The sequence below is a fragment of the Pleurodeles waltl genome, chromosome 6, assembly GCF_031143425.1.
Source record: "Pleurodeles waltl isolate 20211129_DDA chromosome 6, aPleWal1.hap1.20221129, whole genome shotgun sequence".
NCBI classification, from domain to species: domain Eukaryota; kingdom Metazoa; phylum Chordata; class Amphibia; order Caudata; family Salamandridae; genus Pleurodeles; species Pleurodeles waltl.
In genome coordinates this window covers 893832444-893976622 of record NC_090445.1, presented here as the reverse complement: position 1 = coordinate 893976622, position 144179 = coordinate 893832444, and the positions used below count along the sequence as shown (strand labels likewise).

At 43.3% G+C, this 144179-nt stretch overlaps 1 long non-coding RNA gene across 1 annotated transcript; it reads right to left on the bottom strand.

The window, feature by feature from the left end:
- Positions 1–34032: 34032 nt before the first annotated feature.
- On the bottom strand, positions 34033–129527 carry LOC138300393 (uncharacterized). The gene is made up of 3 exons (XR_011204922.1): positions 129255–129527; positions 80649–80789; positions 34033–35088 (listed from the first exon to the last, which is right to left on the bottom strand). It is a non-coding gene; the product is annotated as an uncharacterized lncRNA (long non-coding RNA).
- Positions 129528–144179: the final 14652 nt, after the last annotated feature.

Here is a 144179-nt window from a genome sequence, read left to right as displayed (position 1 = left end):
GTGCAGTGGAGAGCTGCAGAGTAGAGTAGAGTTGGGTAACGTGAACTATGCATGGTATGGTAGCATACTTCCATTACTGACAATACATCTTCAGTTGAAATGACCATTACATTTGCACTCACATACAGTTTTACTGGTTAAAGCATACAGTGCACAATCAATGATATGTGGAAATGTCATCACCCACGGAATACATCACAAAATGTGCCACATTACACCCCATAATTTGCCTTTTCTTGAAGCAAAATGTTCTCAACCTTGCTGCACAATTTGTCCCTCCCTACGGCATAATTCTAGTAGCACGAGAACATCAATAATACCTAATACAGCAAACAACCGAATGGTGACCAGTTTACCTCTATGATGTGCCTGACGTGGTGCTGTACCGCTGGTAGCACATCTTTTCATTAACTTTCTATTCATTTGATTTAGAAAATATTTTTTCTGTAAATTATACAGCAGAGGGTATAAAACAGAACCATCCCATTTCCAGGGATCTCAGTAATTGCAAGTTTAATGCCATAGTTTCATCATTGTGGCATTTTTTAAGGATTTCATGGTTCTGTCAACCTACTGTAAAATGAAAAATAAGTAATCCTGAATTGTTCCTTTTATATTTCTCATTGTCGTCTTTCTTCATTACAGCACTCTTAATTATTCGTATTATTAAATTCTCACTAGTCGAGGCATCATTGGTGAATGACAGCACTGCAAGACCCTACTACTGGCATACTGTGCACTATAAAAATGTCTACAAAATATACATATAGAATGTTTTCATCGGAGGCGGTGCTTTAAATTAGTAGAATCTGAGTGCCTACATTTCTTCACACTTGTGGGAGGCACATCACCAGAAATGGTACCGATTCTGGGAAGTGTGCCATTGAAATAGAAGATGGCCATGAGAGCCAGGGCACAGGACAGTATCGCCTACCTTTAAAATACGTCTGGCGATATTTTAGATGTGTTAAACGCTACACAGGGTTATTTTGTTTGGGTAGTGTGCCATTGAAATAGAAGATGGCCATGAGAGCCAGGGCACAGGACAGTATCGCCTACCTTTAAAATACGTCTGGCGATATTTTAGATGTGTTAAACGCTACACAGGGTTATTTTGTTTTCACAACACGTTTTTACTCAGTTATCTGAGAGTCTTGTCACTACTTCACAGAAAAAGGTATGTATGACTTATTCTCTGGGTTCAGCAGCCCGATCGCACAGTATGATCTTAGGCATGCCTATAGGGTAGGCTTCTCTGCTGACCCCTGTAGCCTCCCTCACAGTGTAGGACTGTCCTAGTCCCCCAGAGAGAACAAATTTGGCTTCTAACTCTCACTGGCACTTGAACCTGTTAACCTCCTAATTGCACAAATGTCACAAACTAGGGGCATTGAAGACATTAGTGAAACTCGGCTTTTGAAAAGCAGCGGGTGATTGGCAGTGCACACAACACCCATGCAAGCAAAACAAACTACCAAAATAGATTCCATGTGATAGGGACCGAACAGGCTGCAGCAGCAGCCTCCCTCACACCCTATAACTGAGAGCAAACGCTGCTTTACCCAGAATCTTGTGACTGAATATAGCGCCTGAATGGTGAACTGTTTGGAAAGTGGATGGCTGTGCTTTCAGTCCCAGCTCACCAACTGAACTAAATGATGTGACCTTGGGCAAATCACTCTGTGCGTTTCAGTTCAGGCAAGAAAAATATGCGGGAGGCGGGGGCTGAGTGGACCTGAACATAGTTGTACATCCAATGATGAGAAAGAAACACTGAAAATTGCCAAAATTGAGTGATAAATTGTGCAAGTCTCAATGCTCTCAGTTTGGAGAACAAGCAAGGTTGTGTGGGATGAGGACGAGAAAGGTCTGCCATGGGGGATGAGGAGAAGCAGTGCTACAGAAAAAAAGTAAAAAACAAAAAACATTGGCGAAGACATCTGGATCCACGCTCATATTTAGGGAAGTGGAGAAGTTTCATAAGAACTTGAGACAATCAAAACAGCTTGGAGAGGGCACTGTAATGCAATGCTACCGACAAAAAAAAAATAGTACCTGAATCGCTTATGGAGCAGTGGACGGTTACTGATGAAAATGAATTAATCTATGCTTGGTACCTGCTCTACAGCAAGCGGCGGAAGTGTTGTTTTGGCTGCACTGCAAAATTAAAATGGCTGCAGAGAAGAGTGACCCAAAGGGAGACAAATGTTAAGCATGGGTGACCTCCAAGCCCTTTTCTATATACGAGACACATGCTCTAGCGCAAACACTTGCAGGCTTGACCCTGAAAAAAACCTAATGATGCAGCCAGCGCTGGTCCCATTATATCGCTTTTTTTTTTTTTTTTTTTACTTTCAGGTAACTTTGACAATGTCAATAGCTCTCTCTCATAGGTGAGATCTATTGGCTTTGCCTATGCTTTTTGTGACTACGAATTTTACTACAGAAATCCAGTGGCGGCTGGCAGCTTTAGGAGGGAGGGGGCAGCGGGAAGCACACACACACACACACACACACAATCATTCTTTCACATACAGACACGCACTCACATCCATTAACAACACTCATACCATTCAAACATGCAGGCACGCACCAAACATTCATTTTAAAACATCACACACACTCATTCTTTCACACACGCACGCACGCACGCACATCCATTAACACTCATAACATTCAAACATGCATGCATGCACCAAACATTCATTTTAAAAGATCACACACACTCATTCTTTCACACACACATGCACGCATGCACATCCATTAACAACACTCATAACACTCAAACATGCACGCGCGCACCAAACTCAATTTAAAACATCACACACATACACACACACACTTACCTTCAGCCTCCAGGTCCTAGGAGGGTTGGGACTGCTGCCTTCCCTCATTGGCTGACCTTAGGTCAGCCAATGAGGGAAGGCAGCAGTCCCAGCCTCGTCACAGAGTGGAATGGGGTCAGTGAGACTGCTGATCACACCCCACTCTGTGACGAAGTGTCACATGACCCTCAGGGCTCAGACCTGAAGCGCCCAGGGCGAGTGTCAGTGGGTGATGCTTTCCTTGTCACCCAGGGGAGGGCCTCGAGGCACCTTTGCTGAGCCGAGGAGGTCACGCCCATAGGAGCTGTGACCTTCTCAGCCCAGCAAAGTCCAGCTCAGGCAGCCAGGAGTCTGCGCAAATCGCGCATGGCTCACTCCTGGCTGTCTGAGCTGAAAATGAAAAGTGTCTGTCAGGCTGGCCTTTGTTCAGCCTGACAGACACTCTTCATGATGGGCAAAAGGTGGGGGGGGGGCGTGGCCCCTCCCCCCTAAAGGACGGGCCGCCACTGCAGAAATCAGAATCATAAAATAATCTAAATACATGATCCGTTTGTAGATTGTAGCTAGAAGATACGCACACGCTGAAAAAACACTGTACAGGGCGGACAGCAGTGGTTTTCGAGACGTGTCTTGAAGGTGGTTTCTTGAAATCATTTCACCTTTGGATGTACATCAGGAGTTATTTGGAGGAGCTGGCCTTTGACCAGACTATGTCCCTGACCTCCCAGGTGCCAAAATATGATGCACATGGCCAAAGGCAGAAAGCTAGGCATTACGCCCAATAGTTGCACAACTCCACCTCCCCTGTGAACAACCCACATTAAGCATGGCCTAAGCATATGGACGTGGGACCTGGCCATCAACCTGAGCTTTCAGTTAGGTCCTGCTCTGAACCTTGTGTCTGTCAAACCTCTACAGCAGATGTGCTTTGAGCTTTAGCCGTGCACACTAGTGGTTCGGTATAGACCCTGGAGGGCCCGATCTGGTATGAGCTGAATCTATAGCTCTGCAAACACTGTTGTTCTGCAGTTAGTGAAGTCATGGCCATATTGTCTCTAGGCTAATCTTAAACGTTAGGCAAAAGTCAGCGACCATAGTCTTTGCCTGACTGCGAGTAGCAACTACCTGAAAAGTGTAATTTTCGCTATCTGATGGGAAGGACATGTAATGGATCGAAAGGGGCATTACCTTGCCTAGCCCTAGGGGTGAGAACAATGCCTGTGACATGGTGAGTGAATTCCAATGGATGTTTTACCTCTGAAGTCTAAATTCTGTTGCTCTCCCTAACCCACTCATCTTCGATCCATTTCGCTCCACTATAGTTTTATTGAACTCAGATTCATTCCTTTACATACATAGTTAGTAAAAAAAATTTTTTTAGTTGTATATGAATGCCTGGGGATTAGGTGACAATCTCGAACAGATACATGTTTAACTATGTGGATACGTGTTTAACTATGTGCTCCTTCACCTCAATGGAATAAAACGGATTTGCAGAAAACAGGTGAAAACGAATCACTTGTGATCATCTACAGTGGGACTTCACACTACCTCACAACTGTTAAGTGTGACACACTTTCAATGAACAGTGCCAAAAAGCCTTCTCAAAGAACACATGCCATGCTGACACTTGGCATGCTTGGGACAGTCAAAGATCAGAGTACACAGATAGCTTATGTAGTGGTAATGTGTGATGCACTGTATTACACTGCACAGTAACATTTATAGACTGCTTCATAGCCCATTGTGGACCACATTCTCATACAGGTAGCACCCTGCAGGGAGTACATGGTTGAAAGAATCTTTTACTTGTCGTGAGTCTATGCGTTTCGGTGTCATAGATGAGTGACCAGAGAGGTGTTTCTGTCTTGTCCTGGGAAGCAGCACTCAGCGGTGTGACTGGACAAAATATGTAGACAGACAGTCTGTTCATGGTTCTGATTAACTGGCAGTTTGGTTTGCATGGCCGCAGAATAATTATAGTTTTCTTTATGTTTTCCATCCACCACCTACTCTTTATTAAGGGGGGACGAGGAAGGAGGCGTGGCTGCAGCTAAATGGACTGTATTATTGTCGGCCTCTGTCAGATTGGGATCTAGTACTGGACAGATTTAGCACACATTAGGCTGTTTTGTCACACCAAACGGAGAAGGGGAAATCTGCGAACTAGTGTGAGAAATGTCAGTATGAACTTCCAAGATATCAAGGTTAGAACACCGATCACGTCAATTAATGAATACTGAGTTTGAAAAAGGACTGATTGGTGGGCACGACTATCCTCCGGTTACTACTAATTTAACTGACATACAAGTGTTACACCACAGCTCCTCAAGCATCATGGGAAGATACCTTGTATGACCAAAGTAAGAGAACACTGGCCCTGGTCCCATCGATGGGTATTCTACATCCTGCCAAGTGTGTTAAACTGACTCTGGTGAGAAACTTCACTCCTAAAAATTAAATAAAAGCTATAAATGACAAAGCTGTAATGTTTGCCGTGTCTTATACTGACATGTATGTGTTAGCTTGAAGTGATAGATTGGCAGAACATGCCTCCTGACCTCACGACTTACATGTGATTTATGAGGAAGTATTTATGTTATGAAAAAAACCACCAACTTTACCCCAAATCGCTTTTTGAACAGACAACTTTATAGATATACATTGCGTTTGCAGGGCATAGAAGAGAACCATCCATGAAATCACCTCGCTGCCTACTTTCAACAAGTAAAGCGTCACATAATCGGGCTGAGTTTGCGCTACTTAAAAATACAGAACAAAAAGAACTAGTACAACAATGACAGCAGAAAGGTGGAGGGAGACTAATTAAAATATATTATTCTGTACTGGGGCCACGCTCCACACAGCAACAAGGAAGTGACAGCACCCCACAGGCTGCTAAATTAGAAGGCAAAAAACAAGAGTGATAATGGTGCAAGCAAATGGTAAATGATGGGCGGGCTAAAAGCCCCTTTTGTAGAGTTTTTTTTCCCAGATACAATGGATTGTCGCCATAGCGACAACGCATTCAAGCTGTCTGCAGGCTCGACCTAAAAATCCACATGTAGTTTTAGTACTTTGTAAATAAACCACTTAAAGTGTCCTAACTATTATTTACAAAATGTCACCTCACTGCAGTTAATAATAGAAAATATGCACCCAATGAAGCAATATTTTTCTACTAGATATTTACAACCATTCAGGTCCAAAAATTGCAAAGTACAGTGCAAAAAAGCAGAGAAATATAGTGTAACAGCACAAGTTATTAAAGAAGTTTGTTAATGCTTCAGATAATGAGAAAAGATGCCCAAAAGGGCGATGAGTGAAGTGTAAAAAGTCTATCCTTTGCCTGGCACCTTGAGTCATATTCACGGATCAGCCATTTAGAAAAGGTCAAAAGTCGAAGTGTATGAAAGAAAGTAGCAATCCATAATCTGAGGACAACTCATCATTCAATTGCTTCCTCCACCCCTCACACCTGAAAATCCATAAATCAACCCCTGGGTTCCCCATCAGCTCAACTAACATGTGCAGGAGCTATACATCTGCAATACATTGCGAAATTGAGATACCAAGGCCTACCCACAGCACTCAAAATCAATCCCAAGTGAATATTGTTTGTATGCGTTTGAAGTCACAAAGATACCAGTCTTTCTTGAAAAGCAAATTCTTCTGTATTGCCAGATTGCAGTGCCAGCAATTCAATTAATGTAGAATCAGTCCTTCGTTATTGTTAGACCTGACAGTCTTAGGGTGGTCACCCCTAACATTTGTCTACCTCCCTCCACTTTTTGGACACTGTTTTTGCTGGTTTTAGGACTCTGCACACTTTACCACTGCTGACCAGTGCTAAAGTGCATATGCTCTCTCCCGTAAAACATGGTGATAGTGGTTCATACCCAAATGGCTTATTTAATCTACTTGTAAGTCCCCAGTAAAGTGCACTACATGTGCCCAGGGCCTGTAGATTAAATGCGACTAGTTGCAGCACTGATTGTGCCACCCACATGAGTAACCTCTTAACCATGCCTCAGGCCTGCCATTGCAAGGCCTGTGTGTGCAGTTTCACTGCCACTTTGACTTGGCATTTAAAAGTACTTGCCAAGCCTTAAACTCCCCTTTTTCCTGCATTTAAGACACCCCTGAGGTAAGTAACCCATAGGGCAGGGTGCTACGTAAGTAAAAAGCAGGACATATACCTGTGTAGTTTATAGGTCCTGGTAGTGTAGAACTCCTAAATTCGTTTTACACTGCTGTGAGGCCTGCTCCTTTCATAAGCTAACATTAGGGCTACCCTCATATACTGTTTGAGTGGTAGATTCTGATCTGAAAGGAGTAACAAGGTCATATGTAGTATGGCCAGAATGGTAAGACAAAATCCTACTGACTGGTGAAGTAGGATTTAATATTACTATTTTAGAAATGCCACTTTTAGAAAGTGAGCATTTTTCTGCACTTAAATCCTTCTGTGCCTTACAATCCACATCTGGCTAGGTTAGTTGACAGCTCCCTTGTGCATTCCACTCAGACAACCCCAAACACAAGATGATCAATCACACCTGCACACATCTGCATACTGAATGGGTCTTCATGGGCTGGGAGGGTAGAGGGCCTGACACTTACATTTGAAAGGACAGTGGCCTGACCTCGCACAATGGACTGCCAAACCCCCTACTGGGACCCTGGCAGACAGGATGGAACTGAAAGGGGACCTGGTGCATTGCTAAGCCACGCTTTGAAGTCTCCCCCCACTTCAGAGGCACATTTGGGTATTTAAACAGGGCCTCTGATCCTACCACCACAGACACTTCTGGACAAGATACCACTGGTGAAGAAACTCTGAACCAGAACCTGCAACCTGCCAAGAGGAACTGCCTGGCTGCCCAAAGGACTCAACTGACTGCTTTTCTGCAAAGAACTGCTGCCCTGCTGCCTTGCAGCCCTCTGGCTCTGCTGAGAAGCGCTCTCCAAGGGCTTGGATAGAGCTTGCCTCCTGTTCCTTGAAGTCTCAGGGCCAAAAAGACTTCCTCCTGCAAAGAACTCCTTTTGCGGCGAAAATTTGACGCACATCCACCATCGCGGTGAGAAAATCACTGCACGCCGAAGAGGAATAACGCAGCCTGGCTCCCCGAGAGGAGCTCAATGGAGCGCCACCGTTGCAACCGGAACTTTGACGCATGGCCCACTGGATCGACGCATAGCTGAGCCTGAACGACGCAGTCCGACTTCCTGCGAGAAAAATCGACACAGCGCCTGCCGTGCGACAGAAATTTCCCCGCATCGGCCACCGGTTCGACGAAGCTCCTGTGACTTCGTCCTGCACGCCCAGGATTTCTCTGCATCATCCCTGGGGCATCTGAATACCCCGCAACCCAAAGAGGATCCAAGTTGGTGCGCTGGAAATCAACGCAAAGCCTTCCCTGCGTGGAAAATTATTGATGCATTGTCTTTGTGCGCAAAAAGAAAAAGACGCACACCTCCCCGTTTTCACGCATCTCCTCCTCTGCGGTCCCTTGCGGAGAATTTGAACGCAAACCAGGTTCTTTGTGCTTGCAAGAGGCACTTGTTGACTCTTTTTTATCATTCTTTAAAGTAATATTTCAATGTGTACTTATCAAATCTTGATTGTTTTTACCTGCGTTTAATCAGATAAATATTATATATTTTTCTAAACACTGTGTGGTGTATTTTCGTGGTGCTATACTGTGTTATTGCATGATTTATTGCACTCATACTTTACACATTGCCTTCTAAGTTAAGCCTGGCTACTCAGTGCCAAGCTACCACAGGGTGGGCACAGGATCATTTGGATTGTATGTGACTTACCCTGACTAGAGTGAGGGTCCTTGCTTGGACAGGGGGTAACCTGACTGCCAAGCAAAGACCCAATTTTTAACAATTAACAATTTGGTCATTCACAGCCAACACCTGTTTCATCACTAATGTGACTTTTTCAGAGCTGTAAAGTACAGAAACAAACATATAATACAGTTCAAGATGTATTACTTTATTGAGGACATGGCATTCAACCATAAACATAGCCATGTGAGAAGAATAAAAACCATTTTCACAACCACATCAAAAAAGTAAGCACCCAAATATGGTGAAGAAATACCATGGAATGGAGTGTAGAGAAAAGTATAAACTTGTGATGGAAAAGAAGGTGGATCCTAGAATGTGCTATAAAATATGCAGTAAATTACTGCCAATAAATTAAATAGAGTCACTGTCCAACGAAGTCGAACCTACCATAAATTAATATCATAAGATGCTACCCATCTGTGATAAATCATCAATACATAGGCAAACTGTAATACAATATAATGACCATTAGCCATTTGTCAGACTCAAAAATCTAACTCACAACTTCTCTGAAAAAAGGACCAAAAGAACATTATAAAAACAAATGGAGAATGGAAAACAAAGGCTGAGGAATACCATTGAAAACATTTATGTAAATACTTGTGCATAACACTCAATGTCAAGAAGAATATATCTGAGGGTAACCTTATATATAAGCTTCACTCCTTGTATGTCAAGGAGGCGAATGAGTTCAAAAGTCCATAGCCAGATTGTAAGATAAATAGTAGGGTCTTATGGGACCATGATACGTCCTAATCCTGTCAATAAAAAACATTAATTACTACACATTCTCTGGTGTAAGATATACAAAATGCAGTCACTAAATATCAAAACAAGAATAAACAAGCCACATGTTAACATGTTGCAAAAACATCACTTTATATCTGCCATAAATTACTACACATTCTCTGATAAGAGTTATACAACGTGTAGTCACTGTATATAGAAAACAAGAGCAAGCAAGCCACATGTTGACATGTGTAAAAAATATCAGCTGAATGTCCACGCACACACAGCACTATACAATAAAGCAGGAAATATCATACTGACAAAGCAGAAGTGTGCATATATATACGATATCACAAATACATGTGTCCATATTATCAGATGCCAGTGCAGCACCTACCATCAGTAATACTACCTCATATTGGACGCAACAGTACACAAACCTTAATGTAAGGTATGCAATGTGTGTTCACTAAACATAAAACAGGAGTAACCAAGCCACATATTAGCATGTTGCATAAACTTTGACGGAATTACCGCACACACCTACCACTAAGCAGTAAAACGAGAAGCAACATGCCCCCCAGACAAGCGTGGACATACATATATAGTCTTTCCAGGACATAAGTCCAAGTAAGGAACCAATACACCGCCTCGTATCTGTAATGCTAACTTGTATAAGGTGCAACATTGCACTATCCTATCTTACAGAGGTGGTCATAAAATATGTACATTTCCCATATGAAAAATCGCAAATCAAAGTGGCCGCGTTGTCAGGGTCTGCACTGCTCCATGTGTCCATAGAGTGTACATAAATCCGCGCGTCTCAATGACATCACAAAAGGGCTACATCAAGTAGAGCCACGATTCGGGTCAGAAGAAATGGCGGCCATATTGGAAAGTCCAAATCGTCATAAACACACACAATTAGACTTGCTATTCATATTTTGTTGATCAATGGCTCCAACTAACTATGAGGCAATATTAAGTAAACTTACGACATGTAATATTTACTACATCATGGTGCTACACAAAGCTATGCAGGGAACAGGACCGCTTTTTATCAGAAACAAAATAACCAAATATATTTAACAAAGAAACATCCGCTCAAGAGCGGCACTCCGCCTTAGAACACCACCATACAAGAAAAACTATAAATGGTACATCCTTCTCCGTTCAAGCAGCCAAACTATGGAATTCATTACCCCCAAATATAAGATCCACGGATAACTATCTTGTCTTCAGAAGACTACTCAAGTGTTGGCTCTTTCCTTCATAACCACCATATTCAAATAGCAATGAACCGCATATGCCTGTGTTGATAAATATTTTGAATCTGATTATGTGTATAATCTAGTTCTAGATATGTATAGTTCTTTAGGAAATATGTATTGCTGCTATGTCATAACAATAAATTACACACATACTCTTTAAACCTGTTTAACAGATGTATATTTACTCATGGTTGGGTAAGTGTGTACATATATATATGTGTATATTTGTGTGTATATGCATGTGTATATGTATGTATCTCTGTGTATATATATATAAATGTGTATGTTATTCTATGCTTAACATGTTTATAAGTCATTGCATAGCTCCTAGATAAGTTGTTATATTACATACTTATGAATCCCTGCTCTCATTTTTATATCACACTGATCAACTGTTTTATTATCATGAGCATTTCACTATTCTAAAATTGAGAAAAGATAAATAAATGTTTGAAAAGTACACGTATTAATTAACTTCAAATATTATGAATCTTGAAAGTATGTGTTTATACAATACTACTTTTCGTCTCATATTATTATACCCATTATTATATTCCTTGAACATATATTCCCTTACTATATATTTACATATCTTTTTATTTATTACTCTAGTTCTACTGTACTAGAGAAAAATGTAACAAAAATAAAACAAAATTATAAATAAAATTCAAATTATAAATAAGTAAATTAAAGTAAAAAAAAAATAATTTTGAATAAATAAATTAAAGAAAAAGAGGATGAATGATTAAAAAATGTATATATATATATATATATATATATACATATATATATATGAAATTATAAATAAATAAAAATAATATAAATTTACTCTCTTGTAAGCTTTACTTTGTCTACCCATAACCATATGTCATGTCTCTATCAATCTATCCTCCATCCCCACTCTGTCTCAACCCAAACCCATTCTACTACTCCAAAATAACCCTCCCTCCTCTTCCACATCTAGCTCAATCAAACCTCAGCTTACTACCTTGATTTTTCAAACATCCCTACTAAATTCTCCCTCATTTATCTCACCTTTGACTCATCCAAAACCCCTCCTGCTACTATGATCCCCCTAACCCTTTCCACAGACTCTTCCCTCCAGCTCTCCTTTACTCATCCCAAACCTCATCCTATTACTATAAACTCCCAATTAACACTTCTGGATTCTTCCCTCCTCTATCCCTTCATTACTCTAGTCAATCCAACTAACAAACTCACATATCTTCCACTCAAATTAACTTATAATAATACTAAAACTGTACTTATATTTCCCTATACTAATCCACCACTAATTCCTCTTGGGTTCCGGAGGAGCATGCCACTCACCGAAAAGCCTCGTCAGGGGTAGTAAGCGCTATATAAATACTATTACAATTACAATTACACAATCAAATGCCAACAATATGGAAATCAAATGGGAGAAAATACGCATGTTACAAATAGAACCAAAGAAAGGGCGTACTACAATACCGGATGCCATAATATTCATCAAACAAAAAAAATGAAAATAATATATGACAGCCATGTTAGAAAGACCAAATAGTTGGAAAACCTGTAAACCTGCTATTCATATTGACAATACCTGGCTCAAAGGAACTATGAAATAATGACAAATAAGCTTTAGACCCGAAGTAACCATTCTATCCCGGACCTCCACAGGCCAGTTCCACAAACAAGGAGCAGAAACCATGTAAGGTGGCCATATTGAAAATCCAAATAGGTAAGGTCCAGCAAACCACCAGAGATGTGGACATCTCCTATGTGTCAGAAAATAGATACTTAGAGTGAACATATGAGTGAAATTGAGTGTTGGGGAGAAGCTCAGGGAGTCTCAGTGTCAACTAGTTTGTCTGGCAACTAAGTATGTCTACCTATTCAGACCATATCACCCACTTCTACACATCTCACACCATTGCACCTCAGCCACTGTTTTCAATGTGCTTACCTGTGTACAGCTGTTGGCAGCCTTTCACAGCTTCAATGCAGCCCTGGATCCTAGACAAATGGTTCCCAATAGTAGAATATTCGAAGAAGCTGAAGAAAAACATACATCATACCATCATAGACAAGTCTGGCAGCATCAACAACAACAGTAGCAAGGCCATATAGAAACAATGTCCGAGTGGTAGCCCAGCGTGGTAAGCAAAACCACAAATTAAATCCATTCGGTCCACTTACATTGTGTGCTAGGCAAGAGTCTGCTGCTCGACTGAGGGAACAATGAACTGTTCTTTTCTGAAACTCAAATGGGCCAAGTTGCAAAATGTGTTCATAAAATGTAATGTGAGCAATGAAGCAGTTTAAATTGATGGCAGGTGTAGCCCATTCAACAACCCCAGTTAGGTATTGTGGTGTGGAGCTCATTCTGGAACAATGTTACCAACAGTGATTCGAATCTGAAAATGAAGAAGGTGCATGGATGTTTAGGGGTACATACTTGGGCTGCTGGACATGCAGGCTATGGAAGTCTTAGTTGAAGGTAAAGAAGATGAAGATTTATGTGTTATGAGCAGAGGGGGTAGTGTAGAACTTAAGAATCAGTGCATCATTTTACAGAGGTAGGAGAGAGGTAGGCAGAGAAGGAGGTAAGGACTGAAGTTGGGAAGAGATCGGTTCAAGCAGACGAAGTTTCATGTGGGAATGATAATAATTCTTCTCAATAATCACCAGGAACTTTAGCTCCCAAGGAAGTTTCAAGATTTCATGTTGTCTGGGAAAAGGCCAGTATAATGGTTAAATTTAGGTATTCACGATTGTGTTTAGCGTTGATCTACAAATATATGAAATCTTGTTTAATTGTTGCTTTACATGCATGTATTTTTCTCTTCTTCTTTTTGTTTTGTCTTGATTTTAGGGGATTATCCTTACAATTTTACTTCATTTATCGTTATTTGATTTTTTTTATTGTAAAGATTATGAGGTTCATTATGACTTTTGCGGGCGCCACCTGCCAAAGTCCTGCATCGGAATGACCACCTATGCGGCTGCCCCTCCGCAGGCTCTATTACCAGTTTCCCACTGGTCCAGTTGGCGGAAACAGCATTTCCGCCCGCTGGCCCGGTGAGAAACTCACCACAAGAGTCAAAAGCGCAACAGGGCTGTCCATGGGGGCACCTGCACTGCCCATGCCGAGTGCATGGGCAGTGCAGGGGCTGCCATGGGGCCCCTGACACCCACTTTCCGCCAGCCTTTGTATGGCGGTCGGACCGCCATGCAAAAGTTGGCGGAAAGGGGACTCATAATCCAGAGGGCAGTGCTGCCCTGGTGGATTACGGGTGCCGAGACTGTCAGGCTGCTGACTGGTGGCAACCCGGAGGTGCCAGTGGTTGGACCATGGCGTCTCCGCCGCGGTCATAATGTGGTGGTTGGATGGCCACTATGGCAGTAGTTCGACCGCCACTGCGGGTGTGCCGGTCTTAAGACGGCCACACTCGTAATCAGGGCCTCTATTTTGTGTTTTGAGGGGGAAGAAGTGTTGCATCCAGAGTCATTTGAGTTGTTAGGAGGGAGCGTTCCGACCTGGAATCTGTGAGCCTCAGTTGCAGGAAGGCTGTCTCTTGGTCTGGACGTACCTCAATAAAGGGCTGAACATGGCTTTTCGCAATAATTGCCCAAGGATTTTATCACGTATTCCATATACACCACTAATATATCTGTAAAAGTTGGTAAGTGAATTATACTTCTTCACATGGTCAAATCTTACAGAGTAAAAGTTTGGGAAAATTGAATTGCGAGCAGATTGTGACCTAATGTTTGGGGTCATACCTGCAATAGAGTGCAATTATGTGTTATCAGTTATGCTTTGTTTCTGAATACACAATACCACAAATAAATGTGGTATGATTACATCTCCACCAGCTTGCTGATTGGTTCTATTGTTTGACTAAATGTCTTTTGAAATTTTGCACGGAAAATGTTAAAGGTCTTGGAATATTTCTGTATGCACTCCAAGTGATTTTTGCTGGTCAGTTTCAAAATGCAAGTGTGGACTCTAAGATACTCCAGGACATCCATGAAATAAGCAAATGTGCAACTGAATGAATGAATTGTTGCTATTATGTTAAGGAAACAACCAGATATTATCAATTTCCGAATGCACTGTTAATTGTTGCAGTCAGCAGAACGAGAACACAATATGCAAAATACAGCAATGCAGATATTTTATGCTGGTTTGCTCCTGTTGTAGAATCCAGCTGAACACAGAGGAACATGTAATTAAAGATCAAAGATGGTGAATATCAAAATTCCAGTTTTGGGCCTAGTTTTTAACAAGAAGACTTTGTTTTATAGACATACAATTTTTATATTCAAAACCGCCTACCACCGCGGCCACGGCCGCCAAAAGACCTTCGCAGCAGCTACCAGCCGTCTGCTATTTCATGACCACAGCCGGGTTTCTGCCAGAAGAAGGGTGGAAATCCAGCTGTGGCCATGCCGGCAGATGGCTGTAAGGCAGCGCCACACCAGTAGACCGCCGCCAGCCGTATTATGAGAAATAATATGGCCTGGCGGTGTTCTGCCGGCGGACTCTGCTGCTGGCAGCAGCGACCCGTCCCGTCTCCTGCCGGAGGACCCCCTAAACACAGGTAAGTGGGTGCTCTGACAGGGGAGGGGGGGTGGGTGTTGTGTGTGTGTGTGGGGGTGTGTGTGAATGTTTGTGCGTGCGTGTATGCGGGTGTGTGTTTCGTGTCTTATGTGTTTGCATGTATGGATGTGTGAGTGCGTGTATGTTGTGCTCTGTGAATGCATGGCAGCATGTATGTATGAAGGTGTGTGCAGATGTGTGTGTGAATGGATGTATGCATGCGTGGATGAATGTGTGTGTGTATGCGTATGTGCGTGTGTGAAGGGGGCGTGAATGAAGGGGGGTTTGGAGAGGAAAGGGGGTTGGGGTAAACCTGGGTAGGGGGCGGGGAAGATATCAGTGACAGGGAAGGGATTCCCTGTCACTGATAGTGCCTACCGCCATGGTTTTTGTGGCGGTGAGTAAGCCACAAAAATTATGGCGGTAGGCGGGGTCATTATCCCGCAGGCGGTACAGTGACGGCCGACGGGCTGGAGATTGATATCTCCAGCCCAGCGGCCGTTACCGCTGCGGCGGTCGGTGTGGTACATTGGTGGTTTGGCTTCAGCCAAACTGCCAATGTCATAATATGGTAGAAAGTACCTGTTGGCAGTACTTTCCACCATATTTCCACCAACCACAAGGATCATAATGAGGGCCTTAGTGTTTTGAGTGGATTCGGAGCACGGATTACTGGAATATGCAGATAACTCCACAGTTGTATTTGTTTTTGTTTAAAGGTGGGTATTGTTCACTTTCTTAACAGTTTCAGTTTTCAAATACGAATTGTTGGGGGAGCCAGATCAGGAAAATTCACATTCATCACCCTGTCTATAAACATCTAAGAATGGATTGCGAGCAGGTTATGACCAAATGTTTGGGGTCGTACCTGCAATAGAGTGCAATTATTTGTTATGTTATCAGTTATGGTTTATTTCTTGTTGTGGAAAAATTAGTTTCTGAAGACAGCCACAGTCAGTGTTTATTCACGATAATACTGCTAATTTGCTCTCCTTCCTTTAGATGGATGAGGAGGATGCAGGAGCCATCACAACAAACATTATTGTAGACTGAAATAGTGTCAGTTATCTGAAAAGAAAAATATTGTTAAAGATTCTTCACAAAAAAAGGGCTTGAGAGACAGAAAATTATCATATTATTTAAATATTCCTTAAATAACTGTAATAAAACATTGTCTTCAAACACAACATTTCTGTCTTACTCAACTTTTTTTTTCACCAATATACTGGGCAAGGTAAGGGAGGGATGCTAGCCTCCAAATCTTTAATGCAATTCAGATTCTCTTAGCATAGAATTTTGAGAATCTCAATTTTATTACAAGACCAGAGGCTACCATTATGCATGTTGGTAGCCCTCTAACACTACATCAGACATGAGTTCAATAGATTTACAGTAATGTTTAGCAAATGTGGAAGCATCAGCTGCTTTCATAATATCTTCTAGTCTACCTCCTTTCCAGAGAGCTTGACTAGCCATTGCATCTCTCAAGGAATGGGTCCCAAACTTATTTAGATCAACACCTGCTTTGTGCATAATACATCTCACCCACCAGGCAATCATAGCCATTGTTACTACTTGAAAAGGTTTAACAAAAGAAATCAATAACTGATTAACACCACCAGGGCAACATTTGTTCATACAGGAATAGTATTTTCTCAAGCAATTCACTACACATAATTTCCTGCATGAATTATGCCTAGAATAAAATATGGTATTAAACACAGTTTTAGTTCTCTTAGTAACTTCAAAGGCCTTAAGATCAGATACTCTATGACAAGAGATCAGAAAAAGGAGTGAGGCGAGCTTCATAGTACATTTTTTAGTTTCCAAGTACCTGTTACCCGGCCAAGCGGAGAACAAATTAAGAATCAAATTAACGTCCCATACAGTCTGATATTGAGTTCTGGGGATCTTCTCAAGCTAATGCTATTAAGTGCTCTACATACTAACACATTTTTACCTACACCTCTTCCATTAACCAAAGCATGGCCCACATATAATGCAGGTCTGTAGCAGTTAATAGAGTTAATAGTCCAAAAACTTAAACCTTGACGAACTAGGAAATTAACAATCTCAACTGCAGAGGCCAACACGGGATCTAAATTCCTTTCCATGTACCAACATATCCAGGATCTCCAAATTCCTCTATACATGTACCGGGTACCCAGGGCCCAGGATTCCTCAAGGAGTTCCTGAGCTCTTCCCAAAAGGCCTGACATCTCTGAAGATCGCGTGGCACTTTCCAAGTAGGAAGGCTCTAAGTCCGTGTCTGGACCAGAGAATGTTTCTCTCCATTTACGTCCTTACGAAGCAGAAAGAAAAATCTGGAGTTCGAGTCCGCAGAAACATATGCCTTCCCATGCAGATACTCTGCCCTCAAGCTGATTTTGTGCTCTAAACAATAAAGCCAAAGCTTCTAGGCTAAGGTGTCCAGATCTTGTACCTCCCAAATGATTGATATATGCTACTGAAGAAACATTGTCCATTTTCAAAAGAACAGCTCTGCCTTGCAAGTAGTGCCTGAAACTCATGAGGGTATAGAGACCCGCTGTCAATTCTAGGAAGTTTATATATTGCGACCTCTCTGTGTTTGACCACAATCTACCAGTTTAATTACACCCAAGCGTGCACCCCAACCGGTTAGACTCACATCTGACTCCAGAATGAAGTCAGTTCTATCCTCGCTTCATCATCTAAAGATATGCTGTCTCCATACCATACACCTCCTTGAAAAGCCTTTTCTTTTATCCTCTGCTGGGCCCAATATTGTAAAGGAACTGTTAGCTCGTAGATCCCTAATAAGTAAACTTACAAGGGGACGCATATAGGTCGATGAACCCTTTTGACTTGTTTAAGGTGTTCTTACCATAGCTCCAGTATAAAAGAATAATCAATACACAATAGTCAAAAATCATTAGTCAATAATCAAGAATCAAGAATCAATGGAGTCAGTAATTGTCATGCACCATGACTTTTCAGCCATGAATAACCACACCTTTAATAAAAGTTTAGTAATTTTATGTTCCTTATAATAACAATACTAAAGTCATGTATATTATCTCAAAGTCAAATCAAAATGCATGTAAGAAAAAGATCTATTAACCAAATAGACAGGTGTAGCACAACCTAATCAAAGCTTGAATCACAATACATTCCAAAGCGTCAGTGAAAATCATTAGCAAGGTTAACATTAATAAAGCTGTGTAGTCCATAAGATTCAACAAAGTAATCTGTTAATCCTTTGTCTCTGTAATTTGTCAGTTGTCATGTAGATAACCCTTAACTAGTCCAGATTAGCATCAGCATGTGGGGCTTCATGAAAAACAAATTTAGAGCACAAATTTAGAAAACATCTACCTAAGGAAAACTAATAAGACAGCGCAGTTGGTACCTAGAAAGGAAAGGCACAAAAATACAATTCAGTCATATTGTCATATCTACCTATCCACGGTATGGGTCAGCAAACAGAATCAGTCTTCGTCCTTATGTCATCAATCGATCAGCAACATATCAGGCTCTCAGTCAGAGAGTATGAGCCCAATTGACAGAATCTTGAATCTTCTATGTCTCTTCTTCTCAATATTGCAGTAAATCTGAACAAGGTCTGAAGTCTCTTCCCTCTGTCACGTTGTTATATCAAAGTCACCCAAACTATCCCCTAATTCCCAATTGGTCAATTAATCGCACGTTATTACTATGTCCAGTAATTTTCTTATACCAAATCTATGAATTCTAATATTTCGCACTTCACACGTTGTTGATTGGTCTGCTTTACGATGTTCTCATCATCCGACTCGTCAGGTATCAAATTTGTTGCATCTACTTCTTCAGTCAGTGTCTTCATTGTTCGCGTCCTAGGAAAGAACCTCTTCCACATATTACAAACGTTTTGTTACATTTCTAGAGACATCATCTCCTGTCTGTCGGTTCCCATAGAAAGATTCTGCTAAGCATTTTATTGAAACAATGAGCATTTCACAGGTAGTTCACTCTATCAGCATTTGTCATTAAACACTAAGAAATACAGCTTCTGCGTGAGGCCTGGCAAACTAGGCCAATACACTAGCTAAGTTAAGGCCTACAATTAATAAGCTGAAGCATTATTCATAACCCTTAATATGACATATTGCTACATCATTCTAATACATATTCAGTATTTCATACATATTAATCATCAGTTAGTACATTTCATGAACACTGGTGGCCATTCTCCGAGGTCACTTTTCAAACGTGCATATTATTTTCTCTACGTTATTCATTTTCTACAGAATTCATTATTCAAAATACATAAATATTAATTAATAATTTCTAATTAAGATATCTGCTTCAGCAGAACTATAGAGGATTGGTTAGTGTAAAGATCTCGAAATGTTGCCTGAATAGAGGAAGACAATACACCTAAATGTCTCACTAGTTCCCTCAGAGTAAAAGAGTCTAGTTTGAAGACATGCCTTATTTCCCTCTGAATCTTGGTTATCTTCTTCCGAGGAAGGAGATGAACCATATTTGTCATATCTATTGTGAAACCCAAGAATTCCAGTGAGCGAGAGGGGCAAAGGATTGACTTCTCCTTGTTTATTATAAACCCAAATCTTTCCAGAAGGGACATGACCATGTTCAAGTCTTTCATAATTTGTGATTGGCACTGAGACATGATTAGATAAACAATCATTCAGAGACTCTCTCTGAGGTATGAATCCACCACTCTCCTTATCTTGGTGAAACAACAAGGTGCTGAGAAAAGGCTGAAGGGGAAATGACGGAATTGGTAAATACAACCCCTCCAAAAACATTGAAGGTAAGGTTGATGCTTCTTGGCTATGGAAATAGTGAAGTAGGCATCTTTGAGATCCAGTTTCACCAACCAATTGCCCTTCAACAGCAAGTCCCTTAGCATATGGAACCCTTCCATCTTGAAGTGCTTGTACACCAATAACCGGTTCAAGTTTCTTAGGTGTGTTACCAGCCTCCAGCCTTTGTCTTTTTTCTCCACGAGGACGAGAGTACTTACGAAGACTCTGTTTTCTTTCTCTACTTCTATGATTGCCCCTATGCTAACATAAATTTCACTTCTTTCTCTACAATTTCTTGTTGATTTATTCCCAGGGTTAATTCTCTTGGAACAACAGACTGTAAGGGTAGTTCTAAGAAATCCATTCTGAAGCCTTGATCCATTTGCAGGACCCAAGGATCTTGAGTGTTAGACCACCAAACATTGTAAAAATGTTTGAGTCGGCCCTCTACTCTTCCCTGGAAAGAATAAGAGGGGGACATTATTATACTCACCAGAGAAACCTTGACCACAAGTTCTGCCTCCGGTAGTCTGTTGCAGTTGCCCTCTCTGGGGATCGAAATTGGGAGCCGCTCCACCTTGGTAGCCTGTACCATAGCCTCCTCTTTGTCACATGTTACAATATAGGGACCTTTGGAAACACCAGACAATAGTGAGTCCCCTGCTACCAGCCCGTCCAAAAACACCTGGGCTGAAAAATACGCGTATTGGTTTGGGCCTTATCGAGAGCAGTGAAGGTAGCAACATATTTGCTTATGGTCTTTATCATATTCTCTCAAAAGAGAAGCCCCTTAGGGTTCTCCAAAGGCTCTTTCTCAGCTACATCTCCCAGTATGGGACTCATTTTCAACAGAACTGCTTTGCGCATCTCTGCATTCAAGCTGGCAATGGTATTCCCTAGGAGAACCATTGCACGCTGGCTCCAGCCCCGAAGGAGGTCTAAATCTACAGGAAGTCCTTTAACATATGCTTCTTCAGACATGTCTATTATCCTAGCAAGGGGTCCAACATCATCTAATAAGCAATCCTGACAATGTTTAGTGTCTCTCTAGTCCCTTTCTGGGATCTCTGCCCATCTTGAAAAGGAAGGTGATGAGTTCAGAATCAAGGTTCGGTGTAAGACAGACTTTATCATGGATGACCGGTCTTGAGCATTTTGCTTTGAGTGCGTTGCATACTTCTTTTTCCAAGGGATTCCTGATCCATCTCTTAATAAAGTAACCTACATGCTCAAGAGGCCACCATTCAGCAATCCTCGGGTATTAATGTTATGGGGAGAGAACATCTCTTCTCCCAGGGGTTTTAAATAACGTCTTTAGAACAGGAGGGGGTTGAATCATCAATGAGGAGTTCACCCCCATTGATCTCCCCCTGGTCAAGATTTAACATGCACTCATCATAAATACCACCCTCATCAACTTGGTCAATAAGCTCAACATCTTGTGTCTCTAATAGGTGTGTGCCACTAGAGTCACCAAAATTACTTGTGCTGCTTTAGAAACCTCTGTTATTCATGTCGCATAGGGCCACCAATCTTTTTTGAGGTGCTTAGACCTTCCATATTTCTTGAGGTGCTTGGACCTCCCAAGGATGTAATTGATAAAGACCCTACTTCAAGGTGCTTTATTTTGCCCTCTTTTTAGCCTTCTTGTTCGTTGTATCAGGCTCCGTCTCAGACATGGAACCATTGTCATTCTCTGATTCAAAATTAGATCTCTTCCTACTCAGCATCTGGTTAATTGATTCATGTACACAAGTACGCATTTCATGTTGTATCAATTTTTTGATAATGTCCTTGATGACGCGTCCTTCTATGTTAATTTATACACATTAGGACTCGTTTTAGGCCGATGAATCTTTGGACCCAGTGGTGAGACACCGTAAGACGAGGTAACTGATCAATATATCAAGCAATATATCAATAATATTGTCAACATATATCACCACAATGTATTTCACTTTAGACATTAGTTAAACCTTCGGCGCAACCATGACCTTTCAGTCATGAATAACCACACCGTATTAAGTTTTGTGAATTTTATTCCCTATTAATTACAATCTAATAGCAGATGTATTAATCTCAAACCAAGAAGCAAAGAGCATAGTCACAATGTGGCAACAATGCAAAGATCACAAACATAAGATATTAATATGAAGGTAAACAAATCAAAATGCATAGAACCTCATATATGTCTTAGTTCAGCATAGCACCACGTCAGTCACGTCAGTTACGTCAATCAAGGTGAATGCCTCATCTAGCCACTAATTAGCATCAGCATGTTGGACTTCATGCAAAACAATTTAGAACATCAATTTGGAAAAAACATCTAACTAAGGTCTCTAATCAAAAATACACAGCAGTTGGTACCTAGAAAGGAAAGGCAAATAAATGAATTTCAATAGCAGTAGCATAATTACCCTCCTCGGAATAGGTCAGCATACAGGATCAGTCTTCATCTTCAGGACATCAGTTAGATCGCCGTCAGTCTATCTAGTCTAAGGGCAGGGGACACTTCCCTCATGAGGAAGAAAGTGCAATGGGGCGACTAAGGGTGAGGATGTCACCAAACAAAGTGACAGAGTTTCTGGATGCAATCAATTTCATTCCCTACCTAATGCTCTCGAGTCTCCTGTGTCATGGGTTTTTATCCCTTTTTCATAATACATTCCCCCAAAATTCTATTGGATAGTCAGTACACCCCACTATCTGTAACCTATCAAATTATACATTAAGTAATGCACTTGTCATTTTGAGATAGTTTATAACATTTTGATTGGTCTTCATAATTGACGTTTTTCGTAGGTGGCACATCCGGGGTTACTTCATTCTCTGGCACGTTCTTCGGGTCAAGAGTTCTCTTTTCCGTGGATCAATGTCCTTGAAAGTGTCCATATTTTGTTGCAAAGTGTATAATTTTATACTAAAGCAGCTAGCATGCGGATGGGAATATAACTGTCAATGATACAATAAGCGGAGAAAAGAACAAATGCTGGGTCATGGCCTTTTGCAAGTCAGCACACTGAAGAAACAGAAAAATATGTTTTAATATGAGAGTTACACAGCTAGTTCTCGACTCACGCTAACTTAAGGCTTATGGATTCTAATAAATGCAATCTTCGTATGTGCTAACATATTCAATTAACCAAAATACAAATAATAATTTCTTCTTATTAATATTAGTATATGCGTACACTAAGTCTCCACGTTTAAAATACGTTTCAATGAAAAATATTATCAATGCAGCATTGTTAAATATAAGCTTTTCACATCTAAAATAGGTAATGTTTAAACTATGCTCTCTCATCCTCATTGAGCCTACCTTCAGGAACATCAGGACAATCCATACCCTGTTGATACAAGGTGCGCAAAATATACATGCATGGGCCAAAAATCTATCCCCAGCACCAAAAGGAGAATAGATAACTAAAATTTAACAATATTATTCTGAATTTTAAGCAAACTGTCTCTAGAATGCAGTAAATACGCTCGTCATCACACAATTTTCTTCGATCTAATTTTTCACCTTGCGCATAATACGCATTTCAACATCTTGCCCTTTATGTGAGCTTTCCCATATTTCATTGAACATTTTCTCTCTTTCACTTTCTTCATTTCATCGGGCTCTTTTAGTCCAATTTCTTTTTACTTTGTCATTGATTTTACATGCCCCCCATAATCCTAATAGACAAATCAAAACAATTAATAGACCCATCATAATTTTTGCAAGTACCCCATTCCAAATGTTGGTAAACCAGCTTCCCACTCGGGTAATTCCTTTCCCAAATTTCTCCCAAACACCAGGTTCTTTCAGATCCTTCAAGTCTGTACTATCTCTAGTAAGGTTAGTAAGCATGCTTCTAATTTTCTTACTGTTATCTGGTATGAATGAGCAACAATGACGCTCATTAAGCATTTTGCAGACACCTCCACTCTTTGCTAAAAGAATGTCTAAAGCAAGCCGATTTTGAAGAGTCATAGCTCTTTCCGCAGCAAGTTCAGTGCCATCAGGAGTATGGCTCCTGTAAAATTTGTCAACATGTTATCCACTATAGTAGACAACTTTTTAATTTTCATAGAATTCAGGATAACCCCTACTGATGGGATTATAGCTCCAAATATATCACCAATGACAGCCGCCACTGAGTCTCGTTTTTGTCTAGAATGTTGTAATTCAGATGTTTTAGGTATCTGTTTTAAGTCATCAATCTGGTATATCTTTGGGAATACTATTCCCAAGTAACATGTCCCATACCATCCCATAGGGAGACGGTAATATGCATTTAGTCCACAGATATAATAGATTCCAGGGATCGCTGGATCTTGTCCATTTAACATAAAGGTCCATTTACTCTGAAACAAAAACACATGCCTACATTCACTCGTACCCACAAACAAATTGTCTTGATCAGATTTTGGCCTATATATACAGAGCCTTCCTACGTGTAACGCGTCTATAGCTAATTTGCCTTGCATTTTGATTGCAGTGTAAGCATAATCATTTGCATAAGTACGTTTTTCTAGTCCTTTTTCTAATCTTTTTTTCAGTGCTTTGCGTCTATCATCTGTGTGATCTAAAAAGCTTTTCTCTACAGGAGACAATAAGCAAGTCAAATTGTTGCCATGTGCATAAGCAGTGCCAAATGTAAGTGTTGGCTCAAAGAATCCTCTAACTATTTTTATATCATGCTCTTTTGCTAATCTATTTAAGAATTCAATCACAGGCACAAAAGAAAACACAACATCCAAGTTTGAATAAAAGTATTGCACATGCTCTTGATTATAGAATCTTGTTAATAGCAAGCTGCAACTAATTCCATAAGTAAGAGGGAGGCTATGATAAGTAACTCCCTCCTGCACAGATGAAGGAATTTTAGTACATACATAACAATCTTTCGCATCCATAGTTTCCACATACTCATTTAATAATCGATAGAAGACATTAGTAGAAAGTTCCCCTTTTGCATTAGTTCCCTCATGCATATGTCTTGCATCTTGCTCAAATCTCTCCCACGGTGATAGTTTAGTGGTAGTCTCAGGTTTTGAAGTTGCATTAATAGTTTCTTTCTCTCTCCATGGCATTCCCACAATCACTCCCACAATCATTACTGCACATACAACACCTATTATAAGACCTAACCAACCACACACCTTACTTCCCTTGCTACTATTTCTATTGTAAGCCATGTTTGTATAGAATCAGAATAGCAGATCAACAATCAACCTGATGATAAACTCTTTGCGTATATTACAGCGTCTTCACTCACTCCAGGACCCCTTTTTGTCGATTCCGGTTAGCAGCTTGTCGTAATCATTTTTTTTTTTTTTTTTTAAAGTCAAGTTTGGTTTTAGTGTCACTTCCAGTAGTTTCTAAAGTCTCTTTTTCTTTTTAGCTTTCACAAATTCAATTTTAGCCGAGTTTCCCTTTGAATATCTTCAGGTACCGTAGTATTGGCCTGGTACTTCTCGATCAAAACAAAATGCTAAGAATTCTTGTTGCCATTCAGATGTTGTAGCATATGCCCATTCAGGACCTGCATATCTTCTGTTCGCTATTCTTTTTCTTTTTAACCTTCGTTCACCTTGTTGTTCTCCTTCACTCAGATCATCTGCTTGTGAAGTATCACTTTCTTCTATTATTGTGTCATTCGATACCTCTCTTATTTTAGGATGTGACTTGTCTGGCCAATTATCGCCTCTATGTGTCTTGGTTCGATGTTTTCCTTCAGGACGTTGGACAGCACCCTCCTCTTGTGATATGGTGTTTCCTCTTGACGGACCTGCAACTGGTTCGGGAGACTCTGACGCGTTTTGATTTGTATCTACAGTTTCTCCTTCTCTTTCGTCTTCTGGTTCTATGTTGGGTTCGGACTCTAACCCGTACTCGTCTACTTCTGGGAGAACTTCTCCTTGGCTTAGTTCTCCTGCTGCCTCGACTGAGATAGGCACTCTGCCACCTCTCTCGAACTCATTGACAGTTTGAGGGACAAGCCTGTTCTCCGTGGGCTCCTCAGTAGTCTCAGTTCCTTCTTGACTGATCTCTGACTCTGAGACTTCTCTCCCTGGGGTTGCTGTACTGGAAACTTCAAGTTCCTCTTCAACAGGACACGTTACCTTTTTCGTGTGACTGGCATGTATCCAGTTGGGAACCCCGGCACACTTTACAACAGTGGTAGTCGTCAATATTACTTGATACGGCCCCTTCCAACGCGGCTCAAGACACGATTTCCTCACGTGTTTCTTGACAACCACCCAATCTCCAGCTTGCAGAGCGTGATCTGTATCGCCAATCGGTGGCAACGTGTTAGCTTCCATCTGGTGAGAAAAAGAGCGAATTACGTCAGCCAAACCTTTGCAGTAATCCAACACCATATCATCTGTAATATTCACTAGTGCATTTGTAGGTACTGCTGGTAATCTCATAGCTCTGCCCATGAGAATTTCGTGGGGAGATAATCCCGTCTTCTTGTCTGGGGTATTTCTCATAGTCATCAGCACTAGAGGTAAGGCGTCTGGCCACTTCATGTTTGTAGCTGCACACATTTTTGCCATTCTTGATTTTAAAGTACCATTCATCTGTTCAACTAGTCCTGATGCTTCAGGGCGATAGCTACAATGCAGCTTTTGTTCAATGTTGAGTGCGGCACTCAGAAGTTTAATCACCTCATTGTCGAAGTGTCTCCCCCTATCTGATTCTATAGAAACCGGAAACCCGAATCTTGGTATCAGCTCCCTGAGTAGTAGTTTTGCAACTGTAAGACTGTCATTCCTACGTGTGGGATATGCCTCAATCCAATGACTGAAAACACACACAATCACCAACACGTACTTCAATCGTCCACAAACAGGCATTTCGATAAAATCCATTTGCATTTTGTTGAATGGACCTCCAGCTCTCCCAATGTGGCTCAAAGTTACCACAGTTCCTTTTCCAGCATTCATCTGTTGACAGATGACGCACCTGTGGCAAGTGATTTCTGCGGCATGTCTGAATTTTGGATTGAACCAATCAATCTTAAAGGACCTGATCATGGCATCTCTTCCCAGATGTGCCTGGCCATGATAGAGCCGGGCAAACTGTGACAAAAGACTATTTGGCAGAACCAATTTTCCCTCTTCTGAAACCCATAGGTCATCTGCTCTTTGTACACATTGCATTCTCTGCCAGGAACGTTTCTCTTCTTTGCTAGCACGACTTTGTAATGTTTTCAGTTAGTCTTAGGTATCAACCACTCGTAATGTTAGGCTTAAACTTGTGTCTTTTTCAGTTTGTGGTAACAATTCCCACTGCTCTTTAAACAATATACAGTTCAATGCACAAAATCTTGCAACTTGATCTGCATAGCTGTTTCCCATAGACACAAAATCTTGTGATCTGATGTGAGCACTGCACTTCACCACGGCAACTTCGAGAGGTAACTGAATCGCATGTAACAAATCTCTTATTTGTTCACCGTTTTTCACAGGAGAACCAGAGGAGGTTATGAAACCCCTCTGTGACCAGAGTTGGCCAAAATCATGCACAATTCCAAATCCATATCTGCTGTCAGTATAGATAGTGACTTTCAAATTTACAGCTGCGTGGCAGGCTTTAGTAAGAGCTATTAATTCTGCCACTTGTGCCACTTGTGCAGCCAGGAGGCTTCGACAATGCCAGTTATGGTACATACTGCGTAACCGGCTCTCAATGTTCCTTCTGAATCTCTTAGACAGGACCCATCAACAAACATAATGCAATAGTTTTCTTTTAACTGGGTATCCTGTATGTCTGGACGAGGTTTGGTACAGAGTTCAGTCACCTCAAGACAATCATGTTCAAATTCTTCCCCATCTTTGATTTCAGTATTTTCATTAGGGAGTAAAGTTTCCGGGTTCAGCACAGTGCATCTCTTTAGTGTGACATTTGGTGACCCCAGTATAATCGTCTCATATCTAGTGAGACGTGCATTTGTCATGTGTTGTATCTTAGTTCGTGTCAACAGAATTTCAACTGAATGTGGAACCATTACTGTCAGAGGGTATCCCATGACTATGCCTTCACATTGTGAAAGGCTTTGACCAACTGCTGCAACTGCCCGCAAACAACCCGGTAAGGCTGCTGCAACAGGGTCCAAGGTAGCTGAAAAATATGCTACAGGGCGATTTGCATCTCCATGGACCGGTGTTAAAACAGACAAAGAACAAGCATCACGTTCATGACAAAACAACAGAAAAGGTTTCTCATAGTCAGGCATTCCCAATGCTGGTGCCCTGCACATGCATTCTTTTAATACTACAAATGATTCAAGCTCTTCTTTTGTCAAAGTTATTGTGTATGGCTCATCCTTGACTTCTTTTCCTGTCAATTTTATTAAAGGCTTTGAGATGATTGAGAAGTTGGGTATCCACTGACGACAGTAGTCCACCATTCCCAAAAACATCCTGACATCTCTTTTCTTGGGGGATTCATTTGCAAAACAGCTGTTATTCTTTCCTTTCATATTCCTCGAGACCCTTTCTCAATCAAATGTCCCAAGTATTTCACTTCTTTTTGACAGTATTGTAACTTTCTGGGCGACACCTTGTGTCCATTCTTTTCCAGATGATTCAATAATGCAATGGTATCATATTTACAACTGTCTCTGGTTTTGGATGCAATTAGAAAATCATCAATGTACTGCACAAGAGTTGAATTAAAAGGCAGCACAAGAGGTTCCAAGTCCTTCTTCAATATTTGATTGAAGATGGATGGTGACTCTGAGAACCCTTGAGGAATTCTGCACCAACTGTACACCTTGTCCAAAAATTTGAAACTGAACAAAAATTGGCTGTCCTCATGAAGGGGTATCGAAAAGAATGCTTGTGATAGGTCTACCACAGTAAACCATTCAGCATCACAAGGAACCTGGAACATTATTACCGCTGGGTTAGGTACCACAGGGCAGCATTTTATCACAATTTCATTTATTTTCCTCAAATCCTGCACAATTCGAACTTTTCCATAGGGCTTCTTTAAACCCATTATGGGTGAGTTACACGGACTGCTCAAGACTTCTTTCAGGACTCCCTGTCTGAGAAAATCTGCAATTATTTGTGACACCTCAATGAGGACATCTTGGGTCATGTGGTATTGTGACACTTGTGGGAACACTGCATTCGGCTTTATTTGAACCTTGACTGGTTCTACTCCTTTTATCAATCCTACTTCTTTCCCAGTCAAATCCCACACTTTCTCTGTCACGGTCCCTTGTAGTTCAACAGGTAGGTCGATCAAAGTATGCATTGGGAATAAAGTAATCAAAGGGTAGTCTTCATTTGTCTCTCCTCCTTCCTCTATGAATTGACTCTCATCTCCCTCATCGTCACTATTTGTCTGTACTTCTATTCCATCATTGGAACAGGTAATATAACATTTTGTCTTACACAGTAAGTCCCTTCCTAGTAAGGATACTGGACTTGAATTGCATACAATAAATCTATGCAGCCCTTGAAAGTTGTCAATTTCAACCTGCACCGGATCAGTAATCGGATTAGTCAGGTACTGATTTGCCACACCAACCACTCGTATAGTACGCCCTGAGAGAGGTAATCTCGGGACTTCTGCACTTCGAACTGTAGAGCGTGTAGCTCCTGTGTCGACCAAAAATGAAACCTTATAGCCCATTACTTTTCCCTCTATGTATGGGCCTCTCTGATCCACCTCTAGAGATGCTGCAAGCCTGCACTCTTCACTGTCTGAGCTGTCATTTGACCATTCCTCATTCATGCAATTTTCACCTCGTAATGGGAATTGGTGCACAGTGTTATTTTGATTGGTTACCTGGCCTGTGACCTGCTGAGGAAGCATCACCTGTTGCTGTCCCATCGGAGCCATTGGTAAATGCATTTGCTGTCTAGGCACCATAGGAATCTGCTGCTGTACTGGTTGCATTTGTACTGACTGAAAACGCGGCATTTGCATCTGCTGCCTGGGCTGTACCCCTTGCATTTGTACCAAATTATTCTGAAAATTCGGGTTTTGATGTCTCACTTTTGGACCTCGTGAATTTTGTAATGTACCAACATTAATGCTCTGCTGAACTGCACCATCCTGTACCATATTCGGACACTCCCGTTTCCAATGCTCCACGCCCCCGCACGCGTGACATGGTGACATCTTTTTCACTCCTTGACCGTCATTTTTAATAACAACACTATTCATGTCCGAACCACGGTTCACAAACCCTCGACCTCTGCCTCTCAGCTGTGCCTGAAACACACCATTCATTTGCGGTTGTTGCTGTATCATTTGCTGAACTCCATTTCCCTGTATTCCAGCTTGTGCAGCCCTTATCTGCATCACCATCACTTTTTCCTTCAACTTTTTCTGCGTCAACTCAATCTCATCACTACAGTATTTTGCATACTGCAACACCTCATCAATCGGTTTAGCTTGCCAACAAATCAGATGATTCTTAATCATTTGGCTAACCTCTGGTCTCAACCCTTCAACGAATCTAAACACAAGGTGATTTATGTCCTTTGGTTCGATAGTCTCAGTACCACTGTAATGTTTGAACGCTTTCAATAATCTCTCATAATAAGCATGTATTGACTCCTTAACCTCTTGAGAGGTCCGGTCGATTTTCTGCCAATCGGTCACCTTCGGCGACACCTTTTGTTTCAAGAACTCAATTACTTTATGATAATATTTCATCACCTCTTCTGAAGGTGCTCCAGTCACCTTATCTCTTGCCGGCTCCTTCGTCGGCCAATCTACCCCTCTCTTGCACTCGAGCCACAAATCCGGCGGAACAATGATCTCAAACAAAGTATTCAGATCTTCCCAGAGACACTTTGCAAGCTTCACAAACCTATCCGTTTGTTGATACCACTCGATCGGCTTCTCTCTTAGCCTAGGATAATCATTCGTAAAGGATAAAATGTCTCCTCTAGTCCATGGCACATGCACTAAAACACCGCCAGCTGTCTCTCTCATAGGCAGTATTTTTACTGAATCCAGATTAGGTGATGTCCTAGCTTGATTAGACCCTGGACTGTCATTCTTTCCCTTATCTCTTTTCTTTGCCCATCTGCCTTCCCATTTTTCCAATGCACCCCAAATTTGTGCACTCTGCAACAATTCTCTTAAATGTGCTTTCATTCCTGCAGATCTCATATGTTCAAAATCTTTTGAATCGAAATCCAATCTGTAACTCCTTTTCAAATGCTTAGTGTTTCCGATATTGATATTGTATTTGTCTGCTAGGTTTGCCAATCTCTGATGTACTTTGCCTACCTCCTTAGTAATTTTGGGACACAGGTATCTTAATTCTGCTTCTGTGTATGACTCCAATCTATTTACTCCCATTGTCCCTTCTACTAACTCAGCAGCTTCTGCTCCTAATCGTACAAGGTTCAGGTATTCGTATTGTTTCTCTTTCTCAGGTTCAACTGTGGTCACTGTAGTCTTTTGTGAGGTACAAGTTTTCTCTAACCACTCATTTAACTGTTGTACTGTAAAACCCTGCAGTGAAATGTTCCCTGCATGTATCATTGGAGAGTGTGAGGTATTTGTACTCATGGTTTGGGGAGTTAAAACTCCCAACCCTGCTTGACGCATCGCTTCGAGAGGTGCCCCTACTGGACTAAGGTCCATTAAGGGTCTCAGTGGCTCATTTACTTGTTCTCCAGGGGCCATTATCTGGGATGTTCTCATAGGCCCTCCTCTTATCGCTTCCTGAGTCATCACTCCCTGATCACACATCCCTGTTTTACCTTGTGCATACAATGGCACTGGTGGACCAACAGTAATAGGTAATGATATAGCGGCAGGTGCCTGACCTGGACCCAGACTTCATGGGGCCTCAACACCATAGGTCTGCTCTAGTGTACCCGGTACAGGTACTAACGGTGGTCCCGCTACAGGGTTATACCCTGGTATCAACTGTGGTGGTTGAGACATTAGCTTCGGAGTCGATTCAATCTGTATTAACTTTGGCTTTGTGTATATCGGGTCTGGCGGCACTATCAAGTTTGTAGTAGTCTCAAGCACTGGAACATCAGGGTAGATTCTCTTTATCTGCGGTGGAGGCTGCAACTGTATCGGCAAGTCTGGTGCAGTGGGTACACTGACACCATTCTGTATCAAAGCTGTATCGCTAGTCTGTACTGTATCAGTAACTCCCTTTTCCTGCGTCTGGTTCCCAGGATCCAAGCTAGTACTTGGAGTATTGTCACTCACCGCAAATGGTGGCGGACAATCATGTAACAATCTATTCATAAATTCCTCATCATCTGAATCATCTTCCTCTTCCCAGGACCTTTTATTTTCTTTAGTTTTGCCTGAATCTTTGTCGGTTTTACAGGAGGCTTTCTTTCCCTGTGTCTCTTCTCCCTGGGTTATTGCTGGGAATAACTTCAACCCATCTACGATTCCCCTTCTCCACATTTTGCTCTCGTTGTCCCACCTAGCCTCTGCAGATGATTTTTCTGCCCTTCTCAGCCTTCTCTGAAACCTTTCTTGTCTATGTTTAATGGCCATCAAGTCCCAAATCGCCAAAGCCTCGTATTGTGCCGGTCTCGGAGGTGGCTTCTGTGTACTTAACATCCACCTCAGATTTTCTAGTACCTTTGGATTAAACGTCCCATGCTCTGGAAATGCTAAACACCCTTCTTTTTCTGTTAATTTGCACCAGTGTTTCATCCATAAACAAGGTGCGACACCTTTCTCTTCCATAACCATGTAAGCCGGAGTACCCTCAGGTGGTGTGGGTTCTCCATCGGTTGCAACAATATACACATCTCCCTTTAGAGCGCTTTTGAATGCTTTGACAAAATTCATTTTTACGATTCTCTTATTTTATATTTGATCAGAAATGGCTTAGTTCCCAGGACACTCTTCACCTGCCCTTTCTCAACCTATTGCCTCTCACGGACGGCAGCAAATTCGTGCGCGACCCCTCTCGACAACTGACCTATCTCAGCGCGGCACCACTGACGTCACACTCACACACACAGCAGCTGACAAAGTCTTGCAGCTTGTCCGCTCCTCACTGACCCCTACAACTCACACAAACTAATGCAAATTATTGCGAGCACCTTAAAATGACAACACAAATCTGCCGGTTTACTACAGGAAGGGTAACACATTCGCTTCAGAACTTTACAGAGATTTCACTTGAAGCCTCGGCTGCTACTCTGTCCTTCTCAGTTCCCACATACGCAAGCAGAATTCGACCCGCAAATTCTACTCTCGACTTGTCAATGACTCCTTCTAGTGCACTTTAGAATTTGTCAAATCTCCATCTAAGGTTTCATTCATCCGTTATGACTCAAACTCGACTTGTCAACCACGCCCGATTGACCTATTAAACCGTAAAAGATTACAACATAAACCACATTTATCATCATACTCCGGAGTCTTAGACCTCGACAGGTCCGTACACAACAACCAACCACGTGGATAATTTTGAGCAACAAGCGCTACATTCACATGAAGTACGCCGACTTCCCTACTCTCATACTGTGGAGTACGCCTACTCCTGCTAAACAACACTTAATTTGGCCTAAATACACACAAATTTTCACAACCACCTGCAAGATACATAAGCTTAGGCAAGCGCAAAGACCCTAACCATGCACACTATGGCGCCGAGAACGTTCCCAACTCATTTAGGCAGGCTCCGAGATCCCGGGAAAGCCATGGCGAGCTTAGCAACCCATCATATCTCCAAATTGCATTATCACAGAAAAACTAATTAAACAATGAAACTCAGTCCTAGGGCCCCCAAGGGCCAAACCGTCGCTCTGCTACCAGAACTGATAACGCGTCCTTCTATGTTCATTTATACACATTAGGACTCGTTTTAGGCTGATGAATCTTTGGACCCAGTGGTGAGACACCGTAAGACGAGGTAACTGATCAATATATCAAGCAATATACCAATGATATTGTCAACATATGTCACCACAATGTATTTCACTTTAGACTTTAGTTAAACCTTCGGCACAACCATGACCTTTCAGTCATGAATAACCACACCTTATTAAGTTTTGTGAATTTTATTCCCTATTGATTACAATCTAATAGCAGATGTATTAATCTCAAACCAAGAAGCAAAGAGCATAGTCACAATGTTGCAACAATGCAAAGATCACAAACATAAGATATTAAGATGAAGGTAAACAAATCAAAATGCATAGAACCTCATATATGTCTTAGTTCAGCATAGCACCACGTCAGTCACGTCAGTTACGTCAGTCAAGGTGAATGCCTCATCTAGCCACTAATTAGCATCAGCATGTTGGACTTCATGCAAAACAATTTAGAACATCAATTTGGAAAAAAACATCTGACTAAGCTCTCTAATCATAAATACACAGCAGTTGGTACCTAGAAAGGAAAGGCAAATAAATGAATTTCAATAGCAGTAGCATAATTACCCTCCTCGGAATAGGTCAGCATACAGGATCAGTCTTCATCTTCAGGACATCAGTTAGATCGCCGTCAGTCTATCTAGTCTAAGGGCAGGGGACACTTCCCTCATAAGGAAGAAAGTGCAATGGGGCGACTAAGGGTGAGGATGGTTTTATTAAGTCTCAAGTCACCAAACAAAGTGACAGAGTTTCTGGATGCAATCAATATCATTCCCTACCTAATGCTCTCGAGTCTCTTGTGTCATGGGTTTTTATCCCTTTTTCATAATACATTCCCCCAAAATTCTATTGGATAGTCAGAACACCCCACTATCTGTAACCTATCAAATTATACATTAAGTAATGCACTTGTCATTTCGAGATAGTTTATAACGTTTTGATTGGTCTTCATAATTGACGTTTTTCGTAGGTGGCACATCTGGGGTTACTTCATTCTCTGGCACGTTCTTCAGGTCAAGAGTTCTCTTTTCCGTGGATCAATGTCCTTGAAAGTGTCCATATTTTGTTGCAAAGCGTATAATTTTATACTAAAGCAGCTAGCATGCGGATGGGAATATAACTGTCAATGATACAATAAGCGGAGAAAAGAACAAATGCTGGGTCATGGCCTTTTGCAAGTCAGCACACTGAAGAAACAGAAAAATATGTTTTAATATGAGAGTTACACAGCTAGTTCTCGACTCACGCTAACTTAAGGCTTATGGATTCTAATAAATGCAATCTTCGTACGTGCCAACATATTCAATTAACCAAAATACAAATAATCATTTCTTCTTATTAATATTAGTATATGCGTACACTAAGTCTCCACGTTTAAAATACGTTTCAATGAAAAATATTATTAATGCAGCATTGTTAAATATAAGCATTTCACATCTAAAATAGGTAATGTTTAAACTACGCTCTCTCATCCTCATTGAGCCTACCTTCAGGAACATCAGGACAATCCATACCCTGTTGATACATGGTGCGCAAAATATACATGCATGGGCCAAAAATATATCCCCAGCACCAAAAGGAGAATAGATAACTAAAATTTAACAATATTATTCTGAATTTTAAGCAAACTGTCTCTAGAATGCAGTAAATATAGTATAATATAAAGTAGCCAGCTTACATCAGGGCAAATGAGGCTAAGATGTGCCGGTGAGCTGCTGAGATAGTGTAACTGTCAAAATGCCTATGACACCTCACTGTGTCTCAGCGGCAAAGTAGGGGTAATTATAGCCAAAGTCGTGCAAACCGAACTAACATGGCAGCAGTCTCTCGTTGAGACACCGCAGACGAGCGTTTCCTCAAAGGAAGAAACGCTCTGGAGTGTGGACCCGCAGTGAGTCTAGCCGAACGGGGGTCTCGTTCCTAGGCCTGGCGACAGCAGCGCAAGAAGACAGCGCCCAATCAAGGAAGCAGCATTAAGCGCGTGCTGGGAAAATAAAATAAAACACCGGTACTGTGTTTGGAGCCATCGTGGTGGTGAAGCCAAAACGGGTAAATAAATACGACAGCAAAAGGCCGGAGTGTTTACATAAATCGGAAACTGAAACTGAAAACAGGGTATCACAAACAGTGTTCCGAACTGGGCTCAATTCAGTACCAACAAAGTATTCATTAAAACATCATGTAGCAACAAACCAACCCATAATTACAACACTAAATAATATGATAAGGAGGCCATAAAATAGAGCTATATTATTTAACAAGGATAGTAAAGTGCTACTTATTTTATTAGGAGCAGCATTTAAAAGAGGAAGATTGTTCCAAACATGGACTGGTTATGCGTTGCCAGTATTCTGTTCTTATTTGTTTGTTTATGATGTAACATACTTCCAAGTTCTGTGGATGAAGTAGCATTAAAGGGTTTAATGCATGATGTTAGCCTCCAGTCTTGTAATTTAACATTTGTTAATTGGGTTAAAATTGCTGTAAACAAAAAGTTTAACAGCGGTAGAACATGTATTTTATCATTGTTACTTTGCCTGTAATTGAGGTTGAGAGCTTAGCCCACCTATCTAACATGGACTTGATCTTAATTTAATTCCCAAATACCTTATTGGATTCTTTTGGTAATTGTCTGCAGAAATTGTGGTGATAATTTAGAATTTGTATTTAAAAGTAAAATTCCCATTTTGGAGATGTTTAGCCTGTACCCGACAAGTGCTGAACTAAATGTTAGCATATTGAATAGTTTACTGATCGCATTAGAGTCACATTGAAGATGTAATACAAAAACAGCAATGTAAAGGTTGAGTCTGTGAGACCCTAGAGACCCAAGAATCACTGCGTTAACTGCCTCAGCTCTCCTCAGGATCCAAGGCAAGGATTCAAAACAGACTGAAAATAGCTAAGGTGAAAGAGGGCAACCTTGCCTAGTTCCTCTCAAACAATTAATAGGAGCTGAGATTTTCCCATTCATATCAAGCATCATCATATGTCCCTCATATATACGAGTAATTGATGTGATGACCTGGTTTGGAATTTCATAATTTCCCCAAATTTGGAGATAAATTTCTAGCTTACCAAGTGAAATGCCTTTTTTGGCATTTATTAATAGTACTATTGCAGGTACTTTGGTTTCTGGAAAGTAATTCATTACTTTCATCAGAAAATGCATGTTGGGATATAGTTGGCAAGATCGGATAAACCTGTTCTGATCTTTATCAGTTTGCGGATTACTTGTGATATTCTTAGTGTTAATATTTTCATGAAAATGTTATAATCTGTATTCAACAGAGTTATAGGATAAAATTAGGTTTCATCATCTAAGTTTTATTTTTCTAGGGAAATGTAGAAAATTGAGTTAATAGTTGTTTAGACTACACACGTAATAGATCTATGATTCTTGTTACTGAGAACCAAGCACCCCATTGTAGCACTTGACTCTCTCAAGGTAGCATGGTGGAGCCGTCGAAAGACTACTCAGGAGAGATGGTGTGGGCTAGTTATCACTGTTTTTTCCCATTCAATAATAACATTCAGTAAACGATTGTATAGTCAGTGCTCTTAATTTATCAAAAGTAAAAGTACATGTATTACACACACTACTAAATACTATGCAGTAATTTACAAATATGTACATTGGTAGATGGAAAATACCATCAATGGCATTTCATAATCACCTTTTACCCCTAAAGGGGGTCACAAAAACATATCAAGTAAGGCCATTGGCTTGGTGAAGGTTCAAGATCAACAAACCACATATTAAACACATCATTTTGTATGACTATATAAAACATATGCACTGACAGCAATAATCATTGTCAACATCAGTCTCTCAATAAAGCATTTAAAATTACCAAAACATGTATTGATATGCGTTTTGTAGAGCTTTAAACCATGAAAATGCAATCATAAAAACAGCCCCTAGAGGACACCAACTTTTGAATACATTAGCATGCAACCATAGCCTAGACCCTAGAAGGCATTTCAGTACACGTATCTCATTTACAGACTTTCAGGCCACAGCAAATGTAATCATAAAATAACCCCCTACAGGATGCAGTACTCCAAGCAGTAAAACCAAAGCTCCTGCCTGGAGAAGGCTTTGAAACATTAAGAAAATACCAGAGGGGTCCTAGTTTCAAGGACCCTGCAAACATAAGAAGAGTAGCTTAAAAACAAAACTATTTTGGGGGAGGTGATGCACTCCTGCAGCCTCCCCCAATGCTCCTATGGTGTAATTTATGGCAACCCTGTCATCCATGAGTAAAGCATATGAGGTTTACACAGGTCATTATGGGGCACTCCTCCAGAAGCAGTGAATATTTTAGTAGTGGTTCTCCTGCTGTGCCGGGAGAGCCGAAAGTTTTCTTTGTCTGGTGCAGAGCCTTGCATACCATCCCTTTTTTTCTTTTTATTCTGGAGGTGCCCAGTCCCACCTGGGCACCCCAAAAGCTCTCACCCTTAGAGGCAGCCCACAGAGCAGATGTCTGGTTGCCCCACCGGCTCCTGCATGGCAGCCTCTATATTCTGCTGCCACAGGAGTAGGCAGATCTGTTCTCCCGTGCCCACTCTGTGTGGGAAGGGAATGCGGTGGTGACCCTTCTCCCCCTAGACATGGGCACAAGAAGCAGGGGCAGTGCCCCCACATTGGGATGGGTGATAGCACTCCTCCAGTACTGATATGCCGGCCATGGAGAGATGGCGTCCCTCTGGCCAAAAGTGAGGACGGGGAGAATGCTCCATGTATGAGAAATTGAATAAGTAAATCCTGTGCTGACCTCAGGGGTACAGTAAAAACGGTGGCTAAGCCCCTCACGCTTTGGCATCTAAAAGGTCAAAGGCCACAAAACTTTAAAATGCCATAACTCATGCCCTGTTGGGCTGATTTTGAAAGTTTTTAGCTCATTTTTCTCCTGGATGCAGGGGCACCTGCAACCAATTTCCTTCCTGATCTCTGTCTCTGGGCGCAGAAGTCCAGGGCTTCCCCTAACTGGTTCTCAGGGCCTCCAAGTGGGCCAGCCTCACTGGCCCCTGGGGAGAGCCACTGGTCCTGAGGTCAACTGGAGCAGAGTTCTTCCTTCCAGTTGTCCAAGGCACCCCAGGGTCTAGCGGTGAAGTGCTGAAAAACAGTGAGCAAAAGAGAGTCTCCCCCTTGTGTAAGACATTTTAAAGGGGAGAGGAAAGTTCCAGAAGTCAGACACCCCTGGACAATCCTAGGGTGCCATGTCACCTCTCCACTCCTGCCCCAAACCTCTTGCACAGCATGCTGGGACAGTTCAAAATGGCATCACCCAGGAGACACATCTCCTCCGGGGGCCCTCAGTTCTGCCCCTCACTAGATTTTCAAAGGAGAGCCCCCTCTTGTGTTGGCACCAGAGGTTTGGGCTCCCTCCTTTGTTCAGTGGGCTTTGGTAGGCCCATCCCTGGTACAGTGTGACAGCTAACTGATTGATGCAGATCATACTACCCTATTTCTTTCCTCTTCAGGAGCTGAGTAAAGAACTGTTAGTTGATCGCTTTGTGTGGAGAGGCCTTTGTTCCAGCTGCTGGAAAGAAATGTAATTAACTGTGGACAGTAGGGTGACAAAAGACATGGGGTCCGATCCTGAGCTGAGCCAGAGAAATAGGACAATCCTGTATGACCCATAATTTGTACAGATATCTTTGTAGAACTTGCAGACTTGGTTTTCCTGCACAGATTACACCCCAATTTGATATGTCACTGGTCTCTGTAGGCCAAAGAGACACAAAGCTGCACTCTAAGGCAGCTTCCCCCTTACGTGTACAAAAAAGTGCCACTACAGATAAATCAGTACATTACACTGACTTTCCCTATTAGTGTACACTAACATTATAAGGCCAACCCCGGGTCAAAATCTAATCTTGCAGAGTCCTCTCTGCTTGAGTTACTGGACTGCGCACAACAGTAGTCTCCCATGTGTAGCCTGAATACACCTGCACATGTGTGTGATCACATGTAACCAACCAAGTGCCCCTTACCCTTGCTGCATTACAGCAGCCATATCTTTGAAGGCAGACAATGGCGGTAAACATGCAGGGTCCATTATCCATGTGATTACTGTGGGTGAGTAACATATAGTGAGACTCACCCATAGTAAAATGTCCAAAATCAGGTAATCCAAAAAGCAAAAACAAATCTAGGTGTACTGAATAGGTGGAACCCAATTGCAACACACATCACTGTGAGTTGAAAGTAAGAAGAGGATAGCCATTACACATGGGTACTCTTACATACTCAGCAGTAACAAGTTGCAAAGGGTTCTGATGATGCACACCATTAGCCAGTTGTCCGCTACCACTGAGAACTTCCACTGGTCTTCCTATGCTAAGACAACCCACCCAATTCAACCATGTGGTCACCTATCCCTACAGGAAACCCAGGCTGCACAAAGGATCCTTCTGCTTCCTGATCGGATGCATACAGGACATCAACCGCCTACATGGACTGAGCAGATCTAGGCCCACCCTTGCCCCAAGGTCACGCAACGCTGTTTCCTCCATCATTTCTGGCAAGTGTTCACTCTCTCAGCACTGACACAAGCACAATAAACAGGTCTAAAACCTGTCCCGTGAGTCACTGGCTGTTCCACTTCCTAGAGACTACACAACCCAGTACCCTCATGCAACCAAGTTGTGACACAAGCCCCTTTACCGGGCCCGTGACCCTCAACCACAGCAGTTACTCTGAGGTCTGCTCTGCCACTCTATCCTCTCAGGATGTGTGTCCCCTTAGGGGACCCCAGCTAAATCACAGAGTGCTACCAGATCAGAGTCACCCCCAGGCAGTAACCACCACAGGAACCCTTCATTGGTGGACTCCCTCCAGCCCTACCCAGTCAACAGAAGCACTGCAGGGCAATGAGTGGGACATGCCTGACTCAGATCCCACTTAAGAGCCACTTTCCAGCCTCCATGTCACAACCATGAAGACTATTGGGGGATCATTAAGGTCCCGCAGTGAAAGGTTCAGCAGGTCAGCTTGAGGCCCACACTGCTTCCTTTCACTATACTCAGCAGAGGGATGCCACAACCTGCTGAGTTGCTGTCTGGCAAGCCAGGACTTTGAAGAGGTCTAAGGCCACACCCTAGAGTGGTACACCTGAAGTGCACTACGCTGGAGTCTGCCGGATTCAGTCCTGAACAGCTATCCATCTAACAGCACAAAGCAAACCTCTTAGACAGAGGTGACTAGCATTATCCCAGACTCTCGCACAGGGCCCCCTCCCTTTAGATAGGGCCACCTAGTACCATCACTGCAGGTGCACACGCCTTCTGCACACCCTTGCCATGGGCATCCACCCCACTGATACACCTAAAAAGTGCACCCACTAGAAGTCTGTCAGGTACAGTCCTCATCAACTGCTCATAGGAAAGTTCAGAGAAACCCTCAGACAGAAGTGCCACCACGATAACAGACTGACACACAGGGTCCCTCCTCCTACAATATAGGCCTGGGCTGAACTCACAAGTTACAAAAAAAGTCTGCGGGATTCTGTGAAAAGTTGAAAATAGGCATATTATGCTGCTTGCACTGTGATTTATTACTGGGAGCTTGTTCTGCACTGATCACCACCACATGGCATTCCAGAGGGCACAGCTTCTCGAGCTGATTTTGCTGTCACTCAAGCAGATTTTCTACCCAAGCTGCAGCTTTCTGACCACTAACGGTTGTGACTTCTTATGACCCGCCCGCGTTGGTGAAATCTTGCATGGTGCCCTTCTTATGACTGAAAATTGTGCTAAGGGACACCAGGTCTCGCTTTCATGAACTTACCGTTGATGGGCCATGCATGAGAACAACTCTACCACACGGGGGTTAGTGGATTTTGTCCAAAACTCCACATTACAAGCATAGCACGGAGTGGCCAAAACTCTACCAACTCTGCTGGCAGAGCAGAATATATTGCCCATCCCCACTACGATAGAGCTCACTTGGCCAGCTGTTATTACCCGCTGTGCATGCACCAGCCTTCAACTCCACTAAACCATGCTGGGGCTGTACCCACCAGCCAAACCACTGCCTGGGAAGCAAGGGATTAAGGGGCCTCACGACGTTCACGTCAAGGCTGGCACACCAGCAATGCACCAGCTAGGGGCCTGCTTAGGGCACATCCTCCTGCACATCCTCAACATGCTGGGGGCTACGCTTTCACTCTCAATCCTGGGATCTGACCCTGCAGAACCTCCCTGACTGGACATCCAACTGGGCATCGCTCCACCTGCTACCTCAGGTACAGGTAAAAACAGTCCTACGATGACATCCTACATTGTACTTGAGCAGTTGCCTACCCTGCCGTGACATCTGTGGATCCACCGCTAACCCATACTGGGAATCTAGGGATTCCTACCCCCTTTATGGTATCATCAGGGACAGCAACTACTCCTTCAATCTCGGGAACCATCTGTCCACAGGGCACCCACCACTATGGGCCAACCTTTGCTTAGCTCACATTCCTCACCATAAAACATAATGGCAACCATGGGAACCACCAATTTCTTGCATCCACAACACATTAACATTTCTCAGGGACCTGCCACCATCCTGATAGGAACCCCATAGGGGACGGTCAATTACTTCTGGGTACCATACCTCCCCACACAACCAGTAGTTTCTGACATGTGTCATTGGCAAAATAAACTGTAAAAAGAATGGCTCATGATGGGCTCTCTCACTGGAAATCTGCACTGCCCATGGCAAGTGCAAGACTTTCTGGAGCTCCCAATCACTTCCTAAAGCTCCATGTGCTCACAGGTAACCAGCCAAGTGCCGTTTATGCTGGCTGCATTGCAGTGGCTTATCTTAAAAGGCAGGCACTGACGGTAAACATGCACAGTCTGTTTGCCATGTGATTATCCTCAGTGAGAAACATGTAGTGAGACACACCCAAAGTAAAATGTCTAAAAAGCAAAAGATGCAATTGCAGAATATTTATTTTAAAGACAATATTCTAGGCTTTATGAACTCTAGTCTACCAGGCCAGAATGTTCCCACGAAATTGCATCAAATGTTGTTTGTACACTAACCATTTTTTTTTTCAAGAAGAAAGCTTTGAAGTTCTTTCTTTGGCTAGTTCTCTTTGTAAATAATTTTGTCTGCAATTTAATTGGTGTAATTTAGCCTGTGCAATGTGGAAAGCCTTTGTAAGTTCTTTATATTTGCTTTTCTGAATCTTTCTAAGATTATTCTTGAGGACAATTACCTCACCCCTTATTTGTACTTTGTTGGCTTACCAACTGTTTTCAATTGAAACGGAACCCCTCTATTCTTTAAAGAAATAGCTAGGTTCTATTTCATATTTCTTTCAGAAACTACCAATTACAAAATAAAACTTTATTTTGCGTCCCTCTGTATGAAAGGCCAGTCACTGACTGAAAGGGTATTTTTAGTAAAATTACTATATGAACAGCTTGGGGCATGCACAATTGCAGCATTCTGTGTAGTGCCAGATATAAAAAACACAATCAGGTATCATGCTGCTTCCTTTTCCTCAAACTTTCAGAGGTATTTCTGTGCAACCTCTGTCTCATGGAATACTTTGAAAGCCTCGTTTACTAGTACTTTAAGTCTGGCCAGCTACAATAAAATGAATTGGAGCCTTCCAGCCCTTAAGGAGGGCATGAGAAGCTGAAACTTTCTCCAATGCTTTGATGGCTTTTTTCCCTCCATTGACTGGGGAGAACACTGGTAGGATTGTTTGTGACCGTTTTGACTAACTGTGTTACAGAATTTTCAAGACTTTCTTATCCCATATATTGGGATTATGTCTTTTTGTTGGCTGTCACTTTAAGTTCATCAGGATTCTGACCTTTTTCACAGACTGATAAGCAATCTCGGACTGAAACATTGACAATGCATCTATACTAACTCTCAAGTTGCGACTTCGATCATTTACAAACATGCTTTCAACAGTTAATGTATTTTGATCAGAAAGTCTGAGTTATGTTAGGTGGATATACTGCTCTCCATGGATCATGATAACATATTTGATAGTCTGATTTCTATGGTTAATGTAGCTTAGCTTTGTCTTTTACATTGTTTCATCAAGGACCATGGTTGAACACTTTTGGAATTGATTATGTGTAATGCATTGATATCTGTAGTCAAATTTATAGAACACATATGTAATTAATGATTATTGGTATTATTTGTTGTTTGACTCATAAATACAAAATAAGAAAAGATTCTTCAGAATCTATTTGGTTTGCCTTACAATTAATATTTGATGTGTAATTCCATAGACGTTTAATTTCTTTACCAACTCAATTTTGAATGTGTGTAAGTAACTCTTTCAGAAGGCCTTTGCATTATGAGTTAGTTTATACCGAGCCTCCTGGTGAAATATTGGGTAGCACTATAGTGTGTGCATTGATGTCTCATATGTCCTATTTGGAAAGATTTGAAAATTGAGCTCCTCTTAGGGTTTGATTTTGTTTGTTTTCTCTTCTGAAATCTCGAAATTTCACTAACATTGTACATGGGTGAGCACCATTAGGGATTTCTGTGAAAGACAAACAATGTGCTCTCTTTATTGTCTAGTCCTCTATACTGTTTAGTAAAATTTGGTTTCCATTAATTCCTCTCTAACCTCTATTGAGGAGGATGATGATTACTTTCTATTTTGGGTATTCTGACAAACCTTAAGTTTGACCTCTTCAAATGGTTCTCGTGATCCTCGAGTTGCATTTTAATACTACTTCGTTCTTCTATATGCGAAGTGCTCACTTTAGATAAAAACCTCGTTGGGTATCATCTAAAGAGAAATTTTGACTTTGACTTCTTCAAACTTATCTGAGTAAGAGTCAGTCTCCCATTCTATTGCCAGCATTTTACTGGTTTAATGAGAGATGAAGAAGCTCTGAGTGGATTTCATTTCTTGTATCGCCCCAAGGATGGTAGTGAGCAATATCTGCGCTTATTGGTTGGGGTCTTGACCTTCAGTGTGAAGATATAACTGGGTTATAGTTTTTGTTTGCTCATTAGGCAAAGATTTGATATATTTTTGTGTGGGGGGGATAATTTCTGTCTGTTCAGGGAGCCTAAGTTCTGCTTATGGGAATCGCCTTTCTGTTTCTGGTCATTTTGTTGTAAGCTTAAGAGATGTTCCCTCTCTCCTTTGGCCTGGATCTGACTCTCAGCTTTCTTGCTTGTTGATGTTTTGCTTACTTTTTTCCCCTCTTGCCTGCAGGCACATCTCAGCATCTTTGCTGGGAGAAGCCAATGTTTTATTCCCCCTGCCAGAGAAGATAGATGTTGTGCACCGTTCACCTATAGAGTTAAGTCTGTACTTCTGTAGATACAGTTTTAGGTGCTATTGAGGGAGAACCACTGAGATTTATTTACCATATCTCTTATAATGGCAGGGGGGACACCTTTACTGCCTGCTTCTTTGTGCCCCTCCATACCCCTATCTGATACTAACTTGCCAGTTATAGATCTTGCAGAGTCACAGCATTATGACACCCCTCTCGTATTGATAAATCGGCTGCCGCATTAAAGAGGAAAGGAGTGGGGAGGTGTGGTTTTTACTTTCTGATGAGGAGATATTTAAAAAACTTTTGAGAGTTTCCATCTCAAATCCCTCAGTAAGAAGCACTTTCATTTTTTGTTTTTATATATTAGAAGAGGCTTCCACAGTGCAGAGCAATTTTAAAACTTTACTCATCTGAATGTAAACAGGACCTTTTCTTAGTAGCAGCGGGCTTTGTTTAACCTTCCACATTTGTAATTTTGATTATAGTAGGTGTTGAAAACAAATTATGTAATAGCTGTAGGTGTATCCATTTAGTCTCTGTCTTATGCTATGTCACAGTCTTACTAAAATCCAAAGTGTCAACACCCTCCTTCACCATACTGATAGCAGTTACCTAGAACTTAGCTCAACCAGCACTTTTCTTCCCCCTTGGCTTACCTGGAGTACCACCTAGTCCATCTCCCAGCCCCCTGGACAGTTTGAGATTAATTATCCAAAGTACTCTGGGGGGTAAGAGCTCAAAACAAGGTGGATGGAAGATAACTGCTCAGCAACTGCTTGACCATTCTTCTTTCAAGCCCTCATTCCTCCCTCATGCTCTTTCAGGGATTTCTGCTTTGTTGCGGGCACAGGCTAAGGAAATGGCTTTCACAGGATCCCACAAGACTAAGGAATTTCACCAAAGTGCAACAGTTTTGGGGTGGGTTTACATTGGGTTTTTACCCAAAGCCACTAGTTGGCTCATGTGTCTCCCTAACAGAGGAAGCAATGGAGCTTTATCATCTGATTGCGTCCTGAAACACAGAGGCCATATTGCTTTTAGGGAGTGACCTAGCCTGTGGTGCACGGGCCTTAACCTTTCATTTTTCTCATAGAACTGGATGCTTCTCTTCAGTTAAGAAAATAGTTTGGGGTTTGAAAGTGGCAGGGCGGCTGACTTGTACACCTACCTACTTGTCATTGGTGGTCTCTTTCCATTGTAAACTTGAACGAGCTTTGGCAAAGCCAATAGGTTTTGCCTATGCAAAATATATTAGCTCTGTCAATTTTTTTAAGATATGTTGCACAGTATGGAGAGGGCAGGTGGTCGGGAAAAACAGTAGAAATCAGGAGGAGGATGGAGTGGTAATGAAACAATGGAAGGAGGGATGAGAAAGAAACAAAGAAACAGTGGACAGCAGGAAGGCGCCGAGGGAAAGCAACATGAGGACGGAAGCAGCAACAGTGGAGGAGAGTTGGGGTGAGGGAGAGGGACTGTAGACACATGTACTCTCTAAGAGAGCATGTAATAAAGTAATAATAAAAAAAGTACCTGTAAAAGCCTGGAGCTAGTGAAAGTCACTGGCCGCAGACATGAAGCTGTACTTAGTCCTAGGGACGGAGGGAGTTTAGGGGGAAGGTGTGATCAATTCACACACAATTGAAAAAGGTTTTCCCACTCTGGCTCTACAACTACTAAGTCCCCTTGATGCCTTAAACCTGAAAATCTTTGTTACCATGAAAATCCAATGTTTTTGTGAACACTAAAACTTGTAATACTTCTAGTAACAGTATATTAATTTAATTAAAAAATAAAAAGAAGAAAAATCATTGAACCTACTTGAAAAGATGCCTCCTTTCAAGGTTTTCTTTAACGCTGCAATTTGAATGGCACAAGCACAACACAATGATACATCAGTTCAAAGTATAAATTTCTATAGATGCAACCTATATGCGGAGCTGAAATTCACTCCCACTTTTAAGCAAGTAAGCATAGCAACAAATGTAGAAATTAGCTGCTTTTTTCAAGGTTCCAGCCAAGATCCTGTAGTCCTATTTGGGAGGTGCTGGAGCACCCCTCGAATCCCTGCTTCCAGCTCCTATGAATTTTAGGCATGATGAACACATACATGAGAATAATGGGCTCTGTAGGGCGATCATCTGCCCAACAGCAGACCATGATCCGTTACCCTTGGGCATAATTTGCCTACCACGACAAACCAACAAACAAGAAATCCATCACGCACCTGGAACCCCACCCCAGGCATCAGGGAAAAAGCAGGCCCAGCAACCATGTTGAGACAGACGCACATATACTAATGCAGCTGAGCTACAATCAAACCTCAGAAGCAAACAGATGCACAAGTTCCCCAAATCCACTTCTTGGCTGCCACTCATCAGGATGGGAAGTCGGCAGCAGGCATGAAAACGTGGGCTAAGTGCTGCTGCTGCCCACCCTCCATGACAAAAGGGGTTTAAAAGTCACTTATCCCGAGAAGAAGCAAGCACATATGGAGCTTGCCTGTGGCCTCGTGATGATGTATGTTGGCGCAGGGAAGACTGGCCACCAACCTGCCCCTAGGCAAAGGGGTAGAACCACCACATCAGGGTAGCCACGGTAAACAAAACCTGCTCAAAACTGGATGCCATGCAGCAAGGTACCTGGCAAACTATTGTGGCATTTCACATGTGTGAGGCAGGAAAACCAAATCAGTCAAGTTTGTGCTATATTAAAATCTTAGATTGCCAAACATAAACAGAAAAAACAACAAACAGAGAAAGGAGGGTGGTAAACAAACACAAGGCACTGTGGGAAACAACATCGGATGGACGGAACACATGCAGCTGTATGGAGTGCGGGGCTGAAATTAAAACAAAAGTACCTCAGAAGCGCCCAGCCATTGGAAGGACACTGCCCACCAGCCAGTGATCATCAACCGGAAAGAGTACTTGGTCTAAGCTCCAGAGGACAGCCAAAAGAAAGGAGAGGAAGTGAAACCTGATGACATAAAGACTCCTTCTGACCAATGAGAAGTAAGAAAAGGAAAGTGACTGGAATAGCCCACCAATGGAAAGTAATGGGAAGGCTGTGTGCGAGCAATAAGCTCCTTTTAAGATTATGGCGGTCATTCTGACCCAGGCGGGAACCACCATTTGGCCTCTACGCGGTCAAAAGACCGCTGCCGGCATTCCAACCTTCCCGCTGGGCCGGCCGGCGCTACCCATGGTAGCGCCGGCCGGCCCCGCGGGAAGGAGGCCTGCAACGCAGAAGCCGGCTCTGTATGGAGCCGGCGGTGTTGCGGGCGTGCGACGGGTGCAGTTGCACCCGTCGCGCTTTTCATTGTCTGCTAGGCAGACAGTGAAAAGCTTCATGGGGCCCTGTTAGGGGGCCCCTGCACTGCCCATGCCAGTGGCATGGGCAATGCAGGGGCCCCCAGGGGCCCCAAGACACCCGTTCCCGCCAGCCTCTTCCTGGCGGTGATAACCGCCAGAAACAGGCTGGCGGGAAGGGGGTCAGAATCCCCATGGCAGCGCTGCTTGCAGCGCTGCCCTGGTGGATTCGCCCAGCCGGGGGAAAAACGGCGGGAAACCGCCGGTCCCGGTTTTCTGACCGCGGCTTTACTGCCGCGGTCAGAATGGGCTTGGAAGAACCGCCAGCCTGTTGGCGGTGCTTCCGTCATTCGCGACCCTGGCGGTCAAAGACCGCAAGGGTCAGAATGACCCCCTATATCTTTCAAATACAAAAGATTTTGCTAGGCGAAACCTACAAAATGAAGCCTTATTGCTTAGACCTGCAACATTTTCTTTTCAAGTTCGTGTGTGCGTGTTTCTAGACAACTAAGAAAAAATACATGCTAAGTACTGCTACAATTTTTTTCTGTTATAGAAAAATGTCAACTTGAACAAAAGTGATCATTTACAATAATAAATTAATTTTAGAGCTCCCATGAAATTTGTGAAGTGGTGCCATGACTATGTGTCAATTATTTTGACTTTGTGGGCAAGAAAGGAAAAGCGCTAAATAGAATTATGACATAAAATACACTTGTGGGTGATACACCTTTCTCTGGACTGTCATTTAAGAGCATTTAAGAGCTGGAGCAATCATTACCAGGAACCAGGTTAAAGAAAGTTTGCACTGGTGCACAACACACTTGGCATCATTTCTGCTGTTTACTTAATTGGGGGTGAAGTAAACAGCAGCTCCGGGTGGGGCAGAACATGAATTAAACGCATTCATAGCTTGGGAGTTCTTTTTAAAATGGCATTACATATGTAAAATGCTTGATTTAGAAAGAAAATGAATTGAAATGGGTAATATATGTTCAGAACAAAATCAAAATCTCTTTTTCTCTATTTTCGAAGTAGTGCAAAAATTGTTATGCAAAGATTGAGGAAACATTTTCTTGCCCTACCCTATATAACGAAAGCAGCAAAAGAGGCCAAAATGGATACACCATTTTATTTACATTTTCGGCAGAATGGACTCAGATCTGGGTGAACTCTGAAATGTGTCGGCCCAAGGTTGGACATGCTTATTCTTTCTCCAAATATTTGACCTCTTTACATTTGCGTCTAAAATGCAATAGCCTTCAGTACTCTGAAAAAAGGAAGGAGGATAGGCTAGAAATGAGGTTTCAATTTGAGTAACATGGACCAGTTTATGCTACAATCAGAAAGAAACTACTGAAGCTATTGGCATTCATTTAAAGCTGGTGATGGGCACTTCGGGCAGTCCTTGGATTAAAGAGGCCTGATTGTAAAATTAATTTTTCCTGCTGTAAATGAGAATTTCTCAAAGAGATGTGAAGAGATAGGGGTGTATGGTAAGTGTGCACAATTGGATGTTTATCTTTATAAAGTTAGAAAATATTTAAATGATCTATGACCTGAAATAATATCACTATTATGGACGGTTGCATGAGCTAAAAAACCATCAGACAAGCCAAATGATATGGGATCCCATGAAAAGCAATTAAGGAAGTGAGGAAAGAGCAGCTTTCAGACAATACATTTATAGGAACTACAATTTCACTTACAGGGAATTGGGAGCTCCTCTCAAATGATGTCGAAATGGCAGAAATTACCTTGCTATGTGTGATACGTGCAATTAGTGAAGCCAGGAAGTTATTAGTGGAACAGATGCTGTTGTTCCTAATTTGCAAAGAGTTCAATGGTAAATCGGTGAATGGAGAAGTGAGTCTGAGGATCTCTAGTGTAAACTCAAATAGGAGTGAACAATCAGCACTCTCCACATGTCAAGTTTGTTTTATAATTATTTTCATTCCAAGTTCAAGATGGGCTAGCCACTTCTTCCATTGTGTCACTTCTTGTTTTCACTTTTTAAAGGGGTTTCCATTTTGAGTCCAGTTGCATTACAATTGTGTTTGTTTGATTGCTTGCTCTCTATATTTGTAGAATATCCTCTTTCTCCAATTCCTGTTCCGTGACTCCTTCTTGCTTTCCAACTTGGCGCTTGACCTGGACAGATGAAAGGTCTTTCTGATCCCCAGATTTTCCTTTCCTGCTGCTAATTATTTTTTGGAGCAATTCTTGACACCCAGTTTAAATCTGGGGACTGAGTTTGTTTCAGGAGATAGTAGGCCATGCATATGTACCAAGAAGACTACACACGTCTCCAATTGCATTGCAATTGTGTTTGCTTGATTGCGCGCCCTCTGTATTTGAGAAATCTCCTCTTTCTCCAATGTTTGTTCTTGACTCCTTCTTGCTTTTCAATTCTAGACACCCAGTGTAAAACTGGGGTCTGGGTATTTTTCAGGCGATAGTAGGTCGTGCCAATGTAATTTTGGGGTCTGAGTTTGTTTCAGAAGACAGTAGGCCATGCCTATATACTGTCATAGGGTGAGATGGGGGGACAAAGCCTTCTAGGTGGGGGCAGCTAGACTCTGGAATGCCCTCCCTCCTGATATCAGACAGGCAGAGTCATACCTTCATTTCAGAAAGCAATTGAAAACTTGGCTGTTCTCCCATTAGGGAGGCAGTGAATATGGAACGGTTGCGTTGACTATCTCCTTTCTGGTCTGTTTCCTTGTGACTTACCGGTTCTCCTCAGAGCTTCGAGGCTACGGCCGGAACGCTCTTTACAAATACCTTACAATACAATACAATACAATACAATACAATACAAAGAACACTACACCAGTTTTCAAGAAGACATGCTTTAGACAAATTGTGACTCACACGGAATCAAAAGATGGATCAAGTCCAGAAATTATTAAAAGTAGTTAATAACTTGCCTCTCCAAGCCCAAACCCTGACCACTGTAAATGCTTCTTTACATCAATCTCTAGCTGTATGGAACAAGATTCTCTGGATCCTCTGCTGGTTGGTGTGGCAAAATAAAATGTTATGGGAACCCTAGGAAGCAAAAGGCATTTCTGGACACCTGTTGAATCCACTTCACCTTTAAACCCCATATTCATGCCAGATATAGATATAAGGTGGGGATTATTGTGAGTAATACAACTTGAAATGCCCTGGTTTGGGCAATGACATTAGTGTTTGATGGTAATCTACTTCAGGAAAACTTTTCAGCCTTTCCTACTAAATTTAAAAGACATGCTTGACCATAAAAAAACAAGGTACTAGGACTTGCATGCATATATCTCCAAGTTCAAGGGCTTGACGAGAGAGATTGAGTGGTTGGGTTCAGATCTTTCCATGATGTTCCACAAAGGTCTAAATGATGAGTTGAAGGACAAACCCGCTAGAATTGCTAGACTACAACCATTACAAGGGTAAATCCAATACGCCCTCAGATTGATAGCCGTGTTTAGCAAAGATGAACTGTACTTTGAAAACAATCTCAGTCAAAGCCCATCCAAAGGCCTGTATTTAAGATACTGCTAAGACTTCTGATCTTGAAGATGATCCTATGCAAGTGAGTTTCCAAGGGCCCTAGACTGTAAAATGAAAAAAATCGATGACTTAAGCTGGAGTTATATTTGTACTGTGGTCAAAAGGGACATCTTTTAAGCTTATGTCCTGTACATTCGTCTCCCCTACCTCAGGAGTCAGAAAACTAAAAAGCTTGCACCTAGTGCAGGGAATACAGAAACCTGAAAATCAGGCAAAACTGTGCCCTGTTTTGAAATCCTCCAGGTTCATCTTACTGCAAGGGCAACTTTAACTTCTTTCTCAACATCACTCAGTTTTTGACTTTGTGGACTGTGGAGTGTCCAATGTATATTTGGATATTAAATGGGTTTTCAACTATAAAATTCTTATCCAAAAGCAACAAATTCAAGTTGTAGAAGTTGCTGGTGTAACCTTTGTGGTTTCTGTGTTAGTCACTGAGGAAGCTCAAGTTCTCACTTCATATCGCTGCCATTATGAGAACCTTACCTTAGATTTAATTTCTTCTTCTCACTATCCTATTATTTTGGGCATAATCTGGCTAGCTAAGCACAATCTATATATAGACTGGTCCACAAAGACCTTGTTCCTGGCCTCAGAAGTTTGTGTATCTCATTTTACTTCTGATCATCTCTCTTCTGCTAAGAGTTCTGAAGCCCTTCCCATTGTTTCCATCCACTCGGTTTCACAAGTATCTGAAATTCTAGAAACCTAAAATAAATATTTTGATGTTTTCAAAGAGTCAGTTACCAAGGCATTGTCCCCACATTTGCCTTTTGACTGTGCTACTGAAATCCTTTCTGAGGGTATAAATCTCTAAGGGGTAAATTATTTCTTTATCACTCTTGGAAAAACAAGCTGTGAAAGAATACCTTGATGCAGATCTAGAGAATGGTCTGATTACTCCATTGTCAGGTTTCCATCTCTGTAACTGGAACCATGCTCTTTCACTGCTTGAACTATGCATGTTGTCTCTGTGACTGCAATCATCTGCCTTTATTACTTAAACTATGTTTGCTGGCTGACTACATGATTAGGTAATCCAACATTTTGGTGCCATGGTAATCCTTCCAAGAGAACTTGGGAGAGTTTCACATGTCAACAGGCAATCTGCAAAGGCTTTAGAGACTTGCCTTTACTCAGGACTACATTGCCCAGAATTCCATGATGACAGCAATCGTGAGTGCTACCCCATATAAATAGGAACAACACCCAAACACACATCAAATACAGAATACAGGTAATAAAATTTAGAAAACATTTCAGTACATCGTGATTGGGATCACCTACTTTCTTGATGATTGGAGAGTACCTCTCCTTAAGACAAAATTAATCTGAACTGCACTGGAGAAGGTTGGGTGCTGGAGAAGTGATGCGCCATGCAGTTTTTCTCCTGACCTTCTTTACTCATAAAATAACTATAAGATAGGCATAGCTAGATGTGAGTTTGAGAGCAGTTCTGAAGAGCTACCTCTTTAATTAGAAGGAGTAGTTTCAAGTTTATGAGGGTAAGAACTTTGTGAAGCTGAACAAACTATACTTAAATCCAGTACTATATCACAGGAGAAAACCCTAACTGTGTGCTTCTAGGGAATTTAAAGCAGAAATATTGTTTTCTGGAGAGAAACTGATTAGAAATTGTAAGGACTGTGATTTTAAGACTAACTCTACACTAACAAACTAACCTTTCAAAACCTGGAAGAAGTATTAAAATCTACTAAGCTCTCCACTGTGGAATTGTATGTTAATTGTAATTTGCATTTACAGAAGACTCATTGGCGGTGATTCTAACCGCGAAGGGCGGCGGTCGCCACCCGCCATGCGGTTACCACCAAATGACCGCACCGTGGTCACAAGACCGCGGCGGCCATTCTGGCTTTCCCGCTGTGCTGGCGGGCGACCGCCAAAAGGCCGCCCGCCAGCACAGCGGGAAAGACCCAGCAACGATGAAGCGGGCTCCGAATGGAGCCGGAGGAGTTGCTGGAGTGCGACGGGTGCAGTAGCACCCGTCGCGAATTTCAGTGTCTGCTAGGCAGACACTGAAATTCTTTTTGGGGCCCTCTTACGGGGGCCCCGCGGCACCCCCTACCGCCATCCTGTTCCTGGCGGGAGACCCGCCAGGAACAGGATGGCGGTAGGGGGTGTCAGAATCCCCATGGCGGCGGAGCGCGCTCTGCCGCCATGGAGGATTCTCAAGGGCAGCGGAAAGTCGGCGGTACACCGCCGACTTTCCGTTTCTGGCCACGGCTGAACCGCCGCGGTCAGAATGCCCAGCGGTGCACCGCCAGCCTGTTGGCGGTGCTACCGCGGTCATTCGCCCTGGCGGTTTTTACCGCCAGGGTTAGAATGACCCCCATTGTGTTTTAATATGATCTATGTTTTTACTTTAGTCAAAGGTTAAACATAGTAGACCAGGGGCTTTGAATAAACTCACAATGCAAACATATCTCCAGTAAAATGAAAGTAGGATAGGAGCAAATTGAATAAAAATCCTGATCCTTAAGGTGGCGGGGTTTCTTTAATGGACTTAACATATTAACAGTATTATGCACACATTGGCTCAGTCAAGCCATCGCAAGGGCATTCTGTGGCAAATCCTCTCTTGAATGCTGGTGTTTTGGTAATGCTGCATGCCTGAGAGATTATTAAAACACAGCATCTTTTAAGCACAAATTTGCTTCATTTAAATATGTTAATTTGTAGTTGCTGAAGTAGGAAATTCTATTCTGCTGTTTAATTATTATGTTTTATCATTCTTTTTATTCCCAGTCCAAGAACCTCTCCCTGGATTGTTCTTTACTTCTTAAGGGAGATCCCTTTTGATTCCAGTTCCAGCACAGTTTTGGTTTCTTGATTGCTGATTCACTGGATTTGTGGAACTTATATATTCTTAAGTTTGTGTTCCTTGACACATTGCTTCTTGCCTTGCTGCTTGGCCTAAACAATTGGAAGGTTTTTCTGGTCTCCTTTTTTGTTTGTTCCACTGACAATTATTTTCCTGAGCAATTCAAGACACCCAGTTTAATTCTGGTTTCTGGGTTTGATTCAGGAGATAGTAGGTCGTTCCTACAGCAAGAACACCTGATCTTGACAGTCATGGACAGTTTCGTATGAGATAAATTGCCAATGTGAGGCACTCAAAAAGGTGAACCAACATTTCTCCTGTAGGCATAACTTACACTCTATTCAACATTTACTATCCACAAAGGATCCAAACAAAAATAAAAAAAAACATGTGTGTAATGAGAAGGGTTGGCTAGCTGGTAAGATAATGACTGCAATCAAATGAAAAAAACATGTTAAACATCACACGAGTTAATGCAACAAGAAAATGAGAAAATCAAGATGACAACAAGAAAATATTAGGAACCTTTTATTCCGAAGAAAATAAGGCAAGGCCTTAATACGAAGTGGTAGTGACATGAGTCTGTGGCTGCAGAGGAAGATGATGAGGTGACATGAATTCTATTCTATTTCTTCTCAGAAAGTTTCTAAAGTCTTGGACTGACACTAGTGGCAGTGACAGAAGTTGACATGTTAGTCTTCGTAGTCATGCTGCTAAAACAATGTATGCAGAGCTCTTTAGGGAAGATATTGTCATGGAGGCAATGACAAATTTGACTGAGGCTTCCAGACCCAATATGATTCAGTGTGAAGCTTTCAACCATCTTAAGGCATCTAAAGGTGTGGTGGGCCATTGTGGGCACCACTGCATGCCTTCTTTTTGCACAGATATATACCTATAACAGTCATGTCCAGCTAGTGTCTAAAACATGTCTTAAATCCGGTGTATAAGAAAGATCCCAAAAACACCCTAAATCATACAGACCTATTAGTCTCAATGAAATTAATTGCAAACTGTACTAAAAACTGACCCTTAAGGTATTACACGATTGGGTTGCAGAACTGAGCACTTTGAATTTAATCCAGACAGGCACCCATCCAGATTTATATACAATACATTATTGTTTACTGCACACTGTGCAAAAAACCCATGGTCAAATACATGCCACTCAAGTTTTTTTTTCTTTTGGTTTCACATTAGCATTTGATCTGGTCACCAGAGAAAGATTGTTACAAAAGTTGGATGGCATTGGAATGAGCCTTCTATGAATCATCGCAAGCCTGTAAGGACAAGAAAGCCTTTGCTGAAACAATAAATTGAGCACACCCTGTCCAACCACTTAAGTCGTAATGATAGACTACTTGCTGGCCCAAATGCTTTTTTGATTATGCACAAATAATTCTTACAAAGGGTTGTTGTTCTTAGCAACATGGAGTCCCACACTGTTCAATCTTTATGTCATTCCTCTGGCAAAATTGATGGACGCTTGCAGGTGTAGTTTTTTTTGTGATTGGTAAATAATATTAAGACTGAATGGTGATTCCCAACACTTCATGAACTACTGGAATTGTAGATTGGATGAGAGAGAGCAGTGAACATGAATAGATCAGAAGTGATAGTATTTGGAAACCAGGCCTTATGGGCTCAGGATTGGTGGTCTCCTGCGCTGGGACCCCTCTCAACACCAGTGAAGTTGGCAAAAAATCTTGTAGTAACCTTTGACTCCAACCTTTCTTTTTTGCCACATATAAATACACTAGTGTGCACCTGCATGCAGCCGATAAGAATTATTCAGAAAGATCAACCTCTTTTAGCAGCAGCCTTGAGGATTAAGATGGTCCAAATATTCTCTCATGCATGGACTGCAGTAATTTATTATTACCAGGTCTACCAAAATACGCAATGCTGAGACTCGAATATAGTTCAAAATGCTGTGGTCAGATTAGTTTTAGGCTTTTGTCGAAAGGTCTCAGTCTCTAACCATCTATGCAAACTACACTGGCTTCCAATCCAAAACAAAAGTCAGTTTAAAGCCTTATTCCTAAGTCATAAAGTGATTCATCATCAAAGAAAGGCATATTAGATGTCCTCACTCTTAACGAGATACATTCCTTTGAGAACACTAAGATCGTCCTTCTAACACAAGCTCATCGTCCCCAAATTCATAAGAGCCAGAATGGGTGGACGGATGATGTTTTTTAGATTTAAAAAACACTGCCAAAAAAATAAAACCACACACAGGGTGCAGACCTGGGGACAAAAAACTTTTCGGAAACCCCCATCCCATTTTCTCACAGGAACCTAAGTTTCACAAGTGCTAGGGTGCCTCTTATGTGGTCTTACAAGGACTATATAGTTATACTAATAATAATAAATACAAATAAATAAACTCAAGACATTCCTGCAGTCAATGGGTTTCATTTTATGGGCTGATGATTCCATTTTCATTGCTTGTTCACCAAATGTACAAAAGGACAACTCCAAATAATGAAGAAATAGTGCATAGAAAATGGCCTGAAAATAAACAGAAATAAAAGAAACACAGTGTTGTTTGGAAAGCACCAGAGAACTTCAAGGAGATTTCACCTAATATGTGCATCATTGGACTAATTGCACTTTTCCCATCGTCCCACTGATTCCTGAATTAGGCCACAAAGGGCACGTTGACACTACATTAGGAAAATCTAAACCATCATACAATGCAATTCCCAATTTTATGGGGGTCATGGAAATAAATTTACTCCCATATTGACAAAGTGGTACAGGCTAAGATGGGAATCCAGGTAGCGTATAACATGGAGCGCTAGTGCACAAAAAAGTGCAGAAAAAATTGGACCTGTGAAAGGAACGGGAGGCTTCAGAACATACACATTGCAATTATATGCTAGTTATAGCTGTCTCACACACATATAGAACTGCCCCTGTGAAATACATAGCTAAATATCAGCATCAACTGTAAACTGATTTATTGGCAAGGTCTGGAAAGAACATATAAGTATGCACACATCGTCAAAGTTTACACACACACACGGAAAATGGAAGCCAGAAATCTCTGCCTAGAAATTAGCCTTTTGGAACGAAACCTAGGATTGGTACTGTTGGTACTGTTAGAGCAAAATTTGTATTAATTCATTAGTGGTACAGAAGTCAGCACTAGGCGAATTTACATTTGCATTTAAAAGCCTACAGAGATAAATTAACATGAAATGTAAAGTGCGCAAGTTTGAAAGATGGTGGACCTTGAGCCTACCACAGGTGGACATTTTACTTGACGTGACAGACGTTGTGCCTACCCATGTTTATTAAAACGTTAACCTGATTTATAACAATATTTGAGAATAGTTAGTCATTAGAATGAAATATTATGATTAGAAAATAATTATGAATTATGTTGATTTGCATTAGTTATTAGTTTAAAGTTACATGTGTGCAGAAAAAAATAACTGCACCTCTCAGTCATATTTAGTGAAATTCATTAGCAAAGGTTGCAATTAGTATTGAAATGCTTCACATATTTTATTCTATATTATTAACCCCTTCAATGTGGGCGTCGGCCACTGGCCGACGCCCGCACTACCTCCCTGGTGCGGGTCACGACCAGTGGCCGACACCAGGGAGGGGGTTAATAAATCCTCAGGTGCGTCGCACCCGAGGATTTTTTTTTTTTTTTTTTGCTCCCAGGGAGACACGGAAGCTCTTCTGTGTCTCCCCCCGCCCCTTTGTGACGTCAGCGCGCCGCGAGGTGCGCTGACGTAACAAAGTTGATTTCCCCATCGGAGCAGGAAGCAGCCTTGCGGCCGCTTCCTGCTCCGATGGGGAAAACGGCATCCCCACGTTCGGGAAGGCCTCGTAAGAAAGGGGAGAGTCTCCCCTTTCTTACGAGGCCTTCCTGAAACTGTTTCCTGGCCCCCGATCGCAGCACTGCGATCGGGGGCCAGGAAACAGTTTCAGGAAGGCCTCGTAAGAAAGGGGAGAGACTCCCCTTTCCTACGAGGCCTTCTGAAAGTGTTTCCTGGCCCCCGATCGCAGCACAGCTGCGATCGGGGGCCAGGAAACACCACTAGATGCCAGGGATTTCACTTGGGGGGTCGGCCCCCTCGGAAAACGGGCCGGCCGCCCCCCGCATTTTGGCCCCCAAGGAAACCATACAACAAAAAAAATAGATCTATATATATAGATATATATATATAGATATATCTATTTAGATATATCCATCTACATGGATATATCTGTAGATAGATCTATAGATAGATAGATATATATAAATATATATATATATATATATATATATATCTATCTATCTATAGATCTATCTACAGATATATCTATGTAGATAGATATATATATAGAGATAGATCGATCTATATATATAAATATATATATATCACTTTTGTCAATATGTGTGTGGTTTCCCTGGGGGTTGCGATCGGCCCCCAGGAAAACGAGACCCACATATAAAAGTGATATATATATATATATATATATATATATATTTATATATAGATTTTCCACCTTGCAGTTGCAGCTTGCGTCTTCAAGCAATGCACATACTTCAACTGACGCTTTTCAACTGTAGCTTTTAGGCAGCAATAAAAAAGTAAAATAAGTATTGTGATTATGTTTCTGCTACAAAAGGGTCAGACTTGTCTAGTGGCAGTTTTAGTGCCATAAAGAAGCGCAGAAGGTTTATATGCCTACTGCAAAGAGCAAATCTGTATTTTATGTAAATAGCTGAGTACATTAGTAAAGTCAGCCATTACCTGCGCTATAATACAAATGAAATGTATGTGCGGGGTGGAGGGCGGCTATGGAGAGATGAAGGGCACTTTTGCTGGGTGGTAATGAGGGAATCCGAGAAGGAGGGAGTGGGAGCACCAATAATGATTGTTGGACTGGGCGCAGGAAGTGCTAAAGACTGTGACGAATGGAATGTGACAAGGTGTTTTTTGAGTGTCTTGAATGAACGTGCTGATTGAGGAAAGAAGCGCAGGTAAGGTGGCCTCTACCGTTGCACGTATCTCACACACACCATCGATTTTGTGACTGTCTACGTTGGCTAGTGTTTTAGAGCAACAGTTTAGCCAATAGCAGAGATGGCATCTTGATGGATGGCTGCTGCCGGCACTTGGGTTATAGAGGACAGCTCTGACATAGGATCAGAGACTGAGACATCAGATACTGAGACAGCATCTGAGGGATAGGACAATGGCGCAGACTCTGGGAGTGATTTTTCAGTCGGAGGAGTCCCATTCGATAACTCCTCTTCCAGTACATTATGAGGGAGGTGATGAGGACAGTCCTGCTGTTCCTGCGCAAGCAGTCTGTGCAACTGGGTAATAGTGGGTTAGCCCAACCCAGAGAGCAGGTGAATGCGGCGGCAAGCAGAGAGAGAGAGTGCTCTCTTGGGAGCTCTCCAATTTAGTTCAACCCCAAATTCCACCACCCAAATCGTATTGTGGAGACATCAAAATTATCTATAGCAAAACAAACTGGTTTTGTAAGGCAGGCACCTGTGTTTTTGGTCCTGGGTTCGGCGGCCATATAGAGAAACACACTAAACCAAAACATTTCAGGAAACTAGACATTCGGGGGAGTCCACAGAGGTGTGACTTGTGTGGATTCCCCAAAGTTTTCTTACCCAGAATACCCTGCAAAGCTGAAATGTTGAATAAAAACTCTATTTTTCTCGCATTTCTGTCACACAAACTACAGGAATATGCTGGGATCCACAAAATTCCTACCACCCAGTGATTCCTCACCTGTCCTGATAAAAACACTACCCCACTTGAGTGCCTAAACCTAGTGCCTGCGTCAGGAATGGATCACCCGAGGGTCAACAGCTGCCTCATGTAAGGACCAACATTGACCGTTGTGTGATCTATTCCTGTCGCGGGCACCAGGCCTACCCACACAAGTGAGGTACCATTTTTATCGGGAGACTTGGGGGAATGCTGGGTGAATGGAAATTTGTGGCTCCTCTCAGATTCCAGAACTTTCTGTCACCGAAATGAGAGGAAAAAGTGTTTTTTTGGCCAAGTTTTGATGTTTGCAAAGGATTCTGGGTAACTGAACCTGGTCAGAGCCCCACAAGTCACCCCATCTTGGATTCCCCTGGGTTTCTAGTTTTAAAAAATGCGCTGGTTTGCTAGGTTTCCCCAGGTGCCGGCTGAGCTAGAGGCCAAAATCCACAGGTAGGCAATGTTTTCTATGAAAAAATGTGATGTGTCCATGTTGTGTTTTGGGACATTTCCTGTCGCGAGACTAGGCCTACCCACACAAGTGAGGCATCATTTTTATCGGGAGACTTGGGGGAACGCTGGGTGGAAGGAAATATGTTGCTCCTCTCCGATTCCAGAACTTTCTGTCACCGAAATGTGAGGAAAATGTGTTTTTTAGCCAAATTTTGAGGTTTGCAAAGGAATCTGGGTAACAGAACCTGGTCAGAGCCCCACAAGTCACCCAATCTTAGATTCCCCTGGGTTTCTAGTTTTAAAAAATGTGCTGGTTTGCTAGGTTTCCCCAGGTGCCGGCTGAGCTAGAGGCCAAAATCCACAGGTAGGCACTGTTTTCTATGAAAAAATGTGATGTGTCCACGTTGTGTTTTGGGACATTTACTGCCGCGGGCGCTAGGCCTACCCACACAAATGAGGTATCATTTTTATCGGGAGACTTGGAGGAACGCTGGGTGGAAGGGAATTTGTGGCTCCTCTCCGATTCCAGAACTTTCTGTCACCGAAATTTGAGGAAAATGTGTTTTTTTAGCCACGTTTTGAGGTTTGCAAAGGATTCTGGGTAACAGAACGTGGTCAGATCCCCACAAGTCACCCCATCTTGGATTCCCCTAGGTCTCTAGTTTTCAAAAATGCACAGGTTTGCTAGGTTTCCCTATGTGCCGGCTGAGCTAGAGGCCAAAATCTTACAGGTAGGCACTTTGCAAAAAACAGCTCTGTTTTCTGCCAAAAAATGGGATGTGTCTACGTTGTGTTTTGCGGCATTTCCTGTCGCAGGAGCTAGGCCTACCCACACAAGTGAGGTATCATTTTTATCAGGAGACTTGGGGGAACGCTGGGTGGAAGGAAATTTGTGGCTCCTCTCAGATTCCAGAACTTTCTGTCACTGAAATGTGAGGAAAACATGTTTTTTTAGCCACGTTTTGAGGTTTGCAAAGGATTCTGGGTAACAGAACCTGGTCAGATCCCCACAAGTCACCCCATCTTGGATTCCCCTAGGTCTCTAGTTTTCAATAATGCACAGGTTTGGTAGGTTTCCCTATGTGCCGGCTGAACTAGAGGCCAAAATCTACAGGTAGGCACTTTGCAAAAAACAGCTCTGTTTTCTGTCAAAAAATGGGATGTGTCCACGTTGTGTTTTGGGGCATTTCCTGTCGCGGGCGCTAGGCGTACCCACACAAGTGAGGTATAATTTTTATCAGGAGACTTGGGGGAACGCTGGGTGGAAGGAAATTTGTGGCTCCTCTCAGTTTCCAGAACTTTCTGTCACTGAAATAAGAGGAAAACGTGTTTTTGTAGCCACGTTTTGAGGTTTGCAAAGGATTCTGGGTAACAGAACCTCGTCAGATCCCCACAAGTCACCCCATCTTGGATTCCCCTAGGTCTCTAGTTTTCAATAATGCACAGGTTTGGTAGGTTTCCCTATGTGCCGGCTGAGCTAGAGGCCAAAATCTACAGGTAGGCACTTTGCAAAAAACAGCTCTGTTTTCTGTCAAAAAATGGGATGTGTCCACGTTGTGTTTTGGGGCATTTCCTGTCGCGGGCGCTAGGCCTACCCACACAAGTGAGGTATCATTTTTATCGGGAGACTTGGGGGAATGCTGGGTGGAAGGAAATTTGTGGCTCCTCTCAGATTCCAGAACTTTCTGTCACCGAAATGTGAGGAAAACATGTTTTTTTAGCCACGTTTTGAGGTTTGCAAAGGATTCTGGGTAACAGAACGTGGTCAGAGCCCCACAAGTCACCCCATCTTGGATTTCCCTAGGTCTCTAGTTTTCAAAAATGCACAGGTTTGGTAGGTTTCCCTATGTGCCGGCTGAGCTAGAGGCCAAAATCTACAGGTAGGCACTTTGCAAAAAACAGCTCTGTTTTCTGTCAAAAAAATGGGATGTGTCCATGTTGTGTTTTGGAGCATTTCCTGTCGCGGGTGCTAGGCCTACCCACACAAGTGAGATATCATTTTTATCTGGAGACTTGGGGGAACATAGAATAGCAAAACAAGTGTTATTGCCCCTTATCTTTCTCTACATTTTTTCCTTCCAAATATAAGAGAGTGTGTAAAAAAGACATCTATTTGAGAAATGCCCTGCAATTCACATGCTAGTATGGGCACCCCGGAATTCAGAGATGTGCAAATAACCACTGCTCCTCAAAACTTTATCTTGAGTCCATTTTGGAAATGCAAAGGTTTTCTTGATACCTATTTTTCACTCTTCATATTTCAGCAAATGAATTGCTGCATACCCAGTATAGAATGAAAACCAACTGCAGGATGCAGCTCATTTATTGGCTCTGGGTACCTAGGATTCTTGATGAACCTACAAGCCCTTTATATCCCCGCAACCAGAAGAGTCCAGCAGACATAACTGTATATTGCTTTCAAAAATCTGACATCGCAGGTAAAAGTTAAAGAGTAAAACATAAAGAAAAATGGCTGTTGTTTTCAGCTCAATTTCAATATTTTTTTATTTCAGCTGTTATTTTCTGCAGGACAACCTTCTAGGATCTACACAAATGACCACTTGCTGAATTCAGAATTTTGTCTAGTTTTCAGAAATGTTTAGCTTTCCGGGATCCAGCATTGGTTTCACACCCATTCCTGTCACTAACTGGAAGGAGGCTGAAAGCACCAAAAATAGTAAAAATGGGGTATTTCCCAGTAAAATGCCAAATTTGTGTTGAAAAATGTGGTTTTCTGAATCAAGTCTGCCCGTTCCTGAAAGGTGGGAAGATGGTGATTTTAGCACCAGAAACCCTTTGTTGATGGCATTTTCAGGGAAAAAAACACAAGCCTTCTTCGGCAGCCCTTTTTTCCCATTTTTTTGGAAAAAACGAAATTTTCACTCTATTTTGGCTAATTTCTTAGTCTCCTCCAGGGGAAACCACAAACTCTGGGTACCATTAGAATCCCTAGGATGTTGGAAAAAAAGGACGCAAATTTGGTGTGGATAGCTTATGTGGACAAAAAGTTATGAGCGCCTAAGCGCGAACCACCCCAAATAGCCAAAAAAGGGCTCAGCACTGGGGGGGGGGGAAGGCCCAGCAGCTAAGAGGTTAATGAAATATATTCATGAGTTTTCATAATTTGCACTGTATTTCTTGCGTTGGCATAAATTAGGCCGGAAGTTTCATATTTGCTGCTGTAATGAAAAAGCTGAATCATTTCTTTCCCTTTAACCTGAATTCTTCCTCCAGGTTGTTTCACATGCTTGGTAAAGAGTTCTATTGTATGGAGTAAGTTTTTGACGTTGGAGCTAGTACATCAAGAGCACTTGAGAGTTGGACATTAAACCAGACCCCATTGTCTAAAATGCTTGCTCTCGTGTGAAAGGAGAAAACTGTTGTGAGCCAAGCTCTTGCAATATATCATCTAATGTACGGCATTACTACTTACTGCAGGTGTCACACGGAAAGAGAAATGACTTAACACATACCCTGGGATAATCCAGAAATGTTTAAAACCTAATGGGCATTCTAAATTTCATTGGACAATTGCCATTTTACAAAATATGGTTCTATGCAGTGGAACCAATCAGACTGTTTTTGACATTTCTAGTTAGGGAAAGACATTCGAAACATTTAGTCAGTTCCCTTCGTGCTTTCATGCTATGCAGTTCTCCACTTGGCCCCATGCTGTTCAGTTTCCTTCTTGCCCACCTGCTATGAAGTCGTCTTTCTTTTAATTGCTAAATTGCCCCTTTGAATTTAATTGTTAATTTGCCAAATGCATGTTCCTGATATGCAGCTTGCATTCTGCATTTCCCTGATGATGTTCCTGATGTATTCTGCTGGACCTAACATGTTTTGTTGATGAATTTAACCTGAGAGCAGTTTCAGGGAGAGGTATAAAACTGCAATGTTATTTTTTCCCTGGTCTTATTTTTACTAGTTTAGCAAACTGGCAACTGTTTTTCTTTTGATTTCATAGGTTAGTCTAACCTAACCCGAAATAGATGATTTTTCCAAATTATTTTTGTCTTCTTTTTCCTTTTTTTTCTTTTTGCCCACATATGTTAGTCAGGTCCCACACATGCTTGTCCTAATTTGTGATAGCAATAGAGAGAACTATTCTTTGAAAATGTTGATGTGTTGATTTGTAAGGACCATCCACATGAAGTTGATATGTTAAGTTTTGATAACCATCCTCATGAAAATTGATATGTTGAATTTGTTTCCCATAACCATCCAAGTGATCTTTGAATTTGACTGTAGCACAAATCATATTGGTGCTTATTTGCATAATTTTGCTGGAATGTTTAATGGTACTGATGTTGACTAGAATAAACTTAGATTTGATCAGCCTATGGTTTTAATTTATCTTTATAACTTACTTTTATGGACTATTTACATGACTTTGGCTTTATGGTTGTAATAAAGCTTTGAAACTCTTCATTGAATTGAGTTTTGCTTCCATGGCCAAATTGGTTATGGTATATAACTTTGGTATTGCATTATTTGGGTTTGATTGAATGTGTTGGTTTTGCCACACTTCACTGGTTCCAAAGATCCCATTGGCCTCGGTGCTAGTGTTTTCAATTCCCAACCAGGATGAGAAAACGCACCCACAGAATCAACACAAGAAACATCATTATTGATAAAAAAGAAACATGCCAATAGCGGGTCAATCAGCATTAGATAACTGCTGCCTTCCCTATTGAATTAATGGAAGTGTTTGACATATCATTAAACCCACAGCCATATTTGATGACCATAGGTAACCCACAAAGCAGATGCCCTTTTTGCATGCTAGGAGTGAGAAGCTCCAAATCGCATCTATGATACTAAAGACAAACCAGACATCAAAGTGTGGAGTGGCATCTCACAGTCAGAAATACTCCAAGACAGTAGTAGGTGATCCCGGAAAGGATTTATTTTCTTAAGAGGCTCCAGCCACAAGCCCCGAACCAACTCCGTTATCAGCGTCACAAATAGACAATTATCACAAAACATCATTATAAATAATCTGGAACAGCATGGCCAGCAGTATTCTGGGGAAACAGCCCTAGATCAGGGTGCTAACTCATATTACACATATATTACTTTCACAAAGAAAAGAAACAGTAGAAACAATATAGTGTAAACTGGAAAAAAAGAAAAGGTACACATGGAAAGAAGGCAAAGTGAATACATGAAAACATATTGAATCATCACAAATACAATGCAGGAAGCTCATATCATAATAAAACAATATAGCAGAAAACATGAAAAGGTAGTATGATTCAAAAACTGACAGAGTGAGATACCTAATCACAAATACAGTTGTTGAGTTGAGAGGGTATTCTGCTATTATCCTAGAAAGTTCATGTTTGTTTATTTGGTCATCTCTGTCCTTCTCATTGTCCCAAGCCTTCCCTCCTCTTTGTCCTTCCTTGAATAATTTCACAGCTTTCAATAGTTCACTAAAGTTTGACTCAGTAAACCACATCCTCTACACAAACCATAGAATCTAGGGATGCTTTGCAAACATTGTCTTCAATATATCTATTTCTGCAACTCTCTCTCTTGGCTCTGACTGCAATCAAATTTGTCTCCCTCACTCTTTTTTCCCTGACCAAGCTGTATATACACCTATCCACATATTCCTCTCTCTAAATAACTTAAATAGAACACTGCCACCATGGGGTGTAGTGTAAATCTGAAGTCATATACCTCTTGCCTATGTTCTTCTCCCCCCTCTGATTTGCATCGTTTACCCCAATTGTATGCCTTATTTCAAAGATCTGTTTAATTTCTCATCCATACCATTGGTTTGTGGATGACAAAGTAAGATTGTTTTGGGAGTAATTTCTTTATCCCTTAAGTATTATTTCATATCGGTCAGCCAATAAAGCTCTATGACTCCCATTTCTCTGAAACACTTGGTCACAAAAACATAATCAATGATATAATCGTTGACCCAGTACAGATTGTACTCGCCACCACAGTCTCTGGTCATCTGGAAAACATGTCAGTTAACACAAAAAGGTACTGAGAAATTCCTTTTCCCTGATTAGGGCCTACATATTTGAAAACAAATTCAAATGGGACAGGTGGAATGTTCCTGTGCCAAATGGTCCCTGTCTTCTTCACCCTATCATTTAGCTGGGAAACCAATATATTTCCTTATTATCCTCTCAGCTTGCAGATCAATATGTAGCAATACATAGACACAACATTACCTTTCCTTTGTTTTATAAATGCCAAGATAGCCTGCATGCGCTAAATCTAACATAAGTGACCCCCCTGTCATAAAAGATTTCAAGCATGAGGCATGAGTCCATGCAGAGATACTTCATTTCTAATAGTCCAAAAAGTCTTAACACTGCTGTAATCTCCTCTCCACTTCTTATTAACCTGGAACCAAACCTCTTTCAACTCCTGCTCCTTTCTAGCTCAGCCAACTGTTCTTGTTTTGTCTCAGACCATTCGTGATGGCACACACATTTACACTTTGACTAGCTCAAAGGTCTCCATCTATTTCTGCTTCAACAACTCTAGATAAATAACCAGGTATTTTATGTTTGTTACTTAATTTCGAACATAAGATCTTGTAGACCCACAACACATCTGTAGATTCATCAGGAAACTGAATCTAACCCATTCCTCTAAAAAATCACCTCTATGATTTATCATCAATATACGCATCACATCCCCAAAAAAATCTAACATTTCTTCACCCCACAGAACTTTGCCAACACCTCTCTGTCGAGGCTTGTGAGATAGCAATGACAGGAACCTTTAGGTTCCTAATGGACTCCGTATAAGTGTGACATAAGTGGTAATGTGTAGTCAATAGATGTCATGTTTATAATGTTGAATTTGCACTTTCTATCAAACATTGAGTAGTTTCTCTCAGTGCTCCTTAAATTCCAAGAAGCAATTACAACATTGTTCTCACTGTACCATCTCTCTATTTTAAAACTGCACCCAGGCCTTTTTCGCTTGTGTCAGTAGCTATACTACATTTGACTCCTGGAAGGAAGCTTTGTAAATCGTGAGCTTTTTTAAGGCAATCTTTTATGAATATGAAATCTGCCTCACATCTTCATCTAAAGTAAAGTCTGCTCCCTTCTTAAGAAGTTCCTAAATTGTCACAGTCCTTCTGGTAAAATCATCTATAATTCTGGAAAAAAATCTGTAGTTCCCAAAAAAGTTGCACATACTTTTTCCACTCAGGCATTGGAATCTCGTCAATCACTTGCATCAAATCCTCCATTGGTGTGATCTCTATATCAGAAATTACAAGTCCAAGAAAATTAATTTCTATCTTGCTAAACATAAACGTCTCCTTTTTTAGAGTCAGAACCTTTTCCACCAATGCAGCATCTTACTCTTTCATTATGCTCTTCTATAGGTATCTCCTATATCAAAATATCATCTTGAAAAAGAATTATTCCAGGCACCACACCAAAGAGGTCAGATGTTCCTCTCTGAAACACCAATGCCAATGAACAAAGACCTAGGGCCAAATGTATGACTCGCAGATTGCAAATTGAGAGTCGCAAAACAAAATGTACAACAGTGTCAAGCACACTGTTTGTGATTCCCAAATGGGCTGCAAGGGACCTGCCTCATTAATATGCATGAAATGTGATCCTTTTGGGAATAGCCTTACACAGGGATGGTGGCCTGCTGGGGTCAGCAGACCACCATGTCTGTGACTGCTTTTTAAATAAAGCAGTTTTTTTTTAGATGCATTCCTTTTTCCTTAAAGCAAATCAGGATGCATTTAAAAAATAAAATTGAAACGTTAGGACTACTGCCTTCTCTGAAAAAATGTTGGCACCCCCATTCACAAGAGAGAAGAGGTAATTTGGGGTTTGCGATTGTTTTACAACCTCATTCATGGTCACAAAACAATCGTACATGGGCCGGCAAGTTGCTATTAGGAAGGGATGCCATTGGAAGGCCCCTTCCTTATAGTGAGTTGCAATCCCTATTTTGCGAGTCGGTAACAGGATTCCAAATCACAGAAAAGGGTTGGTACATCCTACAAGGCCACATTGCTGTCACAAAAGGAGATTTTCACGTTTCGCGACCACAAAATAGCTTTGTACATTTGGCCCCTAAAGCGAATACGATTTTTTGAACAAGCATGTAGTCTAAACTAGCAATACATATTTTTTTAAAGCCAAGTGGAAAATACTATGCTGCTGACAACCATCTCACCATCTCTGGAATATTCAGTAGAAGAAACTTTCACCACACATTCATTCAGTTCCCTGAATTCAGTGCACAGTCTTATTTCATTACTGGCCTTACGGGCTACCACAGCTGGCAGCAACCATTCACTTTCTTCAACTAGTTCAGTAATGGATAGACAGATCTATTAATTTCAGCTCACACAGGCTTACCAGCATTGAATGGTAAAGTCCATTCCATCCTTGTCGCAAAGGCAAGAGTGTCAATTCAAAGACAGAAGCACACTATATTAGGTGATCAAGGATAGGATTAATTTCCCAAAAAGGTTCCGCCACCAGTTATAACCCGATTTCAACATCAACTATAACAAACAGAAGGTTAGCACTAATATTATTCTAAACATTATGGAATTAAACAACCTGCAGTATTCCAGCTGACACATCACTAGTCTTCTCTACTAGATACCACACAATGATAAGTGCATATGTGGTCTGCAAGAAAAGTTTTTCACTTAATACTGCACTGTTTACAGGGAAACTAGAAAATACTGTCTCTCCAAGATCCTTGCAAAGGAAAGCCTATAGCCAGACATTTAGGAGAAATGTTGTATCAGCCATACAGTAATTAGTACTTAGCAGGATGAGTTTGTCCAGGTGAAAATTACAGATGAAGCATTATCTCTGGAAAACCGGTGTCATTAGAGATAGGCATGTGGGAAAGTGCTATCTTTCTAGCATAGTTACCCCCACCTTTTGCCTGATGTCAGTGTGTTTAGACTAGTTCATTGGGATCCTGCTAACCAGGACCCCAATGACTGTGCTCTCTCCTCTACGTTTGGTTGCTGGTAACCTTTAAAAACCCACAATTGGCATACTGGTGCCCCCATGTAAGTCCCTAGTACACAGGGTGTTGGTACACCAGGGGTCCCCCATGGGCTGCAGCATGTATTGTGCCACCCATGGGAGCCCATGCAAACTGTGTCTGCAGGCCTGCTATTGCAGTCTGCGCGAAATTGTGCATGCACCCTTTCACCACCAAACCTGGACACTGCACGTAGATGTTAGAAGTCACCCCTCTGGTAGGCCCTTAATGCCCAAGGGCAGGGTGCATGTCGCCAAGGGTGGGGGTACTCCTGTATGAGCCGGGGGTACCTGTATGGACCCCAGGCCAATTCCTCGACTCTGCAAGTGCTGGGAAGCCATTTTAAGGTACGTAGTGGACACTGGTTAACACGAGTGGTCCAACTACATAATTGGCTTCTCCGAACCTAGAAATGTTTGATATCAAACATGTTGGAATCATGCAACTACATTAATTCCAGTGTTGGTTGCATGATACCATGCAGTCTGGGAATTCCTTAAAGGATCCCACAGTTCTGTCTGTGAAGCCTTACTGGGTCTGGCTGCCAGTCCACGCTACTGCTGACCCCAGGCAGTGTTCTGCCCTCCTGCCGGTGAGCCAGGCTCAATCCAGAGAGGCAGAGCAAAGGATTGCCTGCAAGGGAGAGTTTTGCCCACCTCCCCCTGTGTATTAGACATCTAAGGGCTGCAGTGGAGTGGCCTCTAAGCATCACCAGATTGCTTTGAAGGGCACAATTGGTGCCCTCCTTGCATAATCCGATTTCTACCAGTTCAGGAACCCTGGCTCCCTCGTGGGTCCTCAGATTCATCAAGTAAGACTCTCCGAGGAACTCTCTGCAAGACATCTTCTGCTCCTGGCCTCTGGAGCAGTTGAAGATCTGCTTTGGAACCAAAACAGTCTACTTCTGGTGGAAGGCTCCTATTGCTACATTGTTTCTCTGGATCCTGCAAGAATTTTGCAACATCCAAGGCTTTGAAACCTCCAAGGTCACAAGGACTCTGTTTCCAGCTGGAAGCATGAAGGAATCTCCCTTGAAGTGAAGGGGTCACTATACTGCATCTGCGGGCACCTCAAGACAACATCGACCAGCTGGTGGCTTCTGCTGTTCACAGTCATCTGAAGATCCTGTGTCACAGATGGTGTGTCTGTGGCCGTCTCTTGGTCCTGTCTGCTTCTAACCAGCTTGGGAGACTGTGGGCCCCTGCTCTTGCCACTGGACTGGAACCCCTGTGCACTGTGACTGTTACACTTGCCAAGGCCTGATGACTCTTCCTCCAGAAGATCTTCAAAACTTTACAAACTCTTCCGCAGCTCCTGTTTTCCAGTGCTTGCTGGTGACCTGTTTGGTCACTGACCCTCCTGCAATCTGGCGACCATTAAGAGACAGCATGTGGGTGACTCCAGGGATCTTCTACAGCACCGGGACCCCACAGCTGGACTTCCTCTTCTATCGACTTGCAGGAACTTCACCTTTAGGAGGGTGGGCATTGCCACCTGCACCACCTGGGCACCTCCAAGGGTGCTGGACCCTGTCCCTTTTCTTTGTAGGTCCTCCATGTCCAGAATCCCTCCTGGGGTTCCACTGGCCAGGTCCACGGGTCGTGACAGCAGCTGGACAATCCAAGGCATCCACTGACTTCGGAGAGCCCCTTCTCCCCTCTGCATCCCGGTCCCCGGTCTTGGTACTCCTGTCTTCTGGGTATCCTGCGATAGGGGAACTCTCCATCCATCCTCTTGTCTGCTGGTTTCCTTGGGCTCCACTTGGAAGGGTCCTGAATTCCACAAACTCTAACCACTACTCTCTGTCTTAGCCTATGGGACAACTGGGTGAGGAACTACCTTCCACCTGGTTGCTGGGGACACTTACTGTACTTACCTCCAGGTTCCTATCTGCCCCCAGCCCCTAGCTAACTACCACACTTACCTTGGTTGAGGTCACTATTTCACATTCTACTTTTTTAGCATATAGTTTGGCCCTCCAATAGGGCCATGTGTATTTTATGCTATTTCTGATGGTTATTCTGTGTACATATTGTGTAGTATAATATACCAATGCTAGTCTAATTGTGCTGTAATAAAATATCCTTTATTTTTGAAACACTTGTGTAGTCCTTTTTGTGAGTAAGTTACTGTCCGACTACTATGGTGTTGCAAGTGCTTTAAATACCTCCTGGATAAGCTTCAGCTGCTCACCTCAGCTACCCATAGAGAGCTTTTGCTATCTGGAAACCTATTCACTATCACTAAGGGTTGCCTGGACTCAGTATAGGGTACCACACCTTAGGTGTACACTATAGACTGAGCCAACCTCCTACAAGGCATTGCATGAGTTTTGTAGCTAATGTTTGGTAGACTCTTCTAGCTTTATTTTGATGAGAGTCCCAGGATTTGACAAGCCCACCACAGACAATCAAAGATTATTTTGGGAAGTTAAAACGGGGCTTAACATTGGTGGGAGGAAGAGGAACAGATACAATGAGGCCAACTTTCTTGTCATTTACTTTTTAATTTTTTGAAGCTAGACATAATTAAAATTTAAACTATCATGTGTGCAGTGTTAGGAACAATTATTAGAAGAAGGGTGTGACTCCCTCGGATTTGCAAACATTTCACTGCACGACAAACATCAACACACTCTGGACACCAGTTTTTGACCTGAATGTTAGCTGTCTTTTTTTTCATTTTTACACAGGGGGGTGCCACCACGACCCTCCTTACTGTACCAATAAGCATTTTTCCTTATACAACTGCAGTGCTGTTTAATTAAGTGCTGCACTGCAGGCAGTGAAATGCCCATCTGCATAATTAACGTGGGCCAAAATCTGCATACCTATTGTTAGAATTGACAGCCTTAAGGCGGTCTTCCCCCAACTTCTTTGCATTCCTCACTCCATTTTTTGGATCTCACTTTTGTTGGTTTTAAGACTCTGCAAACTTTACCACTGCTGTGGTAAAATGCTTGTGCTTTATCCCCTACACATGGTTTAAATTGGATCCTATCTGATTGGCATATTTAATTTACCTAGATGTGCCCAGGACCTGTAAGTTAAATGCTACTCGTGGGCCTGCAGCACTAATTGTGCCACCCACATAAGTAGCCCCTTAACCATGTCTCAGGCATGCCATTGCAAGGGTTGTTTTCTGCCACCTCGACTTGGCATTTACAATCCTTTGCCAAGTCTCAACCACCCCTCTTATTACGTACAACCCATCTTTAAGGTAGGCCCTAAGAGACCCACAGGACAGGGTACAGTGCATGTGAAAGGCAGGGCATGTAATGTTAGGGCTTACATGCCCTGGTAGTGAAAAACTCCTTTAAGTCATTTTGCGCTATTGGGGAGCCTGTTCCTCTCATAGGCCAGCATTGAGGATTCCTTAAAACACTTTTAAGCTGTATTCCTGATCAGAGCGGAGTGGTTACCGCATGATTCATATCTTTGGAATGGTAAGAATAAATCAACTTTATTGACAAGGTTGAATATGACATTGCTATTTTAGAAAGGCCACTTTTAGAAAGTAGGTATGTCTCTGCTCTTTCCTGCTCTATGTGCCTTACAGCTTATCTCCAATCCACGTCGGGTCGGTGCTGCATCTGCATTCATCTACATACTGATGGGCCTTCCTTGGCAAGAAGCGTGGAGAGGCTCACACTTACATTTCAAAGGGCAGTGGGCTCACCGCCCTCAAGGGAGTGATGACCATCTCAGATAACCTGGCAGACAGGACCGTGCTGAAAGGGAACTGATGCACCTCAAAAGCAGCATTTGAACTTTCCCCCACATCAGAGGCACATTTTGGTATAAGTACTGGGGCGCTGACCCCCTCAAATCAGACATTTCTGGACCAGAAAAAAAGACTGTCAGAAGAACTGCTGGGCTGCCCAAAGGACTCAACTGGACTGCTTTCTTGGAAGGATTGCTCTGCTGCTTGTTGGCCTGCTGCTCTCTGACCCTGCTAGAAGGACTGTGCCTTCTCACCAGAAGTGATCTCCAAGGGCTTGCTGGCTTGCCCTCTGTTCTCCCCCAGGTCTCAGGGACATCAAAGACCTTGTGAATTTCCCTTCATCAGCCCCAGCGACACTCTGAGCAGGAGAAACTTTTAATGGATTTTAGCTAGCGAGCGCAGTGCTTTTCTGCAGCCCTGTGCGGATTTTCTGAAGTTGTACCTTCTGTCACGGATTACTACTAGTGAGCATGGAGCTTCTTTCCAGCCCCTGCACCGCTCTTTACAAACTGTGCCTACTATTCCGGATCGCCGTTAGCGACCACAGGCCTCTACGCAGCCCTTGAGCCGCTCGCCCAAAAGTTGTGTCCACGGTTGTGGATTTCTGCAAGTGTGCACTCTACAGCTTCAGCTGTGGTGGCAACTGACCCTGAGTCCCATCTCATGAGCACAGTGTCACCTGCACCCTCCGAACCACTCTGCAGCTGGGACTGTGGACTGTGATGAGCATCTCATGAGGAGTGATTTTGTTCACAGTTCTGTCCGGAGCTGAATGCTGAGTACGGCCGCACTTCACGCACAGGTACTCGACAAATTGGGCCCACGTGTTTTGTCACCAGCACTCTCCACAGCGCCTGTTCACACTGTCTGGTCCCAATTCTGACATTACTGTATTACTCCTAAAAGGAGTGCACCCGATTTCTAAAGCACAGAGGGAATATTTTTGTCAATGAATATCTCGATGTACGCTTATCAGATTTGTGCATTTTGTGGTCTTGATTCATTCAGAGAAATAACCTCTATTTTTCTAACTTGGTGTGGAGTCATTTTAGAGGTGTTTCACTGTCTTGCTGCATGAGTTATTGCACACATTCTTTACACATTGCCTTCTAACTTAGACCTGCCTGCTCTGTGTAAAGCTACCCCGGGGTGAGCAGAAGATAATTTAGTATATGTTTTGACCTACCCTGATGAGAATTGTGGTCCTAAAGGGCCTGGGAGCATACATCTGCCAATTAAAGCCCACAGTTTCTAGCACCTGCTCGTCTATGGTGATTGTTAAACGATCAAAGAGGTATGGTATTTAAAACATCAAAGTTTCCTCCTCTTTGGGTGCTGTTAAAATAATGCCTTTGTCAAGTAATAAGAGATCAGACTTATAAATGGAGCAGAAAAAAAAAGTGCAGCCCAGATACACAAAACAAATCAAAAATATTGCAACAAATGTACTTCAATTCCTTCACAGTCAATAAAAGATTTTGCCTTTACCTACTTTTGGCCAGTGCAGAACGCTGATTAAGCAGGATGACGTAACTCATGGTAGCATTGTCACTAATGACTACAACTTTATCATCTTTACATCATACAAGATTCTGAGTGAGATGCTTCCTTATCCCAATTGGAAGGTGCTAAAGAAATATAGTGCATTTACTTTCTCAGCTTTATACTTTTAGATCATCTTGGAATGGTAAGCATCCCATACTTTTCTGCTGAACCTTCCATTGTCATTATATGCCTTCTTGCAGACTGCATTTTCAATTTCAATCTTTAGCTCATTCCTTCGTCTCCCTTGTAGGTTGTCTTGTGCCTAACCCAAGGTGGACATATATTACAGGTGGCCATATAAGATTGGCGAGCATTCCACTTTCTTATACTACAACACACTCATATCTGCAAATAATAATTATGGTAATTGTCAATCTTTCTTGAATCATAATCACGTTGGGCGTATTGTAATGGTGATTGTATAATTTAGTAGGCAGGACATCTCCAAAATGTGATGTGGAAATATCAATATTTTTCATTTAGATTTCACTCATTTTGAGGATCTGAGTAGCTGTGGTATTTTGGACCTGGGGTTGTAATGAATCCTATTTTGTTTTAATGAGATACAGAAGTTAACTCAGCCTTTGGCTTGCAGACTTGTGCCCCGTCACCTGGTGACTTTTACCCTGCTTAGCTTGCACTCTTTCAGAACATTTATTTCATTAAATCTTTTAAGATGGCTGTCTTGTTTTTAGTTAATCCCATGTTTTAGTTAGCGTTATCAGTGCCACGCTGCTAAGGCATCAATATCAAGTGACAAAGATAAACAAATTGTAAGAGTTCACATTAGATACTTTCCCTCTTCATGCCTTCGAGGGAATTGTTTATATAAATTACCCTCCTAAGCATGTCTTGTTATCTATTGTTTGGGAACAGACCTACGTCAGGGGTCCAAGCAGATCTGTATAAATACTCTTTACTTAAACAGATAGTCAGAGGGATTCCGACCAGATGGCATCGATGCTGTCTATGCTGCACGTCGCCTTGGCTCTGACCCAGTCTTCGTGTCCCTACGGAGTCTGAGCTAGAGAACTCATTCAAAGGTAACGAGGTTTGGGGGCTCTGCTCATGGACATGGCATTGGAAGATTAGGTTTATCACACCTAGCTCTCTTTTAGGTTAGAGATTAGGTACATGACATTTTATTAGGACATATTTCACATTTTATGTCATTTCATGTCATTGCAAGATGGAGGGGGTCTTTGTATTAAAGACGCTTGTCTTTACCATTCTGTTTCTTGCACTGTTCATTATCTTAATCATTGCAGCCCATGCAACTTATCGCAGATTGCAGTTTTGCTAAATAAAACCTATTGAAACTTTACTACATCTTCTTCATTGCCTGTGTTTGATTGGACATGGTGTTTATATGAGAAAGGGGTAATCTCTGTTTAAGCATGACAATCCCTGAGATGTCACATTCTCGAGTCCATGCGTCAAGGCTGCCACAAATCACCTTTTACTATTTGGGGTTTTAGTGAGGTGCTGCTTGTGAGCTGGGAGGGTTGGGACGACAGTTGCGACTTGTTGTAGGACTGGCATGTCACCTACAAACATAAGTACTGGCATCCCTAAACCAGCAGTCTTGCCTAGAGCAAGAGTCAAACTACGACATGGCAACAATGGTGTTTAGGCACTAATTTACAGATACCTTGACTATCACTGTCTCACATACAGCAGGTACCCTAAGTACCATTATACGCAGACTTCCGTGGTCTTGAGGAAGATCCTCCTCAACTGAACAGGGAGCACCTAATTAGGCTGTAGGGTGTTCAAGCTTGAACTCTTGAAAGGGCTTTGCTCCCCATTTGGTGTTCCATCTCTCTTACCCATTTCACAATATGGCTAACGCCATAAAAATTCCTGAGAATGCTAAACAAGGACTAACTACACACCTAGAAGCACATGGCTTAAGAGAAGAGGGCGGGATGTTACATTCATAGTGGAAGCTAGTGAAGCTTACCAAACAGAAACATTTTATTCCTGGGTTAACTTTCCTAACTAAGACAACACTACATTCACATTCCATGCATACAGAATTGCAAACGTATGGTACTAAGCATACCAGAATCATGAAGTACCGCTCACTTATCAGGAGCATTAGAACTGGTTTGAAAGCACCCTACCACATGTAATACAACCCGTGAGATTAGGTCTCTTAGGTAATGAAGGACCAACGTGACCTATGTTTGCCATACCTCACCCAGGTATACAAAACATGCAGGCAGCAGACCTGTGAACCCTATATCTTGAATTAGTAACAATCTATAGATGACTTGTTCAGTTCGTAATGCGAACTTTGAACACTACAACAGCACGTCCAGCACCACCAGCATCTGCTGGATATCAATTGGCTACTGGGATTAATCCACAAACAGTATATACTATCATGGGTAAGGTACCCACAGGACGGGAGAAAATACAGTTCTGGATAGCTCAGAAAACAAATCAGCTGGAAGCTGTGTTTCCCTATACAGGACCACAGTAGAAACAAAGAATTCTCACAATGTGCTTGCCCTTCGGGATGCTTGCCTCAGTTGATGACTGCGCCACATAGGGTACAGTCTTCGCTGAAATTTATACTACCACACATGGTACCCCAACACTTGCCAATTTACTGGTAGTGTTAAAACAAATACAGAATGAGCAAGGGGCTTTCCCAGCCCTCCATTTGGGGGTTAAATTAATGTGGAACTTCGACGCAGTCTCCTCAATCATACTCAGTAATATCAAAGGGGAAGCGGTAGCACTGGCTATATGCCAGCGCCTCAGAGAGATTCCACATTTGGACTGGGAGAAAGAGCTACCGAAAATTATTTCCGACACCTATACTAGTATTGAACGGGATAGTTTGGGAGCCAAGCCGAAGAAGCTTGCAATACAGAGTACCACCCCTAAGGAAGGCACTTAACAGGCACAGGAGGGTTCTAAGAAGCGCTGGGATAAACATAAACAATTTAAAGATAGACAAAACCAGAGAGCTGATTCTCCACATCCGGAGAAGTCCGAAAGGAGATATACTCTCAGAAATAGAGAAAATATAAAAGCTCCTGACAGATATACTGATTCACGTCCCTCTCGTTCAGGTCGCACCGGATAGACATAGCGAGAGAGGGGGCCGTCCTGATCGACGTCCTGAATACATGAAACAGAAGAAAGACTCACCACAGTTTTCAGACAAAAAAGAAGAAAAGTCCCCACAACAAAAGCCACAGTTTAAAAGGAAAAGGTGGCAGCACTGTCAATTAAAAATGCCAGTACACCTGCGAACATTGTTGAAGAACAAGAAGTGGGCAATGACACTGTTAGACAGTGCAGCAGAGGTCACAATGTATCGCCAGAGTCTGAAAGATCATCTGGATGCGACAGCAACTAGTGATTTCATTGCAGTTGAAACTGCGGATTGGTGCGTTCCCCCACCCGACAGGGTTTATGATTTAAAAATCCAAATTGAGAGAGACGTAGAGCGCACCATTGGTGTGATATTTTGGGATGAACTTAGGGCCACATGTACAAATATTTGGATTTGAGATTCCCTCATTGCAATTCCATGTGAATCGCAATTAGGGAATCGCAATTACAAATGTAAGAAACTCCACTGAGTTTCTTTTGCGATTCCCGGTGGGTCGTAAATAGAACTGCCTCATTAATATTAATGAGGTATGTCACAATTTGCGACCCACCGGTAATGGCAAAAATCACAGGGATGGTGGCCTGCTGGTGTCAGCAGACCATCATGTCTGTGATTGCTTTTAAATAAAGCAATCTTTTTTTTTTAAATGCAGCATGTTTTCCTTCAAGAGAAACAGGCTGCGTTTAAAAAGAAAGAAAATGAAATGCTTTAGTTTCATTTTTTAAGAGTATTCAGTGGTCCGTGGTACCACTGCCTGCTCTTCAAAACATTTTTGCCATGCATTCACAAAGGGACCCTGTTTTGCTTCCAAAAATGACCGAGCAGACAAAAATCTCTGGACTGCACTTCTCAGTTAAAAGAAGACAATTATTATTATTTCACCACGAGGTTCCTAAAAAGGAGATTAGCATGTTGAAAGCACACGTTTAGTCACAGCAATGAAAGGAAAATATATCCAAATGATTCTCCACTGCAATGTACACAGCAAATATATGTATTTATATTATATTATGCAAAGCAAATAATGAAGTAAAAATTCATCACCATAGGGCCTGCCAAGCTCTTCATCTTTCTCATGCCAGTAAGACGATGCCCCTGTTCGACTGTGAGAATGAGATTACCAACCTCACGGGACAGATATCAAGCATCCAACATCACGAATCCTGATTGAGACTACTCTCACTCTCGCTGTCGCACTGGATCTTTTTATATCTTAAAAAAACAGAAGGAGCCTTCTCGAAAAAAAAACCTCATTTAGCAATTCAAACATGCTGGCTAGTTTAGGTCTGCTTTGAAAATAACATGTTGGGGTTTGGCCACAATCCCAAGATGCTAAATCAAAACAAGGCAGTTTCCTGCTGTCTGAGTACATCCTTATCAACCAAAGCCCTTGGTATGAAAAAGCACGAAAATAAGCACAGTTTACAATGTGGAAAAGTACAGTCAGGTTTAACATGACAGTGTCTAATGCTACGATAAAGTCAATAGGCAGCTAAACTGAATACAAAATTTAGTCTGCAACTGGTAAACACTGGACAGCTAATCCAGGTGCAAAGTGGTGCAACACAAAGTCGGTGGTCATAAACACATATTTCACTACATTCTGCCATTTAATCAATGACTTTGTGTGTTTCTTTCTTATTTTTTTTTATTTTTTTTTTCTCTTAAAAAAAAAACATTACAAGCCATTGTACACAGCAACATAATGAAATGATAAAAGCAATCACCATAAAGCAATGGAAGTGGATTAACGTATTGATCTTATAAACAGTTAAACCAGACACACCTACAATGAAAAGACTGAAGCTTATATATTCTGATTGGGATAATAACTGATTGAATAGTGTCTCTAGTATAGCAAGTTGGTATGAATTACATGGAAACATCATGAGTTTTAATCATGTAAAGGTACACGGTCCACCTGTAAGGTTTGATGGAATATAAGTGTTCCCATATGAGAATAGTCAGCCAACTGGCACTTTAAACATGCTTAATGAAACTGGCAGCAGTCATCAGATGATAACAAGCCATGGGTAAGTTCCAGTGGAAATGTAATCAAACAGGTTGACAGAACATCCATGGTACTCTGTATTGTTCCCATACAGAACTTCAATCTGTGAAGCACAATTACTGCTAAATGGATCCATAGGTGTTGTACTTTAAAAGCAGCAGGAGCGTTGCATAATGGTGATCAATCAGGTTCAAGTTGGGGGTGCGGTCCCTCCCTGGCCCCCACATGCAAACGCCTGAAGGGAGACCACACAGCATAATTATGGTCAGTGGCAAGTCATAGTAAGATCTGTAAAAGAAACAAGTATGATTTTTCTTGCAAATAACATTTGTCATCTGAAATGTGCTCCCCATTTTCTTTTTCTTGTTTTATAATCAGCAGGACATTATTGGGGCCCTTTGCTATGGTTTCTGCAGGTTCTGGAGGGCCATTTGGGGATTCAACCCACACCTTAGCACTGAGGTTTTTATCTGCTGAATCACAGCTTCCCTTTCCTTGCACTGTCAGAAGGGCTGGGACAGTCCCCTTCCTCACCAATCCTCCATGCACTGCACTTATGACAAGTTGGGCAATTCTGTCTCCATTCTGTATAAATAAATCAGCTGTTCCACTATTTAGCAGAGTAGCTTTGATTTCTATCTGTCCTGGTAACTTTCCTCTCCCCAATTGATCTTTGACTGTTTGTGGGACAGATCTCTGTTGTGTGTGCTGACAAATAGGATATTGAAAATTAATCACAATTTTTATCAAATCTAGGGGAATGTGCATCCCTCTAATCTCTGCCCACCTGTAAGTGTTTTCTTTCTCCCAGGTATCAACCTTTCTGGTGCGCCCACTTAGCCATCCCCACCAAGTCAGAATTCAGGGTTGACACTTCTGCCTCTAAACGTTTGTCTTTGTCGTCTACAAGGGAGGTGAACCAGCATTCTAGTGAGTCAATGGGACATTGATAATCTGACTTTACTCTGTTCTAACATTTCCAAATTTCCTGACACAACTCTTTTCCACACACCTCCCTTGAGTGAATGAACCAGTTATATGCATGCCATGTGGGAAGCCAAATTGATAATCCATTGGCAGTGGACCAAGAATCAGTGTAAAAATGACATGTCCCAAGCAGCTCTTGCTTTAGAGCCTGACTCACAGTGTACAACTCTGCATATTGGCTACTTTTTCCTTCTCCTGTGGTGGTCAACAACTTTTTAGTAACTGGATTTTATGACACTGCTTTCTAATGTCTTTTGGTACCCACACATTTTGAATGAATCATTAGTGAACCAAACATGCTTCCTATCCTCAGGGGACAAATAGCACACCCCATTTCACCAGAGACTCTTTTACCTGTGGTACCTTCTGCACTCTCTCCTCATCCTGTACAGGGACTTGTGACACCTGTTCATGTAGGGCTGCAGTGCCTGCCGGTCCTACTCAAGCCCTGTCTTGAATGTACCAGATCCAGTGTATGATACTAGCCTCTTATGCATGTACTATACAGTGAGATTTAGGTGAACTCATCACCACTGCATGATTGGTATTTCAGGTCTCAGAATTACATTATGACCAAGTGTTATTTGCTCAGTATCCACTAGAGCCCAATAACAGGCCAGAAGCTGTTTTTCAAAAGGAGTATATCGCTCCCCAAAGTCAGGTAGTTTTCTTGTCCAAAATCCCAGGGGCACCCTTGTCCTCCCCTGTTTCTGCCACATACTCCAGTTTGTATATTGTCCCTGAACAGTTACATGTAACTCAATGTCTTCCTCTTGCACTGTACACAAGTCTAAAGCATGTTCAATCAATCAATCAATCATAGTATTTATAAAGCGCGCTATGTACCCGTCAGGGTTTCGAGGCGCTGAGGGGGGGGGGGGGGGAGGGGAGTGCTGCTGGTTTATCGGTCGAAGAGCCAGGTCTTGAGGAGCCTTCTGAATGCGAGGAGGTCCTGGGTCTGGCGAAGGGATGTGGGGAGAGAGTTCCAGGTCTTGGCGGCGAGGAAGGAGAAGGATCTGCCGCCGGATGTCTTGCGCTGGATTCGGGGTACGATGGCGAGGGCGAGGTTGGCGGATCGGAGTTGACGTGTTGGGGTGTAGAAGTGAAGTCTGGTGTTGAGGTAGGAGGGTCCGGTGTTGTGAAGTGCCTTGTGAGCGTGGGTCAGGAGTTTGAAGGTGATCCTTTTGTCTACCGGGAGCCAGTGGAGTTCCTTTAGGTGAGGGGAGATGTGACTTCGGCGGGGTATGTTGAGGATCAGTCGGGCGGAGGCATTTTGGATACGTTGGAGGCGTTTGATGTCTTTGGTTGGGATGCCTGTGTAGAGTGCGTTGCCGTAGTCAAGTCTGCTGCTGACGAGGGCCTGGGTCACCGTCTTTCTGGTTTCTGTTGGAATCCACTTGAAAATTCTGCGGAGCATTCGGAGGGTGTTGAAACAGGAGGAGGAGACGGCGCTGACCTGTTTGGACATGGTGAGGGTGGAGTCCAGGATGAAGCCGAGGTTTCTTGCGTGGCTGGCAGGGGTGGGTGGGGGTCCGAGGACGGAGGGCCACCATGAGTCGTTCCAGGCCGAGGGGGTGCGTCCGAGGATGAGGACTTCCGTCTTGTCGGAGTTGAGTTTCAGGAGACTGTTGTTCATCCAATCGGCGATAGATTTTAGTCCCTCGTGGAGGTTTGTTTTGGCGGTGAGCGGGTCTTTGGTCAGGGAGAGGACGAGCTGGGTATCGTCGGCGTAGGAGATGATGCTGAGATGATGTTGGCGAGCCAGTTGAGCGAGGGGGGCCATGTAGACGTTGAACAACGTGGGGCTGAGGGAGGATCCTTGGGGGACGCCGCAGATGAGGTTGGTGGCTTTGGAGCGGAAAGGGGAGAGACGGACTCTCTGCGTTCTGTCGGAGAGGAAGGATGAGATCCAGTGGAGGGCTTTATCTTGGATGCCGGCTTCCTGGAGGCGGGTCAGTAGGGTGCGGTGGCAGACGGTGTCAAAAGCGGCTGATAGGTCGTTAAAATATTTTATTTGCAAAATCAAAAGCATACAGCTGCTCTTCACTCCATTCAAACTCATGTTTTTTCCTAGTTACTTTGTACCAAAGGTTTAAGATTTTACTCAGATGAGGGTTATACTGTTTCCAAAAATCAAAGAAACTCATGAAACTCTGTGTCTTCTGCATAGTGCCAGGAGTACCAAACTCCAAAATCTTTTGTTTTACCTGTAACAACATCTCTCTATGTTCTGGTTTCCACTGAATTCCTAGAAACTGCACGTTTCACAACAGTACCTGTGTCTGAATTAATTATACACATCATTCTGAGAATCGCCCCATTTGCAAAAAGAAAAATGCTTTGTACATGTGGCCCTTAGTTGCGATATTCTGCTGGCCAAAAGGGACTGGCCACCAGAGTACGTCTGTAGGCTCCCATATGGGGAAGATGTAATTTTGACTTCTTTCTCTGATCTTGTTACGGAGCCGGAAAAAAAGCCTATGCTGTCAATTGGGCTTTAGCGCAGGCACCTGCATTGTACCGCAATCATGTAGGTTGGTACAAGGATTCTCCTTGCCATGTAATACTTATCAGGTCTACACCTCAACCTCATCCACAATATCCTGTTAAACAAGAAGCAAAAGCTCCAGTGAGGGACATCCTCACTCAGCTCAAGAACCGGGGAGTAATTGAGCCCTGCGTCTCTGCAATGAAAAACCCGTTATTCCCAGTTGCAAAACCCGACCATTCTTATAGAATAGCCTTAGATTACAGACACTTAAACAGTCATACACGTATTTACGCTACACAAAATTCACAAAGCACAGCACTAATTAATAACACAGCGAAAACTACAAAACAAAGTTGGATATTTCCAACAGGTTCTTCTGCCAAAACCTAGCACACGAAAGTCGGGACCTGAGTGCATTCTCATTTGGCTCACAAAAACGCTTTTGCTGTTTGCCCCAAGGCTACAAGAACAGCCCAGTGCTGGTCTCAGCCCGTGTAACATCAATACTACATGATATTGATCCTGAGGCGTTGTCCTACGTGGATGACATCTATCTCACAGATGACAACCTCAACACTCATCTTGCCATGGTCGATCGGATAGTTTTAGGATTCACAGCCCTTGGCTACAAATTCAATTTTAGAAAAACTAAAATAGTCTTTCTCAGTGTAATGTTCCTGGGATACGAGCTATCAAACGAGGGGAAGAGCCTGGCCCCGCACTTTCTAGAGAAACGTGCACAACTTCACCCACCTAACAGTCTCAAGAAATTACAGTCTCTGCTTGGTTTCTTCAAATTTGGCAGAACTTACATTCGCTACTATGCACAACGTATCAAGCCACTCTATGAATTAATACACCCTGATTTTTCTAGCAGACACTGGACAGTTGAACACACATGCATCCTTAGGGAACTGCAACAGGACATGCTAGAAACCAAACACTTGCACACACGTGACAACAAAACAAATTTGGTCATCAGAATAATTGCTGGTGCCATTGGGTTCACTATTGTCAGCTTTAACGAAGGCAACACAGTGCCCATAGAATATAAATCACATTTATACTCAAATGCAGAACAATGTTTTGCACTCACAGAAAAGATTCTAACTGCAGTTCAGATGGCTGTCATTAAGAAGAGCCCACTTTCCCAAGGGAAACGCATCACTGTTGTTTCCCCGGTGCCAGCCTTAGAGGACTTCACCAAAGCAAGCGTTCCTAACGCTAAAGCATTACATCCATGCTGGATTCAGTGGGCAACCTCCCTAACTGCCACTGATGTTGACTACATCTTTGATCCAAAAATTCAGACACAAGAATTTAACCAATATGAACAGGAGTACCCCGCACCTCTAGATATTTTTCACTTGACAGATACCATACTGTCATTCATACTGATGGTTCAGCACAACCAGCTGTATGAACCAAACATCAACATTCAGCCACTTGCACAGCTGTAAGTGGAGTGATGAAGGATGGAGTTTTCCACCCTCACAATACCTACACGCACACCCTAGAGGACTGCACAGCTCAGCTGGCTGAACTCAAAGCCCTTATTCTAGAACTAGAACACACAGAGCCAGGAATGCTGACTTTAATTGTCATTGACTCATACTACTGTGTCCAGTCCTACAAGGATTACCTCAATCATTGGAAGCTGAACAGGTTTAAAGACTCCAAAAAGAACACCATAAAACACAAAACATTGTGGGGAGGGTGGCTGATCTCAAGGATAAGCTACTGTGTGTCCATGTAGTACAAACACTGGGCCACTAAAGTGTAGTAGTACACGTTATAAGCAACACTTTGGCTGATGAAGCAGCCAAATCTGCAGTAGCTACGGCTTCTGTGGCTACAGTGACCAGTTCTCAGACGAGTTTGGATAATGAAATTCTGACTGCCATGAAAGCTTAGGCTGAAGGCAAGTCTCTCCCGAAATCATACCCTACAAAATATTCTTACCACATCAATGCACAGAATGTTGCTTATGCAACACTTCCTGGGGTTGGAGATCGAGCGATCCCCAACGAGGACCAGAGATTAGATCTAATAAAAGCAGCGCATGAGGGTGTCGCTTCTGCTCATGCTGGTATCTCGGCCACAGTAACACTCTTACAGAAACGCTTCTGGTGGCCAGGTCTATATAAACAGATAAAACAATAAATCTTCTTGTGACATTTGCCAGAAAATAAAGGGCTCAAACATTAAACGTCCACCACACACATCCCTCTTAGTGTCCAGCAGGCCACTACAATGTGTGTACCTGGACCATTGCAGTCCACTTCAACCTGATGGTGCACACAAATACATCTAAGTCGCTGTAGATTCTTGTTCTAGATTCCTGAGGGTATGGCCTCAGCTGTCGGCTGATGCTCGAACTGTTATAAAAGACTTGCTGATCTTTATCGGTACATATGTGGTTGCAGCATTCCATTCGGACCAGGGCCCTGCATTTGCCTCTAAGGCATTCAGAGACACCATGGGGACGATGGGTGTTGAACTTCATTACTCCTCACCATACCATCCCGAAAGAAATTCGGTCATGGAGAGGTGGAAACGTGATCTAAAGCAGTCCTTAACAGCTAGAGTATTAGGTTCTGGCTGAAGCTGGCTTCATCACCTATATGTGGTCCTGAGAGCACTGAATAGGGCAGAAAATTAGCTCTTGCTGATTTCAGCTACCACTTCAACGACAGCACCTGTCCAAGATTTGGCTGTTTTCTACACCAACACCACACAGACTGATGACACCATCTACTATGAGCCTCCTCGTGAAGTGATGCATCCACCGGTGATGCACCTGCTCTTGCGTTTGCAGAGACTGCCTCTGGTTACTTCATCGACATTGATGACTTTTCTTTAGACTCATTAATTCCAGTAATTGAAAATGTTTCAAAGACATGTAAGCTGTACCTATGGCTTAAAAACAACTATTTAATTCACCCATGGAACTATTTATGGTTCTGCTTGACATTTTTTGCATTGTTTCTATGGATTGGTTTCGTGACTGTTTTCTTTTTGCTGATAAATGGTCATTACCTTCCCGAATGCTCCTCTGTTGCACCTGTAGATGAGGTCTTAACTCCATATCTTTCCTCACATAAGGTCCGAAGAGACTTGCCCCTTGTTAACATTTCAGCTGTACCAATTCCTGATGGGATTGTGTGGGATATTTGATATATACGGGCCCTCTGAGGTCATTAAAATTCCATATGTATTCAAAATTTCTATGACTGATGTAATTACACCTGGTGTTGTATCTGATGATTGGGATGTCCAGACAGTTGATTCCATATTAACTGAAATGAACGACTATTCAGTGTTTAAATACATAGACATACAATGAATTATGGGGAAATGTTCTGTTACAATAAACTGGGGACATTACTACCTGCACCGTGCCACTAGACACAGGCCAGTACTTAACTACACACAGTTGGAACACTGTTCAACATCACCTGTGGGAGCCCAAAACGTTTTACAGGTAAATGTACTTATTTTTCTGGGCATGACACGAAAAATTCAGAGTCATATTATTTCAAATTACCTCCTTCAAAAATTAGGAAAATGTTGCTAACTGATACAAAGCTGATGTATTCAGATTCCTTTTTTTCCCGTCTGGCAGTTGAAGGTTACAAATACTGGAGGAACACTGTTGATTTAAAGAGTGTATGGGGAGCACACGATTGGCAAATGCAGGGTACGGAAGCTTTATTTAGAGCACACCTGGTTCCTGTGCAAATGATCTTTTTAAATGACACCATTCAACAGACACCCTGTATGGGGTTAGCAAAAATAAAAACAATTGAACACACCCAGTATCCCCACACCGGCAAAGTTTAATGATTGGCAATTCTTCCTGAATGTCACAGAGGAAGAGATAGATGCAAAGGTTCAGGCTGGTACCTATAACTCTTCACTTTCCAGTCCCGCCAGGTGGTTGATTTGGCCAATAGACACCAATGGATGTCAGGCACATTTTTTCAATTCCTCAGGGGGTTTCAAGATTAGCCAGCCAGACCCTCGCTTCGTCTCGGGTCAACACACAGGTATAACATACAGTATGGGTGAACTGTGCCAATAATGGGTACAGACTAACAAGTTAGCTGCAGTTAAAGACCATCTTAACACTTTTTCTGAGGATGTAGACTTACAGGATTTTTTGCCAGGTCCTAAAAAGCCACACTCTAAAAGATTCATCTATGCCATGTATAATGAGATCTGGATACTTTCTCAGATAGAAACTGCTGCGCGTTTAAGGCAGATAGACAAGGAAAACTTAGAAAAGGCTTTAACTGTTGTCGCTAACGGCATGAACACTCTGTCCAACAGGATTTCTTCCCTAACAAACATAGGGGGTCATTACAACCCTGGCGGACGGTGTTAAAGCGGCGGTAAGACCGTAAACAGGCCGGCGGTAAAAGTTTTGGAATTATGACCGTGGCGGAAACCGCCAACAAAGACAGCCACTTTAAAACTCCGACCGCCACGGCGGTACAGACAAGCAGCGCAGCGGTCACCGCCAACAGACAGGCGGAAGACAATGTACCGCCCATAGTATCACAACCCGCCAATCCGCCACCTTTTCCGGGGCGGATTCTCCGTGGATAAAAACAGGGCGGAAACAGTTTCTGCAATGGGAAAACGCTCACCTGAACACATCCCACGAGGAAGGAGGACTCCATGGAGCCGCAACTCCAAATCCTACCGGCCCTTGTATTCCTACTCATCTACGAAGACCAACGCCAGCGCCGGCGACGACAACGGTGAGTACTGCACCTATGACATAGGGGAGGCAAAAGTTAGGGGGACACACACGCATCACCCTCACCCCCACCCCACCCTCGCATATTACAACACACACACCAAAGCATTCACATAAATCACATCAACAACCCACAACCCCCCGGAAGAAAGCAAAGACAAAACAAAATCAGTCCAAACATTGTAATGTATCAACATACATGTCTCAAAAATATACAGATATATTAGCAAACCATACAAAAGTATATACATTCCGAGAAGTAGTGCAGATATGCACAAATAAATGTCCGTGCACCACTAGTCCAAAAATGCATGGGCGAGGCCCACAAAAGACACCTGTCCACACACAGAGAGAACACTGCCGGGGCATCAGATAGAAATACTACAGGCACCTCAGGGGGAAGGGAAGGGGGGGCACCTCAGCCGGAGGAGTGCAAAGCCAGATCCACGACGGGGCTCAATGCCCACTGTTCCATCCTGGGGAGTGCAAAGCCACAGTCTCTCAAGTCTCTACAGTGGGTGGGTTGCCCACTGTTACATCCTGGTGAGTGCAAAGCCACAGTCTCTCAAGTCTCTACAGTGGGTGGGTTGCCCACTGTACCATCCTGGGGAGTGCAAAGCCACAGTCTCTCAAGTCTCTACAGTGGGTGGCTTGCCCACTGTACCATCCGGGGGAGTGCAAAGCCACAGTCTCTCAAGTCTCTACAGTGGGTGTGTTGCCAACTGTTACATCCTGGGGAGTGCAAAGCCACAGTCTCTCAAGTCTCTACAGTGGGTGGGTTGCCCACGGTACCATCCTGGGGAGTGCAAAGCCACAGTTTCCAAAGTAGATAACAGCCTCCACTGGTTCTGGAGGGGGACTGGTGCCCAGACTGGATTAGTCTCCCCGTGGAAGTTCCTGTACCGTCCCTGTCCCACCCGCACATGGGATAACGAGGCTTGATGTGGCAGACATATCATTCTTCCCCGGTGCATGCCCTGTTCAGCGGTGCTTTGCCATGGCGGGCTCTGGACTCTTCAGCGGTGCTTTGCCATGGCGGTGTCTGGACTGTTCAGCGGTGCTTTGCCATGGCGGTCTCTGGACTCTTCAGCGGTGCTTTGCCATGGCGGTGCATGCCCTGTTCAGCGGTTCTTTGCCATGGCGGTCTCTGGACTCTTCAGCGGTGCTTTGCCATGGTGGTGTCTGGACTGTTCAGCGGTGCTTTGCCATGGTGGTGTCTGGACTGTTCAGCGGTGCTTTGCCATGGCGGTCTCTGGACTCTTCAGCGGTGCTTTGCCATGGCGGTGCATGCCCTGTTCAGCGGTGCTTTGCCATGGCGGTCTCTGGACTCTTCAGCGGTGCTTTGCCATGGCGGTGTCTGGACTGTTCAGCGGTGCTTTAACATGCCAGTTCTGGGCATTGGTGCGTGGCATGACGTTCTCTGGACTGGGCATTGGTGTGTGGCATGACGTTCCCTCATTGCCCAGCGGGGCTGTGGCAGCCGGGGCCCTCCTGGGCACTGACTTCGGCGGTGGTCTCCTGACCAGTGACGATACTTGGGCCCTCCTGGGCACTGAATCCGGCGGTGGCGGTGGTCTCCTGACCAGTGACGATACTTGGGCCCTCCTGGGCAATGACTCTGGCGGTGGTCTCCTGACCAGTGACGATACTTGGGCCCTCCTGGGCAATGACTCTGGCGGTGGTCTGCTGACCAGTGACGATACTTGGGCCTTCCTGGGCACTGACTCGGGCGGTGGTCTCCTGACCAGTGACGATACTTGGGTCCTCCTGGGCAATGACTCTGGCGGTGGTCTCCTGACCAGTGACGATACTTGGGCCCTCCTGGGCAATGACTCTGGCGGTGGTCTCCTGACCACTGACGATACTTGGGCCCTCCTGGGTACTGACTCCGGCGGTGGCGGTTGTCTCCTGACCAGTGATGATACCTGGGCCCTCCTGGGCACTGACTCCGGCGGTGGCTGTGGTCTCCTGACCAGTGACGATACTTGGGCCCTCCTGGGCACTGACTCCGGCGGTGGCGGTGGTCTCCTGACCAATGACGATACTTGGGCCCTCCTGGGCACTGACTCTGGCGGTGGTCTCCTGACCAGTGACGATACTTGGGCCCTCCTGGGCAATGACTCTGGCGGTGGTCTCCTGACCAGTGACAATACTTGGGCCCTCCTGGGCAATGACTCTGGCGGTGGTCTCCTGACCACTGACGATACTTGGGCCCTCCTGGGCACTGACTCCGGCGGTGGCGGTGGTCTCCTGACCAGTGACGATACTTGGACCCTCCTGGGCACTGACTCCGGCGGTGGCGGTGGTCTCCTGACCAGTGACGATACTTGGGCCCTCCTGGGCACTGACTCTGGCGGTGGACTCCTGACCAGTGACGATACTTGGGCCCTCCTGGGCACTGACTCTGGCGGTGGTCTCCTGACCAGTAACGACGGTGCTGGCGGTGGCATCCCGACCGCCGGGAAGGATGCCGCCCTTCTCCGCCGTGCTGCTCACACTAGGCTGTGCAGACTTCCTCTGGCCCTTCCCCACCTTTGGAGGAGTCACAGCTGACTCTGCAATCCCCCTGGGACCCCTGTGAGTTGTTTTGCCACCAGGAGTCTTCACAGGGTCCCGTTGGCCACTTTCCAATTTCAGAGCCTTTACAGGGGGTGGGCTGCCAGTGCCTTGGCTCCGGGTCACACTGCCAGTCCTGGTGGCCGGTGCACTCCACACACCTTGAACAGGCACCACTGGTATTGGAGGCTTTTTGGCTGAGGCGCTACAACGGGACTGATGAATTGGAGGGGGGGGGGCAAAAAGGTCAACTTTACACAGGGACAGTTTCTGACGAACACTGGGATGGGTAGTTGGAGGGGGTCTGGGAGTGGAGGAAGAGGAGGTGGTTGTAGGAGGTGTCACTTTAGGTGTTTTGGGTGCAGGTGCAGGTACTGGAGGCTGTCGTGAGGTGGATGGATGTTGGGTGTGTGGGTGCCCGCGTTTGTGTACTTTGGGAGGGGGCGTCACAGACACACTGGGAGAGGACACAGGGGACGTGTAAATGGGAGTGGAGGTGGTGAGTGCAGGTGAGCGGGTGTGGTGCTGGGTGTTGTGGTGCGAGTCCTGGTGCCTGTAGATGTAGTGCATGCAGGTGTGAGTGTAGACGAGACTGGGAGGGAGGAGGGAGACGACGAGGAGGGGGACACAGTGGAGGCAGTGGATGTTGCTGTGTCTGCACGTGGGTGATGCTTGCGTGTGTGCCTGTGGGTTGTGTGGTGCCTATGTTTGCCTGATCTACTTTTGTGTGTAGAGGTGTGTGCATGCTGGTCTGATGGTGAGCTTGGGATAGGCTGGGGTACAGGGGATTGGGTCTGGGTGGAGGAGGTTGGAGGGGGCAGGCTAGACACAGGGACAATGGCTGCCATCAGTGCTGAGGCCAGAGATTGCAGGGTTTGCTGAAGGACAGCCTGACCAGAATAAATGCCCTCCAGGAATGCATTACAGTGTTGCAACTCCCTTTCTACACCCTGGATGGCATTCACAATGGTAGACTGCCTAACAGTGAGGGACCTGAGGAGGTCAATGGCCTCCTCACTGAGGGCAGCAGGGGTGACTGGGGCAGGGCCTGAGGTGCCTGGGGCGAAGGTGATGCCCACCCTCCTGGGTGAGCGGGCACGGGGCGAACGCTGAGGGGCTGCTGGGAGGGCGGTGCTGGTAGGGGAGGTGGCGGCTGTACCTGTAGAAGTGGGGCGCACAGATGGTGCCGCCACCACAAGGGAGCTCCCATCGTCGGACGAGTCCGTGTCGCTGGTTGGTGATCCGGTGGCCAACGTGAAGCTCCCCTCGCCCTCCGTCCCACTGGTGCATTCAGAGTCCGAGGTGTGGCCCTCCAAGGCCATGTGGGGTGCAGCTCCCTCGTGCTCCGGTGCCACTGTACCTCCGCCTGATGATGCTGATGCACAAAAGAACATAGAGAGCACAAAAAGGGGGGGGAAGACAGAAGAAAGACAGGTTGAGTGCATGGCATACCGCGACCGTTGGCGGACACTACAGACACAGCAGCCCCCTGCACTACGCCGTGCTCCTGGCCTGTACAGATGCAATTCCTGGGATCTGGCCTACATGGCTATGGTGGACCTCTGCACACATGGATGCCACAGGGGCATCTAAACCTGTACTTGGCACTCTACTGCGGTGGGGTAGGGAGCCACATGGCCTGCATTACGGAGGGGCCTAGTCTACCTATGTCTGCCTGGCCTAGGTACACCCACAGGACTCCTCCCCCACCCAGACCCCTCCACTGCGCGCAAAGTCCGCAGAATGATGTTGTACTCACCCCCTTGTGTCTGCTGTGATGCCCTCAAGCGCCCATCCAACTCAGGGTAGGCTACAGCCAGGATCCAGAACATCAGGGGGGTCATGGGGCGACGGGTACCCCTCCCACGTTGGGAGGCCATCCCCAGCTGAGCCTCCACCGTCTTCTTGCTCCAGCGGCGAATGTCCTCCCATCGTTTACGGCAGTGGGTGCCCCGTCTCTGGTGGACCCCCAGTTTCCGGACGTCCTTGGCGATGGCACACCAAATGTCCTTCTTCTGGTGGGCGCTGACCTACATGACATGCACAAGGGAAGAAGAGAAGTCATTAACAACCGCACCGTCAATGTGCGTGGCCCACCTCCCTACCTTAGCCATGTGGCACATTCATTCACATGCATTAATGTTCTCTGAACTCTGCCCCCTTCCCTCTTCCAACCAGCCCTCTCCACCCAGGCCTAGCCCATACAACGTGCTCCCAGTGTACTTACCTGTTGGTCTGGAGGACCGTAGAGTAGCGTGTACTGGGGGAGGACCCCGTCTACCAGTTTCTCCAACTCCTGAGCAGTGAAGGCAGGGGCCCTTTCCCCAGACGCAGCAGCCATCGTCGCTTCCAGACCGAGGTCACAGCAGCACTTGCAGTGTAGGTCCTCTCCTGTCGAAGATCAGGTATTTAGTGATTGAACAGATAGAAAATGGCGGTGACGTCTGCGGCGGTGACATCCGCGGCGGTGCGTATCATCACCGCCGGCGCACTTCCTCATTGGCTCCTGGGACCCATAGGGTCCAATGTTAACCAATGCAGCATTACGCCGCGGTCTACGACCGCCTACCGCAACGGTGTGCAACGCCAACGCAGTTACCCCACAATCCCATTGTCCCTGTTTAAAGATCAGGCAGCCGCCATTCCAGGGGCCCACATGGCTCCATTTACTTCTGCGTCACACATAGCTAGGCCTACACTCAACACACATACAGGAAGGGTTTTGTGTTTGGTGTCGTGTTTTGTGTAACTGTGGGTACATACCTGGAAAAAAGTTGACTCGATCCTCGCTGTTGTCCTTCCTAGGCGCCGTCAGCTGGGACAATTGAGAAGATGGCGGAATCCTCCAGTGTACCGACCGCTGGTGGACCTGTTGACAATGGAGGAGCGACATTTAATCGTCACCTACAGGTTTGACAGTGCCACTATCCAGGAACTATGTACCCAGTTGGAGCCAGACCTGATGTCACCAATCCGCCATCCCACTGGAATCCCCCCTGACGTGCAGGTGCTGTCAGTGCTCCATTTCCTTGCAAGTGGGTCTTTTCAGACAACAGTGGCCATGGCATCAGGGATGTCCCAGTCTATGTTTCCCAACGTGCTGTCCAGAGTGTTGTATGCCCTGCTGTAGTGCTTCTGACCTTATCTCGTTTTCAGCACTTACATAACATATCAGGAATGCACTTCTGAGTTCAAAGAAGACTTTTATTGTTGTTAATTCTTCCCCAACCGCTATTTCGTAAATGACGAATCAGTAGATTTCAAGCACACGTTAATGCACAGTTTGCAATATACACAGCAGGTTATATTTATAAGATATTGAATGCAAAGCAAAACAAATACTTCACCGTGTGAGAAACTATTTACAGCTTCATCTTTCTAGGGTCTGCAAGCTGATGACTCCTTGTCAGCTGCGAGAAAGAGATTTATCTACCCACACGGGATGCTGGCAACTGGCGCCTAGTTCCAGCACGAAGTCAGGCAGATTTGAATCTAATTCTCTGAAGCCTGTGACATCCGTTACAAAGGTGTGCCCCCTCCTCTCAGACTCGGGAAAACTATGCAAGCCTTTGGAGATTGGCCAGGTCTCCTAGACTGCTCCTCTTCCCAGGCTCGAGCAGAGAAAAACACCCAATGTACCCTCTCTTATCAGGTCTAGTCTACTGTGAGAAGAAAACAGCTTGGTTCATCTTGTGCAAAAACACAGCTTGGAAAAATACAGCTTGGATTCTCAACTGTAATGTCTAACTTCACGTTAAAGGCAATAGGCAGCTAACCTAAATATCAAATGCAATGTATAATATCATGTCAAAGCCAATAGGCAGCTGAGCTGAATACAAAATGTAATATCATGTCAAAGCCAATAGGCAGAATATCTAATAGCATGTCAAAGCCAATAGGCAGCTAAACTGAATACATCATGTCAAAGCCAATAGGCAGAATACAGAAGGTAATGGCTAATGCAATGTCAAAGCCAATAGGCGGCTAGACTGGATACAGCATGTCAAAGCCAATAGGCAGAATACAGAATGTAATGGCTAATGCAATGTCAAAGCCAATAGGCGGCGAAACTGGATACAGAAAGTAATGGCTAATGCCATGTCAAAGCCAATAGGCGGCTCAACTGAATAAAACATACAATGTGCTACTGGTGAACATTGAGGAACTAATATGCGCAGTGGTGAAACACAAAGTCATTGGTCAAACTTAATCAATGGCAGGACACCTGCTGAAACACGTAAGGAGATACATCATATTCCCTGAGGTAGAAGATTTGGCTACAGTGAAAGGTGACTTCTATGCCCTTGGACATATCCCCAACGTCATAGATGCTATTGATGGGACCCATGTGGCTTTGGTCCCCCCGCACAGGAGTGAACAGGTGTACAGGAACCGGAAGAGTTATCATTCCATGAATGTACAGATGGTCTGTTTGGCAGACCAGTACATCTCGCAGGTAAATGCTATGTTCCCTGGCTCAGTGCATGACGCATACATCCTGCGGAATAGCAGCATCCCTGATGTGATGGGTCAACTCCAGAGGCACCGTGTGTGGCTATTAGGGGACTCTGGTTACCCCAACCTTTCCTGGCTATTGACCCCAGTGAGGAATCCCAGGACCAGGGCTGAACGCACCTTCCCCCGTAGGTCGTTCCACCTCTTCCTGATGTCCTCCCGATTTCTTGGGTGTTGTCCCACTGCATTGACCCTGTCGACTATTCTGCGCCATAGCTCCATCTTCCTGGCTATGGAGGTGTGCTGCACCTGTGAGCCAAATAGCTGTGGCTCTACCCGTAGGATTTCCTCCACCATGACCCTGAGCTCCTCCTCGGAAAGCGGGGGTGTCTTTGGCGTGCCATAGGGTGGTGTGTGTGATGTATGAGGTGGTGTATGTGGTGATGAGTGTAGTGATGTGTAGTGGTATGTGGTGTTTTGTGCGTGGATGTTGTGTGGGTGATGGTGTTGTGTGCCTCTGTGTGGTGGTATTGTCTATTCTGTGCTCTCTCTGGCCTTCTTTCTGTATTTTTGGTCGTAGGGGTTTGTGGGTGATGTGGGTGTGTGTTTTATATTGTGTTGGGTGTGTGGGAGTGGTGTGTGTATGTGTATCAGGTGTGTGTATTTGGAATTGTCCAATATGGCGGTATTTTGGAGATGTGTGTGTATTTTGAGCGCAGCGGTGTGTACCGCCAATGGAATACCGCAGTTGAAAGACCGCCGCGTGGATTCTTGTGTCGTAATAGCATGGGCGTGTTTCTGTTGGCGTGGAGGTGGAGGTTTTGTTTTCGCCAGTTTAACACTGACCTTTGGTGTGGCGGACTTGTGTGGGTGTCTGAGTTTCTGCGGATTCCGAGATGTGTGTCATAATAGCTGTGGCGGAATTCTGCGGCCGCGGCGGTGTATTGGCGGTCTTCTGCACGGCGGTAAGCGGCTTTTACCGCCAATGTTGTAATGACCCCCAAAGTGTTGTCTGTGATTTATATAATTCAGACAGACATATCACTTTTATATTATGGACAAAGTCAGCTGCCTTCCATCATGCAGTTAGGTTGGACGTTACTAGCTTTTTAAAAATGGCCGATTTCCGTTCATGTACATTAACAGCAGTGAATTGTTCCCCGCCTTTAATTTATCCAGGGAACAACAGACAATGGCTAAAAGGGAAGTGAGTTTCACCATGCTTCACATAGAGAAGTTAGAAAAGTTGCTTTCACAGTTGCAGAGAGTCTTTCAGCAGTGTGGCTCCTACATGGCATCATTATACTGTCCGTTTCCACTTTTCATTTTTCGATATGCCTGAAGCATCTTTCTGTGGGCAGGTACAAGTGACTAGGCGATGGCGATAATAAAGAAGAGTGGGAGTTGCCCTTTGACTACAAATGTCTGAATGGCGAAACAGAGGTCTTTCTTAGCAGAAACGAATGTGAAACTACTGTTAGTCATTCAATGATCTGCAAACAGGTGCCCCTTCACGGCCTTTGCAATGTCGGGGTTGTGAACTTGGCCTGTTTTCTGAAGGGTACTCCTGCCCCTTTGATTCGACCAGCATTTCATGTACTTTCAAATGGAAGTTATGTAGTGCTGAGCGACCAAAGCTGTTGCGGTATGCGACCAGGAATTGCCTACGCAATTTCAGTCTCTAAGGTTGTTACGTGTTGTGGACAAGTTTTATTCCACCCCACACGAGAGACAGAAGTATCTGAAATATGGCCTCACATTGATACTGTTAATGTAAATGATGACAAGCTGAGCAGAGTAAAGGTGCTACTGTTTCAAAAACAAGTTGCGTTGACATCAGCTACAGAGACATATGCTCTTCAGTTTGCGAGATCATCATCCGAGATGCAATCCATATAAAATACCAACTTCCACAAGCACTATGGAGAGCTGGTATCCAGAATTGTGAACACCTCAAGCACTACTGGTATTGTTCACTTCGTTAAGGCTGTTGGGTCTGGATTTTTGCCCATCTTCCAGACTGACTTCGGAGTCATTCCATTGGCCATCCATTCACTCTTTTCCAGTGTGTTTGGCGGCTTTCCTATAATTTTGGCATTGATTGGCAGAATACTGCTGCTATTTCTTCTGATTCGCAGTGGTTGTGTCTTTTCAGCTACAGGAAGCAATGGAGCCCCTGCACCAGCTCAACTGTGCCGTGAATGCATGGTTCAGGTCTTTAATGCTTTGTTGCTGGAGGAATTGGAGCATGATTGGTCATTGTCATTCCGACCAATCCTATGGTGCGTGGAACCAGTCTTTCGTTGTGTATGGTATCTCTTCGAACACTTGCCTACAGTGTGTCTTGCTTTTACACTAGTGCCTCCTGTGAACCAAGCACTGCTGATGTCTCCAATGAGGGTTCATTCACGATCGTGCCCCTTGAGCCTAAGGCTGATTCGCGTGGCCACTTATGAGCCACCTTTGTGAATGATCTGGCTCTTTTTGGCGCTGTGGAGAGTGCCACCCCTGCAGGTGGACCTGCTTAAGAGACTACTACTCACTACTGCTCCGTGGATCCATCTGCCTATCCTGTGATTGTTCTAACATCGGATGATGTGGCCTATTTCCTGAGGTCCTTTCCATTCGATGACTTTGAAGATGCTCCTCAAGATCATGACTATTGTTAGACAATTTGATGATTAGCTTATAATACCAAATTTAATATTTGCATTCCTTGCCCAACTTTGGCCTGCTGTGCTTGTCATGGTTGACATTATGGCCCTCATTAGGACATTGGCGGTAAACTCTGTTTACCGCCGCGGTGACGGCTGCCAACATACCGCCACAGAGGCGAACATTTGTTTGCCAAATTATGACACAGACACCAATCCAACAGAATACTGCCACATTCACAAATCCGCCAGCCCATAGGTCAGTCCTAAAGTGGCGGTACCAACACCCATACTCTTACGCCAACAAAACTACGCCTACCACATTATGACCCACGAATCACCACAGTGGACATTCAATGGCGGTAAACCATTGACGGTACACACCGGCGCGCTCAAAATGGACACCCATATACTAAACTACACAACATTGGCCAATACCAAAAACACACACCTGACACTCATACACACACCACCCACAGCACTATAAAACACACACCCACATTACCCACAACCCTTTACGAATACAAATTATTGCCACCAGACTGACACCAAGACCACAACAGACTGACAATAAGACCACTGCAACAACTAGACACACACACCACATACATCCATACATCCCTCACGCACCCCACTTTACACACCCAACCACAGTACCCAACACCCACATACTTACACACAACACCCATGTCCCCACAAAGGCCTCCCGTTTCACAGATGAGGAGTTGCAGGTCATGGTGGAGGAAATAGTCAGGGTACAGACACAGCTGTTTGGAGCACAGGTGCAGCAAATATCCATTGCCAGGTAGATGGAGCTATGGCGGAGAACCGTGGACAGGGTGAACGCCGTGGGACAACATCCAATAACAAGGGACAATATCAGGAAGAGGTGGAACGACCTACGGGGGAAGGCACGTTCCGTGGCAGCAAGGCACCAGCTCGCCATCCAGAGCACTGGTGGTGGATCCCCACCTCCTCCCCCACAGCTCACAGCATGGGAGGATCAAGTCTTAGCATTCCTGCAGCCTGAGTGACTCACTCGAGTTGCCGGAGGACTGGACACTGGTGAGTCAACATTTACTACTTATCACCCCCATACCTGCAAGCCATCTCACACCCTCACTCTCATCACTCCACTCCATCCCACCCACTTCACCTACACATATGACTAACCACAATGCCAAGCCCTGCATGCTATACCAATGCATGGACAGCCCTCTCAGCCCTGCATGAATACCCATCACAGCATGGAGAATTAACAAGCACAACATACATCACCATATACGAACAAAGGTAGCAGGACAACAGCAACGACGGAGGGGAAGCTAGGGATGTACAATATGGCACAGACATGAAGCATAATACATCACTTACATCCCCACAGGTCCCCCACCCAATGTCAGTGGAGAGGAGGTGTCACGACAAACCAGTCTCCCAACAGAAGATGCCCCCAGTGATGACAGTAACTCTGGATTTCTGGATCTAGATGAACTACATGGCCCATCAGGGACCACTGGTCAGTCGGTCACCCCATCCCACTCCCAGTCAACCACAGAGCCTCCCCCTTCAGTATCCAACACCAGAGCACCCACCTAGCGTCCCCACGCCTCTGTCCCAGGACACGTCAATCAGCAGTGTGCCTACCTGTACAGGGACCCCAGTCCACACCTCACCCCCAATACAATCAGGGACCTGGGGTAAGTGGCGGTGGGCACATCGTTCAGGGGACAGATGCACAGGCCAACAGGGACACTGGGAGGACCGCTGTGCGTCAGGGGGAGGAACCAACTCTCCAGGAGGCCCTCATCAAGATCCTGGGGGCTTACCAACAATCCCAGGACACAATGGGTCAGATCCTTAACAACATGCAGGAGAACAAGCAGCTGCAGGAGGAACACCATCAGGAGAAAAGTGAGGACTTGCAGGCTCTCAACACCACCATGATCTCCATGGCAGGGGTGCTGGCAGACATGGCCAACATCATGAGGGAATCGACAGCACACCAGTAGGCCCCTACCACTGACCAGTCTATTGACCAGCCCTCCACTTCTGCTGCAGCTAGTAGGCAGGAGGCCCCGCCACAGAACCCACAGGCCACCACCCTGTGACCCAGATAGAAGCCAGAGACATTTGCCAAGACCATGACCACCTCCAGGAAATGAGACTCTCCTAATTGTCCCCCTTGTGTCCCACCCTGTCCACTTTGAACTGACTCTGCTCCCCTTCTGATGGCCCCTTGAACATTGGGCCGGTGCTTCAAACAGACTGGAACAATACCCTGGACTTTCATCTACCATCAAAGAATGACCTGTAGCTGTCTGCAGTAAACACATCTGGACACTGTTGTCATATCACCAACATCTGTAAAAGGACAAGCCATAGGTGACAGTAAGTTGAGATGCAAAGGAAGTGAATGCCTTCATGCTACAGCCACACAAAAAACATCAATAGTCAGAGCACTGGTCAGTTCCACTGTCTCACCTGTGTGTCATTGGAAGTATTGTCGTATAGCTGATGTTCTGTTGTCCTCATCCTCTGCCTCCTCATCCTCACTGTCCTCAGGGTCCACTGCTGCCACAGGGTCATCTCCAGTCCCTTCCTCCTACAGAAAAGGCACATGTTGTCTGAACGCCAGGTTTTGCAACATGCAGCATGCCACTACTAATGGTAGACCTTCTCTGATGAGTAGCACAGGGATCCACCTGTCAGATGCAGGCATCTGAACCTGGCCTGCAGGAGGCCGAAGGTCCTCTTGATTATTCTCCTGGTTCGCCCATGTGCATCATTATAACGGTTCTCAGCCCCTGTCCTGGCATTCCTCACAGGGATCAAGAGGCACGATAGGTTTGGGTAGCCAGAGTCACCTGCAAGTATTGAGGGACAAACTCTAGCCTTACACAATGCTATTGGGATAACACTTTAAGGCATACACTGACATACAGTGGATGGGAACTCTGACTCACCTATTTGCCAAACCCTGTGCCTCTGTATTTGGGCCACCACATTTGGGATGCTGCCATTCCTCAGAACGAAGGTGTCATGTACTGACCCAGGATACTTGGCAGTAACATGAGAGATGTACTGGTCTGCCAGGCACACCATTTGCTCATTGTGTGAGCGGAAACTCTTCCAATTTCTGAACACCTGTTCATTCTGGCGGGGGGGACAAACGCAATATGTGTACCGTCAATCGCCCCAATAATATTGGGAATATATCCCGTTGCATATAATCACGCTTTCACAGTGGCCAAATCTTCCAGCCAATACCCTTGCCAGCACGATTGAGAACATTAACTGTGACATTCCTGCTGCCAAGCCCACCGTCCCTTGGAAAGAATCAGTTGCCAGGAAATGGAGCACTGATAGAACCTGCACAAGAGGGGGGATCCCAGTGGGAGGATGGATAGTTGATATCAGGTCAGGCTCCAATTGGGCACACAGCTCTGTGATTGTGGCCCTGTCCAGTCTATAGGTGAGCATAATGTGCCTGTCCTCCAGTGTAGCCAAGTCCACAAGGGGTCTGTACACGGGGATTGTCTCCTCCTCCTATTCACCCGCAGTGGTAGGTATCAAAGGGACATAAGAGTGAGTAGGCTGTCACAATTTGTTCAATGGAACCACCACCTCAGTGGGCATACAACATTAATGTGATGGGACAGTGGGAATGGCAATGTATGTGCAATTTTCATAAATGATGCAGTTATGGAAGATCTGTATGTAGTCCACCACCATGAAATGGCGACCGCCTTTCCTGTATCTAGGGACAGGTGGAAGTAAGGTAACTCCACCGAAGTTGGGTGTCGTAGCGGAAGGCAGTCTTGCACGGCCGTGCAATTCCTCATTGGCTAATATGGGTCTCTATGGAGTACAATGGCCAATAGGGATCAGCGTCGGCGTTGACGGTGTACACCGCCGCGGACGTGACTGACATTTTCTGTCTATAACCTTACTTGATTCCTGATTTTCCACAGGACAATACCTACACTGTGTGTGCTGCTGTGACCTGTGTCTGGAACCTACCATGGCCCGGGTGACCGGGGAAAGGGCAACGGCCTTCACTTCGATGGAGTTGGAGTGCTGGGTGGATGGGGTCCTGCCCCAGTATGGACAGTTGTATAGGCCTCCAGACCAACAGGTGAGTACACCTTTGCCACAATGCATGTGGGAAGGTTGCATGGAGATGTGTGTGCAGGCATCATGTCATATGTAGGGTGTTATGTCTAATGGTAGTGTACATGATAGTGTACATGGTGTGCGTCTGGCGATGTGTGTGCCAATGGAGTTGAAAACTGCAGCCACAAGGGGGTGAGTACAGTGGGCCTTACTACAATATTTGTTAGGTGGCATGGGATCCGTGTGCTGGTTGTTAGTGGGTGCCCCTTAATGCCAGGCCAGACATTGCAGCTTGGTCCACCTCAAGGGTAATCGGTGCATGTCAAATGCAGGTAACCTAGCTCATTTGCATTCCATGTCAGTCAGAGCTTTGTGGGTTTCAGGAGATGTGCAGTTGGCAGTGTTTGGCTCATCTTGCTGTGGCATCTAGCCCATTCAATGCCAGTGCAATGCGTAGTGCTCAATCCTGATCCCTGTGTGTGACAGTGCTGTGTATGCCAACTGTGGTGTTGGTGCTGTAATTGACCCAGTGTTCCCTTTCTCTCCCTCCCCCTTTTTTTCATTTGTCATCATGTCCATGTGTGCATTACCATCATCTGGCAGAGGAGCAAGGGCACCGGCGACAGAAGCTGCATCCCACAGAACCCATGAGGCAGAGTCCACTGATGCCGAGGAAACCAGTTGGACGGAGGGTGAGGGGAGCACCACGGCAGAGACAGGAGGTGACAACACAGACTCTGATACCTCCTCCGATGGAAGCTCCCTGGTGGTGGCAGGCACCTCTGTGACCACCGCAGCTGCAGGTACAGCCACCACCCGCCAGCACCGCCCTCCCAGTAGCCCTCAGCGGGTTGCAGCGTGTTTGCTCACCCAGGAGGGTGGGCATCTCCTTCACCCCATGCACCTCAAGCCCTGCCCCAGTGAGCCCCGCTCCCCTGAGTGAGGAGGCTATTGACCTCCTGAGATCCATCTCTGTAGGGCAGTCATCCATTGTGAGTGCCATCCAGGGGCTGGCATACCAGATGCACCCATACAATGCATTCCTGGAGGGCATCCACGGTGGATTGGCAGCCCAACAGAGATTGATTCAGGCTCTGGCCTCCTCTCTGATGGCAGCCATTGTCCCTGTTCCTACCGTCCCTCCTCCAATGACCACTTCCCAGTCCCAGCCTCCTCAACCCCAGCCCATCCCATGCACACATACAGACGAGCATGCACACAAGACATCACACAAGAGTGGTACAGTCAAACACAGGCACCACACTTCAGTCCATAAGCACTCACACAAACAACAGACAGTTTAACACACATCCACATCCACTGCCTCCACTGTCTCCCCCTCCTTCTCTTCTTCCACCTCCCTCACAGACATGTCCTCGCTCACACCTGCATGCACTGCTTCAACAGCCACCACCAGCATCACCATACCAAGCAGCACACACACCTCACTAGCAGGTACCTCAACAACATCCATCCATGCGTCCCCTGTGTGTCCCCCTGTCTCTCCCCCCTCCCAAAGGACACAAACGCAGGCCCTCAGACACCCAACAGCCATCCACCTCACATCAGCACACTGTCCATGCACCTGCGCCCAAGTCCAGCAGACGTACTCCTCTAACAACCACTCCCTCAACCTCCACTCCCATCCCTCCTCCCTCATCCTGCCCCACCATCCCTCAGAAGCTTTTCCTTGCCCATCTTGACCTCTTCCCTCCCCCAGTCCTGCCCGTAAGAGCAGAGTCCCAAAGACCGAGCCCAGCACCTCAGCCAAACAGTCCACAGGGACAGTGGAGGCACCTCCTAGTCATGGAGGCAAGACAGTGAAGGATCCCACTCCACCAGCCAGGAAAGGGAAGGAGCCCACTCAACCACCAATGTCAGAAGAAGTTTCCACTCAACCACCAATGTCAGAAAAGGATCCCACTCAACCACCAATGTCAGAAGAGGTTCACACTCAAACACCAATGTCAGAAAAGGTTCCCACTCAACCACCAATTTTAGAAGAGGTTCCCACTCAACCACCAATGTCAGAAAAGGTTCCCACTCAACCACCAATGACAGGCAAGATGCCCTCACCTTCAGCAGAGACTGTCCAGGAGACACCTCCCCCAGCAGAGACAATGCAGCCCTCAACTCCAGCAGAGGCTGCCCAGGAGACACCCCCCCGCAGAGACAATGCAGCCCTCACATTCAGGAAAGGCTGCCCAGGAGACACCTCCCCCAGCAGAGACAATGCAGCCCTCACCTCCAGCAAAGGCTGCCCAAGAGATGCCTCCCCCAGCAGAGGGCATGTAGGCCACCCTCTAGGGACTGTTGTACATGAGCCCCCTCCAGGAGCAGTGGGCAAGTTCCCCACCTCAGAGACTGTGACCTTGCACTCCCCAGCATTGCGAAAGGGGCATAGAGTCCCCTCCAGGAGTACTGGGCAAGTTCCCGACTTCAACTGAGGTGCCCCCCAACCCCCTTCCCCCTGAGGTGCCTGTCCACTTCCGAGATGTTGCCCCTGCACAGTGTTGTGGGGAATTCGTCAGGATCAATTTGGGGCTTGGACTGTGCCCTGTGGCCATGTGGGCCTTATGTACTTTGGACTGGGCATTGACCCTTTCTGGACAATTGTTCATGTATCTTTGTTCTAAAATTGGTTCATATGGTGGGTGTTGCCTTGCTATTACAATGTCAGTGCTGCTGAACTGTATTCCTTGTATTATTATTATGCCGTGCATTGTGTGCCATTGGTTTACGTCTGTAGCTGGTTGTGTGTTTGGTGTGTGTGTGTCTGGTGTGTGTCTTGTGTGTGTGAGTGTCACTCTCCTTTTCCTCCCTCCCTCCTTTGTGTGCTAGGTGGCTGTACTCACCGTTGTTGTCTTCGTCAGCGTTGGTGTTCCAGGTGAAGCATGGAGTAGAAGAGCATCAGAAAGACTTGCAGTTCCAGTTCCATGGCGGCATTGGTCTTCTTTGTGCATTTGTTGGTGAGTCTTTGGTCTTCTGTGATGTGTTTCTGCCAGGCTTTTGATGGCGTTGGTACCGCCCCAGAAATTCTTGCGGTGTGCAGTGTCATAATATGGTGGGCGATACCTTGTCTTCCACCTGGCTGTTGATGGCTACCGCCGTTGTTAGTGGTGTTAACGCCACGGCGGATGGTGTGTTATATTGGCTGTCTATGGGACTTATCACCGCCATGGTAATAATTTGACAGTAATTAGCGCAAGCCTGTTGGCGGTATTTTAGCCACTTTAACAGTCACCGCCAATGTCAGAATGAGGGCCTATATCTCTTTGTATGTTTTTTAGTTATTTGGGTTTTAACATGTTTTTAAATATGATTTTTACCTAGTTTTATGCTTTTAGCTTTTAGTCCATTTGGATTCATTCACCTTCGAGGGCGTCAACTTCTGGAGTCATACATGTTACGGCAATGGGGAGGGTGTAGTGAATCCTAGTTTCTTTTAATGGAATACAGGAGTTAGCACGGCCTTTGGCTTGCAGACTTGTGCCGCCGTCACCTGGTGACTTTTACCCTACTTAGCTTGCTCTGTTTTAGCGCATTTATTTAATTAAATCTTTTAAGATAGCTGCCTTTTTAGTTAGGCCCATGTTTTAGTTTGTGTCATCAGTGCCACAGTGCTAAGGCGTCAATATCAAGTGACAAAGATAAACAAACTGTAGGTGTTCACATTAGGTACTTTCCCTCTTCACGCTTTCAAGGGCTTTGTTTATATAAATTACTGTCCTAAGCATGTCTTGCTATCTGTTGTTTTGGAACAGACCTATGTCAGGTGCCAAGCAGATCTGTATAAATACTCCTTACTTAAACATATAGTCAGAGGGATTCCGACCAGATGCCATTGATGCGGCACATCGCCTTGACGCTGACCCAGTCTTCGTGTCCCTACGAAGTCTGAGCTGGAGACCTCTTTCCAAGGTAACGAGAGTTGGGGGCTCTTCTCATGGACATGGCATTGGCAGATTAGGTTCATCACACCTAGCTCTCTTTTAGATTAGAGATTAGGTACATATCATTAGGGTATTAGGACATATTACACATCTCATGTCATTTCATGTCACTGCAAGATGGTGGGGGTCTTTGTATTAACGACTCTTGTCTTTACCATTCTGTTTATTGCACTGTTCATTATCTTTATCATTGCAGCCCATGCAACTTATCACAGATTGCAGTTTTGCTAAGTAAAACCTATTGAAACTTTACTGCATTTTCTTCATTGTCTGTGTTTGATTGAGACGTGGTGTTTATGTGAGAAAGTGGTAATCTCCGTTTAACCACAACGCTCCCTGAGATGTCATGTTCTCGAGTCCATGAGTAAAGGCTGCCACAAATCACCTGTTACTGTTTCGGTTTTTGATGAGGTGCTGCTTGTGAGCTGGAGGGCTGGGACGACAGTTGCGACTTGTTGTAGGACTGGCATAGTCACCTACAAACATAAGTACTGTCATCCTTAAACAAGCAGTCTTGCCTAGAGCAAGAGTCAAACTATGACAGGACATTTTGGAAAACTTGACACCTAGGGAAGTCCAGGGTGGTATGCCTTGCATGGATCCCAAAAATATGTATTACCCAGAATGACGGGCAAGTGTCAAACTTTTGATAAAATTACAGATTTGTCTCACATTTCGATAAGGTAAAGTTCCAGAATTTGAGATCTACAAAAATCTATCACCCAGCATTTCCACACATTTCCCAGTAAAAGTGATTCCCCACTACTTTGTGTGGGCCTACCACCTATAAAGGAGTGCCCCCTCAATTGATTCAAAAAGTTTTTTCTTTGAATTTCAATCATTCCTGGAATATGGTAGGTGTGGTATTTGACCACATGGGTTGCCGACATCAAGGGATTTCTACTAATCCCAAACATTTCTGAAAAACAAACACATTGAAGAGTCCAGGGTTTTATGATTTATGTGGATCTCACTACTTTTTCTTACATAAAATGATATGCGGACATCAAACGTTTGCTAAAACAACAGAATTTCCTCTCATTTCTGTGAGGGGGTGTTCTGTAATCTGAGGGAAACAATGAAAGTCCTACCACCAGAGTTACTACTGTTCTCCCAATAAAAAAGTGCCATGCTTGTGCAGATGGGCCTCTGGCCTGGAGAATGAAAGTTCTGGAAATGCACTAGGGGCAGTTGCATTGGTTTTTAGAACAGAAGTAGCTGTAGCATTTGTGGTAGTTTGGATAGGCACTCACAAATTCCTTTCAAGCCCAGACATTTTTGTAAATCAGATACCTGAGTGAGTCAAGGGACATGTGCCTTCTGTGGAGGTCTCACTGTTTTCTTACCCAGAATGCTCTATAAATATCAATGGAGGGGTAACAAAAAACTCAATTTCCTCAGATGCATGTGACAGGAAACTCCAGAATGTGCTGCCAAGAGCAAAAATCATACTTTCTTGCTTTCCCACACTTCTTATGATGAAAACTGTACCCCACCTCTGCGTGTGGACCTACCATACCAGTCAGGAACCAGTCAAAACCTAAAGAGTGTGAAGTCGGAGTAGTATCACAGCGACTTTCATTCTGCATTAGGCCATTCTGCACATGTGGTGTGCCATTTACCTCAGGAGACATATGAGAATATAGGTCGGTAAGACTGTTGCTACTGGCTAGAACTGCTTGAGATTGTTTTGGATGGAAACGGGAAAACTGATTTTTGGCTCATACTACATTCTAAGTAACGATGCATCAAAACTACGCAAAACCCTGGATTCCTGAAGGCCTCTAGTTTTCAGAAATACCCAGGATTGGGTTCCCTGATACCAACCTACCTCTGACCAAATGTTGCAGCCATTCCTTATGAAAGAGATTGGTATCCTAGGTAGAGTTGATAGAGCGTTCCCTCCTAATAAATTACCTGTATCTGGACGCTCTTAGGTCGATGAATCTTTTGACCAAGTGGGGCTCTCTTCACCCGAGAGTAATCAATTTAATCAATCAATAATCAATAACGAACATAAGCTATACCCTGCTCAACATAACATTTCACAATTAATCCAGAATACATTTCGGCGAACCATGACCTTTCGGTCATGAATAACCACACCAGTTTATTCAAAGTTAATGAATTTATTTCCCTATATTAACAAAGCTAGCACAATATAAATGTGTCTCAACACCAAATGATATATGTAGATGAACATTAATAGCTGTCCATAACGGCGAAAAAGATGCAATCTATGCAGCATTTGAATAACAATGCATTCGATAATAGCAACGCAAATCACTAAAACTATAATCTGTAATGAGCTAATTGCATACATTGGTCAGCATAACAAGGTCTCAAATTGCATCGTGCGACAAATGAATCCTCATCTAACCTCAAATTAGCATCTGCATGTGGGACTTCATGCAAAAACAATTTAGCAACATTAATTTGGAAAACTCCTAACTAGGGCTCTTATCAAAAATCAGCAGTTGGTTACCTAAAAAGAAAACACAATGCAATTGTACATTTTCCTTTCATATTTACCAAATTCAATCAGCATTCAAGGAAGTCTTCGTCTCACAGGTACCGGTTTCGATCAGCATGGGACGGGGCAAAGGGGGCAGGGTGGACGGGGCAATTTGCCTCACAGCGGCAAGATAAAAGGACAAAAACTACTACTTCATGCAAAGGGACATATCAAAGTTAAAGTCTCTAGGGCGAGAATTACTTAAAGTCTCTTTCTCTCGATTAGAGAAAGCATCGAAGTTTCTTTCAAAATAGCGTCGCAGCAAGATGGGCCATAATGGCTGCAATGTCCTGCAAATGGCGGGCAATGGCTGGTAACGTTCGTAATGGGCTGGTAACGGCGCATGTCCAATAATGGCTGCTTTCCTCTCGTGCACCTGGTTTAAATAGACAACAGTTCAAATCCAGTAGGGTCTTCCGTTGGAGGGTTCATAGGTTGGCTTCAAATTGTCCAATCAAAAACTACAGTTCACAAGCTTCTACCTAAGCATACATTATCCTTGGAGTCGGGAACGTAAGTTGCAACATATTTTACCAATTAACTCACTTTCAGAGCGTCCATTGTCTGCACCTGCAGATTGACCTTGGAGCAAAGAAGAAGATGCCAGGCTGGCACGAAACCTTAAAGATAAGCATGTGAACGATCTCACTGGAAAAGTACAGCTTCAAGCAAGAATACACTTTTATTAGCACGTTGGAAAAACACGAGCATCTAAACCGTGAGACGAGGCAGCTAGGCCAAAGCCTCCACTAAAGTTATGCTAAGCTAAAACATTTCTAACAAGCAAATCATAGCACACGTTTACGATTATGTCAGATTCGTACAATTCTAATACATCACGTTATATAAAGCACGCTTATAAATGTTGGCAAACTACTCTGAGGGCACATTTGTCCCCGTACAATCTTTATTCTTTCGATTAAAGTCACACTTGATTATTGCAGTACTACGTTTATGCGCTAATAAATGTAAAACCTTCATTTCTGCGTCATCAATCCCTGCTCTGATGACTACTTGTCATCACCCAAAACCATGCCCACAAATTTTATTCCATTAAAATTCTGTCAGTTCCCTCTGCCTTTTAGTTCCCCTTGTTCTTGCTTTGTATTCTTCTGCCATTCTTTTCATCATTTTCTCTTCCTTCCTCCTTTTAATTCTTGCCATGATCATTATTATTCCCCTTTTTATTCCCCAAATTCCAAAGATACAAATCAGTACTATTAGTATTCCCTGTATTATTTTTAGTAATATTCCATTCCAAATGCCACCAAGCCAATTTCCTACTGAAGCAATTCCCTTTCCAACTTTCTCCCACACTCCTGGTTCTTTCAATTCCTTCAAGTCTGCACTCTCTTTTGTTAGATTTGCAAGCATAGTTTTAATCTTCACACTGTTGTCTGGAATATACGTACAACAGTGACGCGCACCAAGCATTTTGCAAACGCCGCCATCCTTTGCTAAAAGAATGTCTAGGGCAAGCCTGTTTTGAAGAGTCATACCTCTTTCTGCTGCAAGTTCAGCATCTATCAGGATTATAGCACCTGAAAACTTTGTCAACATGTTATCCACTATAGTAGACAACTTTCTTATTTTGATGGAATTCAACACAACTCCCAATGAAGGAATCATGGCTCCAAATATATCTCCTACCACAGCAGCTGCGGTCTCTCTTTTCTGGATACGATGAGATCCAGGCGTCTTTGGAATCACCGATAGGTCATCCAGTTGATAAACCTTTGGGAACACTATACCCAAATAACATCTCCCCCACCATCCTTTTGGAAGACGATAATAGGCATTATGCCCGCAAATGTAATATACACCCGGTATGACAGGGTCAAGTCCGTTCAGCATGAATGTCCATTTGGCCCTAAAGATAAACGTATGTTTACATTCACTCGCTCCCACGAAAATGTTATCATAATAAGATTCACCACGATATATACAAAATTTCCCTACATGCCAAGCATCTAAAGCTATTCTCCCTTGTGTTTTTATTGCGGCAAAAGCATAATGATCTACTGAAGTCCTCTTACTTAGCTCTTTTTCTAATTTCGCATTCATTTGTGCCCTTCTATCATCTGTGCGATCTAAAAAGCTTATTTCTACTGCAGTGAGCGAGCAGGTAAGATTTTCCCTATGTGCGTGAGCTGTTTCAAAAGGTTGCATTGGCTCGAAAAATTCCCTCATTATTTTAGCATCCCAATCTTTAGCAATCTGACTTAGCTGCATGATTATAGGAACATATGCAAAGGTAACATCATAATTTGAATAAAAATACTGTATGTTAGTTTGACCATAAAATCTAGAAGTTACTATACTACATGTAATCCCATATGTGAGAGGCATGTGGTGATAAGTCACCCCTTCCTTTACCGATGTCGGTATCTGTGTACACACATAACAATCTTTCGCATCCATAGTCTCAACATATTCTGTTAGCAAGCGATAGAAAACATTATACGAAAGTTCCTTCTTATCATGCAAGTGTCTCTCATCTAATTCTAGTCTTCTCAATGCGGTTAGTTCAGTGACAGTAACAGGAGCAAAAGTAGAAGCATCAATTTTCTCATTCTCACCCTTACCACGCGTTGCAAGCACTATTGCCATTATTATTAGTACACATGCAGTTATCAAGCCTATACACGCATATTTACAATATTTCACTCTACTGTTTTGTGTCATGATCTGTATAGAATCAGAGAGCTAGAAGCACTTATAAAAAAAAAAAAGATTTAGCAATTAGTTACAAAGCTGAACGAGCGCAATGTTCACACAGTTTTCTTCAAAAGCCCAGTCACTTATCGGTTAGCAGCATTTGTCTCAATTCGGCAATAACTCAATCTCTCTTTTTTTTTTTTTTTTCAAAGTTCAATCAATAACTCAGTCTTTTATCAGTTCAACGTGGTCTCAAATCGAGTTTAAGAGTCAATCAGGTTATCAAAGTCTTATCAAGTTAGCAAATGTCTCATCTGGTTTAGCAATGTCTCAGCTGGTTGTATCACGTTAGATTATAGCAAGCAATGCCATTTATCAGTTTTTCAATCAACAGTGTCCATAAAACTTTTCTTTTCTATTGGTATCTCTTCTTCTTCGTTCTCGAGGCTAAGAGATACAAATTCGTCAGTCCAATCGTCATTGACTACATATGCCCATTCTGGACCGGAATATCTCCTGTTTTGTATCCTTTTCCTTTTCAATTTCGCCTCTCTCTTTAATTCTGCCTCACTGGTACTTTCCTCTTTGGCCAAGTCTTTTCCTTCACTTGATGTTGGTATCACGACAGACACCTCCTTTCTTTTCTCTTTCACTCTTGGCCCTTCACTGTCGTTCAACTTTTCTCTAGTTCTTAGCTTTACTGGTGATATACTTGGCTTTCTCTTTGCACTGTGTCCATTTGATGGACCTGCGATCTCTTCTGATGAAGTTTGAACAGTTTCGTTCTGATCTGCCTTGTCCCCTCCTCCTGGGGAGTCAATCACGTTTTTCTTTTCTTTTTCTGTACCGTCTGCTTCTGGGAAAGCCCTCCTCTGATCAGGCTCTCCTGCCTTTTCACCTCTTTTGAGCCCTTTGTCACCGTTACTTTAGTCAGGCTCTTTGTCACTTTCAGCTGCTTCAGGCTCTTTGTCACCTTCAGCTACTTCAGGCTCTTTGTTACCTTCAGCTACTTCAGGCTCTTTGTTACCTTCAGCTGCTTCGTCGCTGTCTGAGGTTTCACCTTGGTCTTCCCCAAGTGAATTGGTTGCTTCGTCCTCAGAGAATATTTCTCTCTCCTCTATTTCTGCCTGTTCGCTTCTGGTTCTGTTTTGCTCTATCTCAGCGCTCGGCACTTTGTTATCAGGAACTGGCAGTTTCAGCGCTTCAACTTCCTCATCTGTGGGACACAACACTTTCTTTGTATGACTGGCGTGAATCCAGTTGGGAACCCCCGCACACTTCACAGCGGTAGTGGTCATCAGGATCACTTGGAAAGGGCCTTTCCAACGGGGTTCCAGACACGACTTCCTCACGTGCTTCTTTACCACGACCCAGTCACCTGCTTTCAGTGTGTGTCCTGGACCTTGGATCGGTGGCAAGGTGGTTGCTTCCACCTGGTGAGAGAAAGAGCGAACCACGTCAGCCAGACCTTTGCAGTAGTCTAACACCATATCATCTGTAATATTCAAAAGCGCGTTTGCGGGAACTGCAGGAAGTCTCATGGCCCTGCCCATGAAGATTTCGTGCGGGGACAATCCAGTCTTTCTGTCAGGGGTGTTTCTCATTGACATTAACACCAAAGGCAATGCGTCAGGCCATTTCAAATTTGTCGATGCACATATTTTCGCCATTCTTGATTTCAGTGTACCATTCATTTGCTCCACCAGTCCTGAGGCTTCTGGGCGATAGCTACAATGCAGTTTTTGCTCAATGTTCAGCGCTGCGCAAAGTAACTTTATCACCTCGTTATTGAAGTGACTTCCTCTATCTGATTCTAAAGAGATCGGGAATCCGAAACGTGGTATCAACTCCCTCAACAATAGTTTTGCAACTGTAAGGCTGTCATTTCTACGTGTGGGGTATGCTTCAATCCAGTGACTAAAAATGCACACAATCACCAACACATACTTCAGACCTCCATGCACAGGCATCTCAATAAAGTCCATCTGCATTCTGCTGAACGGGCCACCTGCCCTACCGATGTGGCTCACGTTCACAACCGTTCCCTTTCCTGGGTTCATTTGCTGACAAATGACACATCGATGGCAGACTGCTTCTGCAACTTGACGGAATCTGGGGTTAAACCAATCAGTTTTGAACAATCTTATCATGGCATCTCTCCCTAGGTGAGCCTGCCCATGATAGAACCGCGCAAGCTGCGATAAGAGACAATTTGGTAAGACAAATTTTCCTTCATTTGAAACCCATATCTCATCTGGTCTCTTTGTACATTGTGCCTTAATCCAGGAAACTTTTTCATCCTCCCTGACGCTATTCTGTAATGCTTTTAGTTCATCCATTGTATCTACAACCTTCAAGGCAAAAGCTTCAGCAGGTTCGAGCTCTGGCTCACTTATCGAATTCCATTCATCCCTAAGCAATATACAGTTCAAGGCACAAAATCTTGCGACTTGATCCGCATATGCATTTCCCAGGGAAACATAGTCCTGTCCTTTCGTATGGGCACTACACTTTACCACTGCAATTTCGGCTGGCATTTGAATGGCGTGTAACAATTCCCTTATTCTCTCCCCGTTTTTCACTGGGGACCCTGAAGAGGTCAGGAAACCTCTCTGTGACCATAGTTGCCCAAAGTCATGTACAATTCCAAACCCATACTGACTATCAGTGTAAATGGTAACCTTCATCAATGTAGACAGTTGGCATGCTCTTGTAAGGGCTACAAGCTCTGCTACTTGTGCGGAATAGACTCCTTGAAGCCAGGACGCTTCCAGGACACCTGTTACAGTACATACAGCATATCCTGCTTTCAATATTCCCAATGCATCTCTTAAACATGACCCATCAACAAAAACAATTTGGTCATTTTCATCGAGCTTAGTATCCTTAATGTCAGGTCGGGGTTTTGTGCAAAATTCAGTCACCTGAAGGCAGTCATGCTCGACGTCTTCAGCGTTCTCAATTTCAGCATTTTCACCGGGAAGCAAGGTTGCTGGATTCAAGGTAGTGCACCTTTTCAGCTGCACATTCGGTGAGCCCAGAATTATTGTTTCATACCTTGTGAGTCTTGCTCCAGTCATGTGTTGCGTTCGGGAGCGGGTCAAAAGTATCTCAACTGAGTGAGGGACCATGACTGTTAATGGATGTCCCATCACTATTCCTTCACTCTGAGTGAGGCTGATACCAACTGCTGCTACGGCGCGCAAACACCCAGGAAGTGCTGCTGCGACCGGATCCAAAGTAGCTGAAAAATACGCTACTGGTCTGTTTATGCCACCATGGGCTTGGGTCAAGACAGACAAAGAACATGCATCACGTTCATGACAAAACAATGTGAAAGGCTTTGTGTAATCAGGCATACCTAAAGCCGGAGCCCTGCACATGCATTCCTTCAATTCAATAAAAGCATCCATCGCATCTCCTTTCAGCTCAATTTCATCCAAGGCATCCTTCTGGGTCAGTTTCAGTAAAGGCTTTGCTAGAGTTGAGAAGTTGGGAATCCACTGGCGACAGTAGCTCACCATCCCCAAAAACTTCCTCACCTCCCTCCTCGTCTTCGGTGGACTCATTTGAAGTACACTTGTTATTCTTTCTTCGTTATTCTCCGTGACCCTTTCTCTATTTGATGACCCAAGTATTTCACTTTCTTCTGACAGAACTGCAACTTTGAAGGAGACACCTTGTGTCCATTCCTTCCCAAATGGTTCAGTAGAGCAATGGTGTCGGCTGTGCAGCCACTTTCTGTCTTAGATGCAATCAGTAAGTCATCAATGTACTGTACTAGAGTAGATTCGAATGGCAATTCTAACGCTTCCAAGTCTTTCTTTAGAATCTGATTGAAAATTGACGGTGACTCAGAAAACCCTTGAGGAATTCGACACCAACAGTAAACTCTGTCTAAGAATTTGAAACAAAAGAGAAATTGGCTGTCCTCATGAAGAGGCACCGAAAAGAATGCTTGTGACAAGTCGATGACTGAGAACCACTCGGCATCGCAAGGGATTTGAAACATTATCACAGCTGGATTCGGTACTACGGGGCAGCATTTGATTACAATGTCATTTATTTTCCTCAAGTCCTGCACTATTCGGACCTTTCCACTCGGCTTTATTAGTCCCATGATTGGTGAATTACATGGACTGCTTAACACTTCTTTCAGCACTCCCTGTTTTACAAACTCGTCAATGAGTTGGGCGACTTTCATGAGGGTGTCTTGTGCCATGTGGTATTGTGAGGTCTGGGGAAAGGTTACATTGGATTTTACAGTCACTTTCACTGGTTCCACTCCTTTCACCAATCCCACCTCTTTTCCTGTCATATCCCACACTTCCTTTCCGACTGTTTCCCGTAATTCAGCTGGAATATCTTCTTCAGTTATCATCGGAAAAAGGTTAATCAGAGGATATTCTTCATCGACAGTTTCCATCTCATCCCCTTCTGCACTTTCCTCTTCTTCCCCATCACTGCTCGTCTGAATTCTGATTCCATCGTCCGAACACATAATTGAACATCCTAATTTGCACAATAGGTCTCTCCCTAACAGTGCTATCGGGCTTGAGTGACATACCACAAATTTATGTAACCCTTGATAGTTACCAATGCTGACTTGTACTGGATCTGTGATTGGGTTCGTCAGCTGCCTGTTTGCTACTCCCACTACTTGAACTGTTCTCCCTGAGAGTGGCAAATTTGGTACTTCAATGCTCCTAACAGTTGAACGTGTGGCTCCTGTGTCAACCAAGAATGAAACACGGTGACCCATAACTCTTCCCTCCACATATGGACCCTTTTGATCAACTTCCAAGGATGCTGCAAGCACACAATTTCCCTCCTCATCTGAACTTTCACTCTCCCATACATTGTTTATTCCATTCTCACTGTATAATGGGAACTGTTGTACTGTGCCATTTGTACTCATCACCTGACCCGAGACCTGTGGAGGAACCATCACTTGCTGCTGACTCATTGGTGCCAAAGGTATTTGCATTTGCTGATCAGGTACCATGGGAAACTGCTGTTGCATCGGCTGCATTTGCGTCATCTGCATACGGGGCATCTGCATCTGCTGCGGCTGCATGGGCTGTAATCCCTGCAGCAGATTTATGGTCTGAAAATTTGGGTTTGGACCTCTCATTTTCGGTCCCCTCATTGTCTGGAATGCATTGACATCATTGTTTTGCTGACCAACACCTGCACCTTCCTGCACCATCATCGGGCACTCGCGTTTCCAATGTCCGACGATTCCGCACACGTGACACGGCATCACCTTTTTCATTGCCTGCACACCATTCGGAATCACAACAGTGTTCAAATCCGGACCATTACTCCCAAAACCTCCTCTGCCTCTGCCTCTCGCCTGTGGCTGAAACACCATATTTCCCTGCGGCTGCGGCTGCGGTACCTGCTGTTGGAACCCTTGCAACCCTTGCAAACCTTGCAGACCTGTCTGAGCTGCTTTAAGTTGCATCATCATCACTTTCTCTTTCAACCTTTTCTGTTTCACTTCAATTTCGTCGCTACAGTATTTCGCATAATTCAACACCTCATCAATAGGTTTCGACTGCCAACAAATCAAATGCGTCTTTATCATCTGACTTATCTCTGGTCTCAGCCCTTCCACAAATCTGAACACAAAATGAAGCATGTCCTTCGCCTCTATTGTTTCCGTGCCACTGTAGTTCTTGAACGCCTTCAACAACCTCTCATAGTAACCATGAATCGACTCTTTAGCCTCTTGGGCAGTTCGATCAATCTTCTGCCAATCCACATTTTTCGCGGCATCCTTCGTCTTCAAATGCTCAATCACCTTATAGTACAAGCTCATTACCATAGGTGATGGTGCACCCGTATCCCTGTCTCTCTCTGGTTCACTTGTCGGCCAACCTACAGCCTTTTTGCAGTCTTCCCACAAATCTGCCGGAACCACAATCTCAAAGAGGGTGTTCAGGTCTTCCCAAAGACATTTTGCAAGCTTTACAAACCTATCAGTCTGTTGATACCATTCAATCGGCTATACCCTGCTCAACATAACATTTCACAATTAATCCAGAATACATTTCGGCGAACCATGACCTTTCGGTCATGAATAACCACACCAGTTTATTCAAAGTTAATGAATTTATTTCCCTATATTAACAAAGCTAGCACAATATAAATGTGTCTCAACACCAAATGATATATGTAGATGAACATTAATAGCTGTCCATAACGGCGAAAAAGATGCAATCTATGCAGCATTTGAATAACAATGCATTCGATAATAGCAACGCAAATCACTAAAACTATAATCTGTAATGAGCTAATTGCATACATTGGTCAGCATAACAAGGTCTCAAATTGCATCGTGCGACAAATGAATCCTCATCTAACCTCAAATTAGCATCTGCATGTGGGACTTCATGCAAAAACAATTTAGCAACATTAATTTGGAAAACTCCTAACTAGGGCTCTTATCAAAAATCAGCAGTTGGTTACCTAAAAAGAAAACACAATGCAATTGTACATTTTCCTTTCATATTTACCAAATTCAATCAGCATTCAAGGAAGTCTTCGTCTCACAGGTACCGGTTTCGATCAGCATTGGACGGGGCAAAGGGGGCAGGGTGGACGGGGCAATTTGCCTCACAGCGGCAAGATAAAAGGACAAAAACTACTACTTCATGCAAAGGGACATATCAAAGTTAAAGTCTCTAGGGCGAGAATTACTTAAAGTCTCTTTCTCTCGATTAGAGAAAGCATCAAAGTTTCTTTCAAAATAGCGTCGCAGCAAGATGGGCCATAATGGCTGCAATGTCCTGCAAATGGCGGGCAATGGCTGGTAACGTTCGTAATGGGCTAATAATGGCTGGTAACGGCGCATGTCCAATAATGGCTGCTTTCCTCTCGTGCACCTGGTTTAAATAGACAACAGTTCAAATCCAGTAGGGTCTTCCATTGGAGGGTTCATAGGTTGGCTTCAAATTGTCCAATCAAAAACTACAGTTCACAAGCTTCTACCTAAGCATACATTATCCTTGGAGTCGGGAACGTAAGTTGCAACATATTTTACCAATTAACTCACTTTCAGAGCGTCCATTGTCTGCACCTGCAGATTGACCTTGGAGCAAAGAAGAAGATGCCAGGCTGGCACGAAACCTTAAAGATAAGCATGTGAACGATCTCACTGGAAAAGTACAGCTTCAAGCAAGAATACACTTTTATTAGCACGTTGGAAAAACACGAGCATCTAAACCGTGAGACGAGGCAGCTAGGCCAAAGCCTCCACTAAAGTTATGCTAAGCTAAAACATTTCTAACAAGCAAATCATAGCACACGTTTACGATTATGTCAGATTCGTACAATTCTAATACATCACATTATATAAAGCACGCTTATAAATGTATGCAAACTACTCTGAGGGCACATTTGTCCCCGTACAATCTTTATTCGTTCGATTAAAGTCACACTTGATTATTGCAGTACTACGTTTATGCGCTAATAAATGTAAAACCTTCATTTCTGCGTCATCAGAGTTGCCATGTTTGCCTGACAATTTTGGTAAAACAGCATGCAGTGATTCATGCAACAAACACCATCCTGCTATTTCCAGGGTCTCTTGTTTGCAAAAACGCTTCTCTCGGTGTCGGCCAAACCAGATCCAAAGTACTACAGCCTTCCCCATGGCAATGCTGGAAACTGAGATCTTTTCGGCTGTAATTTTTCACACATGTGCCAGCAAAGAGTTGGAAAATGCCCTATTCCGACTCCCCTTGGACCAGAAAGACTTGTGCCCTGGCAATAGGCTTGATGATACAATGGGCTGGTGCCACAAACATCGCATTTCTCTTTTTTCTGCAGATGCTCTGGCTTTATTCCTGTCCACCTTAGACTGGGCAGATTGGTGGTTAATTCATTCTTTTCCCCAAAGGGGACAAAAAGACTGTCAGGGGCCTGCAGAATTATGCCAGAATGAAGTAGTCCCCAACTCATACTTTTTAAAAAAAAACACTCTGGTAATCTCGAGGGGCCGCTACTTCTGGGTGGGCTGATTGGGCCATTTACTCTCTATTTACTCAGCACAGTGGGTGAGGGGAGAATGCACCCCAAATCACAGAGGACACAAATGAGAAAAGGAATAGGGTATATTGTTTGACTGGGGGTGAGCTGTAACCCCCGCCCCTAGGCTCCAGACAGTCTTAAGACCCCTTTGGGAAGGGGGCAAATAGGATGGTTCACTCCCAATGTTCCGGTTCTGTGGGTGGAAAGTCCATTTGACACCAGTGGGATGCTCTTGGCATCTGACCTCTGAGCGCTGGTAAGTCTGTCTGCCATCACTGGGGAGGCAGAATAGTTGGTTTACATCCATTCAGCTAGTCCATATGCCAAAACTATGCCTAGCGAAATAGGAATTTCTTCTCAATTGACATTGAGGATTCCAGCAGTATTTGGCCTCTGTGCTCCTAGGAGGCAAGATTATTATTTTGTTATCACAGGATGTCAGGGTGGGCCAGGTACCCAACCTTTTCCTTATTAATTGTTTCCATGGTGTCTAATGGGCTTTTTCCTTCTGGAGTGGGCAACTCATTCCCCTGTTAATTTTTTCTATTTCTGGGCTCTAGTGGGGTTTTTGCAACTTTTGGGGTTGCAGGCTGAGTCAATCCACTACTCTGCTCCCCAGAGAGAAGAAACACTGTCTTGGGCCCAGTGATGTGTGAATCAATTCAATGGAAAAAAGTCTCAACTCTCACCGACATTCCTAGTTTTATTTAAAAACAAAAAAAACGTACTCAGGTGTCTATTGGGCTATCTGGCCCAGTAGGTGAGTCATTTAAGGGTAGGCCATCCAATGTGCTCCCAGGAGTGCAGAAATACTTTATTAGGTCTGTGAAGTGGGTGCATCCCAAAGCCTAGATGGGCTGGCCTCTACCCCATTCCTTTTTTAAAATGTATTCCATCCCTAGTTCCTCCTCCCTTCAGCCACAATGGGCCTAAATCCCAAAACCTGTCACCAAACGAGCAGAAAGACTGTCTTTTGCATAATGCATAGGGGAGCGGCCCGGTGACAGAATGGCATGACCTCCCTCACCGCATTACTTTTTTTCTAAAACAACTTTCCCTGGTGTCTGTTGTGTTTTCTGTAAACACCACAATCTGCCCCCTGGTGGGCATAACTACTAAGTAGTCACTTCTTGGGGGTGGGACAATCGACCATGCTTGGGGGAGTGGTGGGGGTGGACAGGCATGCAAATATAAATTGTCTTCAATTTTGACCACATAGTCACAATTCTGGATATAATCTGTCTGCAGTTTCGACCACGTAGTCAAAGTTCTTATGGTGGCATCATCAGGACAGGTAAACACAGCTAAGAACTGTAGTAACTATTCTAATTTTAACAAGGAGAACAGCCGGCCAATATTTAGCACTATATTTGTGCCACAAACTTACAGTTAGGGAGGTACCTAAAAAAGATTCTATATGCCTCCTGAAATTCCAACTTATTACTGTAGTAAATAATGGTTCCCTCTGGAAAAGCCTGAAGCCTAAGCTTTCCTGGCATAATAAACAACATGCACACACATCAGATGTTAACAGTGTTTACTGTCATTAATAAGGATGAACCAAATGTAAACAGATATATAATTTATAGGTGCTCCAGCGAATGGTGCAGTCGGAGTGACATGTGAATAGCTCTCTTCAAATCAAACAGCGTGAGCCAGCAGTCACCAAAATGCCAACAGTGCCACACGCACTATGCCACACAACACATCAATCTCCATTTCTCTCTCAATACTCCAAGAAAGAGCACAGCATTCCAGATCCTACTATCATTTCATTTATTTAGAATAAAGTGCAGGTGTGCAAAAAAAAAAACAGCATCAGCCCTTTTTGGCTAGACAGCCTTATTCACCATGCTAGCCACCATATTTCAATACGGTAAATACCTGAAGTGCATTCACTGTGAACATATAATGTAGACTGACCCAGGCTTGTAAATTTATGTGCCATATGTAAATATGTAATCGCTGAATATTTAACATCTTTATTGGCAGATAAATCATGAATATATCATTGTATTTTTTCTTTCCATGCATCAACTTAATCAAACTTTCAACACATCAGAAATAAGAAAATAAGACATGCTGCGGCATTAAAACTTGTATAGCGTATCATGAAACCATATTATATCTTTTCAATTTATGTGTGCTTTCATGAGTACAAACTAGTAGCCATCCATTGATACATTTATTACAATATATTTACAAAACCAACAGGTCAATCACAAATTATGCGCATTAATCCAGGTGAGGATTCCTAAAACAAAGGTGAAAAATATATGTTTGTACCTTTGCAAAAATTCTCATTGGCATAGTATTTATAGACAGTGTTATGCCTCAACAAAATTGTTGTTCCAATCCTGAGTCCCAATCCAAATGTAATGCCCCAGTGGGCTCATAGTCATATAAATGTCCTCATAATAACAGATTTACAAAATTATTTCTTGCTGGTGTTGTGAACGTCCATTAGCCACATTAATTGAGCCCCACTGGGCTCTAGTGTTTTTCAAACCCCTCATAAAAGTTCAACACATTGAAACAATTCCTACTACAACCCTATTCAGTTGTATGGATCCATCTTTCTATCCTCCCAGGCTGTAATTTCTAAAAACATGTTAGAACCAATAAAATATAACCATAAAGTTAAAAACCCTCCTAGAACATAGGCAGATTACAAATGCACATGCATTTCTTCATCAATATTCAATGTTTGGGGTTCCTTCAAGCCCATTTCCAAACTGTACCTAGATTCCGACTTTCTGAGCTATTTTTCCCTGTCTCCTCCTCTTACCTTTCTTGGCACACTATCAATCACACTTTATCTCGCATGTCCCTAGGTGCAGTTTTTCTTTACTCACTTGATTTGTAACTCAAGCAATTCTGCAACACCCGCTTCAGAGAACATGTCTATGTTAGAATGTATCATGGGAGTAGAATGTTGAACACCTTTCCTCATCCACAAAGATATTCATGATTCTGAGCATCTCTGTTCCACTCATGTCCCTGTTATCATTTTCAATCTCTCTTTCCAACTTCATCAGCTCTGTCATTAATTAAACATCTGACACCAACATATTACTGTAAGAATTAACACCACTTCCTGATTGTTGTTTAATTGTACAAGAGTTTTCATTATGAAATGTGATTAGTTTTAACTTCCTCATACATTTAAACAAACTCCCTCATTTATTTAACCTTCTGACACCAACAGACTTCTGTTACGATCAACACTACTTCCTGATCCTGATTGTTGTGTAATTGTGGGAGACTTTTCATTATAAAATGTCATTAGTTTCAACTTAAATTTAAATAAGTCAATTCTGAATTGTGAATAGTCCAAATTTGAGAGAGGCCCAGCAATGGTACTGCTGTTAGTGTTTTGCCACTCAAATTAATTACCATATTAGTCTCCATCATCACTTCTTGCTGCTCCATGTGATTTTTATGTCAAGACAGGAGGTTAGCATAATGCATATTCCTTTTTTTCACTACTTCTGTGCAGCACTTAAAAGTTCCTAGTAGAACCCAACATGAGGTCACAAACAAATTAGAACCATAACAGTATACATAAGCCCCATGTCCAGTATTCTCTTCCAATTTTGTTTGCTGCTTCTGGCAGATACAGATATGTATATTTGTTTTTACTTTAAATATGTATTAGTTGTGTTAAGAAATTTGTGTAGAAATGAGAGGCGACTTTTGGGTTTATGTTAGTAATGTGTAAATTAAGCCCAATTTTGGGGTATTTTATATGTTTTTTCCATTGGTTATATTTTTTAACATTTATTATGGATTTTTTGTTAGGGACCAATATAGTTAGGCATTTTAGGAGTAGGTTACTTATTTAAGAACAATATCTCTAAGATTATATTTAATATACAGGGTTTATTGATTACACAATTATTAGTTACAATGTCAGAAGAAGGAATGATTTTTTCTAAAGAGGTTCAAGAGGATGTTATAAGAAAGTTGATTAGTCAAGAGATAGGTCATACCGGTCAAGATACTTTGAGGAACATTTTAAAGGATAACTAAAGGAAAGGCAGGATAATAAGGAAGGAGGAATATTGGTCACTATTGGATGAGGACGAGTCAGTAAATATAGGACCAGGAGGGAACTGTTTTAAAAACACAAAACAATGAAAGCAGGATGAAGAGGTTATTGAACCTCCAGTGGAGTCAAAAGACTTGCGATCAGGCTTCCTAGAAGACAAGCAGGAAAGGCAGGCTATCCCTGCAAAGGAAATGGGGTATGAGCCTAAGTGGATGGAACAAGATTAAAAGCCAATATTGAGGAGTACATCCTTGAGTTTGGATATGATGATGGACAAGATGAATTTGGTAATTTAAAGGGCACCTCAAAACCTGTGATTAAAGAAGTGAAGGATCCCTTGGGACAAAGTTTATTTGATCCATCAAATGTAAAACATCTTTGCAGTTCAGAGTTGTGGCCGATGAGCCATGCTGCAAAATAAATTAAACACAGAAATAGAAAGCCCTTGAAAAGGGTGGAAAGAAATGTGATGAAGGCCGAATGTGCACGCTCTGTAATTGAGGATAAGGAGACCATTACTCCTAACTTGGATCCAGATCTCATTACATATTGATTTAAACTAGTCTGTGATCCAAGAAAAGGTCTTGAAAAATCATTAAAGGAGTGTGATGACAAATTACTTGATATTCTGGGGCCTTTGGCCAGAATTGGTAGAGTCATATATCAAGGGCACAAAATTGGACATAAATTTACGAAGAGAAAAGAGGACTTCTCTTGGAGAAGGCATGATGAAAACTTTAGGTAAATCTGTCCTGGTGAACCTGCCCCTTTTTGCAGGGTTATCCCTAAACATTTTCCCTTCTTCAACTTAGTTTTTCTGATCTGTTTTTGTTGGCCTTCGGACTCTGGGCACTTTACCACTGCTAACCAGTGCTAAAGTGCATATGCTCCCTGTCTAAATGTAATGATGATTGGTTTATCCATGACTGGCATATTTGATCTACCAGTAAGACCCTGGTAAAGTGTACTATGTGTGCCTAGGGCCTATAAAAAAAATGCTACTAGTGGGCTTGCAGCACTGATTGTGCCACACACACGAGTAGCCTTGTAAACATGTCTTAGACCTGCCACTGCAGTGTCTGTGTGGGAAGTTTTAACTGCTAGTTCGACCTGGCAAGTGCACCTACTTGTCAGGATCAAACCTTCCCTTTTATTACATGAAAGGCACCACAAATGTAGGACCGAGGCAGCCACTCAGGCAGGGTGCAGTATATTTAAAAGGTAGGACATGTACTGGTGTTTTTACATGTCCTGATAGTTAACTGCTGATAAATTATTTTTTTCACTAGTGCAAGGCCTATCTCTCCCCTGAGTAATGGGGATTGCCTTGAAATACGTTTTTAAGTGTAATTTCCCATTGGGAGCAGATAGAGATATGGAATCTCTGAAATCACAATTTAAAAATACAACTTTTAGTGAAGTTGGTTTATGAATTGTAAGTTTGAAAACGCCACTTTTAGAAAATTGGCATTTTCTTGCTTAATCATTCTGCCTGTCTATGGAATACACATTTGGGTCAGGACAACAGTTAGGTTGTTTGTCTATTCACTCTAGACGGTCACACAAAGGGAGCCAGGTGTGCCCTGCATATCCTGATGACCCATCACCAGGCTGATGGATCTTCCTGAGCTAGAGTGGTGGGAGGAGCTGACACTTGCACCTGAATAGGGCTGTGTTTGTCCTTACACAAAGCAGTCTCCAACCCCGTGGAGTGTGTCTGGGACCAGGACATGGAAAGACAGGGTCTTGTGCACTGCAAAGACTTCTCTTTGAAGGTTGCCTACTTCAAGGACATAAATGGGTACAAGAACTGGAGTACTGACACCACATAGTTAGAACGCTTCTGGACTGAAGACATTCTGCCAGGAAGAAAATCTGGATGCTGTAGGAGGCACTGCCACTATTTATATTGCTTTGTTATTACTGGCCTTTTGCTTGTTGCTTCTGTCCTGTGAGGGAAAGGACTGGACTTGCTTTCCACATCCTACTTTCCATGGTTCTCCAAGGGCTTGAAGTGAGCTTGCCTCCTGTTAAGAAGTCTCAGGGCCATTAAAAACTTCACCTGCCAGCGCCAGGGCTTTCTTGCTGAGAGTCCCTACTTGCCAAGTGGTGCCAAATCCTGTTTGTGGGCCCTTGGAAGTGAGCACTGGTGCAACCAATAAGAAACTAGGCACATCGACTCCAGAGCTACCCAACTTTTCAGTGCCGCCTGCACCGGAGCTGTGGTCCCCACTGAGTCCAACGGCTGTGACCTGCAACACAGCCCTGAATCCGCTGCAGCACCTCTGAAGTGCCGCTGCAGCATGAGTCTCGAGTACCATGTCACCAACATCCATGAAACCTGACTAAAACTCCGCTGCAGCACCTGTGGCCCTGAGGTGTGATCGTAACACCGCAAAGTCGGTGCCTTGCATCTTGACCTACTGGATTCATCAACCCCGCAGGGCCGTATGGATTCGACCCTTGCCACCAGCACTGCATCACCTGCAACTGTGAGGAACTGATGCCTCACCTCCCCTGCCTAGCAGTAAGGAACCAACACCTCACTTCCCCGGTGGCAGTAAGGAACCAGTGCGCACCAGCTCCAGTGACACCTAACCTCCCCGACTCCGTGCAACATTTTTGTTTCCTTGTCATTTTCCAAGGTACTGTACCTGGGGTCTGTGTGACTCTATTGAAGGCCTGCATTCCCTTGCGAGTGGCATTGAACTCTTGGGAATTATTCCGTCAAGACACCGTTATAATCTCACTTTGAGCTATTGTGTTTTTAGGCACTTTTTCTAAGATTTAACCTTTGAAAATGTGTATCTTTATGTTTATATGTTGCATTTTTGTTGTTTTGGTCTTGTTTTACTCAGATAAAAATGGTCTATGTTTCTAAACTGGTGTGGAGTACTTTTGTGGTGTTTTCACTGTGTTATTTTGTTTGTACAAATACTTTACAAATTGCCGCTGAGATAAGCCTGACTGCTCTTGCCAAGCTACCAAGGGGGTGACCAGGAGTTATTTGTGCTGTGTGGCTCCCTTACCTTGACTAGAGTGAGGGTTCCTACTTGGACAGGGTGCAAACCACTGCCAACTAGAGACCCCATTTCTAACATGCCCATACAGTTACGGCTGAAGACAAAGCACATAATTCTATGTGAAGGATTTTGGAGATAGAAGTTTATATGGCAGGGCCAGAAGAAGGTGTCAAACTTTCATCCAAGCATATTACAGAGGCCCATATGATCAAGAAAGAGCATGTTATAGAGGAGGTTACAATGGAAGTAACTTGTATCCACAAAAAGTAAGAGGTGGTAAAGAGACATCTGCACATGGGAGAGCACAGGGATCTCATTTTTGATCGCAATCTGGAGACAGTGAGTTTGAGGATTGGTTTGGGTTTTACCCAAATAAAAATAGTGGGAGACTAAGATTTTATTTTGAGGAATGGGAAAGGATAACAAAAGATTAATGAATTCTAGAAACTATGCAGGGTTATGTAATAGAGTTTCAAGGGCAACCTGGACAAGAGAGAGAACCAAGAGAAATGTATTTTCAAAACAATGTCAAAGATATTGTGAGGAAAGAGGTAAATGGAATGTTAGGAAAAGAGGCCATTGTGAAAATAGAATAAGAATACAAAGGTTTTGTAAGTACTCTTTAGTAGTATTTTGTTGTAGAGAAAAAGGACAAAGGATGGAGATCGGTGATACATTTGAGGGAGGTAAATGCCTATGTAGTTTACAGACTTGCCAAAATGGAGGGAATAGATCTGTTAAGGGACATTCTTCAAGAACAGTGTTGGTTAGCAAAAATAGATTTGAAGGACACATATTTTACTATACTAGGAGCACAGGTGGGTAAACTGTATTGGCAATTCAGATGGGAAGGGCAGTTATTCCAATTCAGATGTCTGCCTCTTGGTCTTTAATCAGCTCCATCGTGTTTTCAAAAATCATGAGACCAGTGGCTGGATATCTCAAGGAGAGAGGAATAATATTGATTATTCATTTAGACAACTTATTCATAATGAATCAGAATGTAGCAGAGTTGAAGATTCCTATACAGATAATTTTAGAAACTTTACAAAGATTAGGATTTGTAATCAATCAGGAGAAGTCAATTTATTTTGCCTTCATAGAGGATAGAATGTTTGGGTTTAATAGTGGACACAGTGCAGGCACATTTGAAATTACCAGAGAGAAAGATCACTTTGATCAAGATAGATAAGGAGTGTTTTAAAGAAAGAGAAAGTAGCGTTCAGGTAGTTAGCATTGGTGATTGGTCTACTTTCCTCTTCAATTCAGGTGAGTTTTCCAACATCTCAAAAGGTTAAGTTTGCTACAGGGTTTATTATATGGAGATTAAAATGAAGTTTCAAATGAAGCTCTGGAAGAATCAAAATGGTGGTTAGACAATCTTCAGGCTTCTAATGGCTGTGTAGTACTTGGATCAACCCCAGATTATGTATTAGAGACAGATGCAAGCAGATTAGGTTGTGGAGCAGTACTGAATACTCAGTTAACAGGAGGGAAGTGGAGCATGGAAGAAAGATAGGACCATATCAATTGCTTGGAATTAAAAGTGGGAGAGTTAACAATTCACAGTTTGAAGACACAGTTACAGGGATGTACAGTTCTGTTGAGGTTGAGGATTGACAACATTCAGCTGTTGCTACAAAAACAAATTGGGGTGCAGTAGGTCGAAGAGACTATCACAACAGCAAAGGAATTCTGGGGGTTTTGCATGAAAAAAAAAAATGTAAGTGACAGCGTCAGTGATAATGGAGGCTTTCAGGCATATCAGTATGGGCTATTATGCTTTTTTTTTAGAATTATTCTTTCTACACAGTTGTCTTTCTTTCTTTCTCGCATTTTTTTTCTATATCAATGTTGTAAATCTTCCGGGATTATTCTGGTTCTTGACTCAATTTCTTCTTTCTTCTCTCTTGGCTTTCAGACAGGCGTCTCACAGTTCAGCCATGGAGGTTTGTAGAAGGAATGAAGAGAAGAAAAGGCCTTTAGAAGGTATGTTTAGTTTAGTTTCTCTTTCCCCTTTCCTTTCCTGACCTTTGTATTTTCTCCCTGCTGTCTCTTCTCGTTTTCCCCTTTTCCTTCTTTCTGACTTGTTTTACAACAATACTCTTCCTTCTCTTTCCTTCTCTTTTCCTTCTGGTTTCCTTTTTCCTTTCCTTCTTACTCTGGGTTGTCCTGTAGCCCCTTGCCTCTCTCCCTCTCTCTCTCTCTCTCTCTCTCTCTCCTTGTGATCTCTTGGTTGCCTTTCCTTGCCCCTTTTTTCTAACAATAACTGTTTTGTTCTTTTTCTTTTTGCCTCTTTCGTTTCCGTATCGTACTGATATTTTAGACCCTTTGCATTCCTTTTCTTTTTAACATGTCCAGTGCTCAGTGAAAAATAAAAAATAAAATAAATAAGATTTGTGCCTTCCCGTGGTTTTTCTCTGTCCCCACTGCCCCTTCCTTTTGTTATCTCAAATATCCTACCTCCCGTATCCCGTTCCAGCTGTAGCCCGTACCTGGATGGGCCACGTTCTTTCCAGAACGTGGCAGCCTTTCTGCATCTCCTCTCTCCAAGGCGTCCTCCGTGATCGCTGTTTCTGTAGTGGCCAGCGCCTCCGTTCCTCACAGTCCTCTTCCTTTTTTCGCCTCTGTCACTCCTCCGTCTGTCCCGTTCGACGTCCTCTGGCGACCTCCTTCTCCGGCTGAACTTGTCTCCCTTCCTTCCCGTACGGGGTTTAAAACCCCTACTATTTCCGGGTCATCTTGGCGGTCACGCTTCCAATGAGGTTCCACCTCCTCCGAGGTAGCGTCTGTACTCTCTAGGGTGCCTCCGGGGTACTCCTCATTCGGCCCCTGTCTTGGCGCATTGCCACAATGTAATAGTGCAATATTTTCCAGGGAATGAGAACACACAGACAGATTGAAATTCCCACAATCTACAGAATTACAGTGACTGGAAATTAATGCCACAGATATTTCAGAAAATTCAATGCGAATTGTATCCATTAGAAGTAGATTTGTTTGATTCACATTTAACACATCAGAGAGGTAGGTGAGTTGGTGTCCGGATCCTGGAGCAATTGGGATGGATCCATTTAGTCTCGATTGAATATGAGAGGTTATACTTTCCCACCTTTCTCTATGGTTCAAAGAGTTCTGATGCAGGTGAGGAGACAGAAATGCCAATTGGTGTTAGTGACACCATTTTAGACAACACAGGCATGGTATTTTTCAGTGATGGAATTGGTAATGGAGGATCCTTTTGTGATTCAAGCATGCAAAGGTCTTTTAAAAGATGAGGGCAGAAGGGAGCATGCGTTGGTGGAATCAGGTGAGCACAACCTTCTAGTTTGAAAAATTTCAGAGGATCTGAAAGTTTCAAAGAGTTATCAGGAGAGGCTGCAGAATTATTATATGAGTCATGGGCACCATGAACAAGGAAGCGATATTAGAGAGCATGAAATGTCTGGATACCTTGGTGCATGGAAAGGGATTTGGATCCTGGGAAGCGGGTGAGATTATGATAACAAATTTCTTAGCAGAGTAGTATAAGAAGGGTTTGAGTTACAGAACAGTCAATTGTTACACATCAGCAATCGGAGCCGGCCATTGTCTAGTAAATGGTGTATCAAAGGAAAAGAGTACATTAACATGGTGAGTAATGGAAGGGAATAAGGATTAAGAAACCTCCTGCTGCAAGATATAAAACACTTTGGGATGTAAGTTTGATTTTTGCAATGTTTGAGATATGGCTAGGGAACAGATAATTAACATCGAAACAATTGGTGTGGAAGCTTACCACTTTATTATGTATGCTTTCTTTTAAAAGGGTTTCCGATGTGAAAGCACTGGATTTGACAAGCAGATTTTTTCAACCACATGGAGTGTTGTTTGAAATAAGGAAAAGAACGAAAACAATGACAGATTCTGTATTTTATTCTAGGTTTCATGCTTATCCTTAATTGTGTGTGATGAGATGTATTAAGGAGTAAGAGGAAAGAATGAGTGAGCACAAAAGTGCAGTTACAGAACAGTTGTTAATTTCCTATGTAAAACCTTATGCAGCTGTAGCCTCGTCTACGATTGCAAGATGGGTAAGAAATATGATGAGTGAAGCAGGTGTGAATATCGATTTATTTAAAGCACATTCAATAAGAGGAGGTATGGCTTCCAAAGGTTTTAATAAAGGAGGAAGATTGGAGCATATTATGAAAGTAGCTGATTGGTCTAGTGACGATGTGTTTAGAAAACATTTTTTGAACCAATTGAACAAGTGGCTGTTTTACCAGTTTAGGCTTTAAACGTGTGGAAATATTTTGCAAAAGAGAAAAAGAAAGTATGAAAGCAAAACAAAAGTAGAAGAGAATACTGGACATGGGACATATACACCCTGTTCAGTTTCTAATTTGTTTGTGACCTCATGTTGGGTTCTATTTGGAACTTTTAAGTGCTGCACAGAAGTAGTGAATGAAAGGAATATGCATAATGCTAACCTTCTCATCTTTAATAAAATCATGATTCTCTATACAATAAACCTCTGAGAATCGAGATTCTCCCCTGATATTTATTTATTTCTCCTCCTGCCTTGGCCGCTTCTTCTTTGCTTCCTGCATCCTTTTGTTTTCTTTGGTATCTTGACTCACTTTGTGGTTTGTGCGCCTGTCCAGTCTTAAAAAACAAAACTCCACCAACACTGATAGACATGTTGTCTCCAACTTCACTGTCCTCTTCAGATCTTCTTTGTGAACTCAAATCATTCACTGAAATATCTTGTTTCATTTTATTTGCTTCGCCCAATCTTTGGTGTCTCTTTCTTGGAGTATTGAGTAAGTAATTGGCATGTGTGAATAGATGTGTGCAATTGTGAACAAAGTAGAAACCAACGTAGGCTCATTTGCAATACTACTTTCAATTATGTCTCAGAATTTGAGTAGAATGCAGGCGAATATATATCAATGACAGTCTACATGTCAGAAAGTGTCAACTTTTTGGACTTATACAAAAAATAGAGAAACTAACGAGGCTCATTTTACTCTACAATGCACCACAAAATAAGATACTGTTGTGCATGTTGCACTTACCAAAATAATTAAAGTCAACAAAGGGGAGAAAATCACCCAGTCCATAATTCATATGCAATATATTGTTCTTTGGAAAAAATCCATAGTTGATAAAAAGACATGAGTTGCATTACAACTAGCATCATTGACCTAAGAGCATGCAAAAGTCAACCAAGTACCACCAAAGTGGAAAAAAAACAAAATGCCGGCCAGACCCACAAGAGTCCATATGAAAACCCATCTATAGATGATTGCTCTTTGCGCAGAGGTGAAAAATTGCATTTTATCACTATGAAAGTGGACAGGGACCACTGTACTAATCAAAAAATAATAGCAATTTGTGTTAGTGGGTGATAATAGTGTGGCCAAATAACACCACCAGACTGAATGAAGAACAGGAAGAAATATCTAGCATGCATAAAGCATTCAAAGGACCAGAAAGAACCCATCCTGTTAATGAAGAACAAGAGGGAAAAAGGGCATACTGTCACCCCCACATCTGTATGAAGAGTAACAATTCCAAGCAACCCTCCACCAATCGGTGGGAAAATATAAGCTTTGCAACAAAAAGACAATAAAACAAACAACACAAACTCAGGAAGGTAAAAATAATACCGTCCTGCCATCATGGGGTAGTGGAAAGAACTTACTTGTGAAGGAACTGCTGACTAAATCAAGGAATGCTTAGGGTGCTCTTGTATCGGCTGAATAATTGCCACAAGAAATTTGCATTGCATGAATACGCTTTCAGTTGTGGCCTAAGTGAGGGAGGAGGGTTTTTAAAAATGACAACCTACCCAATCTGAGATGACAGATTATAAACAGCAAGAACAAGGTCTTTGCAGTTCAGCAAATTCAAAGTGTTCTACTGATTCTAAGATTTTCACTATTGTTGTGGCCAATTGCAGTGGGTCACAATTTGTGACCTACCACATGCATTTAATGAGGTAGGTTAAATTGCGACCAACTATGGATTGGTATTTTGAGATCAAATTTATTATTACATAGATTGTTTCACAAACTACCAGTGTATTCATAGAATCAATTTAAGTACATTGAAAAAAAGAAACTCCAAAATGCTAATCGTTATTGGTGTCAATTTGTCATTTCTTATTTTGAAACTTTGCAAATGAAGCCCTGTGTTGCATAGCATTACACAACAAAGTGGTGTAAATATTTGTGCATTCTATTTTTATCTCTGGATCAATGTAACACACTTTGGTATTATATATCTCATTGCTATCTTCAAAATAGGGGCTACAATTCTTCAGTCATTAAGCAAAAAGATATACTGAGCTTTAAGAAACATGTCAAGTCAGGAAAACATTATCTATGTATCTTTGACAAGGTTTTAAATTGGCACCAATGGATTGGTGTTATTGATCAAATGTACTTGCTTCCAATTGCAAACATAAAGTTTGCTAAATTTGAGGTGAAACGTGCCTATGGCAATACCCTTCCCTTGAATAAAGTAATCATTTTCAGTAATTCCACTTGTGACATAATTAGTAGTGAACCCAGTGGGAGCATGCACAGTTCTGGTTATCTGTTTTCATGTTTTCTCATTCATATCATGAGCTACCATTTGTTGTTATGCTGTTATATAGTAAATGGATGTACACAGTAATCAGGAGTTTGTGGCCAGGACTAATAGAGTTGTCTTCAGAATCCGTTTGTTTACAAGATTGGTGCTGTCTGTCACAATGGACCATGGTCTTCAAGAGGAAATCAATGTATTTCCCAAAGGTTCAAAACAGACCACACACCCTGCTGTCTCCCTACTAGCTATGGTTTTTAACTCCTAGATCACTCGTAGAAGAATGTTTGCTATAACATTTACGAGCCAAATAACAAGGAGCACAAGCAAAATCAATTTTAATAGGGTCGTAGGGTGGGGAGAAATCTATTTTGGGATTCTCTTGAATTATTGGGGCTTTGGTTCCAACGTAAGGACAAATATTAAAGAAGAAGTTGGGCAACCCTGTGGAGATCCTCATATCAAATTTATTTTTTGGGAAATATACAGTAATTTGCCTTTAGCTGCAAGGATCAGGCAGCTAATTTACCAACACCAACCTTTTAAAGTTGGGAAAGCATATGCATCTCTGCAATTCCAGGGTTTTGAAGTGTCTAGCTTTGTATTTAAGGCTTTCTAGGTGCATGACACACATGGAGAATGACATGGTTTGATTATTTGCAACAGCTATAGCATTCATCACCTTTCACCTGTGGACCCCCAAATGGGTTTTACAGAAAACATACTAGGCCCATGTTCATTATTTGTACTGAGTTACTAACATTTTGTAATATGCTGCAATGTTATAGTTAATCGTAGCTACTGGATGATAAAAACATGTAATTCAGGGTCTATTTCCTGATGTGATGAACTACCTCAAAGTTTTTTACTTTTTGGCTGGAAGGTGAGAGGGAAAACATCTAGGCCAGTGTGTTATTAGGTGATAGTGACTTAATTTCCTGATCAGTGATAATGAGTAGTTCTTCTCTTGATTAATCATTGAGAAAAGTGTATCTTGATCTAGATGTTGTTCGTTCTCTTTGTGCATTTTTTCTTTGTTGGTGAGTTCTGCATAATAGCATGTGATAGTACTGATCTCACAGTTTTCTGTGGAGTATTGTAGTGTCATTTATTGATCGGATATGATTGCTATTTTAAGACATGCAATGTGATACATTTGCTTGTCATTTCATAATCTGGGTCAAGCTCATCATTTGGGACTTGTTACCTTGTTGGGTGAAGAATCAGACCTGCGTTTTGGAGAAAATCTGATTTTGTGTCAATGTTAACGTGGTCTTCCAGTTCTACTCTTTTGGACTGGGTTGTCTTTTATAGTGTGATTGAGAGAACTAAACCTATGACACATTATCTTTAGTATTGGGTTCAAAACAGTCCTTTGTTGTTTTTGTAGTAGAACAAGTTTAACAAAGCCTCATTTAGATTCTATGTTTATACCAAATTTAAATTTGAGCGTAGTGCATGTAGTTGGTTTCTTCGTCATAAATATCTTTCCTTGCATTTCTAAATAAGTAGTTTTGTTAGTAGCGTAGGAGACTCATATGGTATTGCAAGAGTTCTCTGTATAAGTCATGTTGGGCTGATCACATTCAGAGCATACTGTCTCACCTTGTGAAGTCAATGGAACAGACATGTTTGATTGTTTACTGTCATGTGCTATAAGCACACTTCAAGTATACTGGTCTTCCTGTATCCATACAAAATGAATGTGTATGTCTGTGCAGCCCGTTTCTTATTTCTCACCTCTCACTTCCAACAGACACCGATTCCTGTTCCCATTCAAGGTCGTTATCATGTGATTATTAAACCCTCTCACTCAAGCCTTTTATAACCATATGACAAAACTGCAGCATTCAGAGGTCAACATTAACTTTGAGGCATTAACAAAGGAAAAAGTTTGTTTTCTTGTTTGGGGCCCAGGGTTGAGTAAAGGAAAATAGGCAGTGGAGTAGCGATTGAGTTATTATAAAGACAGTCATGTAAGTGCCCTACACAATATAGAGGAATGGGTTTCTTTCTGTTCTCATTTTTGTGCAGATACCATTGGATACACTCCCACCCAACACTTTTAGGCTTACTTTAGGATACGTCTGTGTCACTGCCCCACCTTCATCCTCCCTATTTCATATCTCTTCTACTTTGTCGTTGCCCTGCCTTCTTACCTTGCCCCCGATGATCTCTATGTTTCACTTGATGCAGCCTTTTCTTTTTTGCATTAGTTCTCTTTATTGAATCAGATAGCTTCCTGGGATCATCCATTCAACAATATTCTATGCACATCTTTGTTTGTAGTTGGCAGAGACGTGGCATTAATGATTCTAAAGGAAACCCCTCACTTATAAATATCTTTTAACTTAGATGTGTAGGTTAATCCATTTGTTCAAAGATTAGGATACGGTCATCTCCTAGCTACATTGATGGAATTTTCCTTGTTCATATCTTTCTTCACTTATTTTTAAAAATTAAACCGTTGTCTCAGTGTCCATAGGAAAGCCCGTCTTAATTAGGCAAGTTTGACAATTTATTTTCTAGTCTTTAAAAAAATGCACTTTTCTTTCATCACTTTGAATCTGTCTGTGGAAAACACAGTTTCACACTTGAAGACCTACTTATCCCTTTGAGTATATAGACTTAATTAATATGGTATACATCTTTTGTATGTTTTAGTTACTGTCAACCTTACCCCTGCTGTACTAGCACTGCGATTCACCCCTATGGCTACAATAGTACTATACAACAACTGTGGAGAAAGCTACAAATATATGGAATGAAGGTTTCTCTGTCCCCTTGTCCCATCACAAAGTTATCAGTGATCTTGGTCTGTTCAGATCTGTGTTACAGAATATGCAGACTGGAATTCCATGGGATCACACCCAACTAATTAAAACGATAGAGGGTAAACTCTTTAATTTTTAAAGCTTATGGTTTATAAAAAAATGGCTACCTTAAAAAGGCTAGTTATTGATATTGAAACTGTTGGTATTTGTTGGCCCTGGAAACAGCATCAACAACACAGTCATTACCATGCAATACCTTTACAACCCATCCATTACCACGCGCATGCCTTTACCATACATCTTTACCACACAAATGTTAACCATGCATATACTTTAGAAAGCATGCCTTTACAGCTTTTAGGGTTTAGGGTGGGTAAAGGAATTTGGGTGTCAAGGGTATTTTTAAGGTTCAGATGGGTAAGGGCATTTGGGCGGTATAAGTATCTTTGGGGTTTAGGGTAGGTAAGAGTATTTGGGTGACAAGGGTTCTTTTAGGGTTTAGGGAGGGTAGGGGTATTTGAGTGGCAAGGATAAATTAGGAGGTTTAGGGTATGTAGGGGCATTTGGGAGGCAAAGGTATTTTTAGGGTTTGGGATGGGTAAGGGCATTTGGGTGGCAAGGGTAATCTTAGGGTTTAGGGTGGGTAGGGTCTTTTGGGTGGCTAGGGTATTTTAAGGGTTTAGGTTGGGTAAGGGTAATTGGGTGGCAAGGGTAATTTTAGGGTTTAGGACAGGTAGGGGCATTAGAGTGGCAAGGATATTTTTAGCGTTTAAGGTTGGTATGGGCATTTGGGTGGCAAGGGAATTTTGGTGGTAAGGGAATTTGGGTGACAAGGGTATTTTTAGCATTTAGGGCCTGTAAGGTTATTTGTGTGACACCACAAGCAACAAGGTGCCGGTCCATCACTAGACTTCTTCAGGGTCTAGTGACCCCTCCCATTCCTCCCGGAGGCCAAGCCCATAGGAATAGGGCTCAGGATCCGATCTGGAAGGCACGGTTCTGGATGGCACCGGATAAGGTGTTGAGCAATGCCACTCTGGCTCTGTTTTGTATTTGGGGATCAAAATGGGTATGGCGCCGCTAGTGGGCACCGGTGATGCCATGAGCACTGGCATTGGGACCAGAGAAAATCAAGGTGGCACAACCAGCATCGGTCTGGATCTAGAAGTTGATCCACGAGGCCACACTGGTGCCAGAGCTTCCAGCGCGAAACAGCAGCAGCACCTGCTGACCTTGTAGGGCCCAAAGGTATGCCGGAGGGTTTGGCACACCCAAATATGGTGCACATAGCTTCATAACATTCTTTAAGTTGGGCAGGGGTCACTCGGGCTCCCGGAAACTTGGAAAAGCATGGAGTCAACCCAGGTGCAGGCTCAATCGCTGAGTGAAGCCTAGAATGCGGATGCTTCCACATCTTGTCGGCAGGCAGATGTGGAGAAGTCAAAGCACGCAATGTCCCGAAGACTTTGAATGGGACAATGACCTCAGACTCTGTAATCAATCCCAGGACCTTCCTCTCAACTGGGATCTCGATCAGCTCAGAGTCGCATGATGGGCTGCCATAAGCTTAAGGAAGCGCTCCGTCAAAGCCTCCAGGTTCATTGTACTGCAGTGAGTGCGACCTCTGGTTGTGGTCACGCTTGAGGCACCACAAGCAAACAAGGTGCACAGTCACCAACATCGGCCAGTGACAGGTGCCACAGGGCTTGAAGCCCACTTTCATAGATGACATCCTGCCACACCAGGAGGTAAACCTCAAAAAAGCTTTGACAAAACATTTAAAAAAGCTCAGTCAAAATGTAACCGAAGGGCTGTGCTGACTGGTGCAGAAAGAAAAGAACTGATGTCAGCGCACCTGGGTGGAGCCTATATAAGTGCTGTGGATGAGACTTCTGGTGTGAACAATGCTGATGACACACGCAAAGCTGAGCGATGTCACCTACTGGTGTACAGTGGTACTGCTCACAAAACATCTTCCGGATCCAGTCTGATGCCTAGAAGTCTCTATCAGATATAAATATTAATAAAATATAATTTAAAATAGTACTTAATAATATATGTAAATAATTCACTGACATTTTAAAACTCTGATAATATTGGAGAGTACATTATTTAATAAGGGTGTATTTTGAGCACATATCATGCACAGAGGAGTAATCACACATGTACACACATTTATATGTTTATACTTTTTAGAAATAGTAAATATTTTCAATATATATTTTCACACAAATTAAAATATTTATAACATAATTTTCACAGCTGTTGTAACATTTCAAAAAGACATGCACATTTAGTTGTTCTTTTTGATGTCATAAAAAGTGGTCTTAATAACATTTATGCATACTACAAGCCTGCTGTCAGTTTTTATGTTACACAGAATCATGCACATTACTGTAAGTGGCAAGGGTTCTGGTGTTGGTGACCTACTTGAACAAACTTTGGGGGCAGTCTATATGTTATCCAGAGCAGAAAACAGTTTCTAAAATTTAATAAGATCAAAAGGGGCATCTAATTAACATACAGAACCAGAATAGTTCATAATAATAAATGAATTGTTTATTCCACAACAAGCAGGCAGCCGACAAGTAATTTGTCTTTGACTCCTTTCTCAAGGCTGTAAGAGGTAATGATGATGCCCAGTGCCCCCAAGGACACAGTAATGGAAAAACGAAGTCAAAGAAGGTCTGAGGCTGATATAGGTTTTTTCTCTCAACTTTAGACACTGTTTCGGTAGCATAGTGTCTTTACCTGTTAAGCAGATTGTTTATAGTTATTGATACATTTCATACTTGTGGGAAGTGTGGCTATTGTTATACCACTGCTAGCTTTCTATATATTCTGCTAAACTGTCATGACCACACAAACTTGCCAAATCAAATCAAAGAAATGCTTGAGAAAAGCAAAGAGATAACCTCAGTGGAGACAGCAAAGCCCAAACTGGAAGAAGGTTTGCAGAGTAATCTTGCGCTTATTTCAAAGGAAGAATCAAGAAGAGAAGATTCAAGATGGTCGTCGTCAGTCCTGAAGGTTAGTTACAGTTCTAGTCTTGCAATCGGTTGGTTGCTAGGTTACGAGCTCCCCAGCTGGAAGCTTCGCACTTCAACTGAGGTCTGACAGGAATCAGCTGTGTGGAGAGAGAGCGCGCTTCAGAGCAAAAACTCCTGTGAGGTAAAATTACCCTTGAAGACTATTTTACAGAAAACGTGATAAATATTGTCAAGGTTTATTTGAGGAGTTTGATAGTAGACCGTTCCAGTGGAGGTTTGGCAAGGCTACAGAGTTTAATGTATGAATAAAGCTTATGTTTACAAGGTTCCTGTTTAAGATACCAAAGTCAAAAGAAATACGAACTTTAACAAGCAAGTATTTACAAATACCAAGGTTAAAAACGAAGGCTGAGTTTAACGGAGAGATGAATGTTAACAAGTAAGCATTTACAAATGCAATGGTAATAAACCAAAGTAGAGTTTAAAAGAGAAACTAACTTTAATAAACAAGCATTTACAAATACAAGTTATCGACAGATGTCGAAGTAAGAAAGGAGAAACTAACTTTAATAAACAAGCATTTACAAATACAAGTTATCAACAGATGTCGAAGTAAGAAAGAAGAAACAAACTTAAATAAACAAGCATTTACAAATACAAGTATTGACAGAAGTCAAAATAAGACAGGAGAAACAAACTTTCACAAGCAAGAATTACCAATGCAATAAACGTAATTGAACTCTCTAATGTAAAGTAGAAACCAACTAACATCAGCTGATTTGGAGAACGCATTATCACATACTATATATATATATATATATATATATATATATATATATATAGCAACATAAAACCAATCTCTAACAAAGGTTGAGAAGTTCTTCCAGAATCAGTAATAAGCATTTTTAAGAAGAGCTTATCATTCATAGAGAGAAGCAAGGCTACAGAGAACTCAGGGTGAGTGAAGAAATAATAGAATTAAAGAGAATTAACTGTTAAGAGTAGAAAGTGTAAAACTGATGTTGTATGTCCCTAGTAATTGCAACTGTGACTCTTGCAGGTGCTGCATCCAATCTTAGACGTGAAGAGGCAGACTGAGTACTGACGTTCATCATCTCTGTAGCAGTCTCTCTACAATCCCATTCCCCTTTCCCCCTCCGGGGTACTCAGCACGAAGGATTAAAATTCGTTGTGAGTAGCTCGGGTCGGGACTGAGGAGTTATCTTCTGCTTCTGAGGAAATCAAATTGAAGTATCTTGACATAAACCACGGGGTCAGACTTTATGCACTATTTTAATTCGGCCTGAGTGGAGTCCATGGAGTTCTACTCTGCGGAATTCCACAGAGTTGGATAAAAAAATCAGTGGAATTCTATTGATTCCCGCGTGATCAGATTGCCAACTGGTAGTGATTAGCTACCACTTTGTCTTATGCTTCTGATCTTGGAACCGCTCAGCAGAGTTGAGTGGCCTGACCCTGCTTAGCGTTTCCAAGATCGGGTGCAAGTCTCCACACTTCCTTTCACCAACTGCCCTCCTTCACAAACTTGTCATGGAGGGCCAAGCACACCCCCTGTCTTGCACCAGCTTAGCAATCACTTCCTCTGCACTTACACACAACATCAGACCACTATTTCTTGAGGGTCCACCACTAGTCAGCAGCAAACCAGCTCACCAACAGCAGCCTGGTATTTTCACAAAGTGCCTAGCCATGTCTGCTACTGGGCTCTAAGGCACTCTCTCAGGCCATACACATCTGGCAGGGGCTGCCAGACTACAACTCAGCAGCTGATGCTCCCCTGCTGGCCTCAGCACTGTATCCCATAACACCACATCCTTTTCCAGGGACGCTGGGGAGAGAGGTTCTCTTTAAATAGAACTCTGACTGCCAGTTTCCTTTTTGACAAGCACAGACCCCTCATATGCAAATCCTGCCATGCCCAGTGCTGGACCCCATGCGTGTGCACATAGAAGAGAAAGTGAAACAAGGGTCTTACCTGGTGGTTCCAGGGCCCCCATTGCCAGCAGCCTGGCTCTCTGCCTCCCTCTGCCCCTGGGTTGCTGAGGACAGTGTAAGGAAGGAGGCCTAGATCTGGAGCTGGTGTCGGTGCAGCCCCAATGCAGCAGCTCCACACCAAATGGCAGAATAGGTTGTGCACCCCAGTTTCTCTGTGCTTGCTCTGTGTGGCTCATAAGTGGGCTGCAGACTGGTTATGGGCCACAAAGCGCAAGTGCAGTCAATCTGCGCTTGCACTTTGTGGCCAATACCAACTACTGTGGTGAGCTCTGCTCCACTCCAGGGATAGAAGAGTTTATGGCCAAATGCATAGTGTCAAAAACTCTGTTATCTCCGCCAGCGGAGCTGAGCTCAGCGCCCAACCTTAATTTTAATTCCTATTAGAATCTATTAGTAGGGATTTTATATATTTTAACAACTCTATTTTGTACATGTTTGCAATTTCAGTATGATATACCTGATGGTTGCCCTGTGAAAAGCCTTATGAACCAACAGGTTAGGTCTAAGTTAGTTATGGTGACAAGCAAATTCTAAGGGTTGTAGGCCTGATTGTTAATGGTAAGTTATGGTAAAAATAATAGGCCTGACATATTGATTGCAAAAAGCATGTGTTAAAGTCAGGAGGCATGTGGGTAGATTGTTATTACTCTGTATTAAAACCTACAAATTTACAGGTATTTTGTTACATGGAATCACACAGATTACCAGAGTATACAAGAGTTTTGGTGTAAGTTACCCCTCTGACTAACCTTAGGTCTAGAGATTTTTCACGGTGAGAATGCTCATTAAGCTCTCTTAAGACATATAGGCCCTCATTACAACCCTGGCGGTTGGTGGAATAGTGGAGGTATTACCGCCTACAGGCGGGCAGTACCTACCTCCACTGTTATGACGTTGGTGGTTTGGCCAAAGCCAAAACTCCAATATACCACACCGACCACCACAGCGGTAATGACCGCTGGGCTGGAGACTACAGTCACTAGGCCGCCAATGGCATTTTGACCCCACCCACCGCCATGGTTTCAGTGGTTTCTGTACCACCACTGAAACCATGGCAGTAGACACTATCAGTGCCAGATAATTCCTTCCCTAGCACTGATAGGGTCTCTCCCGCCCCCTCCCCAGAGTCCTTCCCTCCCCTCCCTCTCCCGACCCCCAAGCACATTTACACACATACACGCACATACATACACACCCATACACACATTCACCCACGCATTCATACAGACTCACAGTAACACTCACGAACATACATCCAGGCACACACGCAATCTCACGACACAACATGCACGCATTCACACACAGTCACGCACACCCCCACACACTCACATAACAACCCCACCCCCTCTCCTGTCGGAGAACCCGACTTACCTGCTTGCAGGGGGTCCTCCGGCAGGAGACGGAACGCTGCGCTGCTGCCAGCAGCAGCATCCACCAGCAAAACACCACCAGGCCGTATCATGGAACATGATACGGTAGCAGCAGCACCACCTTACCGCCGTCATGACCATCTACGAAATTCGGACAGCCTTCTGGTGGTATTTCGTCTACGGTCATAATGGCATGAACGGTCGGTAGCCACGGCGATGGTATGTTGGCGGCCTTCGCCATGACGGTGGGCAGCATTTTCCACCAATCTCATAATGAGGGCCATAGTATTTAGCTTTGCCTGCTGTAATTGTCCATACTATGTAGTTTTACTGCTGTGTGCCTGATGGTTACTTTTTGGGAAAGTTTATGCGCCGTACAGTAGGCATAACAGCTATAGGCCTGATTGGTTCAATAGGATTTGCACTGTAATAATTTTTTATAGAATCTCTTCTTAGTGGTTTGCCAGGACCTTGCAATAAACAAATATATATATATATATATATATATATATATATATGTTCATTGAGAAACACAAAGGTTACAGGGAAGTTATAGTTAGTAAATAGAATTTAAAAAACTTAGAAATTCACTGAAAGAAACAAAGGTTACATGGATGTTATAGCTAGGTTCTGGATTTACTCGTACAAAACCGTAGAAATTCAGCAGTTATAAGTACCTCAGCTAACTATAACTGGTGCTCCCGTAATGCACTGATTATGAGCTCACATATTACATCACTCATGACATGGTCAGTGACATTACGGTCTGTAAGTGGGTGCATGAGTGTCTGAGTGGGTCTCTGAGTGGGTGCGTAAGTGTCTAAGTGGGTGTGTGAGAAATTGATTGAAATAAAGACATTAAGAGAGAAAGAAAGGGAGAGAGAGAGAGAGAGAGTTTTTTTAGGCTTTAAAATCTTGTATATTCAGAATGAGATGTTTTTGTAAGATTTAACAAAAAAAAGTATTTAATATATTTAAAAAAGTAGAATTGTTTTAATTTAAAAAAAAAAAAAAGGAAAATGAGTCCAGCTGGACTTTAACCCCCATAGCTCAATGGGAAGATCTGCAACCTTCACACTGAGCTTTGCAGTGAAAAAATATATATTAAAAAGTAGGGACCGCAGGGGGAGCCCTTAAGGGCCCTCCCGCGGTCCCTGCTTTTTAAAAAATTATTTGTATTTTTTCTAAATGTATTCAATTTTTATTATAAAGCCCTTTACGGGCTAGGTGGGATCACTAGGGAGCCATCATGGGCTCCCCCAGAGTCCCTACTTTTTTTTAAATGTTGTTATTTTTTTGGAACAATGCCCTTACCGGCTACCTGGAACTGCGGAGGAAGCCTTAAGGCTTCCCCCACAGTGCCAATGCTTCAGCAAGCACAAAGCTGCTTTGACAGCAGCTCCCTGCTTGCTGAATCATTTCATCTCTGTCCTCTGCACGCGTGCAGGGGACAGAGATGAAAGCTTCAGATTTTGACCGCGGTACCTGCTTTAAAGGTCCCGCTGTCAAAACCTGAAGTGTTTGCTGTGGCTTGGCTGCAGCTGCAGCTGCAGCTCAGCCACAGCAAAAAGCTATGTCCTGGGGGTCAGCACCCTGTGACATAGCAGGAGCCGGCCCTGGGGTGTGGCGGTACCCAGGGCCATTAGAGGTTGCACGGCCCCCCCCTCCAACTAGATCTTAGCCCCAGGGGTGGT